The sequence below is a fragment of the Micromys minutus genome (assembly GCF_963924665.1).
Source record: "Micromys minutus genome assembly, chromosome: 6".
NCBI classification, from domain to species: Eukaryota; Metazoa; Chordata; class Mammalia; order Rodentia; family Muridae; genus Micromys; species Micromys minutus.
The window spans coordinates 82321123-82447666 of record NC_137975.1 but is presented as its reverse complement, the minus strand read 5'-3'; the positions used below and the strand labels follow the sequence as shown (position 1 = coordinate 82447666).

At 39.7% G+C, this 126544-nt stretch overlaps 1 protein-coding gene across 2 annotated transcripts; it reads left to right on the top strand.

The window, feature by feature from the left end:
• The first annotated feature begins 11598 nt into the window (after positions 1-11598).
• On the top strand, positions 11599-89275 carry MYLK4 (myosin light chain kinase family member 4). Of its 2 annotated transcripts, XM_080918213.1 has the most exons (15): positions 11599-11797; positions 13672-13942; positions 60674-60752; positions 61078-61498; positions 62714-63003; positions 64829-64934; positions 67525-67618; positions 67696-67805; positions 69098-69239; positions 72074-72144; positions 72932-73060; positions 73686-73838; positions 76621-76699; positions 80501-80567; positions 84972-89275. In XM_080918213.1, exons 1-14 carry the CDS (start codon positions 11781-11783, stop codon positions 80540-80542), a joined length of 2004 nt encoding a protein of 667 aa, XP_080774339.1. In that variant the 5' UTR covers positions 11599-11780; the 3' UTR covers positions 80543-80567; positions 84972-89275. The 2 variants fall into 2 exon arrangements, with proteins under 2 accessions (XP_080774339.1, XP_080774340.1); XM_080918214.1 differs by lacking the exons at positions 11599-11797; positions 13672-13942 and adding an exon at positions 18666-18924.
• The last annotated feature ends 37269 nt before the right edge of the window (positions 89276-126544 follow it).

The following is a 126544-nucleotide window of genomic DNA, read 5'->3' as shown; positions in this document are numbered from 1 at the left end:
GGCCCTGAAAAACATCTTCAAAGAGCTTGGTGCTTATTTGCTTTATACCTAGTCTCTAGACAATTTAATTTGTAGTACAGTAAGAAAAAAATTATTTGACCTTTTTCCAGCTGGCACAGATCTTCTAAATCTGGGTTTTCCTGAGTAATAAGACGACTGTGTTATGCAAATATGCAATGCCTGGTGTTTCTTAGGGTTGGAACTTGGATAGAGATTTAACCAATTTTGCCAGAGCATAAATCTCCAGGAAAAACCCAGTGGAACTTCCTGGTGATGAACGCACAGAAGTGAGAGAGGGTGGCATGCCTTTATATGAAGCAAAGAGAGCAAGGAGCACTATGCCTGGACCCCTGGCCTTACTGGAATGTCCCTCAAAATCTCATCTGCTAAAGCCTTATTTGCCAGCCTATGGTACTAATGGTAGGCCATTGGAGAGGTGTTGGAATCCTAGCAAACCCTTTCTGTCCCTCCCTCCCTTCCTTCCTTCCTTCCTTCCTTCCGTCATGGCGGCTATGAGGCTGCTTTCTCCCCTTCATTTTCCTACCTTGTTGCTCAATTGCCTTACCACAGGCCCACGACAAGGGGGTCCACTATTCTGGTAGAAACTCCAAAACTGTGAGTCCAAATAAGCTTTTGCCTTTTTAAAGTTGTTTCAAGCATTTTATTACAACAATAGAAAGCTAACACACCATAGCCTGCAAGGCTTAGGCTGCAGAATCCTGAATAGCTGCAAAGATGGAATGGAGAAAGGATAGATACACTACCTGAGATATGGTGGAAGTTTCTTTGAAGTTCATGCCTTACAACCTGAACTCTCACCATGTTTATTATGTACATCCCAGAATGTGGCAGGTGTGTGTGTGTGTGTGTCTTGGGGCATGACTTGGAGAGTAGCATTAGTTAGCCTAGAAGAGGAAGCTGAAGTTGCTAGTCTTTGCACACGCTGTCCAATTGTTTTTAAACACTAATACTTGGACTCCTGAGGAGAACTTTGCCAGCCATCATGATCCTGGTTCACACGGGGAACCACCATTGCCAGTGTCCCATGGGTCAAAGGCTTTGGAGTCCTTGACAGGGTTGTGCCTACTGTCAATAATACACAGGATTTCATAACCAGGACTTGCTCCTCTCCCTGCACATACTCTCCATTTGTGTCTCCTTTATAATGAGGCTTTATTCTCTTAAGTACAGTTTTTCTTTTCAGCCAGTTCTGTGAAGATTTTCTGACTAACTATACCACAGTTAACAATTTATCAGAAGTGAAAGTAATTCCTAGGACATTATCAGTTCAGTCTAAATTGGGAGGAGGCATTGTGTGGAGAACATTGCTCTTAACGAGTAAAAGATATACTAACTGAGCAATGTGGTATAAGAACTAAATTGCAGAATACACAGCTAATATCAGGATAAGAATTTTTGAGTTTTCTGTTCTAATGCTAAATGTTGTCAAGTTATTGGGGAAAGCATGTATCTTTATCTTATGAATATTTGACAGCAAATTGTATTAGTCCTTGATGGACAGAAAACAAAGCTTTACTAAAGACACCTACTTAACTTCATTATTTCTTTTGCCTCAACTAGCAGCCATTATGATATTTAATGATCAGAAGCATTCAAAGTGGCTTTTATGTTCATATCCAGCTCCCCACCCTAGCACATCATGCTCCTCACCCTAGAGTTCCTGTCTAGCCTTCCACTAGGTTTGGAACTCTGGTTACCTCTCTGCATAGAATCGCTATTGTTAGCCTCTCACTGGCTCTAGGCCATTTTGCTGCTCTTTGCCATATGCATATTTGACCCTAACCGTCCCTCAGAGCAGTTACCTGGCAGTATCCCAACTGCCAGTTACTATGTCTGTTTCCACTACTCCTGCCAACCTCCACCAGAGGGTAAAGTTATTCTCCTTGCCATCTCAGTGCCAAGTACTGGGCCTCACATGCTGGGGGGGGGAGGAGGGTGCTGGAACAGAATCAGTGGGTGAAAGCAATTGGGCAGATCTGATGTGTAGGCTTAACTCATTTTGCTCAAGGCTAATATTTGGAACATTCTGTTTCTTCTGGGGAAACCACCTGACTGGGGCTTTTAAAGTAGTAAAAGTCAAATGAAGACTTTCTGCTGATTTAGATATTTAGAGAAGCCTTCCCCCCCCAAAAAAGAAAGAAAGTAATAAAGAAAGAAAGAAAGAAAGAAAGAAAGAAAGAAAGAAAGAAAGAAAGAAAAAGAAAGAAAACACTTTCATAGGTAAAAGTAAAACAGTCATCTGGGAAGAATGAAGAGCTGAAAGTAGAAAGAAAAAAAAACAGGTCCTTTTTGAGAGCAGTGGGGTTGACGAAAGAGATATGGTGGTCAGGCCAAGCAGTCCATATTTCTCCTATACTGCATTGGGTTGGAAGTCAAATAGCAAGGAGTGATATGAGCAGAACTTTCAGGGAACCATGTTTTCTCCAAGATCTGGAGAGAAGGCCCAAAGCACCCATGTTACCCAGCTTTGCTCTGGCCTCAGAAGATGGTAGACGTAAGAAAGAGTAAGGAATGAGTACGGGTCAGGACTGGGGACTGCCCGGAAGAGTGACATATTTTTTATCTGTAGCTTGTATACACCAAAGAATTATGGGTAGAAAAATTACTTTCAGTGATTTCAGTTTAAATATGTTGTCTGGTTTAAATATTCAACATTGTAAGTAGGCACAGGTGGAAAGAAGCTAAAACACAAAGCAGCAAACAACAACACAAATACAAATTACCTAAAAAAAGTCTGATGGAAGACATGAACAATTTTCTTCCTTCAGAGGTGGGAAGTTGTATAATCTCCCTGAGAGAACATGAAAGAGAATGTGATAAATGGAGTGATATTCTATTTCTGCTGCTCCTAACACTCATTAGTGTAAGATGCAAACTACTGGCAGACTCAGTTACAGATTCAGTTCCATCCCAGCCTATAGGCTACAGGTGTGCATCTATAAACTAACAATCTGAGTCTACAAATATTTTAAATGTGCCAAGAATATCAAGATATCCCCAGTGGGCGAAGGAGCTTGTTAAAAGACAGTCCCCTGGTATATAAGTATTACCACAGGAAGAAGACAGTCTTAAAAATTAGTGAAAAAATAGACTTTTCTATAAGAGATGCTGAGAGAACATATAAAAAACACTGGAACTACTTTAGTTCATCACAAATACCTATATGGGAAGTTCAAATTATGACATTTATAAAATAAAATATCAAACACAATATAAACAAAATTATTTATAAATATTACAAAATAAAATATAGCATATTCAACATAATAGTTAAGGCATATTTGAAAATTCCTACATAGTGATAAAAAATAATAGAAAATTTTCAAAACATGAGATTAAAATCCTTACATATGCATTTAATGGAAGCAAAACATTCATATGTACATATACATATACACATATATGAGAACTCACGGCATTTAGTCATTAGAGAAATACAATTTAAGTGTTTAAAATGCTATATTATTACATGGTCACTAAATTAGCAAAAGGCATTAAAAGCAGAGCAAAGAAACATCACTGGAGCTCTACTGGGAATATATTGGCACCTATTGATATGCACTGTAGTTGTCATAACAGCCCCAAACCACTCACAACAACGATCAATACTATAATAAGAACATAAATTGTATGGTTATGGAACATTAGATAAGTACTTAAAGATGCAATATTGCATAAGTAAAACTAGCAGACATAAAAGTAAAATAAGCCCGAGACAGGCAATTTGATAGAGAAAAGATACATAGAAAAGAGTACAAGTAGTATGGATACATTTACACACAAGCCTTAGACTGGGAGAAAGTTATGTTTACAGTCCATGTGCGAGTGGTAAAACTATGTTGGAAATCAAGGCATTTGTCATCTAGAAACTCAGATTAGAACTTAGTTGGAGAGAAGGTAAAGGGATAAGGTTTAGGGGTGCAGATATGTGGTCTGGTGGTAGCTTTATAAAAGTTCATTATTCTTCTTAAGCTACATTTATAGTTATTTTGAATTTTTTATGTGAAACAGCCCAGTGAAGGGGAAAATATTTTACAAGTGCACTGCAGAAAAATTAAACTAAAATACTCAGAAATGTCTTCCCTTTAGAATCTAGGCTAAATTTTAAGCTGATATCTTTGGTTTGGGGAGAGGTAATTTAGTAATATTAATAGCAAGAATAGTTCCAAAAATAGCATAAAAGTTGCAATCTGTCAAGTCCCTGTTACACATCAATCACTTTCACTTCATTTCCCACTCCTCATCTCTCTGAGGTAAATATTATTACTGTCATTTAACAGATGAGAAGAACCAAGGCTTAGTATGACCACACAGCCACTCTGAATTTACACTACTGTGAATCTCAGCTTCAAACCTCAGATTATTCTATATAATGCCCAGGAGTTCCCACTACCCTAGCTGCTTTATTGTGACACCTATTGTTTTATTTAAATGGAGTTTAATTCAAATTAAAAAAAAGAAAACAAATGCTTATAGACCAGTGGATAACTTCAGAAAAGCATAGGTAATATGTGTTGCAACAATCTTGTCTGACATTTTTCTACTTTTCTCTCTATGTTATCTTTTATGTAATATTTATTTACAGCATATAATTTTAAACCATAAAAATTGGGAACATACCTAGGCATAGTGGTACACCTTTAATCCCACACTTAGGAGGCAGAAGTACATGAATCTCTGTGAGTCTGAGGCCATCCTGGTCTACATAGTGAGTTTCAGGACAACCAGAGCTACATGGTAAGACCTGTCTCAAACAAACAAGCAACCAAACAAATAAATTTGGAAGCTACTAAAAATGCTGTTCTGGAATCTTTCATTTTTTCTCAACTTGATCATTACATGTGTTTTTATGTTGTTAAATAGGAGGATGAAATGGTATTTCTCATGAAGATACTATTCTATTTATGACAGTCATACTTATATTTTATTTTAATGTTTATTTGCAATGTGCTATTATCATCATTATTGGCAGTGTTGGAGATTGAATACAAGGGGTAGATACTCTTACCAGTGAGCTACATCTTCACAGCCTAATTAATATTTAAACATGAAAATAATGCCACTATGATACCTTCAAGAATAATTTCAAAGGTTAAGAGCACTGAACTCTTCTAGAGTTCCTGGATTCAATTCTCAGCAAGCACATGGTGGCCACAACCTTTTGTAATGGAATATGATTCCCTCTTCTGATGTGCATGAAGACATTGTATGCATAAAACATATGAATATACTTACTCATAAACGTAAGTAAATCTTTTTAAAAGTTCATTGATATGGTTTAAAGGTGTGCTCAAAGTACTTTTCATAATGATTAGCTTCATTTTCTACCACATGTGTGAGAGTAGCAGCATCTACCCTACCTAGCTCAGCTTTCTGGGAACTGTATTGGTAGTGCCTGCCAATCCTCTTATTGGCTACAAGGAGTCTTCAGAGCACTGAAGACCTCACAACCAAACTCTTCAATACTTTTGAACATAAAGAATAAACACTAGCAACTTCCTCTGAACTATTCTGAGGTTGCCCAGTTTATATTCTGCCTAACATTCTTTTATCTTTCACAGTAAATAATATACCACTGTAGTAGGTGAGGTTTCCCCAGGTCTCCCCATCAGCCATTATCGTCCCCCTTAGTATAGTGGGGTTTTTTTTTGTTGTTGTTGTGGAAAATTTCTCTCCTGAGTCTTGCCCTCTGGCTCAGCAGCTTTGGTGAGAGAGCATGGCTTGAGGTTTGACTTCTGTAATTTCATGCCTCATCGCTATCATAAGCTGCTCCTGGCTCCTTAAATCCTCTTCCAATTTAGAAAGTAGAAGATGATTTCTAAGCATGTCAGTATAAATATACTGTTCTTCTAGTTCCTACATCTAGAAAATGATGATTCATGCCATGGGATGGGGGGTTTTATAAGGGGACAGCATGCTCCTAGATGTCCTCCATATGTTTAAAGTGGATAGTCCAAGCAATAGTGTGAATTGTACCCTGTAGCAAACATCTTACTTTCTTCTTTTCTACTTAGGCTGAAAGAACCAACAAGGGAAATACATATGGAAGACGTAGAAAGAGGCAGAATCATATAGTGTGGTGGTGGAATTATAAATATGTGTGAATTAGCACACAGTATAAGACACATTTTTATTGTCATGACAAGAAGCAATGACACCTTAGTAGCAAGAAGCATCCCTGTGCCCAGTTCTTGAATTTTAAGAGGTATCTCTGTGGCCTGGTTTTGATTTTTAAAGTATCTTTTTTCTTTAAAAAATTACCAGTGTTCTTTGAAGAAATGGAAAATTTCAGAAATAGAGTGAACATATAGAGGAAGTAAAGAGTAATCAAAAATAGTATTGGCGCATCAAAAGTAACACAACAGCAACACAGATGCTCTCTTTGAACAAATATGCAACGATTAGTTTCAAAATGAAAATGATAGGGATTTTTGGTTTGGTTTGGTTTGGTTTTGGAGTTATTTCATACCTTCACTTCAAAGAGGGAGATGCAGATTCAGGAAGGCAGCATTGTGATTTAGAAGAATGCCAGTTAACAAATGTCAAAGAAATGGTAGGCTCAGAAACTCACTGTTCCATCACCACCAAGGCAATCCATCCAATCAAAAATAGATACTAATCTTGGCAGTGAATTGCTGGAACACAGGATATTCACAGAGTCCCATAATTTATGTATCATTTGAAAGAGGGAAAGATAACCTTACATTATGGCCACCACCATAATCAGCACATCAAACTTACTTTTACTAACTAACAATGGCACAGGTTGGTATTGGGTACCACCCACCGGGATACCCTGAGAAAAAGAGAATCTTTCTCTGTTGTTTTCTTGCCACAAATCTAACTTGCTTCCCCATATAAATACACAATTGGGAAATTCAAACTGTGATAATTTATGAAGCTATATTTGTCTGGAGTTCTCAAAAAGAACAATTTCATGTAAAATAAAAGGAACAGAGAATGGAGTGATTGCTTCCTAAGTAGAGAAAGGAGGATTAAAAAGAACAACTTCACAACAAATGCACTATGGGATTTGACTGGACCCCCTTATGTGAGAAATGTCTTTCTTCTGAGGAGACATGCTCATGCATGTAGAGATGAACTTTCATGAAAACTGCAGCTTCTAGAAGGAAGACAGAAACAACAAATGTGGGAAACACTTTTGGTTATGATAAGAAAATCATATATAGCTATTTACTGTAATTTTCTTGTAAGGTTTCTGTAACTTGAACTTAAGATGTTTTAAATTTATCTATTTTTACTGTTCTGGAGACCAAACCCAAGACCTCATGCATCTTAGACAAACACTTTCCAACTGAACTACATCCTTAGCCTCCTAGTTTGTTTTTAAAAGGTTAGGAAGCAAGGGAATCCAACAAAATGGTATAAAAGTCATATATGACTTTGGAAACTCATTTGCCAACTTATTTATAATCAATATTGCACAATGTACTTTGTTTCTAGTGAAATATATGATATTTCTTAAAGAACATATCAACTCAGTGATAGGTATTTGCATCTAACAATAAATAAAATGACATATAATTAAAAGAACAGCACCCAACTACTATAAGCATAATTCACTAAGACAGTTTTTTAACATGTTGAATTTAAACATCTCTGTTTATATTTTATACAATTTTATATCACCTCTTTTGTTTCCATGTTTTAAACATGCCTGCAAAATATGAATTTTTTTTGTTTCCCCTGTGGCATTGGAGATAAAGCCAGGACCTCATATATGCTGGCAAGAACTTTACCATCTAACCATGCCCACAGCCTGCCTGGGAGTTTTAGACTCCTTGGTTTTTGTTACAAAATATTTAGCTACTTACTCACTGCCACTTGGAAATTTTAAAGGTCTAATATCAAATGGACTGTAAACAAGTCTGGACATTTTGTAACATCATTACCCTTTTGGCTTAGAGTATCCTATCTCCTAGGAGATAATAATTGGTAGAAGCTAACTCCATTCATACAGCACAAATTTTTTATTTTTACTAATTACAAAATCTCATGTTACATGGCATTTGTGTTAGAGGAAAAGTATGAGACTTTCTCTCCCACCCATCCCTTTTTTTCCTTGAGCCTCAGGTGACCCAGTACTATGGCTTTAATTTATGTCTCCCTGGATCCCAGCCTTGGTCACTTGGAACAACCAGCTCCAAACTGCCCAGTAGCACTGCCCCCTTCTCTTAACAAGATTACCTTTTATGAATCATATTAAAACTGAGGGTTTTTTTATAGTGAACGTAATAAAGTGTACTTTGCCGATCATAAAATTTACTCATCTTGAGTATACAATTAAATGGTCTCTTAAGACATTTGGTGACTTATGTAATCATTTCCATTGTGCATGATCCACTGAGATACTCTTTACAACTAATTCTTGATACCACCTTGCTTTCAATGTCTATGGACTGGTCTTGTTTATATAGGGCCCAATAGTGTGTGACCTTTGTCTCTGGCTTTTTAAATTTAGTACCAAATTTTAATCCATGTTATAGGAAGAATCGGATTTCATATCTGACTTAGTATTTCACTTACATGGACATACCACTTTGTATTCTCCCCTCACAAAACTAACTACTGGACATTTGGGTTGCTTCTAATTGTGGCAATTGTGGGTACTGTGCCTCCTTAAAGTTATGTGCAAGGGTTGTATGTTCTTGTGTTTTAATTTCTCTTCCCTGTGTACTCAGAAGTACTAGATTTATGGGAAATAACTTCAACTGACAGACATTCCCCTTTCCAAGCATCTTTGTAATTGCCCTTCCTATCCCTTGTCTGATGAGAGCACCCCATTCCTCCTATCCTAGCCATGTTTGTTTTTCCTCTGTCTCTTTATAATTAACACTCTCCTAGAGGGTGCAAATGTTGTGGTTTGAGTTTGCATCTCCCTGGTGGCTGATATTCTGTCTGTTTATCTATTCTGATTCTTTGCTCACTTTTAAAATTGGGGTGGATGTCATCCCATTAGTGAGCTGTAACAGTCTGTTGTATGTTCTAAATACAAGCCCTTTAATCACATCTCTGCTGTCAAAACATATTCTCCAGACTGAAGCTGGCCTTTTAAATTTTCTAATGCTGTCTTTTGAAGAGCAGACTCTGAATTTTGGTGGAGTACAATTTATCAATTTCTGCTTTTAGGGCCATGAGGTCTGGTGCTTTATGGAAGGTAAAACATGTAATTGTTAGGCAGGCAGCTGGAATGAGGCAACCCTTCAGCTGTATTTTGATATCCATGGCTACTGTTCCTCTTTTGTGTGTAGAAGCTTATTGTTATGGAGAAATGCAGAAAGCTGTGTATAAACAGAAATAATCAACACTTTCAGGCCTGCTCTGAATGCCCAGCAGAAGGTGATCTGTCTCCTTAGATTGCAGTCTCTTCCTGTGGTAGTGAAAATGGTGCCTTCTTCATATTCCTCCAACACGACTGTCTCCCAACTTTGTTTCCTCCTAAAAAGAATGATTTTCCCTTCCCCAGAATCTAGCAATTGCTAGAGAGGGGTGAGGAGTGGAGAACACTCTTCCAGCAGGCTTGATCTTGTGCAGGTCTTGTGCAGGTAACCACAGAATTCCTAAGTGTAAGGTGCCTCTCAGCACTCCTTCATATTCTCCAGCCTACTCCTCAGTAATGCTTTTTAAACCTTTAGTGGGAGAGTGGGGGAAGGTAGTGGAGTGGATAAAGACATTCTATTTAACACAGAGAATTCAGTTTTACAATTAGGGATTTCTTAGATTTGTGAAAGACTGTTGTCCTTCTGAATATATATTTTTAGAAGTTATATACAAAGTGTCAAGGAAACTGGGGAAGTGTTTCTGGAACTGCTCATAGCTTTACTTTTAATTCTTCTAGACATAATGAGCATCTTTAAGCATTTCAAAATATGTTGTGGACTTCAAGTCCTGAGGCTAGATAAAGGAGTATGAGCATGCACATAACATCTAAATACTTAAACATTGTGGTCAACTATTGTACCAGATATGTTCCAAACCATTAAGTTTGAACCTTGTGACTTAGCAGAACTATGTCTCTGTTGTCAAAGTTTATAAGACAGACATTAAGTCACATAGATACAATCAAAATTATTTTCTCTAGTGACTAAGTAGCAAATACTGAATTTATATTATATATGGGAATATCTATATGTAGATGGCTGTACAAATCTGCATCTCCAACCTACCCCCTTTCCATAGATCTCCATTTCTATGACTACAGGAGGCTATTTCTATGGTCTCCCACAGCCATCTCATATTACACCACCTTTGCCCTTCAGGTATACAGAAGGAAATCATCCAGGGAGTCTATGGTCTCCCCTTTATACCCTGTGCCTAATCCATCACAAATCTTGTTGGCTCCAAATGAAATATGAAAGCGTGCATGGGATTCTAGAACCAAAAGGAAGAGTGAAGAAAGCTAACCAATGGGTTTTGTTAATAGTAGTGCATCTGCTAGCCATGGATCTCTAATGCTGTGGCTAAAAGACAAAGAGATAAGGATCATGAATTCATTTTGTATGGTCTGACTCAGGGTATAGCCAGATACATCTTCCTTATTCTGAGAATGATTTGTCTTTGCCAGCATTCATACATGGTTTAATCATGCATATAAAAGTTGGTAGCCTTAATTTCATTCAGCCTTTTGAGAATGCTTTGGGAAATAATGTATCTTTTTGTCCTGAATAACTAAGTTTTGGAATCCTAGAAAAATAGCAACAGTTCTGCTTTTCAAATAAGATTCTGCTAGAATCCTTCAAATACTACTTAAAAAGGAAAAAATTATCTTGACTGCAAAACATTGATCTAAACACACACACACACACACACACACAACACACACACACAACACCTACACACACACACAACACACACACACACACACATACACACACACACAAGCGCATGTGCAAAGGGCCAAGCAAGAAAGTGAAAATTATCTGGGTTGTGAAAAACTAGAGAGCTGTTTTTAGTGTCAGTTCTAGTTTGTCAGCAATAGAAGTTTCATATAAAGTCTATATATCTAGGAATAGTAGACCTGGGAAGGTGATTGTTTTTATGATAGTTTGGGAAGAGTCACAATGTTACTCATATGAATCTGTGAGAAGTTCACCTCTATTGTGTACATACCTGGATATGTGTGCCTTTGACCTTCTCCCTGAACTAGAGAGAGTTGGAGAACTTTCAGATACTATTAATACTGAGTAAATTAGACAGTACTCAGTAAATGCATCAGAAGGTTCCATACTATGCACATCACTTCATAGTTATTAAAACAAATGTTCGAGGGACTTTGGGCTCCCATTCCTTTTGTCCTGGCAGCTGCAATCATGTCTGAGAGGAGTATGTGACCACCAAGCACAAATCCAGCCTAGTAATTACAAGGGGCTGAGAGACGAAGGTAAAGGTGATATTTCATCCAGTGTTCTCAGTTCATCCTCTCCTTACCTGACCTTTGAAATGGAGCCATCAGCTTTGAAAGGCCTGGCATCTAAAATTAATATTCTTCCCCATCTGACTAAGGAAGCAACAGCTGAGCAACATGAGATCAAGAAGCATATTAGTTTAAACAAGGGCTCAATGTGGCATTTGAAAGGGAAGACACTTCCTCTGGTGGTAGACACTTGTCTTTCCAGATGACTTCTGCCCACTGAGAGTGAAGTCTCTTACAGGAGAGTTCTACAGTCCTTTTGAATTTTGCAGATTCCTGTTATCTGCTGGAACAAATCATCTACTTGTGGAGTGGTTCAGACTCCAGGATGTCCTCCTACAGATGGTAATCCCTTCAGTTTATTATTATAACTGATCCAATTGCATATTTTTCTCTCTGTGTTTTTTTAATTAACAGATCATTCCAAACTTCAGGCAGAGCTCAATGCTTGATATTTCTGTATTGAATGATTGTGTGTTAAACCTAAACTTCCATTCTAATATGTCAAATTTTGCATTGCCTGTAATTTGACATTATATCTTAGTCACAGTTCACCATTAAACAGACATGTATCTGTCTTTTTATTTTAAGAAACTTCCCCCCAGAGAATGTTAAAAAATACTAATAATGGTCTATAATGAATCTGTAGAATTCTGGTTGATGTTATTTGCATTTTAAAATGTAAGTTCTCTAGACAATATATGCAGATTCATAGAGTATTAAATTTAAAATACTTAATAACTCTAGTAGGTTATTTTACTCTATAAATTGTAAAAATGAAGTTTCATTGGCAGTATTAGAAATGATTATTATTAGAGAAAATGAAGTAAACTTCAGAGAATTTCCAGCAGGGGGCCTCAGGGGCTAGCCACTGGAAAGCACAAATTCAAATCTTGCCTTAATCTTTGTCTCCTTTTATAGCCAGGCAATACATAAATACATAGATGCATTTATGTGTCTAGAATTAAGTATTACTTTGCAGCATGTGCATTACTTAATTTGTAAGGAGACTATCTCAGAGAAAGCATGGGAAACTGAGCTCAGGGTGCAGCTGTTAGTAAAGATGCAATGAAAAGTGTTTGGCTATATTTTTCCCCTGAAACAAATTTCTTTTGAAAAAGCAATACCAAATGTCTTAAGATGTAGGCAAGAGGAGTTGGGTGTGGCTCAGAGGTAGATGTGTTTGCCTAATTTGTGTTGGTTATTGGGTTTAATCCCTAGCACTGAGTAACTTAAAGAGGGGGATGCAGGCAGAAAATTATTGTAGTGAAGATACTGCCTAAGAAGGAGGAACAATTTCCAAAGGAAGAGGGAGAATTCCCTCTTTTGAGACAAGCCTTACTTTCCTGCAGGACTGTGAGCAGAAAGTCGTGCAATTACAGTCAAAGACCCCAATTCTTATACTGTGTTTTAACTGGCCACTTGACATGGTGTTAGAGTTTTCAATTTGCCCCTTATCTCCTGCAGCTTGGTTAAATTTTAGTCTGTGAAGAAAAAATAACCTGATAATGAATAAAATAAAAACAAAAACACATGCTTGCAGCATGTAAGTATGAAACTCAAAGTGGGGCAGCATAGTGGTCTTTTATTGAGAGCCTGAAGGGACTGAAGTTTGGACTTCGTAAGAAAAAGGAAGTAAGAAGTCTCTGGAAGATCAAAGTAGTGCACAAACATCACGGGTGCAAATTAAATCTTTCAGATGGCAGCTATATATGGTTATCTCTCTTCAGGACAGGTGTGAGGCCCACTATCTCTTCTTCATGGTGAATCAGTCTTTCTTGGGTTCTAGGAAGAGGGGATATACCAGATGGAACTACCTCTATCTTCATCTATTACTTCTTAATATAGATTAAGATAAATTTCCTTTTACAAAAGAATTTTCCCAGCCATTCTTGTGTATAAAAAAGGCCTGTGGTTTATTTAAATAATTAGTTTGCAATATGCTGCATAAGCAACACTGGGCTGGATTTCATACTTTCAGTGTATGTCTTGTTTAATGCAGTGAAGGATGGACATGACAACCTGGTATGGTATTTCTTACTATTTGATTTTCTGGGAAAATGTGGGTTTTTTAATTGTTTTATTCCCTTTAAAAGTTCTAGTAGTGGAAAAAGTCTCAGTGTGAATATCTAGATTGCTCCTGATTTGAGAAGTTGATGAAGAATAAGTGACCTGAGGTGGATTTCTTTCTTTCTTTCTTTTTTTCTTTTTCTTTATAGTCAAGAGAAGGGCATGCTGAAAAGTGACGATTGTGTCCTGATTTACAAATCTGAGACAGAGGGAGATGAAAGCCCCACTCCGGACAGTAGTCTGATCAGGCTCACCACCAGTATGCTGAAGGTAAAGAGGCTGGAGGAAATTAGCTCGTGCCACAGCAGCAACCTGCTGGAGAAGGTGGCCTTTTTTCAGTGCATGGAAGAGGTGGAGAAGGTGAAATGCTTTTTGGAGGAGAATTCAAGTGATCTGAATCTGCAGTCTGGAGACAATGAGGTAATCATGATCTACCTTATCTCTACCTTATCTCATGGGTGGTTGACTGTTGTCACTTGTGTGTAGAACCAAGGAAGCTAGCAAACAGACAGATTTCCATTCCACTTCTCTGAGGATTGTGAGTAAACTCTACACTTGATTTGGATCGATAGTTCAGAAACCTTTGAACATGCATGGTACCTGCAGTACTGAAGAGTTTTGAAATGAGTTCCTGGGGCCTGGGAGTGCAGCTTAGTGGTAGAGGCTGTGCAAAACATGCCGGAGACCCTGGATTCCATATCATCACCCCTCTCAACCAAACATACATGAATACATACATACATACATATTTATGGAATATGTTATAGAAAAGGCTTTATAGAAGAATAATTTAAAATACATTTTTGGGGCTGAAAACTCAGAGAAGCACCAACTGGGGCACAACTGTGCAGGTTCTAATTTCCTAAAAATCCTGAGCTCTGTGAAAGATAGAGCTACTGAGACCAGCTAGAGGTAGACAGCAGAGACTAGAGAAGGGACAGCATTCTTTGCTGATGTCATGATGGTAAAGTCCTATGACCAAGTGCTCTGAGGTGCACCAAATTCAAGCATGGAGTTGCCTAATCTGATCAATGAGATAACAAGGGGCTATGAAAGTAGGCTGAATATGTCTAAAACATGGTTTCAGGTATATGTATGGGGAAGTGGTGGAAGTGTTAATGTCAGCAGTGGTAGGGAAAGCAGATGTTAGAATCCAGAAAACCACATAAATGTGAGAGGAAGAACTGAGTCCACAGAGTTGGCATATGTGCCATATTCCATCTCTCTCACACACATAATAAGTAGAAAAAATTTAAAAGATTAATTTACAACAGGTTTAAAGAAAAAATTGAAAACTAAGTAAGAATTATAGGGGTTAGAGAGATGTCTGGTGGCTAAGTGCATACATTGACTATGAAAAGACTTGAATTTGATTCTCAGCCCCCAGGAGAGAGTCACTCATAATGTGTGCTGTGACTACAGTTCCAGGGGACCAGACACCTCTGGCTTCTATAGGTACAGTACTCCAGTAGACAAACTCTCTACCCCAGACACTTAATAAAAATTTTAAAAAAGATGGTTTAGTACTTTTTTATCTTAAACCATTTCCTTTTGCACATGACATTGTAAGGTTATTTGACAATGCATATTGTATAGATTCGGGGTGGGAGAAATACTAATATGGTATAACTCACAGTCTTAGACTCCTGAGTCCAAGCCATTTGCCTGCCACAGATAGAGGGAGCTATCAAAGTGTATACAAGCATCCAGCTTCTTGGAGACAGAAGAAGAAATTAAGGACACCCTCATAGGGACCACTAAAAGCAAAAACAAACAAACAGTTTATTTTCTCCTCATGAATTTCTCTAGAAAACAGAAAACTACTCATCCTTTGTCACTTTGCTAGACAGAAATCAACAGTTTATATTATATATATATATATATATATATATATATATATATATATATATATATATTTAATTATTTGTCAAATCCACTTGTTCTCATAAATTTGTGGTATAATTTTCTTTTGAGACAGGGTTTTGTGTAGCTCAGACAGGCCTTCAACTTCATGTGTACTTAGGATGGATGCCTTGAATTTCTGATTCTCTTGAATCTAAGATAACAGCTCTGTGTCACGGTGCTAAGCTTATGAGATAAAAATGATAAACTAACAGCCTCAAAATTATGACGTAATAATGAGTTAGACTCTAAGCTTTCTTCGGAAGAATTGTCTTTATGATTACCAACTGTTTTAGAAAGTTCAAAACCTAATTTGAAAGTTACATATTTTGGTGTTGGGGGGGGGGGGAAGTGAGTCTACAGAGACTGTAAAAGAAGTTAGCAAACATTTTGTAGCAGGTCCCTTTTGGCTTCATGCTACAGTTGAGTCCATCGAAGGTAGACACCAGTGACAAGGAGTGCCATATGTCCTGTTCAGTTTTTTATTTATAAATGGAGAAGGGCTCAAAGCTGTCACCATGAGTTCCTTCTCTGGCCACGCATAGAATGGACAGGTATAGCTGTCAGAGGCTCAGGGAGCCAAAGCCCACCCTGTGGGTGCAGCACAGCCAGTAGGCACAGCAGCTGCAGGTAGAGAAGCCACCTCAGCAGTTTGGGTGTGTGGACACAGCTGGACTACCATGGCTGTCTCCATCTTCTATAGGGCTGCAGAAGATCTTTTCTGTGCCCCCCTCCTCTCTCTCTCTCACTGGTCTATTTAAAAGGCCTGTCAACTTTCTCACCCTCTTTTCTTTCCCCTCCCGTTCTCTGAGAAGATTAGGGCTGCTAATGGCAGAAACATTTGCTGGCTGCACTGAACGGCAGTTTTCACTGGATTTCAGACTCTCTAGGGATACAGCTTTGTTCTGGGAGCTTGGAGAACTCTTTCCAAAAGCAACTTTATCTGCTTTCAGTTTCAAGAGCAGAAAAACTGTATATAAATTTAACAACCTGTATTTGTTAAAATAGTTCAGTGAAACTCAGGTTTGTTTTTTTTACCTTTCCTGCTCTTAACCAGGATTTTCTGTTTCATTTATTTTTCTTTTACTGCATTTATTTTAAGCTATCTTTTTCTTCCTCCAGTTTCTGCATGAATTATTAAATACTGCATAGTCTACTTCTTTGGACTCAAAACATTTAATTTATTTTATGATTTTAACTTGGCTTCTTTAATTTGTCTTCATTTTCCATTTGATCCTCTAATGCCCCTTGCTCTTCTGTTACAGTACTGTTAAATTTTAAAAGGGTTAGGACTTAAAGCAGGAATCCACCGGTTTGCTTCCATTTGCTCTTTCTTTTCCATTTTATATCTCAAAACTAAAGACTCTGAAGGATGAGACCTCTCCCCAAGTGAGAAGCTGGCAATAGATCAGAAGTGATAGTCATCTGCCCTAAGAATAAGGCCACAGCTCCACTTCCCTTCTCCTAGGCATTTTTTCTCTTCTTCCTTTATATCACATGTATGAGCTCTTAAGACAAATTCTTTAGCTCAGTCTCAACCTCTAGAAGACAGGAAATCTGTGCCACCATCAATACCCTATATCCATCACTTCTAGGTCATCTCCAGCTGGACTTCCCAACAGCAACTGTCTTACCTACAAGATTTTGCATAAGTCAAGGACTCCCCCATCCTCTCTTAAATACTCAGTGCAAAGCTTAGATTTTTCATTCACTCCTAGGCCATGTCCTTGCCCCAGCCCTCCCATGAGGACACCTACAACATGATCAAAAGATCCTGTACACGTGGAAATTAAATAAATGGTGATAACCATGTACCACCACATACTAGATCTAAACATGTTCAAAGTATATTATTGAAATCAAGTAGAACTTAAGAAGTAATTGATCTGAGTGATGAGCCTAGTAGCCAGCATGTATATACCATGACCTTGTAAATGAGAAATAGTTCTCACAACTGCAATTGCAGCTACTTTGACATAATCAAATGTAGAGTTTTAATTAAATGATTATATTCATACTTTTGGTTCTGGGGACCCAAACCAAATTTTCAAGGATATGCTATACCCACAACCCATATTTCTACATTTTATACTCAAGACAATTTATGCTCACCTATTTTGGTTTTTATCCATCTTCCTGTGGGACCCTAATTTCCTGTCATTTACCCTGAAGGCTTGGTCCCACACAAAACCAAAGGGGCAGTAGAGTTTGGATGGTCTATTTACAAAAATAAGTCTTTGCAAGCCACTCCTCCAGGGCTTATTAGAGGTGGATTACTTCTGAATCTATGCCAGTTGTGATTTGTGCAGAAAAGTCTTTAGTAAGAAGGTTTTGGGCTGGGAATATACTTGGGAATGTACTTCAGTTAGTGGGATGCTTGCTTGGCACACATGAAGCCTGAGCTTTAACAGCAACAGCACATAAACTGGGCATGATGATCTATTCTGTGTTTGTAACCCTAGCTATTAGGAGGTAGAGGCAGGTGGATCAGAAGTTGAAGATCTGCACTACACAGGAAGTCTGAGGCCAGCCTGGGATGCATGGGACCATGTCTCAAAAAACAAAAGACAAAAAAAAAGAAGGGAAAAAAAACTTCAAAATATAATACACCACTAGCAACAAAAAGAGGTTCAGTTCTTCTTTAGTCCCATTTGGAGATAAGAAGATTAAGATGGTTCAAATAGAGTCAGGCTCTTGTGGTTCCTGGGATGTTTAAATACATCTCATAGATAATCAAAGACTGAACTAAACAAAAATATTTCTTAGCTGAATAGACAGAAGATTGGAGAGGGTTGGTTGGGTAAAGCATGGGTGTCCCCATTCTGATTGAGCTGGCTGTTTTAATAGCCGGTGGCATTTCCTGACAGCTGCTATGAAATTGTACCATCAGCTATGCTCATAATGACCATTCTTAGATCTCAAAATAGCATAGTTAAAAATGGAGGTTTTTCATTTTGAAGGTACATTCTTTCACCCTCCCCTGTCTTTTGCTCTTTGCCCCACAATTGGCTCAGGAGAAGCAACTGATGCCAGTTACAATGCATCTATTAGTCCTTGACCAAGGGACAAACACATGTGTGTCAGTGTAAATTATGACCGGCAACTTCCCTCAGTCCTTGCACCTGTCTCTGATCTGTCACAAAAAGCCATCATGTGTTTCCTTTTAAAGAAGCAGAGTATTAGTTGATCATGTAACCGGAGACACCCAGCGTAGGACTGCACAAAGAATCCCATTGCGGTTCACAACGCCCACTCCTCAGAGCAGAGCAGGGAGCACTGGGAGCTTCGAACGTGGCTGTGTTAGACCAGGGCAGGGAAGGTGCCTACAAAGCCAGAGACTTCATAACTGCTCCCAGAGAATGGACTCCACACTTCAAAGAAAAGACCTCTGGATTGTGGGTAGTGTGTGCCTTCTATCGTCTCCAGTCTTCTGGCGCCTGTTTCGATCAGTGGCAGTGTGGGGAGGCCTCAAGCAGGGACCTGCACTTGAGAATGCACAGGTAGTGAAATCCTCTTGAACTAGCGCAGATTTATTTTGCAGTTCTCTTTGAACATTTCCAGCCCAGGAGTGGTGCTTGCCAAAGGCAGTTGATCTATGCCTTGCTGGATCTTTGCCCAGGACTACTGTCTTAGGAGGGCTGGGATAATAATAGTGACATGTGGCAACTTTCATCATTTCTAGCAATTGTACCAACTTTCGGGGAATCTGAAAGCAGCGGTGTCTGGAATTAAGTTGGCAATCTGTTTTGGGTATGAGAGCTTAAAATAATGTTGGCATCACTTCATTCTTGTCTTTTTTATATGTCTTAGTCATGAAAGAAAAAAAAAGTAAGATTCACCCTGTTTGTAGGAAATCTGTAGGCACAGCACTGAGTACTGGGAATGTCACCTTCCATGCTTTGGGCTGCAGCTGATGTGGCTTTCCATAAGTTATTCCTAGGATGGAATTCTGAGGGCAAAATACAATTCTGGAAGAGAAATTGTTCTCAGTGTAAAGAGTTTAGTACTTTCTGAGAAGAAGTGTTCATTCCCAGAAAAATAGTTCTCCTATGCACTTGATTATCTATCAATTATCATCTGCTAAATCCTTTTTGAACACTTTAAGACAGTTTAGCAATCACTGCAGACCAGGTAGATCAGCACATCTATTGGAAAGGCAGACTTGCAACAGTGTTTCTCCGCACCCTTTTCTTTCTCTCCCATCCTCTTGCAGCATTCCCTCCCTGAGTCATCTCTTCCATGAAACTGTATTTCAATTCCTTAAGAAATATTTTTTTTTTCTGAAGGACTATAGAGATGGCTCAGTTGCTGAAGTGCTTGCATTGCAAGCATGAGGGAATGCGTTCTATCCCAGAACCCATGTAAAAATGTCAGGCAGAGTGACCTATTTGCAACTTCAATGCCAATCTAGCCTAATTAGTGAACTCCAGTGAGATCCTGTTTCAAAGAGAGGTAGGTGGTGTTCCTGAGGACATTTAACTGCTCTCCCTTCCTTCTCCCTTCTCCCCATCTCCTACTTCTACCCCTGCTAACATAAAATTGGTTGTGTGCATACAGTGCTAGGCATCAAACCCAGGGTCTTGAAGTTTCCAGTTACGTGCTGCTGAGCCACATCACAGACCTTCCCATAAACTTTATTTCTATAGATACTCTATTATCAGTAAATACCATGTATACCTGAATGCATTTTTATCTATGCACATCTTTACACATACAAAGAGTAAGATTTTCTTCACCTGTCTCCACAAAGAACCAATGCCCCACTGGAGGCTATTGCCCCACTGGCAATATATTATTTACAGCTTAAAAGATTCCCTGAGAGAGTAGTTTCATAGCACACTCTAGTAGTGTGCATACATGAATTACTTGCATCTTAGCCTAGGGAGAAACTGCAAGTTCTTGTCTTGATGGTGTTCAGAAGACACAACTTTATGCTTCCCCAATGCCTGAACCTTCACTTCTATGATTATGAAGTTCACATTCAAAAGAACAGATGAATCTTGAGATAATAGTTGAGGTCAAGGTAAAATCTGTAGAAGGAAAATAAGCAAAAGAAAATAAGATCCTGAAGCATATATAAGCCTGTCTTTAGGTCAGTCCTGTCTTCACAGTTGTCTGCCCTGGGACTCTTCAGACCTAGTCACTGGTGGCCAAGCATCCATCATGTCTAGCTGTTTAATATATCTTTTGTGGGAAGTATCAGGAGGGCTACATTTCTTCTGTGAGAAACACTGTAAGGGTCTGCAGCTTCTGTGTAGAAAAGAATGGCATTCACCGAAGCTCTGAGATGTGGGCCACTGTTATTTCTATCTCTGGCATCTGCTTTTAGAAGTTTCACACATGTTTTCTTAAAGGTCTCTTGTAGCTTTTACCTGTAAAGAAAAGGTCATTTGTGTCACATTTACAATATAACTCTTACCCATTTTTATTACTAATGGTTGTTTATAATGTTAACAACTGATTATCTTAGAAATTTGCCAAAACACAATAGTTTATGGATAATTTTTCACAGAAGTGTCAGAAAATCCGTTTGTCTCCAGTCAAGGGGTAAAGGCATTGCAATGCACTATGTATAGATTCCATCTCATGTAAAGTGTGCCCTTGAATACAGAATACAGATGAGAAACCTTACAATGTACATTGTTCCAGTGTCTCTGAATAATCAACATTATGATAATTTATATAATTTCTGTTAGTTGTTTAATACAAAGAAAATATATTTATTTTGCCTATCAGTATCAAAGTTAAAATGACATAATTAAATATATAATTGTTGTTAGTTATGTCTCTGTTTCTAGGTAAGAGAATGCCTAACACATGTGTTAATGACATTTCTAGATATAATTTACCACACTGTTCCACCATTTTCCCCAAACCATTATGGTCATAAAAATGTACATTTATCTATTAGCATTACCCAGACTTCCATTTTTTACAGACCATCTTCGTGACTTTTGCTACACAATCGATCCTCTATATGCCTGAGTTGCACATTTGTGGATTCAGCCAACCATGGAAAAAACATCATGTCTATACTGAGAATCTGCAGAAATTTTTCCTTGTAATTATTCCCTAAATAATAGAGAACAACAGCTATCAGCATACATACTGCTTTAGGTTTTATAAGAAAGTCAGAGGTGATTTAAAGCAGAGGAGAGGAGGTACCCCATCACATGTAAACCTCGTGACAGTTTACATAAAGATTATTTTCTAAAGTGGAAGGGGTTCCAGAAACAGATCTCCCAAGCATCCCACTGGCTGTCCTTTTATCTTACTTTTATTTTTATTAATATTCTAATATGCCAACCTATTTAAAGAATTTTTAGCAAAAGCAAAAATAGAACAAAATTGTAATTTTGATATGCAAAGTACAAATTTTTCAAATGCATAGCAATGCATATGCAACATACATTTTAAAATGATTTGTTAGTATGTAACTTCAGAGAACCTACCACCCTCCCACACACACAACCAGGTATTCCCTAATCAGCCTCCAGCACCCAAAATAGGAACTGTTTCCAGGTCTTAGCCCGGTGGTATTTGATCCTTTTCCCTATGTTCTTCTATTTCCTGTCTATCCTGTTGTAGCAATCACAAAGTCCAAGGAAACTGAGGCAAGCAGGCAACAGCAGAGTCTTCTTCCTAGAGAAAAGAAAACATTAATAATAAGAGACATTTGCTATGGAACATTGATATTGGGAAAGTTTGCTCAGGATTGTTATGTGACTAAGACTGTATGTCTAGTGTCTCCAAACTGCCACTCCTGAATTCCCAACAGAAAGCAGAACTTGAAACCAGGGCTTGTGTTTGGATCCTTAATTTGGAAATTGGCTCCTAGGAATAGGCATGGAACCTTGAAGTGTGCGCCTATAAAAGAAGGAACCCCCAGCATGATGCTAGCTAAACTGGCCACTGTGAATGGGAGGATTCATAGTTGGACCCTGTTGTAGGACTAAAGTCCTCCAGGCTCTGTCTCTAATGCTAAATTTAACATGCCCCATGGCATGTTCAGTAGCCTCTGTGTAAGCATGGATTCACCAGGTGTTCACTAAGAAATGCAAGATGAAGTGTCTCTGAAGGGTCCAGGAAGAGTACCCATATAATTGCTTCAGCAAGAGCTAGAGCAGAGGTAGGCCAGACGATAGAAAGAACACAGAGAGGAACACATATTCAAATACATTGTTTCAAAGTTTTGCCTTTGAGGTCTTGCCAGTCAGATAGTATTCTTTGGCTCAGTTTGGGATTGATTTTTTAATTTGTTACCAGCTTTGGTTTTATCAGTTTCCAGCTTATAGTGTTACCAAATTACTTTTGGTATAACTGGCTTATACCAGAGAACTTTTGTACAGTTTAAGATGAAAGCCATGAGGAGGCAAGCACTAGTATCACAATAAGCCCTCCTTGGATACTGTAGTTGAGTGCAAGGAAGATAGTGCATGCATGGCTTTGGGTCTCAGGACTGCTTCTTAAGGCTTGAGGAACAAAGCTTACACATACGTGCAGTATAGTGGGACATACTAGGTTTAACTCCATTACACAGGAGGCAGAGGCAAGCAGATCACTGAGTTGGAGGTCATTCCAAGATACCATGCCTCAAAGTAAAAGTTTATACAGAAAAAAGCATGGCCTTACCAGATACATTCTCACTGTTGCACAGGAACCCAGGGTACCTGCATACCACGTAAGTTCTTTCTGTCCACATATGGTTTTTCACTTGACACAGACATATTGATTATGACCATTGGGTCTTTCCGCATGAGGCTCACAAAAAAGGCTGAAGGTGCTTACTATTGCTTCTTACCCCTTTTTGAGGTGCTTGTTATGTAGGGGAGACAGCTTTCTAAACCTGTTCATTGGTGGAATCTACTTCCTGAAAGCAGCCAGTGTTTAGCAGGAATCTTTGGTGGGCACTAGGCCCTTCCCTGCTCCGTCTCAGAGGCACACACTAGTATTTCTTCAGATAGCTGGGGTCAATCTGCTGTGACAGTTGGTTTTAACTGTCATTGTGCCACAACATAGAATCAACTGGGAAGAGAATCTTAAAGAGGGCTTTTGGACATTTTTTGGGAGATTATCTTGTCTGTTAATTGCGTATGGAAGAGACTAGAACCCAGACTATGTAAGATTGAATAACGCTAACCGAGGATAAGAAGCAACCAAGCACACACTTATTTTCTTGTTTGTTCTTAACAGCAGATGTGAGGTACTAGCTGCTTGGTTCCTTGCCTTGTCTTCCCCCAGATGAGAGACGTGACCTGGAATTGTAAACAGAGTCACAACAGAAATGAAGGATGCCTGACCGCAGTCCACACATAGGAAGAGGACTGAGAGTGATTCTTGTGCTGTTGTAAATAGTTTCAGCCCATTGCTTTCTTCTGCATCTGAGCCTCAGGCCCTAAGTCATCTTACACTCAGAGATGACCTTGAGCATGGAGACAGCCTCTACCTGTGTACCGCCCCCTGCTGTTTATTTTAACAATTCTTTCAACCTCAGCTAATGCTTTTCTGGATAGGAAAAGCACTTGATTTATGAGTTCATTTTATGGAATAAAGATGATATCTGTTTTTAAAAACACCTTCACAAATCTTTAGTATTAGTCTATGGCTCATGGCTTCCCCCCGTGGGAGGTTCTGCTGCTCATAGATTATGGTTGTGCCTTTTGTTAATATCATCTGTGTTGTTGGGTATGTTGGTTGTTAGTCAATTTGGGTCAAGTTTGTGCCTACAATGCACAAGGCTCTAGATTTGCTTTCTGACAGACAGAGCGCATGCGCACCCCTACACACACAGAGAGAAAAGGACCTTGGAGGCCAGCTTATCCAAGTCTTTGAAAGGAAGACTTTAAAAGATCAGTAAAGCAGATTTATTCAAGATTCTTGACAAGGGAGGGAACTATCTTTTCTGAACATCAAGATTTTCTTCCAACTAATCTTCTGTGCTGCCAGATCCAGCTTTTTTTATTCAGAGTTCTTGTCTCTATTAAGGTTACCCCTCCACCCCGTACACCCCTCCCCATACTTTCTACATTGAATCTACAGATAAAGATCTGGCTCAGTTTCTTGAGTCCTGCAGACCCTCCTCTGGGCTGATAAAGCACCAGCCAGGCCTGGGGCCTACACCTGGGCTCATGGTTTCTAGCTCTACTCTGATTGTCACTGATGCTTAATATCCAGGGGTTCAGCATTGCACCCAGAAATTCTCTGAATGTCTCAGCATGAAAGCTGGAAGCCTGCACAGCAGGGGCTAAGTCCAGAAACTCCAGCTGTAACAGGTGTGAGGTTAATGATCTTGTGAGTGGCCCAGGCATCAGGAAATTCTATAAAAATAGAAATAACTAGGCTAGAATCCAGTAGTGTGTGAGCTCACATTCCAACATGTTTCACTGTTAGCTTCCAGCATTTGTATTCCACACATAAACAAGCTAGATCTATTCCCACATTTTCTACATAGTCTAATATTTGTATTAATGGAATTAAGACAAGGGTCAGACATAAAAATGAAATATTAATGCAAAATTTTAATTCACAAATATTTCTAACTCACACATACCAGAATTTATTCATTTAAATCCATTACATAGAGTTTTTATATTACTTAATTATTACTAAGCTAGAAAGATACTGTGTTGGCTATGTTTAGATGCCAATAGAAGTTGTCAAATGACTCTTATTTGAAAGAATAACACATGAAACCCACCAACAACAGCAATTCATTTACTTATGGTAACTGGTAGTCTCAAAAAGAGGCAGAACCTGGCAAAACAAATTTATTCCTTTAGGCGTCAGAGTCTGTGAGGTCTCTTTTTCTTTTAGTAGAGATGTTTGGTTAGGGGACCCATCCAGATGACCTAGCAGGCCTTAGTTTAGAAATGTAAGAACTGAAGGTGTTAGGTCACATTCTTTCTAAAATGAACATATCTACTAATATATTATCTGTTCCCAGGGAGGGGGTGCAACCCATAATGTCTCACATTCTATGTACATGTGCTGCACCCCACTTTAATCTTTATGTTCTTCAGACTGTGTTTGCTGATTGCCTATTTAGATCTATGCCTTTAACCTGATTGTTTTCCTTTATTACACAGTTATTTTTAAGACAGATTTGTAAATAGTCCTCACTGAATGTTCTAAGTAATTTTGTTTTAAAGATTTATTATACATAAGTACACTGTTGTTGTCTTCAGACACACCAGAAGAGGGCATCAGATCTCATTACAGATGGTTGTGAGCCACCATGTGGTTGCTGGATTTGAACTCAGAACCTCTGGAAGAGCAGTCAATGCTCTTAACCACTGAACCATCTCTCCAGCCCTCTAAGTACTTTATAAATGGGGATGGAGCTCAGGGTCTTGGCTAGCACTGTAAGGCCTTGGGCCTAGTCTCTAGAAATGCAACAACAAAAACCCTGTGACAACCTTAAGAGGCAAATGTATCCCTGATTGAGCATTAGCATTTATGCTGTGTGTTCCAGTCACTGTGCTAAGTTCTTCCCCACAATGTCTGTCTGTGTGTGTGTGTGTGTGTGTGTGTGTGTGTGTGTGTGTGTGTGTGTGTGAATTTTCACAGTGGCCCCATGAAGCTCTTTGACTACAGAGAAGTAAGCTAAGGCTTACTGGGACTAGGAATTTGACCACAGTAATATAACTACATGGCCATTGTGATATTTCTTTCTGAATGGATTCATTTGTTTAACAGTTAAAACCCACATGTAGGCTTAATTGTCAGAATTTGCGTTGGAGTTTCTTTAAAAAAAGAAATGTTTCTTAGAGAAGTTTTGGGTTCATAGAAAAACTAAGAGAGAGTCACAGAGCTCTGTATACACTTGCATCTCCCACAAGGCAGACTGCCTAGATGACCATGCTTTTGTTTTAACTAGTGAGCCTACACTGATACTTTATAGTGAGGCTCACTCCTGGTTTACAGTCTGTGGGTTTGAAATTTCATGTTTATGCCATTATAGTAATTTAAATTTTAAATGCCACAAAACATTAAATATTTATAGACAAAATTTTCTAAGGGCAATTTGTTTTATCCTCACATGATCTGAAGTATTTTTCCCAGTTTAATGACTGTTTGAATTGTTTGCTTTTCAAGTACACATAAAAGGGACTGGGTAGGTTTTAAATGTCTACTTTGCTAACCTGTAAACTAAGGTTCTTGTCAGTAAATGCAAAGTAAAATCGCCCACCAGTGGAAAGAAGCTGAAAAAGCTAATGTGGGTGGAAAAAGACTTTTCAGGCTTTTTGTCTCCTGTTGCCCCTCCCTGCCCCCTGTGCTGAGAATGGAACCCAAGAACTTTTTTGTGCTTGGCCAGTGCCCTACCACTGTGCTGTACCTCAGCCCAGCATACTCTGTAGTTGTTCATCCTAATGCCCGCACTTATACTCAGTTCTGCGTTAGAAAAGATGCAGTATGATTTAAGCATACAAAGGTAGATAAAACCCCATGTTCTTCAATACTCCACTGTTCTGTCAATAGCTTCTATGAATTCAGTACTTTGTCAATCCAATAGAAGTCTTGACTAGCAATGCACTTGACTTTTCACCAAAGATAGCTTTATGAAGGCAGATATATAAATACACTGCTTCTCCTGTGTGTGTGTGTGTGTGTGTGCGCGCACACACACACACACACACACACAAAAGGCTCTTTTTTATTGGATATTTTTTATTTGCATTTTAAATGTTATCCCCTTTCCCAGTTTCCCCTCCAGAAACCCCCTATCAAATTCCCCCTCCTCCTGCTTCTATGAGAGTGCTCCCCCAACCACCCACCCACCACTTCCACCTCCCCTCCCTGACATTCCCCTACACTGGGGTATCAAGCCTTGACAGGACCAAGAGCTCCTCCTGCTGATGCCCAACAAAGCCATCCTGTGCTACATATGCAGCTGGAGTCATGGGTCCATCCATGTGTACTCCTTGGATGGTGATTTAGTCCTCAAGAGTTCTTGTTGGTTGATATTGTTGTTCTTATGAGTTTGCAAACCCATCCAGTTCCTTCAGTCCTTTCTCTAATTCCTCCATTGAGGACCCAGTTCTCAGTTCACTGGCTTCTCTTTTATAGTACAACTTGTCTATTGTGTTTCACTTCACTATGGTTGCAGTATAAGACATTTTCCACTGCAATACACATTGGCATATATATGACCACAGACTTGAATTTCATTTGGCCTCTTGCTCTGTGTCACCAAGCATATGCCATAGACCCTTTCTGTGTCCTTCATTAAGTGAAGCTAGTGATATTGATCTCACAGAATTGTTGCCTACTGCAGTTTGCACAGTTGGCCCAGAGAAAACACTAAGTTTAGTAAAGAAAACAATATGCTTTGCTGGTGTGTGGACTGGATGTAGGACCTCTCACAAGCCCTATTTGTCACTTAGCTCTGTTTCAGTACAACTTTTATTGTCAGGAGCCCTAAGCCATTCCCCAACTGTGTATACCTTTTTGGGGTCCCAATTGCTTTCCTGCTCAGAGCCCCACATTTACATTCCTGGAAGATATTACTTCTTTCCTGTCTTTTCATATCTTTTCAGTGGGTGGAAGAATCCATGTTTCAGAGGCACCTGGGCTGCTCTTTAGACATCTTGATACTGTGCTACTACTGTGCTTCTTCTCATCCTCACCATTATGCCCTCTCAGACATTGTTACAACATGTGATTTCTTGAAATGTGTCCTGCATTTCTTTTCATACCTACTTGAATGATGGCAAAATGAGCTGGTTTGCCTCACCATCATGTAAGGAGGTATGCAGAAGACTTAACATCAGATACCATGGAGAGGGAGAAAGAAGTTCCAGTATCAATGAGCTGCAGAGTCAAGGTCATATGCATACATGTGAATATGCTAATACTGTATGTTGGGATCCTACTATCTGATGTGCATAAGAATCAAGCAACATGGGCTTCACAGACATGAGACAAGGCCTGTAGTAGGTACCTACTATTAAATAAATTATCCTTAGGAGCCAGGGAGTGCACATTTAGGTCAAACCTGGCACAGATTGTTCCTAAAAATAATCTGCTCTGAAATTATGACAATTACTATTATCCGCCTAACAAGGGGAGCAGAAGAGATTCTTTTGGTGTCTAGAACCATGTCTTAATTACAGTGCCATACCTGGCTTACACAGAGAAAGTTCTGTTCCTCACTTTCTGCTCTCTATAGTTTTTACCCTCCCCCCCCCCAGAGATCTGTCATGAGTCTCAAACTCAGGGGGCCAGTTACTGACATGGCATTGTATTCTGCTGAGATTTGTTGGGAATAAATGGAACTCTGGAAAGTCAAGAGGCACAGCTCTTAATCTGGTAAATAAAATACCAAATTTCTGCCTTTTCTCACCTTCTATGAAACCTGTGTTATTTGATTTTCACAAATCAAATAGTAGAATCTCACTACATAGCATTTACTTCACACTTTTGATTTCATAAAGACACATTCTCATTATTAAATTATTAAATTGTTTAACATCTTATTCATGTTGAGTCATATTATAGTCTATAAAATAAAGAGTTATAGTTGAACTCCATTAAAATTTATTTCTAATTATTCTACCTCACTATTGTTTCCAAACTCACTATTAACAGTCTGGGAAACTCTAAGATAGATGTAGGAGTTCATTTCTTAATTCCAGTATCCTTCTACTCAAATTCACATCCCTGGGGTTCACTCAGTAGCTGTGTGACATTACTCATTCCATTTCTCTTTGTCTCAGAGCTTGTACCATCACATTGCTATAATAATGACAAATTATTTGGAGGAAGGATTACAAAAGATGATGTGCCTATAAGCAGGTGGCTTGGTGTCTGACACAGTAAGCCACCTGGTCCCACTTCTTAGTTATACTCCATACTTGATCATTTCTTTCCCCTGAGATTGCTTTTGAAATCTTTCAAGACCAGAGTCAAATCTCACCACAAATGGTTCTAATCTGATCTTTCATATACAGTGTCCAAGTACCCCGTGCTGGCTGTGGCTACCTGATGTGTCTTTTATGATTATTACTGTTTTGCAGGCAAATTCTTCCATGTCTAAAAAGCTAGAGCTTTCTTTCCAGGGGGATTATTCCCTGTTTATTTATTTTTGTATCATATCCTTCAATGAGATAAATCCACTCATTTACTTTTGTGTACTGTTCATCTATAGCTGTTAGGTATCATATCTTAGGTTTTAGAAGTGATGGTGATTAATACACCTATTTAAATATTTAAACGGAGTCATGAGTATGGCCAGTCAGGATATCTGAATAACTTGGATTTGCCTAATTTTTTAAGATCTTTAAAGAGAATACACTGGAATGAATTTTAATCATTTTTCTGCAGATAGGATCGATTTTTGCAAGGTTAGTGTGGTCTGACACAGCCTGAGTGTCTTTATTCAATACCAGCAAAAAGAAAGACATTTGTTGTGCTGGATGCCATCTGTCTCCTCTAGAAAAGAAGGAAATCTGATTCTTCTTAGTTGAAATTGTTAACTTTTACTCTTCAGTGGCACTAGAACACTGGAAATTGTTTTTAATAACTGCAGTAAGGCATTGCCTAGGTTCTAGTGTCACTTTTAGACTCAACCTGGAAAGAGTAAGCCAATTTGAATAGTTTGCTTTATAGGTTCTTCTTTTTCAGTTATTGTTTTACAGTAATACAAAAATGGCCATTCACCATATAGTGGAATCTCATTCCTCAAGCAGCAGCCCATGTCTGCTAGGCAGCATTGGTGTGACCAAGGAACTTTTTACAGATATATGCTCTCAGGCCCACTCTTAGTGCTGTTACCTGGGTGAATGCTAATGTTTAAAAAGCACCAGAATATTAATTACCTCTTGTAATTAAAAAATTAAAGAATAATTATTTTTATCCATCAAAATTGCTGAAATGTGATACTAGTACCATTATGCGTATACGCATGGTAATGGATGCATGCATATACACACACACACACACACACACACACATATATATATATATACATATATTATATGCATGTTTTTAATAGTGTGTGTGTATGTGAGTGTGTGTGTGTGTGTGTGTGTGTGTGTGTGTGTGTGTGTGTGTGTGTGTATTCTCAAGGCTCTTACAAGCTAATCCTTGAGAACTAGGCAGTATCCTTTCTTGAACATTTTAAGAGCATATTTTCCTTGACAAAATAAATATTTCTATTAATAGTTGTTTCCATTAGATTTCCCAGGCAGACAAAACACAGAATTTGTCTCTCAGCCAGTCAGATAAGCTGGAGTGAGGAGACATGTGAATGACAGCACACCCTGCCTTCCCTGGAAGGGTCACATTCATCCCCAGGGAGGTGGTCTGGACATCTAGTTCTTTATCCATTTGAAAGGAGGCCGCTCTGACAGGACACCAACAGAATGTGCATCATGGAAATTCCTTGGTCTGCCCTTGTCATCAAGGCAGCAGGTGGTTTAATTGAAAGCCATGTGTATGCTGAGTGAAAGAACAGGCTGTGAGATTCTTTGTTGTCACCAAGTTCCTCCTGCTGGCAAGGCCTGTAAACATAAGTGCCCATGGCAGGGAGCCACTGGACCTCCCTGCACTTGGTCCATGCTGATGTTAGGGTCAAAGTTCCCAGGGTCACATGGAAAGGTCAGTAGGGTCTGGAGCTTACAACTCCATCTGAGCCCTGCAACTTGTGTTAGATAAGCAACCTTGACTTCTATGCATTTTGAGACACTCTGATATTTGTTATAGGATGAGAGCCACTGGAAATAAGCATTCCTTGGAGATACAGACTCCTAGGCCCCACAAGAATCCTTTAGCAGTAAGTACTAGGGTGGTCTTGGTAGTCTATGACTTTAATAATGCCAAGGTTCTGATGAGAAGTGTGGTTAGCACTCTTCCTGAGAAGCCACTGGATCACCATCTAGATCTATCTCTTTTTCTCTTTTTGCTTGTGTCTGGTAACTAAAAAACAAAATGTCATTTTACCTCAGAGGATTTTTATAGGCTATAAAAATATTAGATTTTCAAACACTAAACTCTTTCTGAGCTGATTACCCACTAATCTTACCTCTTAGAGCTAAGTTATCCTTGTGGTTCCTTAGGATCTTTGCAGAGTGACATGGAGGACAGAAAGCTCTTAGATAGCTTTGTTTGGAGTAAATGCTATAGGCCTATAAGCTGACTAATTACTGAGTTTCTTCTCCCTTCTGTTGCTTGCTTGGTTTCTGTGGTCGTGGTTTTTGGGGACTATGACGTGGGAAATTTGTGGGGACTGTAGCTGTTGTGCACACTTTTCCATTACTAGTGTAACATCTCCTTTTTCTGATTTGGTGCTGGTCGTTGATTCAGGACCCCACATTGAAGCCGGAGTCTCCTCCTTTCTGTGAGTTACATCAACACTAGAGTGGAAAAGTTTTTTAAAAAAACAAAAAACAAAAACAAAAACAGAAAGCTTGCTTCTTTTAAGGTTTGGCACAAAGGAATTAACAGGTAGCTGAAGTAGCCAAAGTGATATGTGCAGATAAGACCAATAGGTTAAAAATAATTCTAAGAATATAGGTTACGGTAGGCTTAAATAAAGACTAGAGAATCCCTTTGCTCTGTGTGAAATCAGGTAGAAGCCATCGTCCTGAATAATTCTGAAGCAGCATATCTTTCTGATGTCTACTTGAGAACTGACTAAAATCCAACTCCACAGCATTAGCTTAAGTCACATCTGAAAATACATTGAGAGGGCAGACAGGGACAGAGGTTACAGAAGGCTTCATGTCTGGCAGGAAGAGCTAAGCATGGATGGAGGGCAGCCCAAATTTTATGCAACATGGGTCACTCCCAGGAGATCTGAGGCACCAGCCCAGTCCCTTTGGCCTGTCTTGCAAGACACTCTAGATTTCTCAGTTTTAGCTTTAGTAGAAGTCTGCAGTCTCCTAAGATGCTGATCCAACACTTTCCTGGTCCCCTCAGCTTTGCCAGCCTCAACTCTCACTTAGCACACATAGCATAGCCTCATTTCAGAGCAGACTGATGTATTCTGTGAAGATCAGGGTCTTCTTGGGCAGACCTTATGTCTGTATGTGGGCCCCAGCTTGCAGCTCCTGTAAACTGAAACAGGAAGATTTGTTCTACTCTGCTTGAGCTGATTCAAAGGCTTCATAAATGCTTCTTCTGCACCCAGCTAACCACAATCTGCAGAGAAGGCCAAAGTAACAGAGTTGCTTGTGTGTGCTTACCACTACTAGCTGTGGAACCTATACTCAATTCTCTAGCTTTCCCTGTAGATAACGAAGTACAAGTTAATGCTTTTGCTCTCATTTAGACTTCTGTGGAAGATAAACAGAAACTGCACAGAATGGCTATCCCTGTGTCCTGTATAAAGTTTACACTCAGCAAATATGTAAAATACCCACTAATACTGTTGTTAATGTTACTCTAGAAAGTTGTTGTTTTGTTATGGTTGGTTTAAATGACTAATTACATAAATCAGGAGAAAAACAAGACTGGGTACTTTTGAGATCCGGGATTTTGGATCTGAAACCCTCTAGGTATGTCCTGTAATCCTCCAAGTCTGCCCTGTACATCTCCAGATGTTTTCTTTAATATTCCAGATATGTCCCACAGGTGCAGTATAGGCTGGAGCAGGTTGACTTCTGACACAGCAAGGAGCATAGTTTTTGTGTTCACTTTTGTTTTATAAAGTGAAATGCTTTCACTGCCCACCAGCTTGATTGCCTTTGGCTTAACCACTTAATAGCATTGTGACTACCAGTTTTTTAATGATTACCTTCTTGCTGCTACTTCATTTGCTTTACCAATATCCTCAGAATGCCAACTTCAGAACCAATTCTTCAGGTCCTTTTGGAATAAAAAATAATTGAAGCATATATTTTGGTTAGAATGTTCCCTCCATAAAAGTTGATGTGTTGGCCACGCATGATGGCGCATGTTTTTAATCCCAGCACTCAGAAGACAGAGGTAGGCAGATTTCTGTCTGTCTGTCTGTCTGTCTGTCTGTCTCTCTCTCTCTCTCTCTCTCTCTCTCTCTCTCACACACACACACACACACACACACACATACATACAGAGAGAAAGGGGGGGAGAGAGAGAGAGAGAGAGAGAGAGAGAGAGGGAGAGAGAGAGAGAGAGAGAGAGAGAGAGAGAGAGAGAGAGAGAGAGAGAGACTCTGACAGGAGGTGGTAGGCCTATAGAAGGTGGGGGCCAACTTGGTACCATGGGAGGTGATGGATCTTTAGGAATGGAGCCTATTAGATGGCATTCAGGACACTGAAAACATAGGGTGACCCTAATTCCTTCTTATTTCTAGTTTTCATTTCCAAGGCCATTTTGTATAGCTACACAATTCCACTATAATATACTATCTCACTACAGACACCAAAATAACAGGACCAATCTATCATGTCTAGTGACCTTTAGAACTATGAGCCCAACTCAAGCGATTCTCTTTAGAAGTCAATTGTCTTGAGCATGTGTAGTAATGAGGAGTTATTAACAGAACATAGCAAGTTAGAATCATAGGGAGGAATCTTCATTTACTTCATGAGAACTTACTGGGGATGTTGGGTGGATAAGTGAAAGTTGAATATACTGCTGAATAAAAGCACCAACCTAACCACATCCAACCCTGCCTGGTTGATGGAGAAGGTTGCCAAGGGTTAAGGAAAGAGCAGGCTCAGGAGGAGTATACAGCAGGGAGACTTAGCCTAACCTGTAGGGTTAGAACAGTTTCTTGAGCTGCAGCTGGCACTAAAGAATGGCTAGGTTAACCCAGGATATTCTAGAGTAGGTGCCCATGAAGCTTAGTGGGGAGTTACAGAGGACAGGGCAGACAACAGGGCTATTGGGAACAGTCACAGCTGGGGCTACTGGATGGGGGAATCTTTTCAGACCTTGAGTCTCCAGAGAGTGAGACACCAAGTTGAGACAGTTTCCATTCTTCAGGCAGGGCTTGTAGCCTGCAATACTCTTCCCATATTTTAGTTACTGTTAAAAGTTAATTCTGGCAATCCCATAGCTCATTCCTGAGACCTCTTTGAAATAAAATTATACATGGTGCCATTTCCCTTCCTTCTGAAATCCCTATTGCCGTATTTTTAGTACATTTTTTTGGGGGGGGGGATAAAAAGTATCACTGACTTCTAGTTTTCCATACAACCTCTTCTGATGACTACCTTCTTTTAAAGGTTTTTTTTTCCCAAAGGCTATGCAGCCTGAATTAACTTCTCTGTGAGAAAAGGTCTTTTGTGGTTTATACATTTTAATGCAGGATACTTACTGCCAGGATATTCTTGGACCACAACCAGGGCTTTAAGCAGCCTCCTGTAGCAGCTAAAATGAGGCCCGCCTGACCTGCACCTGGACATAGGGTTCTTTCATCTTTCACATTCAAAGTCAGGAGACCTCCTGGTTTCAACCTTAGGACACCAAGGCTTTCCTTTCAAAATCCATTTCCTGGAAATAGGTCTTTGCTGTTCTGATGCATAATTTTTCACTTTATATTTTCTTAAGGTGCATAAATTCTACTTTTTTTCCCTTTCAAAAAAAGGAAAAAAACAAGGTATGGGAGCCCAGGGTAAGGGTTTTTTCTGCATGAAATAGCATAAACCATTGCTGTCCTGATTTTTAAGTTCTTCATCAGCAACAGGGGATTCCTACACTGCCCTATTCATTCCGAATTTCTCTTCAGACACTGAACTTTTTGACTTAAAATGCCAGGTAAGAGAATGTTACCTGAAAACTATTCTCTTAAGTGAATTGCTAAGCCTTTAACCACACAGGGACCTGCTCCACTTCTTGGCTATTTGTTGCCCTTAATCAATGTGGTAATGAAGAAAAACTGGGTTTTGAGACTTAGTACATGCCTTGTGCTTTATACACCCTTTTTCAATACCAGGAAACTCTTTTGGAATAGAGAGCCACTCTAATCCAGCCAACTGCAGTTTTGCAAAATTTTAAAAGGCACTCCCTCTGGGGCCTTAGATTGACAAGGACATCCTTCTACGTGCACTGTAGACACACATTTTGGCCAGCTGACATTCTCTTTTTGGGCTTAGCCAAGGAAGCATAAGCTGGCTTATAGCAAATTCAACTCTCCAAAGAGCAGCTGTGTTCTGTGTGTGAACCATGAGCTACCGGTGGCCATCTCTGGATGAATCCCCAGTGCTTTGCTCTTAGCCAGCTGTTTACTGATTGCTGCTGAGCTGCTTACACTGTTGGGTCAGCAGGATGGGTAGTGGAGTTTAAAATCAGCATTTAGATTTGAGGTTATGTTTCTGGGTGGAGGCGTGACAGAGCTCTTGAGCTTAGTGGTTCTACTGGGGAAAAACAGATTAAGTGACCCTTCATGGTTATGTAAATAAATAAATAAATAAATAAACAAACAAACCCACAGAAGTCACTGCTTCTAACAGTATTCTTTGTGTTTGGTAAAAACTCCCCTCCCAATGATGTAAATGCTAAACAAAGTCCCTGAAAAGGAGCCTCCTAGAAAGAAATAAAATATGATCTTTATCTTTTCAAAATGAAGATCAGGTTTGCATAAGCATGTTTAAAGAACTGAGTTCTATGTGAGCACAGATGGTAGACATTCACAGGAGGTGAGGACATCCTGGGGACCCTTGCATTGCAAGTAGGAATGGCAGCCAGCAGAGGCTTTATTATTATACTGGGCACTGGGGTTGCACAGTAAGGAGACAGAAATGTAAGATAAAGTACCCAAACCAATTATAGTGCTTTTGGGGGTTGGAAGCACTAAAGGTAGGTTCAGTCCAAGTGAGGTCTCAGGGAGTCTACTGACTAGGAGTAGACATTACAAGTGCTTTGAAAACCAAGAGAAAGCACATGTGAAGTTGTATGACTTCCACATCAGGGAGAAGCCTGCCAGGTGCCAGGAATTTTTGGTTGCTGTGGCAACCAGAACAGAAGTCCATTCTGTGGACCCCCAGCTTGCTCTCAGCCTTAGCCTCTCTGAAGTATTCACACCTAGGAAGCTAGTGGTACAAGCAGGAAGAGAGAGGTCTCAGATAGGAAAGAATTCAGAGCCCACATGCAGATGGCCTAAAACAGGGCCTTGCTGAAGGCAGGCTTGGGGAAGCCACAGGGAACTAATTAAAGAACTTTCAACTTGCAAAGGCCAGGCATTACTAAAATGTTTTGTTTCAAAGCAGCTTCTTTGTATAATAAATAAAGGATAAGTTAAATAAAAGATGTAAAGTGGACCCTCCAGGGGGTACCTAACATTCTTCCATTCTGCAGAAAACAGCCAGGTTTCTTGACTCTGCTGTTTGCCATGAAATATACTCAAAAGCAAAGTGTACTACAGTAGGATTTTCAGTTCTAATGGTCACATTTTTTTGTTGGTGGTTTTTATATTGCTAGAGAAGAAACCTAGGACTTTGAAGAGTTAGGCAAGTGCTTTACCACTGAACCATAGTCACCCAATCTGCTACTTAGTGCCCTATGGCCTCAGAGACACTACTTAACCTTTCAAGCCTATAATGGCTGGTGTGTGTGTGTGTGTGTGTGTGTGTGTGTGTGTGTGTGTGTGTGTGTGTGTGTGTTTCGAATATATGAGTTAAAGGCAGACATTAAATAAGGACTGTCAGGACCAGAGTGAGGTCATCAAGAATGTTTGATACTAATAGTGATTATATAAGAACTGTGTGCTTTAAAAAAATACATCAAGCATTTCGAACCTATAGAATACCTATAGAATAAAATTCTATGATCTTCATGTTCAGTTGTAATGGCTCTGAGTTCCACAATGTTTAGAATTTAAATTACCAATTTTGAAAAAATAAAAGAATGTTTTTATTTATTCTTTGGGAATTTCATACAGTGTTTTTAAATCATATTAATTTGCCTTCCCTAATTTCTTCTGGATTCTCTCCTACCCCCCTTCCTCAAACTCTATAAAATACAGCACTCATCATGAATTTGGGTGTCATCCTTGCACATGGGTTGTGCTTGCTAATTTTTCTCTGCATTGTTTTAGTTTTAATGTATGTGCTGCAGAAGGGAACACAGAATTACTGATTTTTCTTTTCCTTCCCCTGAGGGTACCAGGCATGGAGAGTGAGGCTCTCTAGGGTCTGCTGTTCTGCAGTTGGCATCAGCCCTACTCCCCACTGTTCTTTCCACTCTTCCCAACTTCCATTTAATTCTAAATGTTTGTGGAGTTTTCCAGAGTCCTGTGCTTTTCTCAAAGGCAGAACCTTAAAGTAGTGGAAATTTCCTGTGCTTGAAGCCCAGCAGTAGCTTAGTTTTGTTGTGGAGGGAACAGCCTTTGAGTTTTACTTCATGGAGCTCATTTTTTAAGACTCAGGAAGATGACAAAGAGAACAGAAAGCTAGTCCCAGATACCTTTTGGGTTCTGATGGAGCTGCCTGTATCTCTGCTCTTTGCACAGAGGCCTTTGCAAGGACCACCTTTTAGATCACATTCTGAAATGTTTAAATGCATTAGCTATCACAAAATGGAGCTTTCCTGCTGTGAGGTAATAATACCATGTGGAGGTATTTACTTGGTAATTTATTAAGCTGGTCTTGTCTTCAGGTAGTTGTAGGCAGAGCTGACAATTAGAGGCTACTTTGGTTTGTGGTTCCCTTGAGGCATTTCAACTTTTCTCTGTTTCCTCATCTCTGGTAAAAACCCAGCAACTCTGGGCATGGCCTTTGTTTCCTCTGCATTTAAGTAATTTTCTCAAAGGCGGAAAGGAGAGCATGCCAGAGTTGGAATTTACTTAAGCAAACACCTAATACTGAAGATCTGATTTCATGCTAACTGCTTACACGACTTCTAAATACTTTTAAAACGATTTCTTGGGAGAAATAGATATGGCTTTTTGTACCCAAATCCCTCCTTCTCTTCACACCTACTCCATCTTCTCTGCTTTTTATTACATCTGTTTAACTTGAAACTTTTTACTTATAGAAGTTATGTCAGCAGAGAGTCTCAATACTATTTTTGGACTTTTCTTTCTTTCTTTCTTTCTTTCTTTTTTTTAAAGATTTATTTATTTTATGTATGTGAGTACACTGTAGCTCTTTTCAGATATACCAGAAGAGGGCATCAGATCCCATTACAGATGGTTGTGAGCCACCATGTGGCTACTGGGATTTGAACTCAGGACCTCTGGAAGAGCAGTCAGTGCTCTTAACCACTGAGCCATCTCTCCAGCCCTGGACTTTTCATATGCAGTGTATATGTGTATAAACACCTTATGTGTACACAAAAACTTTTATTACAAGTATTTTGATGCTCCTGCTCATATGAGGTATTTGACACTATGTGCATCTGATAAAGTAATAAGTCAGCCAAGGGAAAGAGGTGGTACTCTGGAATAGACTGCTTCTTGGGAGAGCTTTCAAATCAATGTGTTTAAGGTAAGAGACCAGGAATGTTCACCTTGGTATATAAAAACAGGCCTTCCAAATACTGAGATAATTATATCCCAGAATAAGCTTATGTAGTAAGTTTTCTGGCTACATAACCACTTGCTAGGCATATCATAAAAGGTCAAATGCTCAATATGCACATAGAACTTCTGAACTATAGAATGATTTAAAATACCAAAATTAGATAAACTTTGAATTCTGATGACACACTCTGCCAAACACATAAGGTTATTTTAAAATGCTTTGCCTATCAAGACTTAACTTAAAAGAGAAATTTGACATCTTACCTACAATTTACTTTCATTAGCGTTTCAATATGCTTGAGTTTTATGCTTCTTATGTTATTAGAATATGAGGCTCTCCACATCTCATATTTTTATTATCATTAATGTATTTGATAATTCTCTTCTTGTGATATGAGATTTGTACTCTGCTTAGAACATTAGATTAGATAGGCTTCCACTATTAACTTTATCATTACAGAATAGATTCCTCAAGATACCCAATAAATGATAAGCTTTGGATAAAGTTCAAGTGTCTTGGCCTTTTTAGCAACTGTTTAAAAGAAAGCAAGGAAGAAAATCAAAGAATGAATTTTCCAGTGTGTTAGCCAGATGTCTCTACAACTAGTACTTGAGATAATCAGCCTCCAGGATGAAAGGGTTGCCTGAGTCTCCATTTTGTGAGATTCCAGCCTGTTACTGGGCTCATTCAGTGCCTATAGGTCTCGGTAGACAGGCAACACATTATAGTAGGAGTGTATAGCAAACCAAACCACTCACCCTGTGGGCAATAATTAAAAGAGATCAAGGAGGGGTTGAGAGTCCTACATTTCCTCTCCTGGGCATATCCCTCAGTTTCTTTCTACTAGACCCTCCCCTCTTAAAGGCTCTACTGCCTCCCAGAGGTGTCTCACTGGAAACAAAACCATTAATACTTCACATCCCAACATGTTCTTTTCTAAACAGTTTTCCCATGGCTTTCATTTCATAGAGTATATCTTAAGCAAGTTGACAAAGGTTTTATAACTACTTTTTTATAGCTACATCTTGATTTCTCCTTATGGGTTCAAAACCAGAGGTACAGTTTTATTGCTCCTATTCATTGGGTACTCTAGATTTCCTGTTCCTGTCCAGACCAACACCCCATGGCACCTTAGATTAGGGATGACTGAACAACTACTAGAATGTCCTGTGTGTGGATAGTTCATCTAAGGTAGATGCCGAACAAAGAGAAATGTCACTTTGAGTTTCAGGAAGAGGACAATGTCAACTTCAAAGTGCTTTGTCAATAGAGCTAGTGGCAGCAACTGATCATAGGTGAGACCTCCATGAACATTAGAAACCTAATAAAGGGTATCTGTCTAACCAGAGATGACTGAACCCAGAATGATACACAACCTGGCCATCTCCCCCGAAGGTCGAAAGGCTAAATTGAGAGTTTCTGAGGATCTCTGACAGGACCATGAATGAAGGGGAAATACTGAAAAGACAAGTACAGACTCAGCACTGCCAGTACGGGTGGGAGAACCTTGTGATGACTCAGGCAGAGGAGGTTACCTATTTTGAGAAATCTTTGCATATTCTATATTTCTAAATATTTGATTGCTGGATTTCTTGAGAAGATTTCTTTCAAATTAGAACTGTAAAGTCAACTTTTCCCCATGGTCTGGGAAGATAGTGAATAAGATGTTTCAAATTCTACTTAACCATTTCTTAATAATTGTTAGCATTTACAAAGCCTTTTAAAAACTAAAGAAGGAAAGGGTCTTGAGAGATGGCTCAGTGGTTAAGAGCATTTGTTGCTTTTGCAGATTAGTTCCCAGAACCTACATGGTGGCCCACAAACATTCGTAACTTCAATTCTAAGAATCCAGCATTTTCTTCTAACTTCCATGGGCACTAGGTATATAATCAGTATATATACCTATGTGCAGACAAAAAAATGAATGTAAAATAAAATGAGGTTAAAGCAGTACAAACACAAAATACTTTCATTGCATTGAAAACCACTAATTATTGAGATGATATAGCAGTGAATGCCAGGCTACAATTAGGACATTCCACTTATAACTATAATATCAAATATTTAATATTGTTATATGTAATATATATTTTGATATATTTATTATATATTTATGTGATCTGAAGACTCATAAATTTCTACAAAGTTTTTGTGAGAATAGCAATCCTCTTCACCAGAGGTGGATACTTTCATTTAATTGACTGATTTGTTTAGTACTTGTCTCTGTACATCCAAATAGTACGTGTTTGTTTCTTTTGCTTTTCATACTTAAGTTTTTTTAAATGACTTATTTATAAAAGAAGATAAGAATTAGATCTCTCCCACCTTCTACTTCAACAACAGCCCCCCCCCCCACCTCACACACACATACATACTCATACAAACTTATTAGGTTGTCCTTCTTGGCCCTGTTCTCCAAATGTGGAATTATTACTAAATTTTGTTAAATAATAATTAAGTGCTTCTGGAAAATCCTACTCATGAATGATTACAAGGTGGAATGTTATCATAACTTTTATTTCTTGCTAAACTGTCCTACGCTCCCAGAGTTATTGGTTGCCTTGATCTAAATTTTTTTTGTTAGTAAAAAAATGAACTATATACTAATTATCTAAATAATTTTACATACATTCAGATGTATTAGATAGTCTACAAACTTTATGTTCGTGGAGAAAATTCTCCAAATCAGCTCTGGTCAGTCTCAACTTCATCCCAATGTATCCAAAGCACAGCTCATGTGGGGATAAGCTGTTTTCTATGTTTTGTTTTGGGTTTAGTTCATTTGTTTTCTTGTTTTTTCTTTTAAATCTTTTCATTTATGTGAACTATAACCTTCATGTGCTTCCTGCAACATAATGAAGTGTAGTAATTATTTGAGACTTTATGATTCTTTCTGTCTTTTGATGTTATTTGCTTGGGAAGCAGACTTACAGAGGTTCTATATGGAATTCAAGTTTCTTCCCAATTATTTTTCTGCTCTCTTTAAGATTTGGCTCTTTCGGGGATGTTTAGTTCCAAAATTCTACTAGTGTTGCCTCCTGTCTTATCTTTTTTGACTGTGTGCATGTGTTTGCTATTCTCAAATATCTTTATTACTCTTTTAGTAACATCCAAAGAATCAGCAGAGCATAGTCTTCTCCTTCCTTCACATCACCCTTCCTTCTCTCTTCTCTCCCTTCTCCCTGTTATGAACTCAGTGTAGTGGCTTGGGGTGTGAAGCTGGCTGGAGTAGTTTCCCCATGCATGAGTAGACATTACTTGAGAGTGCTAGATAGAAAAGGTACAAAGCTGAGTTTCAAGTAGGTGTCCTCTTGACTGCTTGTACCATGTTAGCAGCACTGAGATCTCAGTATTTGTTCAGGAGAGAGTAAATAGCTTTTAAATAATTCAAGTATCTAGTGTGAGGACTCTGATATCACCCAGGACAATTTCGGATAGACACTACTCATTTATAGGTAAAGATAATGATGGGCTTGGTTATTTGACAAGAAGAGAATTCAGTTTTAGAAGAGCCTTGTAGGTATGGATGTAGGTGTGGGTATGGATGGGGATGTGGGTGTAGGTGTGGATGAGGAGGAGGGTAGAGATGTAGGTGTGGATCAATGGTAGGATGTATTGCCTAATACATAAAATGTCTTGGATTTTATTCCCAACACTGAAAACAAAAATAATGGAGAAGCTTGCAAATAGGTTGCTAACACAGATAAGAGAAAATACTAGGGGTTATTACACACTAGTTATTAATATGTGGGTAGAAAAATGAGTAAATTTTTCTGATTATGAATGCTGCCTGATGATTATTAGACCCACAGTCTAATAATTTTCTAATAGACTTCCCATCTATTTGAGCTTGGAATTGTTTTGGCTCATCCTTATGAAAACTGCGGCAATAAAAATTGTGAAAGGTCAATATAGTTAATAAACTAGTAAACACAATCAAGTAGCACAAAGCTAGAAGATGCTGCTTAACTAAGTCTCTTAACCACTTAGTACTGACTTGTTAGCACTGTCCATTCATTCTGTAGTTGAACAAATTGTTATTGTATATTTGTATTGCTTTTAAACCAATAGGTTTCCTCTGGCATTGCCACCTTATCTTAAATCCTTCAGGACTTTAAGGGCACATGGAGGCAAACTTCATCTCTGTCTTTTAGGTCATAGGGCTGAGGCTTGTTTTTTCCACATGCTGCCCATTGGTCTTCCTAGTGCTGGACTCCTCTCCTTTCCACTTCCCTTCCCTTCCTGTGTTCTTCTCTGTCCTGGATAAACATTCATTGTGCTTTTTGTACGTGTGAAGCTGATGGGAATGTTTTCCCCCATGTGTGGGTGGATGTAACTCAAGAATGTAGCTCAAGATTTAGCTGCACATCCTGCCCTTTGAAGAGTCTTTTTGTGAAAAATACTGGCTTTTCCTGGGAAGCCATGAGACCTGTGCTCAAAGCCAGCCCCTATTTTCATTGGTCTACCACAGCTGTGAGAAAGTGTCAGAAGAATAAAAGAGCCCCCTATTGTGAGTCCAGAGGCTAGCCCTAGAAAGTCACCCAGAGACCATAAGAGACTGACTTCCCACCCTATCCAAGTTAAAGTGAAAGTATCAGAGTTAAAAATCACCAATAGTGCTACTCCTCTCCCACCTCCAGCATTTCTTAATGTAAGAAGAAGCATTTGAAGATTTCCTCAAAATGACATCCATGCTTCTGTTATTTCGTGTGGAAGACATTAAAATATGACAAATGGGTACTTTTATTTGCTATTCTTTCATGTAAATATGATTCTTACTAATCACACAGGCATAAAAGCAATGGATGGAATAACTCAGCAATCGTAGTTCGTGTATCAAATAAAGATTGTAAGCATCTTCTAGCAGAGCCTTAACTATGTCAGTTAAAATGTTGTCCCTATTTATATCTTCTATTAAGTTCCATTCATTTATATATCTATCTTTATGCCAGTGTCATGCTGGTTTTATGACTATGGCTCTATACTGTAACTGGAATAGAAACTGTTAAGGTAGGTAAACCATCTTTAATCTCAAAGAGAGTAAGAAATAATTTATCATGATCCAAATATGAGTGACTGTACCCTAGGACCATAAATAAATGTAAAAAAAATAGGCCCTGTACAAAGAATTTCAGGGATGTTTAGAATGTTAGTTTAGAGTCCAAATCTTTGATTCTCCCCCAACCCCACCATGGGTCCAAGGCCAAGCTTCTGTTGCTATATTAGGTTATAACAGAGCAGAGAGTTCTTTATGGAAAATTTTTATTCTTCTATGCTTAATTTATTGGCTACCTTTTCTGCAATGGAGTCTGAAGGACATAGCTTTACAGATATCTGTATGGTTGGAGGATGCAAGAGGATACTGAATATCCTAGCAGCCTTTGACTTGTCTGATTGACAGATAATGCTGAGATGCATTTAAGTCTGTGACAATAGAGACTTTGTGTGTGGGTTGGAGATGTCAAAGCTCCTCTAATCTACAATACTCCATGGTTCTGGGAGACATCTGGGGTATTAGGTTTAAGGTACTTCTCAGAGTAGGCATCAGAAGGTAGAGGTGAAAAGCACTAAATATAAAGTCAGAGATGTGTGTATGAGTCCCAGCTATACTTTGGGTAAGCAGCTCTGCCCCTTAGCAGCTCTCCCTCACAACCCCCAGAAGAGAAATACAAGCCAGGTGATCCATATCTGAAAAGCCTAAGCTGGAAGTGTTTTATATTTTGAAATATTTGCATTTAATAGTGACATATCTTGGATGGAACTAAGGTTTAACAAAATTCATGTATGTTATATGTGCAACTGCACACATACATTGATTGTCATCTTATACAGTGGTGGTAGTATGTCATATGTGGCTGAGGTTGTTTTTATTTGTAGGGTTCTATGGCATTTCAGAATTTTCAAGTTTGAATCACTTTAGATTTTAGATGCAGACTTATAACTTGTTTGTTTGTTTGTATTTGTTTTTTTAAAAAACAGGCGTGTCTTAATTCAGAGTTTCTAACACATCTGTCTTCAATCAATAAGACCTTCAAGTTGAATATCCCAAGACTGTAATCTAACTTCCAATTTAGGGGTGGGGGGCAACATATGACATGTAAGATCCTCACTTCTGAATCTCACTTAGTAGGTACTGGGGGAGATACAAGGTCAGAGGCCCCCTCTTAGCCACAAACACCCACAGCAGGTGTCAATTAGATTTCATAGGTGTGAGGCAGTCTGCATCCCAGAGGTCTGCTTGGGGATTGGCCTTATAGTTCAGGGGTTTCAATTTTTATACTAGCTCATTTACAGATGTTTGATCAGGTGTGAATGTCTACCAAGAACACTGTAAAAAAGAAATTTAACACATGAGCATGAAATGTCTTATGGAGGGTCAGACTTTACAGGAATTAGCGATGGATTTTTAAAATATGAACAAAGTTGCTTTCTTTTTCATTTCCTTGTGCTGCTCTTGGAGGGAAGGTTCAGAAGTTCACAATGGCCTTACATCATAGAGCTGCCTTTGCTCCCATATTTTTTTCTTCACCTTGCAATCAGTCAGTGGTCTTCATCATCCATCTGACCCTTATTTCAACTCCAAGCCTCAGGAGTTCCAAACCTGGCAGAAGAGATCCCTGCTCTTATGGTGTGGTGGCTGTCTCTTACCATTGGTAACATCAGAGCTCTGTCGAGCATTTATCATGTGCTAACCTAGTTCTGAACACTTCCTCTGTAGTCACCCACTAAAGCAATTTATGAAAACCACCAGGCATAGAAAGTTGAGGCAAAGAAAGATTAATTTCTTGAATAATATTGTGTGACTAAGAAATAATCAGGTCAGGATTTAAACCTAGTTTCTTAACCAATTATAGAACACACATGCCAACCATTTGAATAAATGTGTCAGGGTTTGCCCCCAGAAGGTCTTACTTTGTAACCCAGACTGGCCTTGAACTCATGGTAATACTGCTACCTCAACTCCTCAAATGCTGGGATTACAGGTGTGATTCATGACATCCCATTTTTAGCATATTTCAAGCCACAGTTCAAGCTTTGAGTGCATTTATTTGGTTGCACCCACTGATCTTAGTAATCTCCAGACAAATTGATATTAGCATTCCCAGAACTTAATCCTCACAGACTAAAAGTATAACCATCAAACACCTGTTACCATCTTAGCTCTTGGCAAACCTTGTTATGTTCTTCATCTTATAGATATATCCATTTCAAGTTCTCCCATAAGTGTGATCATATACCAGTTTTTCTTTTTTGATTGATGGGTTTCACTGAGAATAATGTTCTCTAGGTTTGTCTGTTTGCCTGTCTAACTGTCCTTCCTTTACTTTTTAATGCTGCTGAGTATTATATTGTAAGCATTCACCACATATTGTTAACTCATTTTTTTCGTCTCTAGATGGTTGTGTTCCTCCTTTTGGCTGTTGTGAGTACTGCTGCCATGGATACCAGTGTGAACTTAGCTCCATGTGATGGCCAGTTTTATGTCAACTTGATTCACTCTAGAGTCATTTTGGAAAAGGAAACCTCAGTTGAGAAAATGCACCCATCAGCATGGCTTCGAGATAAGCCTATGGTGCATATGTTGATTAATGTGGGAAGGGCCAACTCATTATGGACAATACCACCCTGGGATGGTGGTCCTGGGGGCAATAAGAAGTCAGGCTGACCAAGCCTTAAGAGACAGCCAATAAGCATCATTTCTCCATAGCTTTTGTTTCAGCTTCTGCCTCCAGGTTTCTGTCCTGTTTTCCTTAGATGATGGACTGTGATGTGGAAGTGTAAGCAAACAAACCCTTTTCTCCCTAATTTGCTTTTGGCCATGGTGTCCTATCACAGCAATAGAACTCTAAGATAACCAGCTTTTCATTCTGTGTGTATAGACCCAGAAGTCCCAGGAGGACCATGGCCTAATCACATAAAGGTGTTAGGTTCCCTTTTTTGAGGGTCTTCCACATGACTTATCACAAGCACACAAAAAGATCCAGTATTGCAACTTCCTTAGTAATGTCCCAATTTTGACAGTTGCCTGCATTTTATCTTGGTTGAGTATGCATTATTTTGCACACAAGCAAAAAGTCGTTCTTCATCTTGACTTGAATGGGGGTGGCTACAACTTATGCTTTGAAGAGAAAAAAATTAAAGCCAGATACCCTACTGAATAGCAACTGAGGACACATTTGACAGCCTCTGCTTAGGGCTAAAAGTAGGATGTGACATTTAACAGGTACTGGCTGCACCACAAGCCCTTGCTGTTCCTTAGTGACCTTCCCAAGAGAGTCTGAGCTGTGAAATCCTGTCCTGATTCCATGTGTAGGGATTGTGTTGTCTAACATATTACTAGGGGCACCTTTCTGTGGCTGTTATGTAAAAAGGACAGTGCTTTTCCGAGTATAAGGGTCAAGCAAGCATGGACACTCCTCTAATTTCAGGAGAGGTGACAAAGGCCCAACCCTGAGACTCATACATGGATCACCTTCTATTTTAGTAGTAGAGAGAGTATCAGTGTACTTCTATGTTTGTGTAAACCTTAAAAATGCCTAGTCAAGGGAAATATAAACTGAGTTAACACTTCATTATTTTGTTGTTTTTCTACAAACACTTTTACATATGCCACTGTGTATTACTCTCACAGTTCTGTGGAATATATGCAACAGTCAGAGCAGATGTTAGTCCATGACTTCCTCAAGGGCATATGGTTGGTCAGCAGACATGGGACCAGAACCTGTATTATTCACCTTCCCAATACTATGACAAGGTACTGGAGATATTAGCTTATCAGGGGGAAATTATTCTATTTTGATTCATGACTAGAGAGATTTCAGTCCATGGTTGGCCCCATTACCTCTGACCCTGTGGCAAGGCAAGAGTATCAAAGTAGGAAGTATGTTAGAGAAGCTGTTCATCTAATGATGACCATGGATTTAAGAGCACAACCACAAGGATTTAACTTCTTCCCACTAGACTTTACCCCCTGAGGTTCAGCCATCTCCTAGTGCCATTGACTAGTGTCCAGACTTTTTATACATGGGTCTTTGTACAATGTTTATTCAGACCCCAACATCTGGTATCTAGCTCCAAGTCACTCTTGGTTTAGACAGAGACAATCCCTTGGAGTGAACATGTGATGGATTTGAACAGCTTGCCTTCTTCAGGTCTTTTTAGGCTAAGTTACTCTGTTGAATGTTACAGAGAGTGTTCACCTATGCCTTAGTGTTTTGAAGTCCAGTGCAGAAGTTCAGTTTGGTGAAGACATGCATATCTTAACCTTTTTAACCACCAAATTACCCTGCAAACTGTTAATGTTTCATTTGGCTGATTTTGTTTTATTTTGTTTAAATTTGTTTATTTATGTTTGTGTATATGTGTGTATGTAAATTTGTATGTACACGTGTGTATAAATGTGCATGAAGAAGCTGGAGGTCAGTCTCTGGGGTCTCTCTCTTTCTCTGCTTTTACAGCACTGGGATTACAACTGCACACCACTATACTCAACTTTCCAAAAAATTTTATTTGTTTGTTTATTTATTTAAGGTGGTACATTACATGTCTACAGTGTATCTGTAGGGGTTAGAGGACAGCTCATAAGGAGTTTGTTTTCTTATCATGTGAGTTTCAGACATCTGACTAGGGTTGTCAGGCTCTACAGCAAACATTTTTACCTGCTGAGCAAGCTTGGCACCAGCACTCCCATATTACCCCCACCCCACCCCTTTCTCCCCTTGAAACAGTGTCTTACTATGTAGGTCTGGCTGTTGTGGAACTCAATTATGCAGACCAGGGATTAAAGGCATGCATCACTACTTCTGGCTACAACTCCTATCTTTGAATGATGGGACTTAGAGTCTTATTTAATAAGCTTTTTATCAAATGAACTATCTCTGAGATTCCCATCTTAAGTTTGGAAACCATTGCATATAACTTTGATGATTTAAATATCACCTCTTGAAACACAATGGCATAGATTAATGAATTCACTGTTATTGTTGTAGTCAGAGACCACACTGACTGTGTGCTGATTTTATCACTGGCAATATCCCTTGAATTACTGTTGCCTTTCAGCTTGGATTTAACTGGTCTGAGATTCCACACAGGCCTGAGCAGGCTTTCTCACAGCATTCCACCGTTTAGAATTTGTAAACTATTATTATCATAGATAATATCTATGATAATATCATAGATATCTATTATCATAGATAATACACAGATACCTTCTAATGTACCTGGTGAAGCTGTTGAAAGACTAAAAGGTGCCAGTTTAGATTTCCACCAATTCTCCACAGAGATCATCCATGAACTCTGGTGGCCTCTGCTAAACATGAGCCCCAAAGCATGATGAAGCTGCTGTCATAGGGTACCAAAGAGCAGGGCTTGAGGGTGATGGCTTACAGAACACTGGTGGAGACATGGCAATCATTTCTTTAAATAAATCAGCTAGCAATAGTCTCTCTCTTCTGCATTTACAACCAAAGATAAGACAAAGATACTTCAAATGGCCCACTCTGGTCTATCTTCTGATATATATCTAGTTGAATAACATATAACTTGTGTTTCATGTTTTAAATTGTAATCTAAGTGCTACATTGCCATGAACTATGGCCTAAAGAAAGAGCTTTAATTATTCTGGAAACATTTATTACTGTATGTTGCTGTTTGGAATGAGATTCTCAGACCCTACTTTCAAATTATATACCTTAATTTTTATCTTTAAAATCCAACTTCACCATTATTAAAAGTTCTTTTCAGTTAATGTATAATGTTACATATTAAATGTGTGTTTCAAATGTCGCTTTCAAAGCATTTTTGTACCTCCTTGATTCTCAAATAGTAGTGCCCATTAAAACTTGTTCATGTGCAGTTATCTACATTCCATGAGGTTATCTGTCCACAGTAAAGCTCATTTAAAGCACCCAAACAGCTTTTCTTCTGTGTCAAAGTAACATAAAGTTGGAAAGTTAAGATAAAGTCTTGTCCACATTTGATTTCATCTTTACTGCGGAGCAAGACATTGTAACAGGAGATGGCAGCAGGGAATGGAAGCACCTGATCATGAAGTTTTGATTAATAACATATCCAAAAGATTAGTAGAAAGAAAAGGAGAGAAATGGGGGAGGGAAGGAGGGGAAGGGAGGGGGAGAGAGGGAGGGAGGGAGAGAGAGACAGACAGACAGACAGAGAGAGACAGAGACAGAGAATATTTGTGAAGGCCAGGGGTCAATGACATCAAGTTTTTCCCCAGATTACCTTCTACTTTATTTTTCAAGAAGGACCTCTTACTAACCTGAATCTCACTGATTCAGTTGGTCAGTGTGCTCCAAGAATCTGTCTGTCTCTGTTCCCACCAGTACTGAGGTCACAGGTATATGCAACTATGTCTGGTCTTTATATGGTTGCTAGAGATCTGAACTCAAGTCCTCGGGTTTACATGACAGACATTTTACTGACTGAGACATCTCTGCAGCCTTGACCTTGGATCCTTAGAGGTCTTCACAGATCAGGCTTTCTGCTCAAAATTCCAGAGTTCCACAAATGAGTCACAAATGAAAGAGGACTTAATTTAGCTCATAATTTGGGGGTTATTATTGTAGGTCATTACCTACATTGCTTTGGGTAGCATGTGGGTGAAGGCAACATATCATGGCAAGGATCATATAGTGGAATAAAATTTATCTTATGCAGTCTGGAAACAAAGAAATAGGAAAGGGCTGACATCCCCCAATCCCTTTGAGGATATACTCCCAGTGACCCAAGACCTATCACTAAGCCTTGGCTCTTAAAAGTACCACAGCCTCCCAGCAGTACCAAGTTAAAGACCAAACCTCTAGTACATGGCCTGTGAGGAATATTCCACATCCAAACTATAGCAACAAGCCAATTTAAAGTATAATATGTTGATGTAAGATGACTTTTTCTTTTTGATACATAAAGTTAAAAATCCCTGGGTTTTGGGATATGACTCAGTAGGTGAAAGTACTTTCTGAGCAAGTTTGAGCATCTGAGTTCAAATTCCCAGCACTTGTGTAAAAACCTAAGTGTGGCCACATATAATTGTTGCAAAAGGTGGAGAAAGGAACATTGGTGGGGCTACTGGCCACCAGCCTAGCTTCAAGTTATTGAAATACCCTGTGTCAAAGGAATCAGGTATAAATAACAGGACAGCCAACACCTCCTGATTTCAATGTATCTATGGGTGGGAACACTCACATGTATAACACAACACAACACACACACACATACACACACACACACACACACACACACACACACACACACACACACCCTTTATAGTATAGCCAAGTGAGACTGGGTGTGAGATTGTGTGAGTATGTATGTGTGTGTGTACTAGTGTATGTGTGAATGTGTCTCTGTGTGTATGTACCTCTGTGTGTGTGTTTTGTGTGTGTGTGTCTGTATGTGTTCCAGGTATGTGTCTCTCTCTGTATGTGTGTTTGAGTATGTGTGTGGGGAGGAGTGGGGGCTCAGAGGATTGAATTCATGTCCTCCGGCTTGCATGGCAAGTGATCTTACCCACTGAGCCATCTTTCTGGTCCAGCAATGTTTATAATTTTTAAGTATAAATATATTTACAACTTCTTTGTTAGCTTTCCCAGGTTTTTAATTATTATTTTGAGCTAGTGTTCTTTGATTATTTTTTTGTGAATTTAGCAGGGAAATTTTCTTTAACATTGCTTATTATTTGAGCAAAACATGCTTTAGAGAGTACCTGTCAATATAAAGTTTAGATTATTGATAACAAAATTCTTATTTCTAGATATTAATAAATTAGATTTTTAGAAGGAAAAGATTATATGTATTCTATGAAAGTGGATTTGGTTGAACCAGTATTGATAGTAACAATATTTTAATAAGAATATAATACGTTTAAATGGAATGCAATTTCACTAAAAATAAATATGCATTTTATGCAATAAACCAACCTTGATTATTTAATAATTTGAAAATATATAGATTTTAGGATTTGGGGTAGAGGGATTTTTTTTTTTGGCAGCTGGAATCCTTGTTTTTGTAATGTTAATTTACACAAGAATATAGTTCTTGTTTGTTTTTAATTTTTAACTCAAAAGGGAAACTTTGACTTTGACATTTATTATTATAATATTGTTAGTAGAGAAAAATTTGAAGTGATACAAACTAAATGTAGAATTCAAAAAAATGATAAAATTCTTTTCATGTTTATGGCATCTATCTGGAGCCCGAGCATGTTTCTTTTCATATCACACTATGAGTATGTTAGGCAGAACAACTTCATGCCAAGACCATCGATTTTGTGGGAGTGAATAAGGAATGAACACCAACAAAGTAATTACACAAAAAGCACTTTCCATGTTCAGCTTTGATGGATGTTGCACACAGCTGTTCCACCAATAATGAGATCAGTTTGGGAGGCATATTAGTACAGAACTGAATCAAATCAAAAGGAACAATTGTATTAGTGATTGTTAAATGGCAAAATGAACAAATCTCAGTGCATGTGAAACTAAAGTACATTTAGACTACCACCTCAATTGTAATACACAAAACACCTCAATTTTAATACACAAAAATAATGAACTGGAATCAGGATAGCTGGAAAAAAATTCTTGTGTGTTTTAAAGCAGTTTCTCACTTCACAGTTTGGATTTTCATTCTGTGATTTGCAGAATTATCTCAGGTTGTGAATGTGAAGCATGCAAGGCTTCAGTCACTTGGAAAGAATACATGTATATGGCCCCATGTTGTCTTGGGCAGCGTTTACTCACAACATGTACTTCAGGTGGTTGCATCTGTGCACTCCTGCAGGGCAGTGTTCACAAAGAGGAGAAAGTTTGTTAAGCAGTTGGGAAGGCACAGCTGCATGTGGTAAACACAGATGGAGCAATGGTTTTATATGAGACTGCTAACTGGAAACAGACTTGAATTCTGTTCTTGGGATACCCCTAATTGAACTTTCCATCTATAACTGGTGTGCTGCAGAGGCCAGCTGTCACCTCATTGTAAACATTAATTTACTGCTGCTCTTGGCACAGTGGAAGAAGAGCGAATCTGCCTTCATATGTCATTTCTTCTCTGGAGAGTTCCATTTGGAGACTTCCACTGCCAAAGAAGGAAGGTAGCACTCAGAGTTTTCAAGCACAGGCGAAGGCTAAGTCCAAGGATTCTCTTTAGATATTCACACTCCAAGCCCATGTGTTAAGAGCTTGGTCCCCAACATGGTGAATTTGGGAAGTAGATTTTAGATTACTCAGAGGACAGCATTGAGGAATTATAGGATACTGGTCCTTTCCTTTCTTCCTTCTTCCACACAGCATTTTGTTTATGAGTGTCTCCAGGAAACTCAGAGCAGTGGGCCCAACTTATCCTGGACTGAAATCTCCAAAACTATAAGCACAGATATTCCCCTTTTCTTTGTAAGCTGATTATTTCAGGAATTGGTTATACCAAATTGTAAAACCTATTAACATAGTCACTAAACTAGTTTTCTTACTTTTTTTTTTTTTTCAAGACAGGGTCTCTCTCTGTGTAGCTCTGGCTCCTGGAACTTACTCTGTTTACCAGACTGGCCTTGAACTCACAGAGCTCTGCCTGCCTCTCTTTGCAAGTGAACCATCACCACTATCTGGCCTAATTTTGCCTGCTATTATGCCTACATTAAAAGCTTTATATAGAGGTATAAATAACACACAAAAAGTACACTTTGTTTAGTCTAGGCACAGGCAACACCCTTGATGCTATCACCTTGGACAAAGCTATAAACTTATCCATCACCCCCCCCCCATTTTTTGTCTTTATTTGCATGTTATTTTTCTTCAAATAAAAATTGTTACTTCAGAGTTAACTAATAGTGTGCTTCTCCACAGAGGAATCCAAGCAGAACATAAATTAGCACACTAACACCTGGCACAGAGTATCTACTTCTGAACATATCACTTAGGGTTTATAACAAATGGAATGTTGAATTCCTATACTCCAGTCTCATTTAGAGATAGAGACACTTGGGAAACTTCATTGACTGAGTGAGTCTGCAGCAGAATTCTGGTTAACATTGCTGATGCAGTGGGAACCTGGTCTTAAGCCCAAGCAGAGCTCCTGCCCCCTGAGAAGCAGACATGAACTCCAGATGCTAAGAAACTAAGTACAGACTGCTTCCTTCATGAGCCACAGAGACATTCTTCATTAGGAGCCCCTCCACTGGGAAATTCTTTGAAGGTCCATGACAAAGCACCTGAGGAGTGCTTTATTGTATCAGAAGCTTCAGCGTGTACTCATTGATGGTGTCAGGTTTTTTTCATGTAATTTCTCGGCCATTCTGTGATTTTATAAAACAGAAGGGACAGTAGAATTACACACACGATATTTTCCACAGGGCAGTTCTTGCTATGTTGTCTATGCTAGTCCTGAACTGTTGGGCAAAAGTGATCCTGCCTCAATCTCATAGGTAACTGTGATGGTAGATATAGGGCTACCATAACTGGCTGTGAAGGACTTTAATAGTAAAATATAAAAACATTTATTTCAGGACTATTCAGTGTTAGGCTAGGTAATGTATACTGAAGTTTCATCAGATGTTTTAAAGGAAATAGCTTCTATTTGCTCTTGCCTTCTGAAAAGAATATTTAATAATTACAGTAAACTGAACAGTGGCAGTAACCATGACTAATTGAAACCTCTTCTTTCTCACCAAAAGCACTCATGAAATGTCTCTCTGCACTAATATGCTAAAGGAGTTACATGTTGAAGAAGTTGTGTTCAGTGAAGAAATGTGAATAAAAAATGAACATCTGCAGTTCATGTTCTGATTTTCATTAGAAATAAGACATTTGTTGAAAAGGTGGCCAAATGGTAAATTATTAAAAAACACAGTAGGAATAAAGTTCCAGATGTTAGTGGTGACACAAATATTTGTAGTCTAAGAAGACTATAGTTTTTCATGGAGGTGCAGACTGGCAATTTTCTCTAATGTAAGTGCTTTTGAGCACTAAAGGATTCTTGGAGCTGAAGAAGAATAGTAAAGTATATCCTAGTGCAGGCCTCAAGAAACAAAAACAATTTATCAGTCACTGCCTGGAATTCATCTCACCCCCACCCCCCAACTTACTAATGAATGAGAAGCCAACCAATGCTTTTCTGTCTCATGCTGGACACTAAGTTGATGTTGGATCAAATATGAAACAAACACTTCCAACCCAGGCGGATGTTACACATGTGTGAGATTCATGTGATAAACATTTTCAAGAATGACTCTATGAAGGAATACTTTACCAAGTTAGTAACTCCACATGCCTTTTTCAAAATGTTGCTTTTGTACTACTTGCATCAGAATCACTTGTGAACTTGTGAGAGATGTTCTTGGGCTCTAAACCAGATTAAGAATCTCAGAAGGAAAAAGAGTTATACATTTCAGAGCCACTGCTCCAATCTCTGAGATTGACAAATGCATTGGTAGTATATTCTACTTCACTGACCATCCATCAGACTCTTGATTTTCAAAGCCAACTGTTCACTTTCCCACTGCAGTAAACTTACAGGAATAGCACAAAGATCATAACCACTTGCCTTTCTTATTGAAAACCACATGGTCATCAGCTAATTGTTATGGCCAGATTATTTCAAATTCTATTGGTTTTTACTGGTCAGTACATTTATACACAGAGATTCACCAGAGCTCACCTGTCAGAACATTCCACACTATAGGACAGTTCTGGAGGTGCTATTTATCCTATGGTTATTGATTATATGAAGGTCCAAAAAGGGAGAAGAGGTTCCTGGAAGTCTCAGAACATCCTTTATTTAGCAGTCACTATGGAGATATTTCAATGTTGAAGAACTAGTAGGGTACCAGGGCACCAGGTGAATATTTCTCTGATGTCCACAACAAAACAAAAAAAAAAAAATCAATGAGACAAAATTGTCAAGCATGCAGTAATGTATTTATGACCCCCAAAGTCCAGTTTTCATGGTTCTGAATGAAACACTGTTCCCTGATTTGTGGACAAATCCACCAGCTTTCGTTTTCTGAGCAGGGTTATTTACTCAGGTGACTGATTCTGCTTGATGTCATCCACAGCTCAGGGAGGAGCCACTCCCTTGGTTCTGAGGTTGAGGCCAACGCTTTTCTTCCTAGATTCTGTCAGTGAGACTCTGTCCTAACTTACCCCATGCTAGTCACCACAGCTGACAACCCACAGTTGTGCTGTGTGAACAAGAATTTCTTCTGTGTGACCAGAGACACAGGGCATTTTCTCTGTTTTGTGCACCAGGAATTTGAGACCATCTGCAGATCAAAATAGATTTCCTCACAAATGATCGCTAAAATTAATTTTTCATCTGGCTGGAGGGATGGCTTAAAAGATAAAGGCACTCTATACTAAGCATGGTGACCTGTATTCAGTTTCCAGCCTCCATATTGTACAAGGAGAGAATCAATTCCAGCAAGGTGTCCTCTGACCTCCACACTCTGCTGTGGCACACTCCCTGCAAACAAACAATAGACATAAAATGTTACAATTAATATTTTATATTTGGATAGGAAAACATAGGTTCTTTCACTATTTTTCTAAAACCATCCTCTTTATATTCAGGAATTATTTTTTCTTAATTCTCCCATTAAGAACTTAATTAAAATTTAACAAAGTCATTTTAGATCATTATAACTTTGTTTTTATATTACTAGACATTGGGTTAAAATGACCAGAAAGTGCTCACCATGGCATTGCCATAGCAACAAGATACAAAACCACTATTAGAGGTACCGGCTTAGTCATGTTCCATGTGTGATGTTATAAATTTCTGTCCTGAAGCAACTATAATCTCCAAATGCAGGGATATAATTGTCATGTAACATTTTTTTCTGAAGTTAAGCAATGGGTATGAGTGTCAGGGATGCTTTGAGACGGTCCCCAGGGAATGCTTGCTTTCCCATAACACAGCCTAATGTCAGAACACTCCCACACTGACAGACCCATTTCTGCAAGTTCTTCTTCCCTTCCCTTCACCTTGCTTTCCTGGGCATTTTCTAAAGTTCTAAATTCTCTTGTTCAAATGCTAGAGAATACTTTATATCCCAGTTGGAGGGCAGTGGCCTAACAACACAAAATCTGATGGTAGTATTGTGGAGGTCTAGTGAAGGTTCATGTTTACTGTCATGGTTAAGGCTAAATCCATTTTAGAATTGATTTGGAGGTATCCCCGCCCTCTCAGAGGAGATGGGGGAAACAGGGGAAGGACTGGGAGGGGGGAGGCGGGAGGAGAGGAGCAGCGATGGGATGTAAAGTGAATAAATAAATTAATGGCAGAAAAAGGATAGTTTTCACTGAATAAATATGAAAGAAGGAGTAGGCACAAATTTCCCCTGGGGGTTAGTTTCCCTTTCATCATCCCTCACTTCTGAGAGTTTGGATGTGGCCCTGAAGCAGGTTTGAAGTACAGGACAAAAATTAACTCATGGCCAGGCATTGGGTACCCACCAAAGTGCATGGTTGGTTCCTACGGGGAGTGACATCCATGTCACTGTAGAGGTGATATGGTGTGACTTGTACGATAAGCATTGATAATGAATGTGGGCATGTGTGTTCTTAGATGCATTTATTATAGTAATTCATAAATTATGTTTGACAAATTTTATTAATAAATATTATAAAACATGTAAAATACAAATTTTAAAAAGTTGTTGTAAAAGGAATTGGTAGAAACTTGCAAAGGTGTTCATATGAAAATTCATACATGTTTTTTAAATGATGAATAAATGAATTTAAATGAAACGAGCTCTTTTGTTCCTCTTGGGAATCCGACAAAGGAGCACAATCCTGAAGAGGCTTCCTCCCTTTCGGGATGATGGGAACTGTTTTTGAAATATCTAGTTTAACAGCACTTATTCTGACTACTACATTCATTTTTTAAAAAAGCCATTTTTGGATGACAAATAAAATGTATCCATAGACCCCTGTCCTATTTTAAGAACTCCCATAGAGTAATCGAGATGCAAAATGACAAGGCTTTGGAATGAAGGCCCACAAGGCTGCTAGATGCAGAGAGGAAAAGAGATACTTACTTCAGCTTATTAGAGATGCTTCAGTTCAAAGTTCCTCTAGATGTCAGTATTACATTGGGAAAAGAAACTATAAACAGCCTGTGGCAATGAATGGAGGCCTTGCATTATTTAAATAGTAAACCGTGTGGCACATAATTACAATGTGTCCGGCGTGGTGACTGAGTCCTGTGCTTTCAGCACTGACAGTTTCTGCCCTTGGCTAGGACAGACTCTGTCTGAACAGCATGGGCACACATGCTCACATTTGCCAGTGGATACTCATGGTCTAACTGGTTTTGCAGTTATATAGCCAAACTTTTGCTTTTACACGTTTTGATGAATTGGAATAAATACACTTGGTTTTCATCATTACAAAGCCCATTTTTGTTCTTACTGTAACATTATGCCACACAGATTATATCCCAAAGTATGATGCCTACCAATGCTCCAGACATATTCATTTCAGAAGAGGAATTACCAAGAGACAAAAAAAAAAAAGAAAGAAAGAAAGAAAGAAAGAAAAAAAAAGCCAACAACACAACACAATTTATTATACTGCCCTATTTGACTTTTCAGAATTAAAATTAAATTATCTCTTTCTCTCCTCTTCCACATTAATTCTAATCTTTAACTAATGAACATATATATCTTCCTCACTGTGCCAATGCTTTTATTTTTATGGCCCCAACCATTACTCTTTTTATTCTATGGTGCCTACTCTGCAGTAGATCCCAAACAATATTAACTATACAGATTGGCTAAAATTCATTTCAATACCAGAAAAAAATGTGCAGAATATGATGTCACTAAAGAACAGACCAAACAGAGAAATGAATTAGAATCCTGACTTCATTATAAAAATAAGGTTGATAGTCTCTCTCAAAGAGTTTCTGGAATCACAAGTGACTTAACCATGCGAAGTGCATTGAAGAATTTCTCACAGACTACCCAGTACATGTGTTAGCTATCATTATCATCTTCATCTTCATTATCTCCATCATCATGACCCCACTATTATTACAATCTTTTCTTCCCCTTCTCCTTCTTCTCCTTCTCTGTCTCTGTCTCTATCTTTGTCTCCTTCTCCTTCTCTGTCTCCTTCTCTTTCTTCTTTCTCTTCTACTTCCTCTTCTGATTCCTCTTCTATTACACTGCCACCACAGCCACCACCACCATCACAGACACCACCACCACCTTATTATGTCTCTGGTCTAAGAACCATGGCCATAATATAACCATTTAGTAGGAAATAGATTATCAAAAACAGTTTTGTGAAGTGTTACAGGGGACACTGGTATTGTATAAATACCATCAAACTTCTGTGCCCACATGCAAAAGTAGCAACTGGCTTCACCCAAGGACATTAACTTTTTTCCTGCTCTCTTTGTATTTGCACTTTAAAGTGAGAGGTTTTCTATAGCTTTAATATCCAACCTTTCTATAAATGTATTAAATGTGCCTCTGTGTTGTGAGGTGCTCATCTGGAAAAAGGAAGCTTTCTGAGTAATAAAAGTATTTGCAATTTGTCATAATTCCTACACTCTGCACTTTTGTGGTATTTCACATCTGCAGAACTCCTCGGGCAAATCATGTTTTGCTTCAAAGAGGAGGGGCTGATTTCATGTGGCTTTGTATGATTTTATGAATTTATAATGTATATCTTAGAATGTGTGTACATTAGGCTGATGCCCACCTGTCACATGGTATGTGAAAGGGTTTGTTAAGCTAACATGGGGAAGCTAGGATTATGAGAACATTTAATTTCTTGAAAGAAAGGCATCTTCTAGGGGAAGGAAAAGCCGATTGTTATGAAGCTCACTGCCTTCATGGCTTTATAGTTAAAAAAATCCATTCACACATATTCCCTGATTTTTATTCAATTTATATGTGAGCCAAACCAAGACAACTAAAGTGGAGGTCAAGGATGGTCAGCACACTATCCATTCCCTATAATGAAGTAATGGAGTAGGGTTACTTTCTACATACCATGACATAGTTACAGAGTTTCTTTGAAAACAGTAAGCTCATTTTCATTGCTATTGCTATTTACACAGGGTTCCATTAATTCAGATTATTTTATACTTTACATGACTACTAGTTTCTATGCTTTTGCCATTCATCGTTAGTTTATATCCAAGGTTAGTTTTCATCCATGGTTATATTAGTTTCAACTTGGAAAAAATTTCCCTTATTCCTGAGGAAATGTAGTCATCTGTGGAGACATTTTGATTTATAAATATTATTTTAAATTAGCATTTAATATAGAAAATAATAGAGTTGAGATATTTTTGCACAGCAGGTACACATAATCAGTAATAATGTATTCTGTACTGTAAAACTAATTAAAACCATTTACCAAAGAGTACACATGGAGGGACCCATGGTTCCAGCAACATATGTAGCAGAGGATGGCCTTATCAGGCATCAATGAAAGGAGAGTGGTCCTTGGCTCTGTGAAGGCTCAATATGCCAGTGTAGGGGAATGCCAGGGCGAGGAGATGGGAAGGAATGGGTAGGTGAGGGAACACTCTCATAGAGGCAGGGGAAGGAGATAGGGAGATTCCAGGGTGGAAACTGGGAAAAGGGATAACATTTGAAATGCAAGTAAAGAAAATATCCAATAAAAAATTAAATTTTAATTGTCTGAAGTAGGGGTTTTTGGCCCTCACTTCTGGAAGGTAGGTTTCTCTTGTTTGAGAGAGGCAAGGTATAGTGCTAAACATTCATTGTGCTATGATTCTTTTCACGTGAAGAACTGGATAGCCTGTGTGGATAGTGCTGAAGCTCAGCAGTGTATACACTATTGGTAACTTCAATTGCTTGATTGTGCACCCACAGACTAAAGAAAATGTATGGTCCAAGAAGGCACTAAATGAAAGGACAATTGCCAGAGGAGGAAGGACATCAGCCCTTACAGGTAACATCTTAGATTTACTAGTTATGGAGAAAGTTCTGTTGCTACTCTTATTTGGGGGGGAGGGGGAATCACACATTCCTGAATCCCATAGAAAGGAGTGCTGTTTTATCTTTATTTGATTGGGTTTGGCTATACCTGTGACAAATAAGAAAATCTCTTGGTATGCAGTTATCAGTCTGCTGGGTATATTTTATTCTGCTTTGTTTCTGAAAGCTAAAATCTACTGTTAAAAAGGACCCAGAAATGAGGTGACATTAAATAAAGCCAAAATTAAAGTGACCATATATGTTCTTCATTAAAATGTTTTGTGTTCTGTGGCTTCTAGAGAGATCTGACCAGAATGACCAATTCTCTTCCGAGAAAGAAAAGATTACCAAACTCAACAAGAAAAATGCAGAGAAGACCAGTGTCTCAGATGTGCAGAAGAGTTTAGTCATATGTCATGTGGAAAGACAAGACAAGATAGAATTTGTTCAGAGTATTTCCACAGAGCTAAGAGAGTATGCAGGTGCAAAAGATGCTCCATGCATAGAAAGTCTGGAGAAAAAAGAAAACAATGACCTAGGAGATAAACAAGATGCTGAAGATAACAATGGAGGGAAAAATGATATTCCTCCTAAGGAAGATTCCAGAGGAATAGAAGCTGAGAACATAGCTTCAATAGCTGCAAGTGGAATAGTGCTGGACAAACACTCGACTGAAAGCCAGCACACTGAGGACATGAATGGTGGCCCATCCCATGAAAGGTAGTGTTGCAGGATTGCACATCTACAGTTGATGTGTCTTTCAGCTCTTTATGCTGTGATATTTGATGTCATTCTGAAAGAAAAATGAAGACAGTTTTAAAGGCAATGTTCAGAACCCACACTTCTATCATACATTGATTTTTCATGGCTACATTTTGCTACTATTCTATTTCTCTTTCTTCTTGCCAATATTTTCAGTTATTTCTCCTCTTCCTTCTCTCCTCCTTCCTCCCTTCCCTTCCTTCCTCCCAGTCTCTATTCCTCAGCCCCTATCTTCCTTCTTTCCTTGCTTCTCTCCACTGGGGATGGAGCTCAGGGCCTTGTTCAAACTAAGCTTGGGCTTCTTCCCTGAACTCCATCTGATTGTTTCTAAGTTGTAATACCACTATTTTTAATATTTCCAGCAATATATAAAGATCTAATTGACCTCTTTAAAAGGCCAAGTAAAAAAGTTCTATCACTAAAAAATAACATAACCTAAGACTAAGAATTAAGTAATAATTATGTTGAGCTGTAAATAAATAACCCAACCTGAAATACTTGGGCCTAACCCATTATGCAATGGTGGTTTCTCCCCTAGTATTGTAGGAAGTAGATAATTGACTAAGTTTCACCCTTAAAAGTAAAGTTATATATAAAGTCAGAAATTTTTGTATACAATTAAACTTAGCTGCTTTAAGAATGATGACTGTGTATTTAAAATAAAGAGCACTTAAGCACTTCTGATGTCGTTAAGATATGACTATTACTTAGGTTTAGTATAAAGCATTTGAAATTAATATTGAGCAAATATAATTTTCAATATATTTATCAGGACTGTTATTAAAGTCCATCACTATAAGATGTGCTTAGAAAGATATGTACCTGCCAAAACATGCTAATTAAGACTATTTTTCTACTAATAATGTCTCTTCAGTGGCTGTCAATCTTTAGAGAAAGTATTGCTTCTTTTCTATAATTTCTCTCTTCTATTAAGCTAGGTTTCATAAATGACCCCTTGAGGGCTCACAGTGATGTCCTTGGAAGACTCTCTGTGTCTGGCAATTTGCGTCTACTTAGATTTGATTTCCTCAACTGCTGAACTGGTTGTCTGTGTCACAGAGCACACCATCTTCCCCAGACAGTCATAAGAAACTATCAGTTTCAAAAGAATTTTGACGATCTGAACATTTTCCCTTGAATCTTTGAAAACTGCAAATGTATTTTATTTTCCAGGGTCATCAGTAATCTAAAGACCATTTCTACACCAGGAATACTTGGAAATTCAGCATCAGGACCCATTTTTCAAAATGCTGAGCAGACAGAGTCTACTGGAAGCAGTAAGCGCAGGGTAGAAGAGGAGTGCTTCCTGAGTGAGGACAACAAAAAGAGCAGAATAGATGTAGTGAGTACGGGGGAAGAGCCCACAACTAGGACAGAGGAAAACAGACAAGCCAAGAGCCTGGACAATAGAATCCAGGATGAAATGACCACCTCTGGAGAACAAGACCCGGCAGTCCCACTGGGTAGGAAATGCCTTTTGTTCTGGACCTTTAACACTTCCTAACTATCCCTTGTAAGGATTCCAATTTAACTTCTCTTATCCTAACAGCTTTAAGAAGACATATGCCATATGAATGTCATTATTAAGTTTAACTTGAATACTCTTTGCACAGGCAAGAAAAACAGTCCTATCTGTACCTATCTATCAATCATTAATTTATTATCTATCTGTCTATCATCTATTTATTATCTATCTACTACCTACCTATCATCAATTATCTATTTTAGGTATGTGTGACTATTATGTAGCATATGTATGATGTCTATAAATATGTGTGCTGAGGTTGTGCACCTGTACAGTGTGGAGGTTGAGGAGGACATCAAGTGTCCTGATGTATCATTTTACACCATATTCCTTTGAGACTGAAGCTCACTTGTGGCCATAACATTGGGTTTACAGGCACATTTCTAGGCTTTTTACTTGGATCCTATAGATTCAAACTCGGGTCTTTAGGCTTTCACACTAAGCTCTCTTACCCACTGAGATATCCCAGCCTGAATAAAATGTGAAGCAATGATTGCTTTCTGAAGAATTCTTTCATGATTCTTTCCAAGTATATTTATGGCATGAGAGGTAAAGGTTTACATAAAGTTAGATTGCAAGAGATTTGTGTTATCTGAATATAAAATGCTAAATTAATTAGGCATAATTAATATTACTATTTAGTAGTATACTTAGAGTAAGATAAATGCTCAGGGAATATGTATTAGATAAATGCCAAATCTAAAGAATGTAGCTGTTTTAGAGCCAGACAGTGGTGGCCCACACCTTTAATTCTAGCACTCAGGAGGCAGAGGTGAATCTCTGAGTTCACGATATCCAAGTCTACACAGAAAAATCCTGTTTTTAAAAAAACAAAATTGAATGAATGAATGAGTTAATAAAATAAAGAATATAGTTATTTTTACTCCCCTCTTTTTATACCCTTGCTGACTGTATATAGTAGCTGCTTTAATATTTAAATGGGGATAAGCAAATTCATGAACAGCAGTGGTCATGGGAAAATATGAAGACAATTAGGAGAAATATTATTGAGTAGCTATTTATGTTAGGATTCATGTCAATGTGGACTATCACTTAAATATATATGGTAGAAGGTGGAAAGTGGGAGAAATTGGATAGCTGTAGAATATAATAACTTGCACAGTTTTATTGGGTGTTTTATTTCCATTCAGCCAGGGAAAATTCAACTCTGCACTTTAAATGCCACTGAAATAAAGACTAAAACATTTTAAGAGAATAATATACAATACCAAATATTTCAGCAACATAAGGAAATAAATCACGTTTCTCCCCCTTTCCTCTATTCTTTAATTAAAATATGAATTATAGAGGGTCATTTTCCAAAAAGATGGATCATTTAATTTCTCATAGTCAAATGAAAAATGGTTCTGGGCTTGGAAGCATACAAGAAAAAAAAGTCCAGGTGCTGGAGATTAAAACAAGAATCTTGTCCATGCTGGACTTCTCCATGGAGCATCAGCACCAACCTCAGAAATGTGACTGTCTTGGAACTTCAGATTATTTGCTGTTTTGCATGGTCTAAAAGTGACCATAAAGAGTTTGTGAATGACATTTCTTTTCAAGTACACCATATAACATAATAATAGAGTTAAAGTCTATTTATACATGAAATAGAAATTTATATCTAGTATCATTAGGAATAAGACAGGTGGTTGATTGTATTTCAGTTTTACATGAGTAGATTTTTATTCTTAGACATGCTGCTTGGTGCTGATAGAATGTCAGACTTCTTGATGAACAGCCCCTCTCTTCTCATCTTACAGATGACATTCCTGCTCCTGCTGCCCCATTTGATCATCGGATTGTAATGGCTAAACATGCTGCAGTTGACAGTCTGTACACCGTGAGCAAATCTGAGATCCTAGGAGGGTGAGTGAGACTCTGCCTGAACAGCCACCCCTCAGGAAAAGCAGGGAGCCTTCCTGAGGCAGAACCCAAGATACAGGAATGTTTGCTGGTTTTGATTTGAGAACTACAAACACTAAGAACAAATATTTCAAGAGGTTTTAACCATTTTTGAAAAATGTCACTGGTCCCATAAAGTTGGTGTGGTGACTATGCTTCTCATTTAACATCTGCTTTATTTGCCATGCTGTAAAGTCTGAGAGTAGGAAAACCCAGTGTGAGTCACCAGAAGGTCTAGAAACTGTCTGAAGCCAGGTTTAACCCCTGGGAGGTGAAATTCATCAGATTTGCAATGGCATGGATTTCATCTTTCTCTCATTCTTGCTGGTTTTCCATTCCTGCTGTTTTAGCATTAATTACTATTTTCACCAAGGACAGGTCATTAGTTAGTAGTCAAGTGTTAGTAGTAGACATGTTAGTAGTAAAGTGTTCATTATGCAGCAGCTTATCTTTTACTTGGAGGAGATATTGAAATAGGTCAAATACCACTAGATTCTCAGCAGTTTTCCTAGGTTTATCTTCTTCTCTGGGGGTGTTAGGGTACTCATATGTCAGTGTTGTAATTTGGGTTAAAAATCTCTCCCAATGTGTAGTAAGAGACTATAGGCTACTAAGTGGCATTATTGGGAGATGGTGGCACCTTTAGGAGGTAGAGCATATCTGAGTGAAATTAGACAATCAGGAGTATGTCCTTGAAGGGAGTGGTGGAAACTTGGTGGTCTCTCATCCTTTTCTAATCTTTGCTTCCTGGCTGCCATGAAATGAGCAGCTCTTCTGCTACCATGATGTTCCTTGCTGCTGCATGCCCAAAGTGCCATGTCTGGGTGACCATAGGTTGAACCCTCTGAACTCAGGAATCAAAACAAACTTTTATTCTTTTAAGCTAATTTGTGTATACCTCATATCTTTGTTCAACTAGCATGAGTCTGGTGTTCCAGTATAGATCTTATGTGGTGGCCTCAGTATCAAGGTCATGTGAGAGTCTTAGCATGGAGAGATTACTGAAGTCAGACAGTGAAGGGATATCATGGCTGACCAGGTACTTACAATATTAGTGCTAATGAGGGAAGAATTCCCTAAATCATGGTTACATGAGAAATACTTGGTTCTGTGTTCATGTGTGCTAGCAAAAAGGCCACTATAGTGAGATTTGGAATCTAATTAGCTATTTATGTACACCTGTGATAATGCAAAGTAACTTTGGGCTGCTATTACCCCTGTACATGTCAAGAATGATCACACTCATCTCTGCTGGAATATGTTCTTTTTTTCTGGTTCACTGTGTTGTTATGGTAGATCCCCTTTCACTCTCTGCCATGAAAGCCACCATGCACAGAACAGAGACCTATGTCCTAACTTACTTTATTAAATAAGCATTAAGGGGAGCAAATCAAATTGCCCATGTATATGCCCTTCCAAATACAGTTACATGAGTGAGAAGTTATAGTATTCTGTTTTCTATTATAATCAAATACTGAGGCTGGGTACTTTGTGATGACACAAGGTTAGTTCTGGAGAATTTGTAATGTGTTATCAGCATCACTTGGTTTTGGTGAAGGGCCCTTTTGCTGCATCATATCATAGCTGCATCATATTATAGTAGATCATGGAGAGAGAATGGGAGGGAGGGAGGGAGGGAGGGAGGCAGGGAGGGAGGGAGGGAGAGAGAGGGGGGAGAACAAGCTAGAAAAGGAGGCAGAAGAAGGGAGAAGACAAAGAAAGAAAGAGAAGAAGAGAGAAGTTGGGGGAGAAAAGACAGAGAGAGCAGAAATAGAGATAGAAACAGAATGAATCATAGAGACCAGAAAGCCATAGAGCAATTGGAATTTGCATTGTAACTACTTTTTCTTGAGGACTATGGCACAATAAGAACTATATCAATTCATTCCAAAGACCTCTAGTGAAATAGTTACTTACCAATAGTTATTAGCTCTTAAAGGCTCAACACAACAATCAACACCTCTGTTCTAAGGACTCAGTTTCTACCACTTGAACCTATGGGGACACAGTTAAATCGTGTTCATAGAAGCAGCTGTACTATAAAGTATTAAGTTGATATCTAATCTAATATAAAAGTTTTTATTGGGAATTCATTGGCTACAATATGTACTGTTGAATTTATGATTCTATGTGCAAATTGTTATTTTTATTTAAATGCAGTTTCTAGAATGATTTTAATATCCCTGATGCACAGATTGTATTGTTCATATGTTCACAAATTCCAATTTTTTAAACTCATATGTATTTATAAAAATGTTATTATCTGCACGAGTGGTTTTCAAATTTTACTATGCCTATGAATCAGCTGAAAGTACAGACTCTGAGGCATACCTTTCTGCATGCATAGAACAGATGCAGGGCCCTGAAAACAGTATTCTTAATACTCCATCTATGAGAGGGATATAGGCGATCCATAGAACTCACCTTGGCCAATGCTATTCTAGATACAGTAGATGAGACAAATACCTAGGCAACTTATACTGTCCACCTAGCAGGGGCTGATATAGGGCCCTGCAGACTATAGTGCCTAACTAAACTATCTCTTCTTTGACAGGGGCCGTTTTGGCCAGGTTCATAAGTGTGAAGAGAAAGCAACAGGTCTGAAGCTGGCTGCTAAAATCATTAAGATTAGAGGTACAAAGGACAAGGTAAAGGCTGTGGGAGCTGAGTTTCTCTAATCTGGACCAGTCTCTACCTCCCTAATAGACTGTTTCCCTCTTCTCAGGAGGATGTGAAGAATGAGATTAGTGTCATGAACCAGCTGGACCATGTGAACCTCATTCAGCTCTATGATGCCTTTGAGTCCAAGCATGACATCATCCTTGTCATGGAGTAGTAGGTGTCCTCTCCTACCCATCCACCTTCATATACCTCTGCACAGCACTCGACACTCAGCCAGGACCATGGGCAGTACACCTCTACATCTGAGTTGCCGGAGACATGGGATCTTGCTAGGGTCAGAGAGGAAGTTGCTTTTAAGTGCAATCTTCCAGTGTGACTCACTGATGAGACAGAACAGGACAAAAATAGATGTAGCCTGTATCTAAGCTCTGTCACAAACCAAGTCTGGACTTTATCCTGGAAAATCTAGAGGAAAGTGGTTTGTGAGCTTTGTTTCCCTCAACAATGCTTTCCCTTATTCTTAAGAACATGTTCTAAAGCCTTTAATAGATGACTGAGTTTGGGAATGGTACTGAGCCTATAGGTACTTAAGTACCCATGGTAAAGATTCACTTATGTTGGCAGCTCATTGTAAAACAAAATAAATATGACAATCTATGTTGTGTGAATGCAGTTTCTATTTCAGAATGTCTTGTGCTACACTGATCACAGGTAACCACAAGTAGCTAAAACCTAGCAAAATGAAGCAGTAAAGGAGGGGTGGTTAAGCATTTGTGAACACAAAGCACATGCCAAGCCCCTTATACTAGGCTAAGCAGTTTCATTTCAGAACCACTTCAGTAAAGATTTAACCAGCTCAGGTGGTAGTTAGAGTCCCCGCCTAGGGTGTGTGATGCCCTGGTTTCTGTTCAAGTCCTACCAGTGACCAGCAGCACACCCACCACAAAATGCAAATAGTTCTAATTCTGAACAGACATAAAAACTTACTTAATTTTTATTTCAATTTTTAAAACTGAGTTTTATTTGCCATGGTATAAAAGGCATTTGGAAACCTTAAGTATCCAACATCTGCTACATAAAAGCATTTTGCTGTTACACTTAATCTAAGAACTCAAACTGTGAAGACCATGTCTCCCTTTCTGTTAACAATGAAATCCCACCTCAGTGTGTCCTTGAGTCCTTTTCATCCCCAATATCTGTTAAATGATAGACATGGGCTCACCTAAAGCTGCAGCCACCAGTGACAGGGACTTTGAGAGTTATATGATATTGAAGGACACACACACACACACACACACACACACACACACACACACATTGTGTTCTGAATAAATATATATATTGTGTTCCAAAGGTGTCCAACACAAGACTCATGTAACCCATTCAGCAAAGAAGGGAAGGAAGTAACTGCGTACGTACACACACACATTATGAAAGAGTTAAAGGAACTTGGGCTGTGGAGTTTAGGGAGTGAGGACTAAGAGTTTCTCCTCTTTCCTCTGCAGTGTAGAGGGCGGGGAGCTATTTGACCGCATCATTGATGAAAACTGCAACTTGACAGAGCTGGACACCATCCTGTTCATGAAGCAGATCTGTGAGGGGATAAGGTACATGCACCAGATGTACATCCTCCACCTGGATCTCAAGGTAGAGCATGTTCTTCATCCTGTGAAATGCAAAGCCTTGTTAGCTCCTCTTATGTTGTTTGGAGGATCTGTAGAATATGATGTACCAGCTTTGAAACACTGTATCATCTCTGGTCATGCTTTCAGGAATTAGTAATAGCCTAGCTCTTCTCCTCCCCCCTTCTCTCCCCTCCTCCCACCCTCTGAGTTGTCTTGTTTCTTCACCTAGCCTAGCCATGAACTTCTGGTCTCAAGCTATCTTCTCAGTTCAGCCTCCGCAGATGCTGGGACAGACTCATGTCAGAGACCACCTAGCATAACCAGGATTTTAATCTCATTCTCAGCTTCTGTTACCAGCTCCAGGGACTGTTATTTGCATGTTCATCTTTGGAGACTTTTGTTGAGATTCCTATAATTACCCATATTAAATTAACACAGGAGGCCATTTCCCTAAAAGTATATAGAATTAAAACCAGCTCCATTCTCACACTATTCCTTACTCTTTACTATCCGTCTTACTACCATGGTGGGAGGCTTTTAGTCTTTAATTTTCAAGTTGTATCTTCCCTTTCCAGTCTTAAAAATCCTCAGGAGCCTCTTGAATTCTTCCAGAAAACTCTGGTTTGGGATTTACTCTTCTCTGTGTTTGCTTAACACTGAGTAGAAGTCACGGGGAATGGAATGCAGGCTGATAGAAGGTGAGACTTCAATGGCAAAAGCAGAGAGGGTAGTTGTTCACAGGTCAGAAAGATGAGGGAAGCCAGTCTACTTCCTTCCCACTCTATCTCTCAGTATGAAGGCTCCAGAACTGGGCTATAAACAGCTGTACATAGGCAACAAAAGACTAAGCCCTAAGAACCCTGCTCTGTTCTGTTAGAGTTAGGATCATAAAGTGCATCTTCTTGTGTGGCTTGGTCAGTTTTTCATTCCCCTGTTTGCACTGTATGACAGTGAGATAAATTTGTATTCTGCGTAACATACCATGTATTGTAAGTCTCCGGGGATGGTACAGCTGAGTAAATCTGGCCCCCTTAAATAGGTTTCCATGGGCCTCTCTTCCTAGAACTTGGCTTCCCTCACTGTCTTGATTTATGTGCCTTGTCTTTCCCATTCACTGTTGCACAGGAGGAGGAAGGGGGGAAGTGATACATAAAATGACAAAATCAGAGGTTAAAAATCATTAGCAAAGTTCTTGGCCACAATGAATATTATAATGTGCATTTGCAAGGAGCACTTTTGTTCACTGAGGATATTTTACAGATATTCCCTAAAGGAATTTGATTGACAACTGGGACCAGGAGCTGGCTTATCATAAATCAAATGACTCCATCTGTAGCTTTGTAACATTGATCGAAGACTTTCAATGGACAGTTTTAGTTATGGTTTATATATAAAGATAATAATAAAGAGCTAGTTTTATTTTCCTCAGAGAGCTCTTTGGAAGGAAAGACTAAAGTTGAGTATGCATCACCCCAGAGGATTGGGAGGTGACTTAAAAGTGATTTTCTTTGTAATCCTATTTTCTGTAAATATTATTTAAACATGGATAATGGATTTTTTTTAGTTTGAGTATCATAAAAGCTATCCTTTTGAAGTGTCCTCAAAGATGTTTATAAAAATGCTGCAAAAGAATTTTCAGGGTGCTATGGTATTCTTTGATAATAGGACAGTTTTTACTTGCTCAGTCCATTATTTAAACACAACTCCAACTGCTCTAGAACAGCACCCACTGATGTGTAAAGTCGCTTTTACTCCCAGGCATCTGTTTTAGAGGCATTTTAGGAAAGGGTTTGCAAAGATATTACACACAACCAAATGGGTGATTGGATATTGATATAGAGACACTACATCATTTTATAAAGTATGTCTGGTTTTTTGCCTTGCTTGGACCTTTTTCCACCAGACAGGATGTGGAAGGGGCATGGTCCATGTAAAGGATGGGGATGGAATCCTGGGCACCTGGCAACTTTGCTAATGCCCAGCTCTTAGTGGAGTTGAAATTAGGATTTAAGAGTTCTTGGCTTCTTTGAAACTGCTATTTCTTCTTTTATGGATGACCTTGGCCTTAAATGAAATTACTTATTTTTCCCAGACTTAACGTTTTCTATCCCAATAAATATAGCTACATCTACAGGACATTCCAGGGACAGTAAGTAGTAGTGCTTGATTTTTGTCCCGTCCCCCAAGCCTGTCAGGTTAGCAGGGCCAAGTTTTACTAGCATCTAACTCCAAGGGAACACTTAGTCAAGGACTTTAAGCACTGAGACTGAGCTCAGCAAAACCTTGGAATTTTGGAGAATGAAGAATGAACAGGAGACAAAAGCCTTACTTTAGCATGCGACGTTCCCATAGACAAAGCACCAGGGGAAAATTCGGAGGTCAAAATTGGTCATATTATATTGCGCATTCAGTGTGGCGGTTTAACTGAATCAGGCCATTTCTCTTGGAACTCGTAAATCTTGAGGAAAATATTGCTTCAAGAAGGAAATATACTTAATACTTTAATGGGAAGAGGGTTCGGTCAGTTCTGAACTGGCGTACACCAGCCCGTTTGGAAAGTGCTGGAGCAGCCTCCTTCACTTTCTCTCCTAAGAAGGCCCCTGCCTGAACTCATGCATTATGGCAATCTGTAAAACCATGTAGAGGGACAGGCAGGGTAATGCAAGGTTGGCAGGCTACCCACAACCTCATCCACCACATAATTAAAGGAGAAAATACCCACACAGACAAACCAGCCCCCGAGTGAAAGACCTGCTATGTTTTTCCTGAGCATCTTGTATTTTTAGTTGTGGTTCAAGGACAATTTGAGTGAAAGATGGTTGTTTGCATTGCTAATGTGTCTCTTTCTCCTGGCAGCCTGAGAACATCCTGTGTGTGAATCGGGATGCTAAGCAAATAAAAATTATTGATTTTGGATTGGCCAGAAGGTATGTCTGTTTGGATGTAAGTACAGGGATAGAGGCAGGGGATAGAATGCATGTTCATTTTTGCAAAAACATAGCTGATATGCCTCAGATCCCATACCTTCATTTAGGATTAATTTAATGCAAATCACATTTACCCTAACCCTGTTAGATTCAAGATTCAAACATTGAGAAATATCCACAATGCATCTAATAAAAAATTGAGAAATGAAAACCTAGTCCAGTGAAGTTTATTAACTTATAAATTTATTAATCTTGAATTTATGTTTACCTACATTTTTGTATTTATTCAATTTATAAAGAGAAGATTTTAAAATGTTAGTAGTTTAAACAAGACTCTAGAAGAGTCTGGTTTCTTAGGGGAACAAAGAATTTGCATGGGTGTATTAACATCTCAGTGTGTAAATTAGCAAAAGCAGATACTCTGAGTTATGGTGGCATCTTGTCAGTTTGGAAAGGGTTATTCTGGCCAAATGTATGTGAGGGACTGAATCAGGGTATCTGTCACAATCTGTATCTAGATGTTCCAATTATTAAGAGTCAATTTCTCATGCTGTTTCAGAATATTAAGATTTAATAGGATTTATTTTTACTTTTAAACACCCCCAGAATGTTTTGCTGTTTTTTTTTTTTACATTATCCAAAATTATCTGGTGAAAGTTAATTTATTTTTTAGTTTGCTGTATAACTAAAGTTAATTTTATCTTGTAAATGGTGCCTGTTTTCATTGTTCATTAGTTTTGGTTTTTGATTGACATGCCCAACCCTCACCTGGTCCCCTCAATTTCAGATATAAGCCCAGAGAGAAGCTGAAGGTGAACTTTGGAACCCCAGAATTTCTTGCCCCTGAAGTTGTGAACTATGATTTTGTTTCCTTTCCAACTGATATGTGGAGTGTGGGTGTCATCACATACATGCTGTAAGTAACTTTCCAGTCTCTCACACACTCATTCTTAATCTGTGGATGGTCTAAGAGGTTTCACTATAAAGAGTTGACCTAGGTCTTTTAGAATAACTGTGCCATCTCCTGTTGCTTAGGTTCTGTTGAGTCTTATAATTAAAAGGTGTGAACTCCTTTCCCCATTGTTTCTAGGGTAAGAATAAGATATGTATGTCTCCTTCATAGGTCATCTTGAGTCCCAGGATACTACTAAGAGCCCTAAAAATGATTTTCTAAAGACCCTAAGTATTGATCTGTTTGGATCAGTATACAGTGGTCTGCTTAGCTTCACCTCAGCAATAATGCTTTCTGAGTATGTGACAGTACCTTGTCTTGCCAGCTGTAAAATACTTGAAAAGAAATTTTATTTTATTGTTTGAGATCTATTCAAGTATAACTACAACTGTCTTTGCTGCAGTTGCTGGATTAGGGGTTGGGGTGAGATGCATAGACAGGTTCTTGACTGCAATGATGGATTATATACTTGCAGTTTATTGCTATTTTGCTGCTTTAATTTTTAAATGGCAAACCAAGAAAGCATCCTGTCTATAAAGGATTCATGACTGTTTCAAAAAATACTCACCCTTAACCCTGTGCCTTGTAGACTCAGTGGCTTGTCCCCCTTTTTGGGTGATAATGATGCTGAGACACTGACAAACATCTTGGCATGCCGGTGGGATTTAGAAGATGAAGAATTTCAGGATATCTCTGAGGAGGCCAAGGAGTTCATCTCCAAGCTCCTGATTAAGGAGAAGAGGTAAGGCAAATCCTTCTCATGTTGTGGGAGAAGGGATGATTCAGTGCAGTGTGCACCATGGAATTAGTGGATTCCATTCCCCCAGTGACATCTACAATGAATGTGTAGCTCTGAACTCAATGAAGCTTGACTCTTTAACCCCATCTACTCTAGCCCAGGACTGTGTCAGTCATGGGGCTAGATGGGGCTGCAAAAGTTGTCTCTTTCTGATTTCTGCAATGAAGTTCCTGCGATCAAGTCCTTCTGGTTGGCCTCAGGTGACCTGTCCTCAATCTGTTCATGTCTATAAACATTTATGGGTCAGACAGTGTCATCTGTCTTTAGGGCATTATTTTTTTAATCATAGCCCTTAGCTCCCAGAGGGAGAAGTTTCTGTTGTGACTACTTTATGATGAGACAGTATATAGTTAGCTTGTGATCACACTGCTAGAAACACACAGGAATGACACTAAATTTAAGTGGATCTTCCTTCAAACTCATACTGTAGGCTGTCATGCAGCCTTATATTTTTCTCTCATGTTAAAAACACACTGATTTAAATTTTATCAGATGAACAAGTGTGCTCTTGAAATACAGAGGCTTGGTTTTAGTGTCATAGAGTGGGATGGACCCTAACAAGCCACTTTAGATGGCTTTATATCTAAATTACATGACAGTAGATGACATTTAAGATCTTCAGAGCCAATAACAGTTGCTTTGTGTCTTTGCAGCCTTTGGGCCCATTAATAAACATGATTATGAAGGAAGAGGGAGGAGGATATAAGAGAGAGTAGGATCTTAACCTGGATATGGGTTATGATTCCAGGAGGGGCATTCTTTCACATAAGAACTTAACAAGCCATCTGTCCCTGGGAAATATGTCAAAGCTGGCCTGGCACTCAGTTTATAGACCAAGCTGGCCTCAAACTCATAGACATCTGCCTGCTTCTATCCCACAGGTGCCGAGATTAAAGTCAGATACCATCAGTCTGACAAGTTATATCTTCTAAAAAGAAATGATGCAAAGCAGTTCATCAAACAGTGGGTCCAGAGCTGAACTTCTACAGTGGTAGTTCCCACCCTTCCTAATGCTGCAACCCTTTAATACAGTTCCCCGTGTTTTGGTGACCCCCAAACCCTTTAATACAATTTCTCATGTTGTGACCCCAACCATAAAATTATTTTCATTGCTACTTTGTAACTGTAATTTTGCTACTGTTTTGAACCATAACATAAATATTTTTGGAGATAGTTTACTGCTGCTCTAAAGGATGAGTAGACTTAGCTTAATAAAAACATCAGCCTGGAGAGAGGAACAATTTAGAAACTTAATTTCTTTGTCCTTGATCTCTAGGCATAATAACAGCCAAGGTTGTTACTGTTTTACATTTATGGATCCTAAACAATACAGAGATGGAAAAATGCCAACCTCTTTGAACTTTGGAGGATGAAAAACTCTGCATTTACTGTGAACTGTGTATGATGTGTGTGTGCGTGTATTTAATTTCTGCTTACTCCTGTTATGTATGAAGATAATCATCACAGTTTCATGTAAAGAAGGAGAGGCTGAGAGCCATGGAGTCAAATGGCTAGTGCAGAACAGATCCAGACGTGAGTTTTCTGGATTTAGGCATTTGAGTCCTGCCTACTCCTACAGTCTGGGGTCTTTTAAGTATCCAAGGAATATCAGATAACAGATGAATGACTGACTCAGCTCTCAAGTCAACACTTGGTTGAGGTTCAAGCCAAATATCACTGTCATCAAATAAATATCGGGGGTACAAAAATGAACCTGAAATATTATTAGAAGTTAGTTACAAGTACAATCGTAATAACTTTTTAATAGATCTTAAACATTTTTCATTAGACTGTAGGAATCTTTCAGCACCATCCCCATGGAGTGGTTAAGGGACTCAACAGCAAAGCCTTAGGATACTAAATAGAACCATGTGGGGTTGATAGGGCTGAAGAGTTTTTAATAATTTCTGCATGTTTGGGGTCCTATAACATTGATTTTTCTCAATAGTTTCATTGCAAGTGAAGACATACACTTCAATGTTTTCACTTAATAAAGCAATTGTATTGCAGCAATCCTTTACATCGAAGCTTCATGACTGCCTGTAACTATGTGATGTTTTTGCAGAAGCATATTTCATGTTGTTGCAATCAGTTTTTAATTTGAAAGGTTATTTTAATGTGGTATTTATTAGCAACCAAGTAAGTTTATAAGTTTTAGAGTTAGGATGTAATATGACTTTTATTACTCTTCATGTTATTTTTTTTCAAATTTTGTAAACAGTTTTTCATCTCCAAAAGAATAGAGTTTGTTTATAAAGTAATCTAATATGTTCTATTTTGATTATTGTAACTCTTCTGTTCTAATAAACTCCTTCATTCAAAAGTTAGCAGACAAATGAATTCCTACCTAAATCGCTTTTGTATTCATTGAGAATTACTGTAGCATTTTATTCTTATAAGTAATGTGTATTTATTTTTCAATAGTCTGTTAAGAATTCAATTTATGAATCTCAGATGTCATATCACAAAATAATCACTTATATTTGAAAAAACACTCAATTATTGATGATAATTTGATTATTGTCCTGCCTGTATTACCAGTGATGTTACTGTGGTTAGAGCTGATGGCTACCTCTGGGTATTTTTATACCACATGATTCCAGAAGACAAGCTTGACTGTGGGTTTAGCCACTGTACTAAAACCTCTGACTAGAGCCGGAGATAGATCACTGATGCAGGCCTCACTTGGTGTGTTACTCTAACATGCTTCTCAATTTCTTTTTAGTTGGAGAATAAGTGCCAGTGAAGCCCTCAAGCACCCTTGGTTGTCAGACCAGAAGCTCCACTCCAGACTGAATGCACAGGTGAACACACTTCTTGTTTCCTCTTTGCCTTCTCATCCAGAGGTGACAGTCAACTCGGCCTAAAATGAGATTTCTCCTAATGTCTTTGCTCACAGCCTCAAACCTCATGCTAGAAATATATTGCTTGGAGTATTTTTATTGATATATTAATCTTATAATTTATATGTTTCATAGATTACTTTTAGCATTATGAAATCACTGTATCTGTTGTAAAATATATCATACCACAAACTCACACATGTTTACAGATATATGGTTTGGGCTATACAAACACAGGTTGGATAAGATATGCTAATGTACATTTAGAAGAACTCTCTTTCTAAAAAAATTTTATAATTCTATATTCTCTATTTACATTGTATACTTTCTTCTCTTGGCACCGGATCTTAGCTATAATACTAAGCTTAGTATGAGCATATGTTTGAGCATACGTGAAAGAGATTTTTACTGGAGACTAATGACTGAAGTATTTTTAAGGGTAATTGAGCACACTATGCTAATCTCTTCAGGGGAAATCTGTTCACATCACCTTAGTCTTTGTGTTCTGACTCCCTAATCTGTCCTTTTGGGACAAAATCTAAACTCCAGAATCATATGTCTACTTGTATCCTACATGTTTCCTCTTGGGTCTTCTCAGTCTTTTCCATCTTGTGTCACTTTCAGTCATCCTTCTAGCAAAGTCTTTTATGAAGCACAATCAGCTTATGAGCATCTCCTAGTTCCTTCCTCTCTTAATCCTCCATTTCATATTTGATTAATCTACAAGTTCTGTACCTTGTATGTTCTAATTTTGTTGGGAATCTCTCTGGTTCTCTTTATGTTGTGTTGCCCTAGCCTGGGACACCTGCTCCCTGATTTGCTTCAGTTGCCTCCTAACTGAGCTTCTCTGCCTCATACGCTTTTCTCTTCTAAATAACCATGGATTACAGAGATAACCCAAAAGCAGATTCACTGCATTGAGTAACTTTGCTCAATATGTAGGCTAACAGGTTAACTGGGATAGATAAACATGGAGGGAGTATGCAAGTTCCATCTTCCAGCTTCAGGCTTGTAAAGATGTCTCTAGTGTGTGTATTGGTTGGGTGACTGGTGCAATGCCTGGGATAGTACATACCCTCAACACTTGCGTTTCCTCCTGCTCTCCTCCTTGTCCAGACTCCCTGAGGTTTGGAAAGGAACTTCTCTCAGACCAGCAAACCTTGGAATGACTGTGTGTCAGGTTCTCACTTTTTCCACAGCCATATTTTATTGAGATTAAATCTACATCTAAATTCAGCATCAGTACTGAGTTTTATTTGTGTCTGAATATACCTTTCCTTGATAATTGGTACTGATGCCAAATAAAAATAGACTTATTACCTAGCCAGTGCCTCACCCAGACTGCATAAACTGCTTATTAGGGCAACCAATCTATTTTGAGTCCATTTTCCACCAATGTATTTTTAACCAGGACTCTAAACACACATTGACATGTCAGGACAATATAGAAACCACAGCAAGGAATTAATGACACTATACAGGATGAAAAATGCTTAGAAATAATTTAGACCATGGGACCAAAACTACAAAATCTCCTTTATGTTATGCCACCCAGCTGGTAATACCTGAGGCAAATAGATATAACAAGAAAGTAATTTTTCAAATGTCTGTGCATATATCTAGTTACTAAAGTTATACTTACATGACACTGAATCTAACAGCTTTATAAAGATGAACACAAGTAACCCTCATGCTGACCCCATAATCCTGGCATTATTACTGTTCTTATTTTGTGATTAAGTACACTGAGCAGGGAAGTGTTGGAGTCTTGGCAGAGCATTACCAGTCTTTTGATGAGTGTATAAGGGCTTGAAACATGTTTCCAGACCTACTCTAGTACTATATAAATTCAGTATTCCTGGGTCTCTATATCCAACCAGTATATTTTATTTTTAAAAGAAATACAGGTTGAACATTTCTTATCTACAATGTTTGAGGCCAGAAGAGTTTTAAATCTTGGATCTCTTCAGATTTTGGAATATTTGCATATTTATACATATATGATATCTTAAGAAAGGGACTCCACCTATGTATGAAATCCCCTTGTCTCATATGTACCATATACGTATATCTTTGGGAAAGAGTGTGCAGTGTTTTCAGGGCATCTCCATTTTGATCATTATTACAAGGTCAGATGTAAGCTTTTCTACTTATGAGTCATGTTGTTGGAACTCAAAAAGTTTTAGATTTAGAAGCATTTCAAATTTCGGAGTTTTGGTAAGGAATATTAAACCTGGGGTGAGACTAAACTTTCACAGATTTACTTTTGAAATAACTTGGTTCTTATATGTTCTCAAGAAAATAAAAATTTACATTTGTATTAAAATACAATTTTAATTCTGATCAAAAATACCATTTTAACCATTTATTTTAAAGTATTTTGTATTTTCTTGTTATTCCTTTTAATTGTTCTATGTTCCAAAGCTCTTAGTTAGCTTTTGATCAGTCAAACATACCATCTTTTAAGAAGCATGTTTTTCTCTCTTAGAAATTAAGGCCTGGAAGTTCTCTGCTGTCTGGCTTAGGCTCTAATGACACACAGTAATTCTGCTTTGTTTTATGCCCCTAATCATATGCCACGCATCCCCATCAGAAACAGCCCTCTCAACTATCAGAACTCACAAGGCACCTCCTACAAAACTCCTTGGAGCTTTGCAGCCAGAAGAAAGAAATTTACCTTAGGATAATGTGGCTGCTTTTCTCCTAGAACAAATTATCCTTCTCCCTTTCTTCCTGTTCTCATATCTGCTAACAGACCCTGCTCTTCTCCTAGTATATGGTAAAACACTATAGACCACTCATACTTCACCAAGGGATTTCCTTATTTCCAATTTCTATATTAGTCATCTTTCCGGTGCTATAAGAAATATGTGAGAAGTTCTTGTGATAAGTTTTCTTTCTTTTTTTTTTTTTTTTTGATCACAACTATAATCTTATTACTATTGGATCTGTGGAGATATAGAACAAAAGAGTTCACTTTGTGACCAGGAAGAGAAAAACAGAGAAAAGAGGCTAAGGTCCTATTATCCCCTCAGGGGCATGTCCCCCAGTGACCTTTAAGAGGTTCTACCACCTCCCAGTAACACACTGCAGGCTGGAGGCTAAGCCTTTATTTAGCACATGGACCTGAGGGAGGGGTAGTTAAGAGCCAAACTGTATCATGACAATCTGCAATCAGAAAGTTTTCACACATCTCCCACTGTCTACACCAAGACAACATACCAGCAGTCACAGCAATACTAATACATCCTACAGGCCAGTCTTGTCTCCATCACTCCTTATCACCCTGCATCCTGTTGACCAAAACTAATGTTCAATACTATCTCCTTTACAAAAGCTGCAGAGTCTCAGTTTGAGGCCTTGTATGTCCTGTTAAATTTTCCTATCTGCTACCCTGATGTTACCCAAAAGTAGTTGTGTTCTTTAGTTGTCATAGCCCTAGTTACGTGAGTACTGGCTCTGTTGCTTTGCCAAAGTGGACTTTGAGCAAACATACATTTGCAAATTAAATGCAATGAGGGAGCAGGTAGGTGGACCCTGGCTTCAGTGTAAAGATAAGAAGAGACATTGGGATATTGCAGTAGATGAGGGCAGGTGCTCCTAGCAGAAGGGTGCTGGCAATTTTATCCTCTTGCATGTCTCTGGAATAGCACCATGAACCCAGTGGAAGATTATTAGTTCTTCACATGCTCTCCTATTGTAAGTGAGAAACTGATAAAAACTGTTCTAATCCTTCTTCCCCAATGTCTCTTGTTTCCTTAGAAGAACTGCAACTCTGGTGTTCTGAATGTCATGACCAAATAATTAATGGAAGAAGCCTATTCAAAAGGTTGGTCTCAAGTCTTCCCTGCCTTCTCCTATGGGAACAAATAAAATCACATTTGTCTGAGGATAACTGAGATTGCACTCCAGGGAAATCGGGTTCCAATGTACTTTTCTGGTCTTGAAACAGTTTCCTGAGAGATTTCTGTGGATTGCTTACATGAATGTAGTAAGAGAGAAATTGGGTATTTCTTGTGTGGACATTGAGGGAAACAGAGTGTTTGACCTGGCAAGCTGCAATCATATTACTGTGTTTTCTTCACTCCAGATTGACCATGTCCCAGTGGAGGAAGTACAGTTCCCTATTGTGTGAATTGTAGATAGCGCCATTCCACAGTTTACAGAGTGGTCCCTCTGAGATAAAGGCAAAGTCCTGAGACTTCCTAGCAGAGTGGGATCCAGACTTTGCATAGAAATTATCTCAGGTCACCATTACAGTTGTGTAACATCAGAGGCAGTGAGTGATGTCTGAGGAAAGAAGTAGCTCACCTGAAGCTATGTACCCTTAACCTGAAAACAGTGGCATGAGACACCCTGCTGCTTCAGAAGCTAAAGGCTGCATTTCCCCACAAAGCAGCTGGCTTTACCTTGGCTTTGCTCTCTGACCTCCAAAAATATCATCACTGCACACACATCACTGCACACATTATCACTGCACACATAGTGACTGTACATCATCACTGCCTACACCATCACTGCACACATCATCACTGCCCACATCATCACTGCACACATCATCACTGCACACATCATCACTGCCCACATCATCACTGCACACATCATCACTGCACACACATCATCACTGCACACATCATCACTGCACACATCATCACTGCACACATCATCACTACACACATCATCACTGCACACATCATCACTGCCCACATCATCATTGCACACATCATCACTGCACACATCATCACTGCCCACATCATCACTGCACACATCATCACTGCACACATCATCACTGCCCACATCATCACTGCACACATCATCACTGCACACACATCATCACTGCACACATCATCACTGCACACATCATCACTGCCCACATCATCATTGCACACATCATTACTGCACACACATCATCACTGCACACATCATCACTGCCCACATCATCACTGCACACATCATCACTGCACACATCATCATTGCACACATCATCACTGCACACATCATCACTGCACACATCATCACTGCACACATCATCACTGCACACATCATCACTGCACACATCACCACTGCCCACATCATCACTGCACACATCATCATTGCACACATATTCACTGCCCACATCATCACTGCACACATCATCACTGCCCACATCATCACTGCACACATCATCACTGCACACATCATCACTGCACGCATCATCACTGTACACAATCAATGCACACACATCACTGTACACAATCAATGCACACACATCACTGCACTCATTATTGCTGATCACACATCACTGCATACATCATCATCACTGCATACAAGCACTGCACAAACATCACTGGTCACATCCTCACTGCTCACACATCACTGCTCACACAGCACTGTACTCATCATCACTGCACACAAACTCATAAATAGGTTCTCTGGCCCATGCTCAGTTGGGTTGAATTGTTAGGGGATAGTTTTATGTATGCCATTTATACCAATGGTGAATTCAAGGCAAATTCTAAAGAATACTGAAAACAACAGGACACCAACCAAGAGAAATTTTAAAAATCCCCAAATTTAGTGTTTGAGGGGAAATACTGCCCTAATCTTAGAAAGTCTATGGTCCTTCTTGCACCCCCCTGCCTATCTTCTTTCATCTAGTGGTGCCTGGGACAAATCCAGAGTCATATTATGCTAACCAAGTGTTCTAACACTGAGCCATAACTCCAGCTCTAACTGGTTTTAATCTATCATTCTGATCTGTATTTTTCTGGGCCCAGGGTCTCTGCCTGTCTGTCTGCTGGGATACATTCTTTTAAGTGGCCTTGAATCTTTTGGAAAATACAATGGGGAGGGAATATATTGGTATATCATAGTCAAGGGCTCAAACCAGGGTTTGGAAAACACATAGCCTTCTGTGTCAGGGTCACTTAAGTGTCTGTCATTTATGTAAGAATCTATGACCAGTTAAGAAGGTTTGGAATTTGTGTATACAGGACATTCTTGTTTGTCAAAAATGGTATAGGGCACCAAAGTGAGAGGAAGCAGAGGAAGGTATTATTTTAAAGTCCATAGGAGCCCCAGGCCTAAGTAACAGCCTTTAGCCATGGCCTATACTGGGAGCTGTGAATAGTCAAGGCTTCAGAGCAACCAGGCAGTGGTAGTCCCCATCTCTGCTCTCCCTCTGCCTTTCCTTTAGAAGCAGCTTTGTCCCCAGCCACCACAAACCCCCTGGGTTTGCCACAAACCACCTTCCCACAGAGAGTCCTGGAGTCACTTTTGAGGCCTGGTGGGAATGAACATACTGGGTGACAGGAGGTTACATTCCAAGGGGAGGGCCTGTCGCCAGGGTCTGTGGGGAAAGAATGAAGAGGAAATGGTGGTGGGAGGAGGTAAAATCCTTCCATGCCAAAGCTGTCACTCTGAACCCAGAGTGATGGAAGACAGTGCAGCCCATGCAGAGGCAGCAGCGGAAGCACTGAGCTGGTCACACCATACAGCTGGGTACACTCTTTGCTGGAATTACTGAGATCGGGCAGGTTTTGGGCTGCCTGCCTCTATTCCCTGGGTTCTTTTAGTCTCCCTTGGCCTGTAAGTCCCCTTGCAGTTCAAGCAGAATAGCTTCAGATCTGCCAATCTACACAAGCTGTGTGCTTCATTATTCAATTGCTTTCTCTTTATTCTCAGCTCTAGGGGTAGAACCCAGCCTCATGCTTGATAAGCATGAAGCCCATTATAAAACTCCTATTTTTAAATTAAAAAATTAAATTTAAAGTATTAACTCAGAGGGCAAACTCCAGACTAGCTTAGTCTATAGAATGAGTTCAAGGTCAGGCCAGGTGTCTTATTAAAGCCTGTATCAAAATGTAAAACTGTGAAAGAGAGCTAGGGCTATGGCTCATTGGGATGGTACTTACCTAGAACATACAAAGCCCTAAGTTCAATTCTCTGCACCATACAAGAAGAAGCAGAAAGTGTGTGTGTGTGTGTGTGTGTGTGTGTGTGTGTGTGTGTGTGTGTGTGTGTGTGTAGGTGGGTGGGTGGGTGGGTGGGTAGGTAGGTAGGTAGGTAGGTAGGTAGGTAGGTATCACCACTGAGCAAACCCACTTGAGAAGATGAATGAGGTTTCTGGCAGCAAGTTATATGTGAAACTAATATTTAAATTAAATATTTATTTAAAAAGACCTGGTGGTTAAGGGTTATTCTTTTGGAAAAGAAAGAGGTGTAAGAACTATGAACAAGGCACAATTTATAATGTAAATTGAGACACTTAAGTCTCCTTTGATCCATTAGAAGTTTTTTTTTTCCTTTTTATTGGATATTCTCCATGTTTACATTCAAATGTTATCTCTCCTCCCCCTCCCCTTGCTCCATTAGAAGTTTCTTGATGCACCAATTAAAAAAAAAAAAAAAAAAAAAAAAAAAAAAAAAAAAAAAAAAAAAACAAAAAACCACCTTTCAAACAAGCCTGGTGACTTTTTGCTAATCACACCCAACTTTGTACCCTTTCTCATCTGCTAGGCACAAAAATCAAGACGTTGCTTAGTGCTGAGACCAGGCAGCAACAGTGTACAGACCTCTATCAGAGGTGGGCATACAGCAGCTCATTCTTTTGTGTGACTTTTATCTTTGGATTCATTCAAGTGTACAGAGAAAACATTTGCAGAGAAAAATTGTCTCTGTGCTGAATATACCCACTCTTTCCTCATCACTGTTCCGTAAACTAAGGGGCATGATTATTCATGTGCCATTATATTGCTAGCACTGTTAGCCACCTAGAGATGATTTTAAACGTGGGGATTTGTATGTAAGTTTTACACAATTTTTTGGAAGCCACTTTATATACAGAATTTGGTTTCTGTGGCTTCTGGCATCTGTGGGAAAGTCAGTGGAACACCCACCCCCACGCCTATATGATAGGTGACCAAATTTTCTGCCTAGACCAAATGCTCACTTTGATGCTGAAATAGAGTTGACCATGGACTGATGACAACAGCACAGGAGTGGCTGTGCTTCAGATGAAACAAAGAGGGCCTTGTCCCTCAGCATTGCAAATAATGTTAAAATACTCACAGGGACTTAAAAAAACCAGCCCTGGTGTGCAGTGGAATCTGTCAAACGGTCTCTTTCTGTCTCACACACATACACACTTACATTATGAAAAGTCCTCTGTGGTTTTCCTAAGGGGCACAACCAGCTAATTACAATTTTAAAGTCCTGCTGAATTAACAAGACTGGTATTTTGTTTGCTTTGCAGGAAAACTGCTGTGGTTGCTGCTGCTTTGAGAAGGCTTTTGGAAAAATCAGCAGTTCTGGTGCCTTGACCCCTGTGATGACTGGCAGCCATAGCATGGGCAGCCTTGAACTTGAACTTGGAGAGACTTTGTTGTACTCAGTGGGTGACCCAGGGCTGCTCCCTAGGGGCTCAGGCAGATGCCCACATCCCACTTAGTGTACAAAGGGGAAGATGTTTCTCGGCCTTCTTGGCTTCTTGTGTTTCAATGTTTGTTTTTATTTTGGGATGTTAGTGGGGCAGCGGGTATGTTCTGCTGTTTTTTGGACTACCAGAGTGGTGCTTGAAATGTACAAATCTGGAGGATACATTTGAGTAGAGAAAATGGCTTCTAGTCATCGTACTGTGCTTCTCAAGGGGGCAATTGTATCACCAGAAAAATTGTAAGATTTGGATCCTTTGGTTTGCATTTCTATGTGGTTTGAAACTGGGTGAATTCGATAGATTATTAGCTTGCTGGAACATAAGGTTTCTAAGGCAAGATCAGCTATCACACATGGTACTGTCCATGTATTCTGAACTCTCTCGTGTCACAGTTTCTACTCAGTAGCTGACTCCATGTTCAGATTTATGCCCCACCATTTTACAGAGTGCCCCTTGCTCTGGCCTAATGTACAAGTTCATCCCCATTAAACATGGTGGTTTGGGGAGATATATATCTATGGTTAGTCTTTAAAATGACAACCTTCAAAAGACAGCCATAAGAGCTTTCTTCAAGACCTAGGTGTCACCAGGAGGAGCTGGACCTGTGTATCCAGGGGAAATACAATGCTTGATGTCCAGGGTCAGTGTTTAGAAAGTGGCTCCAGCTTCTCAATAAACTGAAACAGTTAAAAGATCATCAACTCTAGCTACACAAATTCAAAACTATGCAAATTCTCATAGGGGTCAATGGTTATATGGATAAGGCAAAACTAATTTCTGGTTGTAAACTTTTTTCTTTTTGAGATGGGGTCTCATTATGTAGTCGTGGCTGGCCTGAAACTTGGTATGTAGACCAGGCTGGCCTCAGACTCATAGAAATCCATTCATATCTGCTCCAGAGTGCTGGGATTAAAGGCACACAATACCATGCCCAACATTGGTTGAAAATGTCTTATTTCCTAGCTCATGGGATATTAGCTGTCAGATCTTTAATAAGGAATATGAACACCACTGTAGGTGGCATTTAGGGGACAAGATAGTTTGGGGATACAGAAAGCAAAACAAGAAAAACACTTCTGTATGAAGACAAGACTTTTCAAAGCTCCGTGAAATTCCAGGGATGTTCAAGATCTCATTTCCAAATGTCCATTGAGTTTAGTTCATCAAAACAATGCCCCCAGTTTTAGCCATAAATTATTGTTATGGTTCCAATAGTAAGAATACCCTAGTGGCCCTGTCACTGAGGGCCAACATGAGGCCCTTGACTGATTGCCAAACCCTCATGGCCATAAGCATGCCTACCAGTAACCAACACTTCCTCATATCCTCTTCATGCTCAACTCTGAAATAAACAAAGTAGGTGCCACTCAGCAAAGGGCAGTATCCACTTTCACTGTTGTGCTATCTTAACAATCTGCTTGTTCCAGCCAGCATTCTCAGGCTGTGACACACACATGGTTTCCTTTCTTTTGTCCCATGCATTCACCCAAAGTTGGTTTTTAATACCCCCTTTAAACTTAAAATCTCTCTCTCTCTCTCTCTCCTCTCTCTCTCTCTCTCTCTCTCTCTCTCTCTCTCTCTCTCTCTCTCTCTCTCTCTCTCTCTCTTCTCTCTGTCTCCCTTCCCTCCCTCCCTCCCTCCCTCTCTCCTTCCCTCCCTCTCTCTTTCTTTTTTTCTTTCTTCTCTTCCTTCTTCTTCCTCTTCCTCCTCATCCTCCTCCTTCTTCTCCTTCTCTTCCTCCTTCATTTTTTAAAACACACACACACACACACACACACACACACACACACACACACACACACACTACACACTCAAGCTGGGACAGGTGGAGAGGTTCTGACTTCAGTGCTCTATTACCATGCTAGGCTTAGCAGATGCTATTCACTGAGCATGGGGAAAAATGCAAGCCAGTCCACACATTAATCCTCCTTAACCACAGCAAGCTGGAACTCACTCAAATACTAAATGGGACACAAGGGTCTGGTTGAAAACCCTGAATAGAAGGGCATTTTCAGTTCTGGGCATGGCCTCTCCCCGAGCCTGGGGAAGAGATCTTTGGCAAGACATGTAACTTTTATTCTAACATACATTGCCATACACCTGGGCCTGCTACACGTGGAAAAAACAGCTTAGGTCACATACAAGCATGATTTCTTGGCCACCTGAATTTCCACAATGACCCCACAATTTGTGGGTGTAATTGCTTTAGTTTGTATTTTTGAAAGATTTAGAAAGGAGACTGCTTTGAGAGTGGATCTTTCAATGGGCAATTAAGCTTGCACATTTAGATAGGAAAAAGGGTACTCTGCTCTAGCAAGAGCATTTTATAGGGAAGCTGAGGTGAGTTCACTCACCAAGTTGATGATTACAGGCTAGGTTACAGTGGTGCAGGAGATGATCAATGTGGCTTTGCCTGTCCCCACACCCACATAAGACTGCTCCAGTAAGTCAGCTATGATGTCAGCTCTGTTGCTGAATGTCAGCTCTGACGGGAAAGAACTTTGCAAAGCTGGTGAATCAAACCAGATGCCAGTTCTGTGGCTGTGGCTATTCTGTGGCTCTTATTGTCCACTTTTCCAAGAGGTCATCAGGATCTGGGGTGCTGTTTTTTCCTCCACCCTCTTCATGGACAGGAGGCTTCTTTTAGTTCCACCAAAGCTTGGAGCTGCTGCTTTCTTTAGCTAAGAAACAAAGTACACAGCACGTGTACTGTTCAGAAAGAAGTACCTTGAAGATAACTGCGAAGAAAGGGTGTCCATGTTCAGAATTTGGAAGGCACCAACACTTATTCAGAAACAGTTGATACATAAAAACAAGGAGGAAAGAGCTCACGCTCCCATTTGCTCTATAAAAATTGGAATAAATTATTTTCTAAGATAACTTAGGTTAAATTAGGTAACATATGTGTTGAGTGAGACCCATGAGTTTATTTTTTTGGTGGCTTTTTGCCCAACTGATATTAATTTATTTTCTTTCTTTAAAATGTAAATAGGCATGTATACTTTAGTGTTTTGAAGAACATATGAATAGTTATGGAAATTAGAATAGTCAATTTTCTTGTTTTGGAATCAAAATATGAATTTATACTAAGGAAATGAGGGTTACGCTCTTAATTCATTCCTTCTCCCTCTGACTGCTCCCTGTTACTCCCTTGCCTGGGCAAGGCATGCAATGTGCATACATTTTCTTGTTTAGTTTGGGCTCCAGGCCAGCTCACTTGGAAAATTTATTTGTAAAAGTATAAATAAGGAAAGGCAGGGCCTGTGGGCTGTGGTGGGTAGGCTCAGCTCTGCCATCCCTGTGGGCCATGCTGGTTGAAGCTCATTGTTCAGCATCTCCAGAGCTCATACAATGTGTTTGCTTTTAAATTTTTCTTCACTTATTTCTTTTTCTTAAGTTAGAATTTCTATCTTCCTCATTATGATATTCCTCTAAGAGCCAGTGTCCCCTTTTCCTTACTCCCTCCCTTTCTCCCTTCCTTCCTTTCTTCTTTCTTTCTTTCCTTCCTTTCTTTCTTTCATGCTGAGAATGGACCCCAGGACCTTGCACACACTAATAATATGCTATACACTGCACATCAACTCTTCCGTGACCTTTTTGAGATGAAAATTTCCTTTCCAAATGACAGAGTGCCTTCAGTGACACAAGAAAGTGGATGGATGATAATGGGTACAAGATTCACACCATGTCCTTGTGCAACCTGAAGTCTGCAGTTTCTCAAATTGGAAGTGCTTCTTGCCCCATTCTAGTGAGGTGTGTTTCTATAAGTTATCATTATATATGGAAGGCTTAAGCACATTCAAAAGAACACCAGATACCTGTTGGAGAAGTTGGACATGTTTGCATTTTGCTGTCACCCTAGCTTACAGATGTCAGTGTGTCCTTCTGAAGAGGTTCATTCATGCAGATCAGAACCTAAAAGTGGATTGTGCAGTGACCATCATGTATATTTTTATTTCTGAGTGCAGTAGGAACATTTGGCTATACTATTTTGCCTTATGAAAGTGCACTGTAACTCATATATGTGTATTATATTAAAGAACTATCTTGTTTTCTTTGTTCTTATTTATCTTCGTTAATGATTTAAATTATTCAATAAAGAAGCCTTGGCTGATGCTGACATAGCACAGATTCCCTCCTTTTTGACCATCTGATGATAACAAGACATTAAGATCTCCAAGGGACCTTAAAGGACCTTTATGTTAATGAGGGTTCCAACACAATCTCTGTGACTAGCAGATAATTCCATAGGAGAAAAGTAGCTGTCCCATTTGAAGACATGGTTGGTCCACTGTAGGAGTTCAGCTCTTTTACCCATTAATCCAAAAATATTGAACAACACATATATGTACATGAAATTTGTCTGGAGAGTGGAGTAGAGTTTTCCAATCTCTACCATAGCTGCATGACCCCTAGCATTTGCCAATGACAGCTCCCCAGCATGGAACCTAAGTACCGAATGGCTTCCCTGCCATAAGCTGCGGTGATGTCTTTTGGGCTTGAGTGTCTACTCTAAAAATATTAATGTTTAGCTCCCAAATGTGTATGCACAGCTGGGGTAACATCAGAACTGGTTGAGGCCTGTAGTAGCGTGCTCTTGAGCTGAGAAGTCCCTACCCAGGGACATGCATTTTCTGGTCCCTTTATCACAGGTGGAGGTAGAGACTTGTGTTGTTTCACTGGAGTAATTGCCCACCCTCTTGAACCCAGTCTCTCAGACCTGAGCCTTTAGGTGAATCATCTGATTTGTTCCTACTCTTCATCAGAAACAAGTTCTTAGTGTGCAATCTCAACACACTTGGGGTTGAGTGCCAATGAAATTTTCTCCTGTCCCTTTTAGTCCCTCTCCCAGAGTGAACTGGAGTAGACAGGTTGTCTCCCTCAATATGCTACAGAAGGATGCCATAACACCCTTGCTGCTTCCCTTTCCAGTCCCTACCAGGAAAGTGCATCACCATTCTGGCCTCATGATCCTAGTCCTAAGAAGATGGTTCTTTGTGATCTTCCTGCAAGTAACTTCTTTCCACATTTCCTAATTCAGGTTTCTTCAAGAACTTGTTTTCAATTTGCTCTGAATATCACTAGGTATAAATATATAGTCTCATACAAGAGTGTCCTTTGTATTTAGCTGGCTCATAGGTCTCTCAACACTCACCATTATTTCTGGAAACTTCCAAAATATTCTTTAAAAAGTTTAGGAACCAACGTTTCAGGGAGAGTAGCCTCTTGTGGGGGGACAGCACTGTAAATCACCACCCTGCAGCTCTTCTTGACCTTTTCAACCCCTAGCCACATCAGCCAAAATCTCTCCAGCAGAGGAGAGCTGCTAAGAAGACAGAGCTGAGCTCTTCCAGGAGTCCTGGATCACTAATGTGATGAGCACAGTTGGGCAGAAGAGTACAGCCACCATGCAGATTTCCTGTGTTCAGATATAACTAAGGGAAATGGAGACATTATGACCATTGTAGTCTTCTTTGGAGCAACTAAAAGCTTCCAGTAGTTAGAAGCCAGTGAAAGTAATAAACAGATCTCACCCTGATCCCTACAACCTTCCTTCTAGAATTTCATATAAAAACAAGGTATAGGCTGAATTATGAGGCACATGCAGATGAATAGCAAGTACACTTACAGACTGCTATGCTAGTCTAGAAAAGACCTCAGTTTCTAAGTTCTTAGAAGCTTTGTAAATGTCCTGTGTGGAGGGTTCATCCAACATGGATATGACAATATCTGCCTTGAGTGAATTTGCAAAGATGATTGAACTTTGGTCCAAATGTCTAGCTAGATCAAATGACAACATCCTCAATGAACAGCTGGACAATGGGCAATGGAATCAGAAGGTCTGAGAGCCATTTTTAAGAGCATAGGCTCCTGGGCCTTCGAGCTCTTTATACACAGCAGTAAATTATTATGGAGTAGCATGACACATCCCTTAGTTCCAGTTGCTTATGAGGCCGAGGCAAGACAATTGAGCACATGAACCTAAGACTTGAGCAGAAAGACTATGAATGATATTTGTACTGCATTATATTCTCATTCTTCATGTAAAGGTGTAAATATATGTGTTGATTTTTTAGCCAGTCGACATAATTTAGAAACTACTCATGATAACAAGTAGAAATAACTGTAATATACATTATGCTAATCAAAAGCTTCTGGTCTTGAACAAATAAATATAGGAAAAGAAGACAGGGATTTTAATTTTTCAATGTGCTCTCCCAGCCTCTGAGGTATAGTCTTGGTTAAGTTAGAATTTTCTGGATCTTACCTCACTTCTGTATGGGCCTTCTATAAGAAATCACAGATAAAAATCACTCTGCTTGGCCATGACATCTCACATAATCCTTCCTGAAAAAAAGTGATCTTAGCTTCTTCCTATAGTTTCCCATTGAGTTGGCTTAGGAACACACAAGTCTCTATGAGTGGACTCACTTTAACTCTGTGTTCTCAAAGCAATCTCTGCTCTAAAATACACATATCAGGAAGTGCCCATCCACTAGCCCAGGATATCATCCCAGAATCCCTTCTGGGGACTGGACTATTAAACCCGCTTTTCTCTCTTGAAATAATTTTTATGAACTTAAAAAAAAATAAAACTAGTCCTGTCTACCTGGTGAACATGTAAATCCACCATCCTGTCCCAACTCCTGGCACAATTCTGGTGTCACTATGTCTCTGCATAGTCGTTATAGTTTCCTAACTATTCATTTTTCCTTCTTCTTAGTTCTCCACAATACTTAAAACCTTCGCATAGAGGAATCAGGGTCTGACATTTGGCATTATTGACCCTTTTCTCCAGTTCTAAGCAGAGACAATCTCTGGGAAAATGTGTCCTTATTTGGCTAAATTTTGATGAAGGACAATTCAACACCACTATAAGACTTACTGGATAAATTTCCAAAATTACCTAAAATCATATTTTCTTTTGTTTTAGACCCCATTTTGTTTCCCTTCTTTGTTTCATCCAGTGACTGATAGCAAAGTAGAGATTATTATAGTTTACTTTCCATGAGTAAGAATTAGGGGCTGTATTTGTAATTTAAATATTTTTTATACATATGTTTAAATATGTCAATTTGAGAGAAAAACAAGCCAACAAAGATATTCATAATTCTTGCTAATTAATGTCTGAACTTTTCCCCTTCAATTATTTTACACACCTGTTCATTGTAAATTTCCTCAGCCATTTTACATCATATTAGAACTTGGATACACACCTGACGTTTTTCTGAATTTTAATTATTTCCAAATTACTTTTACTATTCCAGATAATTTTGAGATTACCCATATGTTTAATAAAATCGAACTTTATATTTCAAAAAAAATTTCTCCAAGGTTTCAAAAGATAGCACATGGTCTGCCTTTATGAATATATTTAAGAAACTTGTTTTAAAAATCCTTTCAGTCCGAACCTTTGTGTTTGTCCAAGAGCTTATCATTCAGTCGTTACTTCAGCACCTGGCTTCTTGTGCAACAGTGCACAAATTTCTATAGTGAAACACATATCCATGCCAATCCCATCTATACCAAGTTCACACCAGTCAGGTTTCAGTTTGGGTCACTGTTTTCTTGTGACAGTTTTCGGTTTCCTTCTGCCTACTCAGTTAGTGGTCTCTCACTGCAGAGTGTGTTGTGCAAGCTTGACTAACACCCACATGTGTCTCAGCGCATTACACATTGCTTGGTTGAAGTGCTTTATTCCACTGAAGCCTTGGTCATGCCATGAGGAAGAAAAGATTAGATAATGATCAGATGCCTCCCTCCCCAGGTTTTGTTCCTATTGGACCGATCTGTTCAGACTTGCCATTCTCAAAACAATGTTCCTTACAGGAAAGGAAAAGAGGGCTCTGTGTTCATATTGGCGGATGGAGGTTTTCACCTGCTCAGAGCAAGTCATGTTTACCTTGTATGTAGTAATTTGTAAAGCATAATACACAGCTTTTTCATTTGTTATTGGTAGTTACTCTTTATGGCAGTACAGAGCCAACTAGGAGGATAAAAGTCACACAGATGTACACAACATACAGAATTTTTCAGTTTAAAAATAATCACTTCTTAGTTTCATATATTCATCTACACAGAAGTGCACACATCCTCAGAGTTGTAAGCAGATGGTCCATTCTAACAGACCACAGGAGAAAAATAAAATTAATAAAAAATAGAACTGCATCTGATCAATATAAACCTGACATAAATGAACTCTTAAGCTGATTCTCAGCTACTCATTGTTTTAACTTCTTTTACTGTGGAACTGATAGAATAATAACCACTGGAAACCATGGGCCACATAAAGGGAGTTTCTGAAGGAACCCTCCCTTTGAAATGCCTGAAGCTTACACATGTGTGTGGCTGTGATGCTCAGCCTTTATCCTCTGTATCCAGGGTACTTTCTCAACTCTTTTCTTTGCTTGAATGATGTTTAAAGTGACTCTTCAGAAGTTGCCCTCAGTCTCATGTCGTCAAGTGCTTTGAAATCAGATGTGCCCTGGATGTGTTAAGTTCAAATCTCCATCACATGTGACCTTTTAAGTTTCTGCTCAGCTAACTGGTGGTCAATTTGAAGATTTGAACATTTTTTAAAGAATAGTTTAAGATATGTTTTAAAAATAGTGATCTCTAGATCGAGAATTAGAATATTTTAGTCAAATTTAATTCATGTTAAGACCTTCCTCTGAATTGGGCCATATCTTAAATACAACAGTAATTTAGAATCCTGCTTAGTCTTATTACACATTTTCATAAAGCTCAGTAAGAGGTAAGAAATTGTCTTTCTTAGGCAGTTCCTAAGGATGGAGGCACGTGGGCACAGTATATGTCAGTAACTTTTCAAAATCTCATATAAACATCTAATCTTGTAGATTTTTCTTCATTGATTTTTGGATAGCCTCTTATTTAACCTCAACTGGCAACTCTACCTTGGGCAAACAATTGCCACTGGTTGTTATGAGTAGACAACTGGGGCATAAGACTCTGATCACTGCCCCTTCCTCCAGTGAGCTCCCAGGTTGGCTCACACCACAAAAACTCTTGGGGAATTCCCCAAGAAACTACCTGCTGGAAGTGATGGTGACAGTGCCCTCAGGATGGAAGTTGAAGGATCATCACACCTATTGTACCTTGTCTGGAGCCTGCTAGGCTGCTGGATTCAAAGACCAGGGTATTAGTTTCTTCTCTCGTTGCTCTTATAGGCTCCAGACATGAAGAAAACCTCGAAAAGGAAGGGTTATTGTTAGCTTACAACAGAGGTGCTATTTACCATGGGTGGAGGTGTAGGATGTCAAAGCAGGAGGAGCTCATGGCAGCTGCTCACACTGTGCCTGCAGTCAAGAAACAGAACAATGAGGCCTGTATTTAGGCCACCCTTACCATTAAATTTAGTTCAGAACCCCAGTCCATAGAATGGTGGCAACCACAGTTAAGGTATATCTTCCCATCTTAACTTAATATTGACAATTCCAGGCATCCCCTGTGGCTCTTCTCTTTGGTGATTCTAGAGCCTGTGAAATAGAATCAATATTAACCATTACTGCCACCAAGAACACGATACACTTGCCGACACTTGCCTAAGGTGCTCAATCAGGTCCTGGAAGTTTTGAGACAGAAAAGCATCACTATCAAGAAAAGGGTTTTGCTATGAGGAACCTACTTAACTATCTTCCTTTTGCCCTATGGCCACCCTTTCAGAACTCGCCTGGGTTTTGTGTCTCCTCTGCAGGGAACAGTTGGCAAGAGTATGCTCCCAAATGTAAGCGTCTCAAAGAATGAGGCCTTGACTCCCAACTCCAGCTGGAGCGACCACCCTGAGCACTGGGGAACATGAGCAGAAATAGGATGAGCCCTCTCTGCTCAAAATTTAAAGAGTACAGACTTCAACTGTCTTGTCTCCCTTGGAGCTCTGGTTACATGCCAGTGTACTGTGAACAACTCTAGGGGAAGACTACAGTAGCAGGTGATCCCTAGAGCAGCTCATCTCCTACTTAGATCTGGGGCTTTCACTGCAGGTGCAAGCACAGGGGCAGGAAGTATGCTCTGGAGGACCTAGACAAGGTCGAAGTTAAGTCACTGAACTATCCTTGCTAGCTCGCTTGGGGCAAGACTTGGTCTGAGCCTCAGGCTGAGAGGCATATGGTAATCTGTCCTTTTATCCTAGATCCTGGATCAACATCACAAAGCCCATGGGACACTAGCCACCTATGGAAGTCATCATACTCATCTTACTGTGTCTCCTAGTAGTGTTCAAGGGGCTTCAAATGCAGCTCAGGATGAACTGCCTTGCCCTGTAGCTTCTCTAGGGCTAATTATTTCTGTGTCTTTTCCCAGAGATTTATTTATGTGCTTATCTGTGTGAGTGCAAGAGTCCAGAAGAGGGCATCCAGTTTGCAGGAACTGGACCTATAGATGGTTGTGACCCAGTATGTGGGTGCTAGAAATTGAACCTGGGTCCTCTGAAAGAACAGTTAGTATTATTAACCACTGAGCCATCTCTCAAGCCCCATATTTGTGTATGTATCTTTAGTAAGAAAGATTGTCACTGACAGCTGCCTTCCCCTGGGCTCTTATGCTGAGAAATGGCCCACCCTTCCACCCACCTGGCTTCTGTGTAGTTAAAGTAAGAAGCTCTGAACATGCTCAGGTTGGTGCCCTAGCTGTCTCCCTTCAGCCTCAGGACTTTTTCTAAATTCAAGATAGTACCCTTTTCCAGGCACACATAGCCCAGTAGTAGGGACCCTTCATTAACAGGAGTTAGGAGCCAGTGGGAAATGCCAATCTCCTTGACTTTTAAGGAGAAAGCATTGTTGCAGTTTTGATCTGGAATAACTCTCAAAGGCCTATGTTAGAGGCCGGGTTCCCAGAGTGGTATCATTGTGAGGGGATAAAACTTCAATCTTTTTTTTTTTTTCAATAGTGCATTGGTGCTTCACCTGAATGTATGCCTGCATGAATGAGTCAGATTTTGGAATTACAGGCAGCTGTGACCTGCCATGTGGGTGCTGGGAATTGAACTGGGGTTCCAGAGCCTTCTGATCACTGCAAGTGTGCCCTTGAAAGGTTTACTGAGACCCAACCCTTTTCTTTTTTCATTTTGCTTTTTCTTCCCTTCTGCAATGAGGTGAGACAGTTGCTCTGCCATGTGCTCCCTCTGAGACATGCTGATTCCCACAGCCCAAGAGCAACTGGCCAACTGACTATTCACTGACATTCCAGAACTGCAAGCCACACTGCACCTGTTTTCTTCACAAGGTGATTATTTTGGGCATCCATTCCACAAATAGACACAGTTTCTGAGTTAAGTTCTTCACCATTCCTCAGAAGGCCACTTGAGGGCCAGCCTAGTTGCCAATGTAGCCCAGTCACAGTCTCCACTGACTTTTCCTATCAGTCAGTCTCCTCTCTCATGTCCCCACCTTGCTTTTTGGAATTCCTTTCCCAGTAAACCACCTGCATCAGATGCAAAATCCAGACTCTGGTTCCTGAACAGCTCAAACTCAGGCAGATACCAACTTGATGGTCTTGAAGCTGGAACTGCTGTACACATGACCAGTTGGCAGAGTTGCTCCAGCTCATTCTCTACCATGTACAAAGAGAAGAAAAAATACACAGTTTTCTGGATACCAACCCACACAGTTATTTATTTTTAATAGGTCCATAGGATGAATAATTCTATGTTTTCCCTGCCATGGGAGTCTCAGGATCTAAGTTCTTCTTGAGAATTACAGTATTCAGGATTTACTCTCTTATTCAAGGCTGCAGTCAACCAAGTTGGTGGCAAGGTCTCCCCGAGAACTGTGTTTATAAACAACCTTGTATCTGGCTTCTGCTCCCTGAGCTAGGTCCCAAGGAGGGGGTTCACTATTGCAGTTTGAAAGACTGTGACTTGCAGGCCCAGGGAAAAACCCACTGTAATAATGCTTAAAAGAGTTTGGATGGGGAGAAGTGTTTGTTCTAGTTTTATTGACTCATTATTTTCATGTACCAAAGTTCAGAGATTAGAAGCACACACATTCTATGTTTGTCACATACCATAGGAACAACATGACAGAGGTTGATAATTTCATACAAGCATCTACACATCCAAGATATGGGCTGTTTCTGTGACTCTAAAACTTCTTAGAGTCCCTCTGAAGGAAAGCCTCTCTCCTGATCACCTAATCAGTCTTTAAAAACCAGTGATGAGCTTGTTTTGCCTTCCCTGGGCTTTTCCATGAAGGCATCAAGCAATGGGTGTTATTTCACCAGGTTTTCCTCACTCTGCCAGAATGGGCTCTACACGTCCTATGCCTTCTTATTGCTCAGCAGTAAACCCTGCTCATTACACTGCTTATTTTCCCGTCAATCCCTCACTTGACTCATTTCCAGTTACCTGTCTGGTAGGGCATTTGAGTCTATGCGGACAGGAAATCCATTTCTCCTGGGAAATTGCCTACATGTGTGGACTGCGCATCTTACGTCAGTGCTTTCCATATTGCCATGAGTTCTTCCAAAGTGTTTGAAGTGATTCACTTTTCCGTCAGTAGTCTGTAGGAGTCCCCATTGCCCTTCAAAATCACAGCCGTGTATTGGGAGGCAGTTTGTCTCTACGTGCTTCACATATACTTTTCTGTGATTCATTGAGTGGCTTTTCATATGCTTATTGTTTATCTAAAATTGCTGCTAAGCAGTATCCTGAAATACCCTTATGAAATGCCTTCACCCCTAGGATGGATCTCCCTCAAACCTTGCAGATAAGAATCTGAGCTCTTTAGTATGGTTAAATGACAGAATCACATTGCTTTTCACAGAACCCAGGTTTAGACAATACATTGTTCCCAAGTTCTAAAGACCCTGGAAGATAAGACACTATCAGTGACCACAGATTGAGACAGATTCTGACTTGTCTATTTTGTCTTTATTTGATGTTAATAGTCAACTACCTAACATTGCCCCTCTAATCTGCTAAACCCTCAGCTGTTCTACCAGACTCAACAGATGGTGTTGTCACATGCTTAATTAGCAAGCTTGACTGTTACTTTGCTGTGAAAAATTCCCCTCCACTGATGTGGTCCATTTATGATTTGTAGGAAGGAAGCCTCTCATTTATTGACCTAAACCTGGGACCACATGAAAGGGCCCTATGTTGCTTGGCTCTCCCTTGACAATCCACTGAGGCCCCAGATTCTTTCTGCCCAGTCAGGTTGTTCTTAAACTTCCATAAGAGTAGACATCTATCGACCCAGACCTGTAAGAGGAGATGTGAGAGAGGCTTAAGGGAACCATAATTCTCCAGGAGGTAGGGATAAGGTTGGAAGGCACATGTGACCATTGGATGAGATGGAATGAAATCAAATACAGAAGCTCTTGGGCTTTCCAGGAAACTAACAGGAGACAGGCCGGTACAATTCCTGGTGGAAGATGAGAACTACGTTGGAAAGAATTCCATCTTTCTGAATTGTTATCATCTATTTTTGCCAATTTTGCCTATTTTCATGTATTTTTCAAAGAAACACTCAAAAGTTAGAGGGGGAAAAAGATTTGTAGACATATATCTAGGGGAAGGATAGAAGAGAGGACCTGAAGACTGACTAGTCTTAGGAGGAAAGGTTTTCAAATGGCAAAGGGAAACCTCACTTTCTGGGACTTTAATAGAGATGGTGGCTCAAACAATGGTCTGATAGAAGAGAAAGTCTTCTACCCTAGTTATGTGTCTATCTGTATGCACTTGTATGAATGATCACATTCATGTGTGCACACACACAATGAACACCTCCATATGTACATACTGTGTATGCATTCATGTGCATAAGCATATAGAGTATAGATTCATGCAAAGGCATTGTGTGTGTGTGTGTGTGTGTGTGTGTGTGAGAGAGAGAGAGAGAGAGAGAGAGAGAGAGAGAGAGAGAGAGAGAGAGAGAGAGAGACAGAGACAGAGACAGAGACAGAGACAGAGAAAGAGAGAAGGGGGGTGTGGATGGGGTGGGATGTGTGTATGGATGATATGTAAATGATATTTGGGGGTTATATATTTGTCTTAGTTAGGATTCCATTGCTGTGAACAGATACCATAATCAAGGCAACTCTTACAAAGGACAACATTTAGTTGGGGGTTGGTTTATATGTTCAGAGATTCAGTTCATTATCATCAAGACAGGAGTATGGCAACATCCAGGCATGCATGGTGAGAGAGGATCTGAGAGTTCTACATCTTGATCCAAAGGCTTCCAGAAGACTCTGGATCACACTGGCCAGAAATATATATATAATGACCTCAAAGCCTTGCCTCCACAGTGACACACTTTTTCTAACAAGGCTATATCTCCTCCAACAAGGCCACACCTCCTAATAGTGTCACTCCCTAGGCCAAGCATGTTCAAACCACTACATATGTTGACTGTGAGGAGGAGGTCAGTGAGAAGATTCAAGAGAAGGCATCTCTTTAGTAAGAGTAAGAACTTTACTCTTTGAGGAAGTTACCTGACTTCATCCTCAATTTTGAAGAGAGCACTATGTCTGGGGAATAAGCATTTGAGTGAGGAGGCATGCACAGAACTGTGCTCTGGTTGGGCCTTCACACCTATGTTAACAGGTTTTGTGCTTATCTTTAGAGCCCTCTATGTAAAATGACCTGTCTAATCCAGAGACCTGCCGCACTGCCAAAGCCACAGTCAAAGCTCTTCCTCCTCCCTTTTTGAAGGTTTTCTTTTTTTTGGGGGGGGGTGTTTACACAAATCTTTATAGCATTGTCTTACATATGAATCAGGTTATATTTATAACTAGCATAAAAATATGTACCAGAAGGGGGAAAACCAAGTTTTTTTTTAAACGACTTTATTTTACAAAACAAAGATAAATGTACAGATTTTAAACATTTTTTGCTTAAAATTATACATTTTTGTCAGTACTGTTTTTTCAGACATTAAAATAATTTTTACATAAAACAATGTGAATATATTTTTTAGTCAGTACTTGATTTTTTTCAAGGGCTTGACAGTATGCATTGAAAACCTAATAGTTACAATAAGCTTAAAGTACATGCAAAACAAAATGCAACATGGAAATAGTCAAAGTCTTCTTGTTTTGTAAATATATATATATATATATATATATATATATATATATATATATATATATATATTTGTTTTCTTTATTTCTTGGACTTCATACAGTCTGTGAGTTGTTTCTGGGTGAGTGCAAGCCTCTGGGGTTAGCATCCCACTATCAGTGACTGCATATTATGTCTGTTCTTTTGTGATTGGGTTATCTCACTCAGGATGATATTCTCTAGATGCAGCCATTTTCTTAAGAATTTGGTTAAGTCATTGTTTCTGGTGGTTGAGTAGTATTCCATTGTGTATATGTACCACAATTTTTGTATCCATTCATCTTCTGAAGGACATCTGGGTTCCTTCCAGCTTCTGGCTATTATAAGAGCCGCTATGAACATTGTGGTGCATATATCTTTGTTGTATCTTAAAGTGTCTCTGGGGTATATGCCCAGAAGTGGAATAGCTGGGTCTTCAGGTAGTACTATATCCAATTTTCTGAGGTATCGCCAGACAGATTTCCAGAGTGGTTGTATTAGCTTGCAACCCCACCAACAGTGAAGAAGTGTTCCTATTTCTCCGCAGCCTCGCCAGCATCTGCTGTCATCTGAGTTTTGGATCTTGGCCAATCTGACTGGTGTGAGGTGGAATCTCAGTGTTGTTTTGATTTGAATTTCCCTGATGGCTAAGGATGTGGAGCACTTCCTCAGATGTTTCTCGGCCATTCCGTGTTTCTCAACTGAAAACGTTTTGTTTAGCTCTGTACCCCATTTTTTAATAGGGTTATTTGATTCTCTGGTGTCTAGCTTTTTGAGTTCCTTGTACACCTTGGATATTAGGCCTCTTTCTGATGTGGTGTTGGTAAAGATCTTTTCCCATTCTGTTGGTTGCCATTTTGTTTTCTTGACGATGTCCTTAGCCTTACAGAAACTTTGCAATCTCATTAAGTCCCATTTGTTAATCTTTGACCTTAGAGCTTGAGCCATTGGTGTTTTGTTCAGGAAATTTTCTCCTGTGCCTATGTGTTCTAGGGTTTTCCCTACTTTCTCATCTAATAGTTTCAGTGTATCTGGTTTAATGTGGAGATCTTTAATCCACTTACACTTTAGCTTTGTACAAGGAGATAAGAACGGGCCTATTTTCATTCTTTTGCATGCTGAGTGCCAGTTGGACCAGCACCATTTGTTGAATAGGCTGTCCTTTTTCCATTGAATGTTTACTGCTCCTTTGTCAAAAATCAGGTGACCATATACATGAGGGCTCATTTCTGGATCTTCTATTCTATTCCATTGATCCACATGCCTATTTCTGTACCAGTACCATGCAGTTTTCAGCACAATTGCCTTGTAATATAGCTTGAGGTCAGGGATAGTGATTCCCGCAGATGTTTTTTTGTTGTTGAGGATGGATTTCGCTATTCTAGGTCTTTTGTTATTCCATATGAAATTGCACATTGATCTTTCCAATTCCATGAAAAACTGGGTTGGAATTTTGATAGGGATTGCATTGAATCTGTAGATTGCTTTTGGTAGGATGGCCATTTTTAAGATGTTGATTTTTCCAATTCATGAGCATGGGAGATCTTTCCATTTTCTGAGATCCTCCTCAATTTCTTTCTTTAGAGGTTTGGAGTTCTTGTCATACAGGTCCTTCACTTGCTTAGTTAGAATCACACCAAGGTATTTCATAGTTTTTGTAACGATTGTGAAAGGTACCTTTTCCCTAATTTCTTTCTCCACATGTTTGTTCTTTGAGTATAGGAAGGCTACTGATTTGTTTGAGTTAATTTTGTATCCAGCCACTTTGCTGAACTTGTTTATCAGCTGTAGGAGTTCTCTGGTGGAATTTTGGGGTCACTCAAGTACACTATCATGTCATCGGCAAAGAGTGATGTTTTTATCTCTTCCTTTCTGATTTGTATCCCCTTGATCTCCTTTTGCTGTCTAATTGCTCCAGCCAGGACTTCCAGTACTATGTTGAATAGGTAGGGGGAGAGTGGGCAGCCTTGTCGAGTCCCTGATTTTAGTGGGATTGCTTCAAGTTTCTCGCCATTAAGTTTGATGTTGGCTGTTGGTTTGCTGTATATTGCTTTTATTATGTTTAAGTATGGGCCTTGGATTCCTGTTCTTTCCAGGACTTTTAACATGAAGGGGTGTTGAATTTTGTCAAATGCTTTCTCAGCGTCTAGTGAGATGTCCATGTGATTTTGGTCTTTGAGTTTGTTTATATGGTGGATTACGTTGATGGATTTCCTTATGTTAAACCATCCCTGCATCCCAGGGATGAAGCCTACTTGGTCATGATGAATGATCGTTTTGATGTGTTCTTGGATTCAGTTTGAAAGAATTTTGTTGAGTATTTTTGCATCAATGTTCATAAGTGAGATTGGTCTGAAGTTCTCTTTCCTTGTAGGGTCTTTGTGTGGTTTAGGTACGAGGGTTATTGTAGCCTCAAAAAATGAGTTGGGTAATATTCCATCTGATTCTATCTTTTGGAATAGTTTGGTGAGTATTGGTGTTATATCCTCAATAAATGTCTGATAAAATTCTGCACTGAACCTGTCTGGACCTGGGCTTTTTTTGGTTGGGAGGCTTTTGATGACTTCTTCTATTTCTTTAGGTGTTATAGGGTTATTTAGATGGTTTACTTGGTCCTGGTTTATCTTTGGGACCTTGTATCTGTCTAGGAATTTGTCCATTTCCTCCTGATTTTCCAATTTTGTGGAGTATAAGTTTTTGTAGTAGGATCTGATGATTTCTTGAATTTCCTCAGTTTCAGTTGTTATATCCCCACTTTCCTTTCTGATTTTGTTAATTTGGATACTCTCTCTTTGCCCTCTAGTTAGTCTGGCTAGGGGTTTATCAATCTTGTTGATTTTCTCAAAGAACCAACTCTTGGTTTTGTTGATTTTTTCAATGGTTCTTTTTGTTTCTATTTGGTCTATTTCTGCCCTAATTTTGATTATTTCTTGCCGTCTACTCTTTTTGGGTATATCTGCTTCCTTTTGTTCTAGGGCTTTTAGCTGTGCTGTCAGGTTGCTGATGTGTGCTCTCTCCAGTTTCTTTTTGGAAGCACTTAGGGCTATGAGTTTTCCTCTCAATACTGCTTTCATTGCATCCCATAGGTTTGGGTATGTTGTGTTTTCGTTTTCATTGAATTCTAGAAAATCCTTAATTTCTTTATTTCTTCTTTGACCCTGCTATCCTTTAACAGAGCATTGTTTAGTTTCCATGTGTATGTGGGCTTTTTGTTGTCTTTGTTGTTATTAAAGACCAGCTGTAGACCATGGTGATCTGAGAGGATGCATGGGATTATTTCAATCTTTTTATATCGATGGAGGCTCGTTCTGTGTCCAATTATGTGGTCAATTTTCAGTTTTCATTTTAAAAAATATTTATTGATCTTTTATTTTTATATTTGTATGGTTGCTAGTGTGAGCTTTTGCACCCTGTATGCTCACAGGATCATGTGGAACAGAGGAGGGCATGGGATTCTCTGGAACTAGCGTCGCAGACAGTTGTGAGCTGCCATGCAGGTGTTGGGATTTAAACTTCTGGAAGAGCAGCTAGCACTCTTAAACCCAGGCCTATCTCTCCAGTCTCTCTGTCATCTTTTAAGTACTTGTTACAACAAGAAACAACCCGAGTCTGAGTTACCAGGTATGTGATAGTTTGTATATGCTTGACCCAGGGAGTAGTACTATTAAGTGTGACTTTGTTGGAGTTTGTGTGTCACTGTGGGCTGGGGCTTAAGACACCTCACCCACCCCCAATCTTAGCTGCCTGGAAGTCAGACTTTTACTAGCAGCCTTCAGATGAAGATGTAAAACTCTCAGCTCTGCATGAGACATGCCTGCCTGGATGCTGCTCTGCTCCCACCTTGATGGTAATGGACTGAACCTCTGAACCTTATACCAGCCCAATTAAATGTTGTCCTTTATAAGACTTTGCCTTTGTCATGGTGTCTGTTCACAGCAGTAAAACCCTAAGACACCAGGATTGCCATTCACTTGATCAGATCATGATACCCTGTATTTTATACCTACATATATTGAGATACCACTTTGGCTCAACCCAGTGCCAAAAACTTATAATCCCAGCTCCATTGGAGGCTGATGAGGCAGGAGGGTGACAAGTTCAAGGTATGCCTGGGATTTAAGTGAATTCAAGGCCAACCTAAGCAACTTAATGAAACCCTTAATGAACAATAAAAAGATACCAAAAAAGGGGGGCTGAAGGTATAGCTCAATAGTAGGGCAGGAAGAGTTTAACTGGTATATGAGCTGCCTTGGGTACTGGAAGAAAGGAAAGAACTAGAAATACCGAAATGCCACATACCAGATCCTGTATTTGTGTAGTTATGTGTCAGTTGAAAAAAAACAAAAAAACAAAAAAACTAAAGCTAAGGTGAGCTTTTGCTACTAGGATGCACAATTAGAGCAGCCCCTGAATTTTGTTGTACCATTGCTGGACCAGCAGCCCTCCACCCATATTATAATTTGAGACTGGACCAGGCCAGGTTTAGCATCCCACCTCAGCATCGCAGAACTGAGCTATGGAGGGTACAGCCAGGTGTGCATGCAGCTTTAAGAATCTGCTCAGGCCATTTTGCCATGTCACCAAGTGCAAAGGCAGAAGTCCTCAGTCCACAGAATCTGAGGAAACACCCCTATCAATGGGTAAGACGATAAGGTGGGTTTCAGCCAAGAGTTCAGGCATTTGGATAGCTCCAGTGTCCCAAGTCAAATGGCAAGCATGATTGCCCACCCTTATTCCCTCAGTGTCTGAAGTGCTCACATGTATTTTGATACTTACAACTCCTTGGATAAAGGGAGAGTGGATATGGAACTTTTCAGTCAGAAACCGGAAGCAGATGAATATTATGATGTGAAAGACAAGCGGTTACTTCAGACATACTTTGTTTTAAAAATCAAACACCCAGCAAGCATAGAGGACAAGCTCCCATGGGAAAGTCTGCCCATCTTCCAGCCACAGCAATAGTCTGGGGTTTTCGTTCTCTGGTACATACAATAAAAGCACTTTAGATGCAAGTAAAATCCGGTGGTAAAATGCTGGTCTAATCATTTGCTGGAGTTGCACTCACCCACTCACACACAAACAGTGTCTGTGAGAGCCCATCATTGGCCATAAACAGGCTATATTTAGATGACTTCCCATCCCGTCTCCTTCCCAGACCTGGCCAGGGCTATGGTGGCTTCCCACTCAGTCATTTTTGTCCTTTTGGGTCTTGTTCCCTCATAATCCAGGGTTTCTCACTTTTCCCAGGCTCCATGGAAACCACTGTGTGGTTGGACATTAGCATGGTGCCCCACCCAATCAGGACAGCTACCAGACCATGGGCAGCTCTGGCCACAAGGAGGGTGACTTTACAATGTTGGGGCTGTGTGGTCCAACTTGGCTGCTGCTCACCCTCTAGATGCCACCCAGACAGTAGGTCATAAGGACTCTGAGGTTCCCCAAAGTCTGAGTGTTCTGCTCCCAGCCTACTTTTAGGTGGCGAGGACTCGGGTGTAGCAGTAGAGGGAAGCAGAAAGAGTAGGTAGTCCTGGGGAAGGCTGTGTCTCATGATGAGCTGGCTTTCAGAAGATCATGACTAACTGCATCCACTATAGCATTGCATTTTGTTCTGAGGCACCGAAATGAAAAACTGCCTTTTTGTAAAGCTCCTAGGAAGTGTTATATCAATCAGAAGCAGGCAGCCCTTAAGGTGGCAGTTTGGTCAAGAGCAGGAGGACACAGAGTTCTCTGCTTTGTCAGAGTTTGCTGTGAGAAACAGCATGACAATCCTACTAAATAGATACAGAATTGAATGTAGGGTCTTGAACAGATGTCTACCCTTATTCCCATTGCTGTTATTTGCAGTAGCTCTACTGACAGGCAAATGGATGGGCAAAGACACATCTGTGCAGTGGGGTATGATTCAGTCTCAAGTAGGAAACTGTGACTTGTGCTATCTGGATGAAGCTGATGACTTAATTCCACAAGAATTACACCCAGTCAGAGTGGTCAGATTCACAAGGACAGAATGCAGAATGCCAGATGCTGAACAGGTGTGGTTTCCAGGGGCTAGATGGAAGTGATAGTTACCCATCAGTGGGGATGTTCTTCTGGATGGTAGCTGCCTCTAAAATTGGAGGGGAAACTTTATATTAGGGACATTTTGCTACCATTACAAAAAGAAAATGCCTGTAAAAGCAGTGGACAGTCATTTCCATGGTAGAGGAACCGCACCACCCCCATTTCACCCGAGAAAGCTACTCTGGGCCATCACCTGCCAGGTCCATGGTGGGGAGGGGCTGTGAGTGCAGAGCATGCTGTGGCATCCACACATTCCTCATTGTGTTCATTTAGATCCCCTTTTCTGCATTTTATTATTTATTATTTCATTCTGAAACATCACTTGTCTGGGTCGGGAGAGATGACTCAGTAGTTAAGAGCACTTGCTGCTCTTGCCGAGGACCTTTGTTCAGTTTCCATCATCTACATGGTGGCTCCCAGCTGTTTGTAACTCCTGGTCTCCCTGGGTAACAGGTACACATGTGGCATGTAGTTATGCATGTAAACAAAACCCTTATGCCCATAAAATACAAACTAAACAATCTTAAAAATCAACCAACAATGAATCATCACTTGTTGTCAAGACCAAATTCTACTGATCGGGTAATTCTATTGCACACAAGAAAATGCACAACCTAATAGTAATAAAGATTTGCTGTGTTTTTGTTTTATTTTGAGACAGGCCTTGGGTAAGTCCAGACTGGCCTTGAACTCTCTATATAGCTGTGGTCTGGAACTCTGGATCCTTAGACTTCTGTGTGCAGATTGCTGGTGTGGCAGGCCTTTTTGACTTTGGTGTTCTGTCACAGACATACAGTATTTTTTTTCTGCTCTGCAGAAGTTGATTTTCACAAAGCAATTCCCTTGAAAGAAACTACAAGCACTCTTTTTTTTTTTTTCAATTTGCCCTTCTTTTTCACACAAAACTGTGGTAGCATGAGAATCAGAAATCTGCTTGTGTATGAGGAAACAGAGTTAAGTATCTAAGAAAAAATATCAAAAGGAATATGTTGTTCTGGACTCTGGCCCTCCACCCAACTCCCAAGAACACTACAGGTTTTTTCCCACCCTAGACTGGAAGAGTTTACACTGAGCCATTGAAACTTTAAAGGGACAGCCTGGGAAAAGAGTCTTCGTCACACTTACACATTCGCCTATCAGTGACTGTTCTCACTGGACCCAAGGGAAAGTACTGAAGCCAGATTTCTGGTTCATAGAGAACCTAAATTATGAGTTTATAGAGTACAAAATGTGAAATCTAAACATAAAAGCATAAAATAGTGGAATGTGGCATTTCTGCCTAATGCAAAAAATAAAATAAAAGGAAAGGAAACGCTCACATTCTAAAACAATTAACTTTTTACATGTGTTTTTTTCCTCTGAGTCTTTGTAACCTCAGAGCTTCATGGGGAATTCCTCACATTGTTCAATTATGGTTTCTTTGGGATTAATGGGAAAATTTAGTTACAGAGACCCCCTGGTGCAGCCTGCAATTTATGAGTGTCTTCCTCACATTGACCACCAGAGGGCAATGTTGCCATTCACTAGCACACTGCGCTCTACCCCGTGGGGGCTCACAAACTCTTTTCAGCCTCTAGTGCTTATAGTATTCTGTGTTATTGCTTTTTGATTTAGAAAGAGCTACTCCTCAGCAGATTCCTCTTCCCCTTCTTGTGCCCAGTTTCTTCAGAGAACCTCGCAGAAGCAAACACAAATAAGAGGTACAAATTCCTCAAAGGATAGGGTGGTGGACTGATGTGATGGGTGAGCTCAAATGGGATAGGGGGAAAAATGGAGGCACAGGACCTGGCCAGAGTGTGAAGGCTTCCACATCAAGCAGGAAAGATAACTGTTCAATGGGGCACTTGCACAAATGCATTTTCATAAGACCGACTTTGAACCTTAATAATCTATGCATTCCCTGGTAGCCAAGACATTCTGGGCCAGAATCAGCCCTGGCATTCTGTCCAGTCCTGCTCCTGGCTTCAGACTATTGTGTTCCTCCTGGTTTAGGGAGGGATGTAATAGAATCCAGGGAGCCCTACAGCAGCAAGACTAAAGAGGGCTGAGAGCCTGGGGGTGGGATGTGTATCAGTAGGTCTTTTTAAGGATAAATGCAAGGGATTATAGACTGAACACTGGGGCACTGGAAAAGAGCAAGTTGTTAGTGGGGCAAATCAGAGATGCCTATGTTGATGGGATAATAAAAAGGAAAACCTGATCAAACCTGCCCAGTGGTTAGAGTCAACAGATAACAAGAGATTTTGGGGTTGGCAAGTTGCTGTGCAGGGCCATAAAGATCAAGGCCCTTCCAGAGCTGTTTGACCCAAGCCTCCTAGCTCTACAACCAAGCCACAGGATTTAAATTCTGGCAGTTCTCATGGCCCTCCATCAAAGTAGGTATTGGTTTCATTGTTCTCAGGATGAAAACAACTGTAGCTCAAATGTTCAAGGCTATGCAGCCAAGGAGATAAACAGGAGTCTCTGGCCACTGCTTTGCCAGCTTCCTAAGACACATGAAGGATGTTCACTTTCATCCCATGATAGTTCTTGCCAGCTGAGTAAATGTTTAGCACCGGGGCCTGTGAGCACTTCTTGCTGTCCTTGGTGGCCAAGAATGACTGGTAGTCTGGCTGAAACTGGTCTAAGGAGGGTCTGAATTCTACCCTGTTCTTGTTCTTCCTTTTCTGTCTCAAGAAGCTGAGGGAGGTGGGAGAAGTCAAAGCTCAGAAGGACAAGGAGGAGACTAGTCAGAACAAGCCTCAGAAGATGCCATAGGTCACTGTCACCTAGCGCTGGACAGTAGCATGCAAATTGGGTCAGAGAAAGGGACAAATTATGGCTATAACAACAACAACAACAAAAGTCACTACTGTGAGCCATGTAAAATATGTTCTTATTTAAGCAAGACCAGTATTTTAAAATTTAAAAACATGACCAGTATATTGAAAAAAAAAATCTTTCTGCTACAAAATTGTAAGAGGCGGTGTGAGAAGTTACCAGGCAGAATTGATGGCACAATAAAACCTTTGTGGGTTCCTGTGGTGTGATGGCAGAAAAGAGAGCTGAGGCTCCAAAGAAATAAGACTAGCCAGAGGGTGTAGAAAGGGTGTCTGTGTATCCCCTCCACTGGGGTGTGGGTATGGATGACACCCCACTGAGACTCCTCATTCCTCTCAGGATTTTAGTCTGAAGACAGGAAAGTTACCCATGGAGACTTGTCACCAAGCTCACCAGTCAACTTTCTAACAATTGGATTCCAAAGAATGGAAGGTGGGGGAATGGCAGAGAGAGAGAGGAAAAAAGAACAAAGAAGTGTGCCTGTGTATGGCTGAGCTAGTGTTTCCATAGTGGGCCCAGGTTTCGGTTGTGTAACCACCAGCCAACTGTCATTCCTCAACAATGAAGGCCTGGTGAGGTCTAGCTAGCCTATTTTTGTCTCATGCATTTGTGGACTCCATTCAAAAGCTCTGTGGTGCCAAGTCAAAACGAAGACAGGTTTGAGTCACAGCCACCTGGCTTGGGCCTTGGTGGGTGGCATTGGCAGGGAAAGATGGCCTGGAGTAGCATGCGGGGGTATGCACTTGTGACTCAAGTTGGTGCTCATACTAAAACCTGGATGTGTGGCAAGAACATTCTCTGTCCTTGCCCATAGCCTCCCTGATAGTCCATGTCAGAGCACTTTCCTGGGGTTGTCTACCCTGAGAGGAGCAAGTGTGTGGAAAGTGAGTCTCTCTGATGACTTGGAGTGTTTAAAAGTAATTTGTTTAAAACCACTGCTTTCTGAGCCTGCTTCTAGATGTCTGGAATATAATAATTGAGTATACATTTCAGATAATCTGAGGGGATAAGTACTATTGCACCCATTCTGTAGCAGTAGGAATTGAGGTCCTCAATAGGTCTATGGCTCATACAGATCACAGCTGATAGAGGTAGTTTTGGAATCTGAGGTCAGGCTTCAAATTCAGAACATTGGGTTTCTTCCTCTTATTTTCATGTTTTCCTCTCATTAAAAAAAAAAAGAGCTTCGTAGATTATAGAAAAGGTAAAATAAACTAACAAATCAACCCAAATGCCATTTGGGATGAAGAATGAGTTCTGGTAATTCCAGTATTTGAGAGGCTAGGGCAGAAGACTGTGTGTTCAAAGACAACCCAGGCCTCAAAATAAATAAAAAATGGATGGATGGGTGGGTGGGTGGGTGGATGGATGGACAGGCAGGCAGGCAGACAGAAAGAAAGACCAGACAGAAAGACACAAATATAAGAAAAAATGAAAGACTAGGCAAAATTTCATCAGTTACAAGTAACAAACAACCCCACACCCCTAGCTATACTAAAGTGTCCCTTCTCCTCTGAAATGTCAGTAAACAGCCCTACAGGCATCTGAGCGCAGAGCTGAGTGATTTTACAACACTTGGCACCCAGAGCCTCTTGTGAACATGACTTTGTTTTTACTATTGAGCAAAATGTGTTGTGTTACGATTTCCTTTTCTGAGTCAGAGGAGAGATGTGAATGTGAACTATTACTTGGCTATGGAATATTCATGAGGTCCCAGTGGAAGAGGCTATGATTTGATTTTAATGCAGATTGACGAATGGCTTAATAATCCTCCAGAGAGCTGACAGAGCCCTGATAACAGAAGAAGAATTTGGATTGCAAGATCTGGAAATGTTGATATCCAGGGAGGTCCATAGATTAAAGATGAGATAGTTACTTCTAGGCATTGCATGTGTCTGGACAAGGGCTTATTGTAATGCAAACACATCCCGAGGTCTCACAGAATAAAGGTCCTTGCTGTACATGGTGATACACACCTATCCTGCATTCAGACATGATGGAGGCAGAAGGATCAGGAGCTCAGCATCAACTACATATGTAACAAGTTCAAAGCCAATCTATGCTTGTGGAGACTCTTTCTCCATAAGTCAAAATGAATCAATTAAAAATTAAAAATGGACTTCTTGCTCATTAAAGGCAAGATAATACTACTCTCTCTCGGTCAACTTTAATCTACCTTTAATAGCCTTAACATCTGGAACACATGCTTCCTTCCAGCACATGCTTTTGCATTTTCCTTCTCAACTTAAATATTTTCTGTAGTTGAAGATTAGAAATGTTTCATCCTTCAAAAATTTGCATAATTAGAATCTTGTTGAATAAATCATTGACAACTATTGTATAGCCAGCATTTCATTGGCAAGAACTGTTCAAATGGAAAATCACAATCTTAATGTGTTTCTTTGTTATTCATTCACTCATCAATAGTTCAAAGTTAGTTATTCATACAGATAAATATTATGAATTTTATCATATGAACATGCTAAGTACTTTTTAGATCAAATCCATTGATGTTAGCAATTTAGATTGTCTTCAATGTTGTTTTCTAACTGATTCTATTGGGGCTTTTTAGAGAAACAGAATCAATTATTTTTCTAGAGAACTAAAGATATCTGCCTCTAATGGGCAGAAATAGAGGGGAGACGAAGTAAAGAAGAGAGGGAGGGAAGAAAGAGGAGAGGAACTAGGGGAGGAGAAATGAAAACTGCTTTCTAATCAGAGACAAATCTGTCCCATCCTCATATGCTATAGTTTAGAATCTTCCCAGGGGCCCAAATATTAAATAAAGGCTTGGATCTATCTTTTGGTGTTACTGGAAAGTGGTAGAGCCTTAAAAAGAGCACCTAGATTATTAGAACTTTGCTCTTGAAGAGGAGGTTAGGATGGGGTACCTTGCTCTCTATCTTTTGATTCTTTAGCCATTCCTTCCCCACCCTAGTGTGCTGACTTACCATAATTCCAAAAGCAGCAGCAGTAGACTTTAGACTGCAGTTTCAAAACCATGAATCAAAGCAGAATGTTCTTTCAAAGATCTATAACTATTTCATTATATGCAGCATTCACCATATTTAATTCATCCTCTTAGCTCTTTGTTAGGGTGGAAGAAAGCTGGTCACACACTTAGAGGAGACCAAAAAAAATACCCCCAAGTGCTCCAGTCAGCTCACCATTGCAGCCACAGCTTGCTATGGGCTCATTCACATTTTGTTCGCTCAAACTCAAATGAACAGTAGCTTTCTGGCCCCATGAATCCATTTCAGAAACTCTTGCTACCCATGAACACTTCATGAGTCTTTCCACATCTCTGTTATTACTCATAGAGACTGGTGCCTTGCTCTCTCCCAAGTACCTAACTGTGCCTCCATTTCTCTTTCCCAATGTTCTCTGCAATCCTAACACTAGGCAGTCCTGACAGTTGGAAACAGGAGCTTTGTGGAAAAGTTGACATATGCACTGTAGGATATTTGCAGTATCATGCATGGTCTCTACTCATTGGATGGAGGGATATTCCTCTTTTTTTTTTTTTTTTTTTTTTTTGTGACAATCAAATATGTCTACAGACATTGTCAAATATATCCTGGCTGGCCAAATCAACCACAGCAGAACCAATGACTTAATGGAAACTCCAAAACACAATGCTGGTGGCAGATGTTCCAAGTAAGTTCTCCTCTATCTAGGACATGCTGTGGAAGGTGGGTATCAAAAGCATTCTCATGCACCTGGTGTCTTCTTCAACAGTGTCTGTCTCTAGTTGATGTAAAGGTTTAGGTTCTGGACAGAGTTCTCTGCCTGATAGAGGAAAATATTAACTTCATGAGCAAGACAAACCAAGAAAGAATCTGTCTTTTATTTTGATGGCAGGAAATGATAGTAACCTAACAGGGAGTTTTGCTTAAATTTTCTGTCTCCTTAATTGAATTTTCTCCTTTGCTTTCACAGTGGGGACTAAGCTAGCAGATGTTATTGCTGCACTCTGCCTTTGATGTTAAGGGAAGTTTAAGGCAACCAAGATAAATAAGAATGAGAGACATCCTTTATTTACAGGTCAGGTATCTGTCAGTCACTGAAACATAAGGCAAAGACCCCTGCAAGAAGCAAGGACAGTTTTCAGTTACCACGATGCATACCATAGAGTGCATTCACAGAGAATTTGTAACTATACTCACAGAGAGTTTTATACAGCCAGACTTAAAGTTTATCTATTGGCTGCCCAAGTAGCAGTTCAAGAAACAGGTAATGTAGAGAATTCAGGAATAGGAAATTTTTCTCTAGAGAGCAATTATTGTTTACACCCTGGCGAGAAAAGATGAGTAACAAAAAAACCAAGATCAGTAAGACAATAATATCTTAAGACTTCAAAAGCTTTCGAAGTTTGACATTCCTTAATATATAGGATGAACATCTATAGACACTTCATGCCCTCTCCTGAAAAGCATTAAAATAGAACAGAGTCCAGGGAACATATGACAAAGGTATAGACTTATCAAGACAAGTTAAATGAATCAGCTCTTATCAAAGCAAGGTTAAGGTATATTAAATATAATTGACACATGAATGGTGTAATGGTTGGACAACAGAATAAATTTACCTTATGAGGCAAGGAAGATGGCTCTATTGGTAATGTGCTTGCTACTTAAACATGAAGCATGAAGACTTGAGTTTGGAACCCGAGTAAAAAGGTAGGTTTGGCAGTGTGTACCTACAATCTCAGCACTGGGAAGTTAAAGACAGGATTATAGGGCCTTGCTGGGCAGTCAGTCTGACCAAATCATTGAGATCAAGGCTCAGTGAGAAAGTATTTCTCAAAAACAAGGTAGGGGAAGATAGAAAAAGACATACAACATTGACCTTTAGTCTCTGTACACATATGCACACCGACAATCACATATATTCTCACACACAATTGTTCTTCATGCCATTGTCCTATAGAATTAAAAGTGAACAGGATTTTTTTTCTTTTATTGTAGGGTATTGAATACAGGGTCTTATGCATGCTAGGTAAAAACTCTACCATTCAGCTCCATCTCCCAGATTGTTTTTATTTTTGTTTTGGGGCAGGGTCTCACTAAGTTTCCTAAGTTGGCCTAGAACTTACTGTGTACCCCAGCCTGACCTGAGATTCTTTAAATTTTTTTGTAGTTTATAATTTTATAATTTTTTAAAATATTTCAGTTAATTATTTGAAAGTTTCATAAATATATTTTACTCACATTCATTCCCTTCCCATTGTCTGTCAGACCCACTCCCAAACATAACCAACCCAATTTTATGTCTTCTTTTTCTTTTTTTTTAAACACATGGAGTCCATTTGTGCTGCTCAGATACTCCCAGCTGTGATCTCTACCCTGGATCTCTACCCTGGAGCTTGGTTGACATACCCAGAGTCACACCTTAGAGCACTTTGACTCTCCTTCTATCAACAGATATCAGTTGCCAACAGCTCTTCAGCTAGGGTGTGACTCTGGGTCTACCTCTCCTCCATGCTGAGATTTTGCCTGGCTTGAACTAGTGTAGGTCTTGATCATGCTGTTGAAACTGCTGTGAGTTCATGTGTGCAACTGCTCAGCAGTATTCAGAAAATAGGTTTGTTGTAGTCATCCACTGCCTCTGGCTCTAACCATCTTTCTAGTCTCTCTTCTGTGCTGACTTCTGATTCATGGGGAGAAGAGTGTGATATAGATATTCCAATTTGGGATAAACACTCTGCAGCCTCTTATTCTCTGTATATTAATTAATTGTGTATCTCCATATTAATTGCCATTTACTGCAAGAAGAAGCTTCTCCAATGAAGAAATACACTACTCTGTGGATGTAACAATAGGTCATTAGGAGTCAGTTTAATATCATAACCATTAGCAAAATAATAGTAGTTGATTCTCCCATACTACTGCCTAGCCACAGGTTCTTGGCCCCCATAATAGTCCCAGGTATGGGTTCCATCTTGTAAAGCAGACCTTAAGTGTTTGACCTACCAGGAATCATACCTTAGAGCATATTGACTCTCCTTCTATCAACAGATATCAATTGCTAACAGCTCTTCAGCTAGGGTGTGATTCTGGGACTACCTTTCCTCCATGCTGGGATTTTGACTTTCTTCTGTGCTGGGATTTTGCCTGGCTTGAACAAATCAGAAAGTATTTGGTTGCTCTAACCACATCTGTGCCACTGTTGTACCAGTGAGCATATCTTGCCAGGGCAATCATTACTGTAGTTTACATTGTTTGTAGCTGGGCCAGATTGCTGCTGATCACTTGTCTATGATAGCATTCACCGTACTTTCCAGAACTTTGTCAGTTAGCCAGAAGGAAGGAAGCTTCTATGGCCTAGAATTATTTTTATTTCCATGCTTTAGCCTTCCCACTGTCTGGGATTGTAGACATTTATTATTCTGTCCAGATGTTTTGAATTTGTATCATCATTTCAAAAACTTTAGTTTCTAAGAGAATTGATGATTTCACAGTGTATTTCAAGGGGAAGATATGTCCCAAATGGTCAAGCTAAAAAGTAAATGTGCTGAGCTGGAGGTGGTGTTGGTGGTAGAGCATGTGCTTACACAAGATTGAGTTTAATCTCCAGAACCAACAAAATAAATAAAAAAGCTGTGATAAGAACCTTTATCAGTGAGTCATCAGTCAAATGGATGGAACTAAAAATAAGCCATCTTCACTGAGGTATCCCAGACCTAGAAAGATAATACAGTATAATCTGGGGATATTAGCTGTTAGATCAATGATTACCAATCTATAATTCATAGAATCACAGTTAGGTATTGAATAAGGTACTGGAATTGTTTAGGCATATCTTGTTAGGAAAGGGAAATAGGATATATAGTTATGAATAGAAGGAGGGGACCTGGTGTGGGAGGATTAAGGGCAGAAGGATGAGAGAGGAAATATGGGGAGAGATGGCTAAAATTAAGGATTATTTGATAGTATGAAAATATAACACAGTAGATGTTTCCTGAAATACATACATACATCAAGGCTATCTAAATGAAGTAATCAAATAGTGAGGGAGACAGAGTTCCAAATGGCTGCTGCTTCTTCTTCTTCTTCTTCTTCTTCTTCTTCTTCTTCTTCTTCTTCTTCTTCTTCTTCTTCTTCTTCTTCTTCTTCTTCTTCTTCTTCTTCTCCTCCTCCTCCTCCTCCTCCTCCTCCTCCTCCTCTTCCTCCTCCTCCTCTTCCTCCTCCTCCTCCTCCTCCTTCTCCTGCTTCTCCTCCTCCTTCTTCTTCATCTTCCTCCTCCTCCTTTTTCTTGATACCAAATGAAGATGCCAGAATCAATATTGGATTACATCTAATTAGGTTGTTGGCCAAAGAGGTCTCATGGGAATCACTGAAGATCACAGGCTCTCGACAAGGCTATAGGCTGATCACAAAGTGACAATTCCCTATTGCTGAAGACAACACATACACAACAGATGGAACATAGAGATGTTGAGCTGGGGCCTTTACCCCTGAATTCTAGCATCTTTGGTACAGGAAGGTACTCTGCAGGCTACCAAAAGAGAAATGTAAACATCAATACAGCCAGAAATTGTTTGGTCTACAATGGTATCCCACCTACAAGATATGTTAGAGCAATGGTTACACAAGGCTTGTGGAAGTAACCAAACATAATTTGATTTGACATAAAGTCCATACCATAAGATGAAACCCATATCCTAAACTGCTTGGGATGTAGGACAAAACCAAAAATTACTGTCCTTAAAAAAAAAAGTAGCAATAAAATGATTCCCAATGATTATCTGCTATACTCAAAGATTTGATTAAAAGCTTTGCTTAACCATCATCAGAGAAGCTTCCTCCTGCTTCTGGGATTTGTTCCCTTCTGCAGATGGTAACAAATACAGAGATCCACTATTGGACAATGTGAAGATAGTGAAAGATCTTGGAACACATAGCCCTAAATGAGAGGTCTCCATCAAATCCCTTCCCACACAGCTCAAGGAGCCCTGAGGGAGAAGAGGCAAAAGGAGTATAAGAGACAGAGAAGGTGGTGGACACCAAGAAAACAAGGCCTTCTAAATCAGCATGGACAAAGTTTATATGAACTCACAGGTACTGGGGCATCATGCTTAGGCCTGCCAGGGTCTGCACCAGGTCTTTGGCATATATATTATGGCTTCCAGTTTAATGTTTTGGGGGATTCCTGAGTGTGTGAATGAGTGTGTCTCTGATTCTTATGTTCTTTTCCTTCTCTTTGTTTGTCTTGTCCAACCCTGATATTATAGTTTTTGTTTTATTATATTATATATATTTGCCATATTTTATTATTGTCTCCTAGAAGCCTTTTTTTCTGCTAATAAGGGTCAAAGAGGAAGTGGATCTGTATAGGAGGGATGTCTGGGGGAGGGTTGAGAGGAGTACAGTGAGGGAAAACTGTAATCAGGTTATATTATATGAGGAACAAATCTACTTTTAATACAAAGCAAAAATTTTTTAAGAAAACATCGTGGCTAAAAGTAAAAGTAAGTAAATAACTAAAGTTGCTTAAGGAGTTAAAAAATGGTGCTCATATTGAGTCTTATCAAAGCAACTGAGTAAGAAAATTCCACTGGAATTTATTAAAAAATAGTAAATAATCATATTCTAGTAAAAAGAATGATATGTTATGATTTTGGATGGCTGGGTTTTATTTTTAACTCTGAAAATGAATTATGACTACAAATCCAGTGGTTTGATAATAGAACTTTCTCATACTCTAAAGGCTGGCTCCTCAGATGAGTGTTGGCCAAGGGTTTCCACATGAGTAGTGAGGGCTGACAGATGAATCCATCCACTGTCTCAGTTGATAACAATAAACAGATTCCTCGTGTATGGCACCAACTACACAAAACAGCAATGGTAGATCTCTGGATTCAGGGACATGACCATAGACATGTCACAGCAGTCATTTTAGGCATGGACTCACATGAACCCACAACAACACAGCCATGTTCCCAAGACTATACTAGGTACACCTCAGAATCATGTCAAGTGAGAAAGTTGCTCATGGCCACTTTCTGATGCTGGGCCCTGACAGCTCTGTGCTACCCATGAAAGCTGGAATAAAGCTGTGGAAGGGGACATAGATCATTGCCCAAGACAAGCACTGCATTTGAAAATGTACTTGATTTATACAAATGACTTATCTGCCTGGTAATCATTTTTCTTTTTCTTTTTAAAGACAGAAAGGTTTGCATTAGAATTCTTCCCTTTTTAAAAATACATGAGAATCCTAATGTTCTTTTAATGATTTTAAAATACAGTTGATATGATTGAGGGCTTATTCAAAACCTGTCATTTTCATCACACACAGCCAGGACAAGGGGAGCTATGAGAATAAGCAGATGTCTCCTGCTCAGTGGGCACGCAGTCGAACATATCTGCCATCAGTCTACTGAGGAGCTTTGGGCAGCCAATTGGAGTTCCATTCTCTGAATAAAAAAAGTTTCTTCTAAATTGTTTCCACAGGAGAAAACTAACCACATCAATTTTTGCCTCAGACTTTCTAAGTTATTTCTCTAATTCGGTGGAGGCTTTTTAAACCAGTCCCAAACAGTCTTGTCAAGTCAAAATGGCTCTGACTCTTTCCAAGGGCAGAGACATATTTGAATGGATAGGGTGTGAGGCAGTTTTCTGAGAGTTGTTTGGATTTCAGGAAGTGAGCAAGATAAGCTGAATGCCCCTTTCCTGCTCTCTGACTCTAAAGAGAGAGAGGAAAAAAAAATCTTGTCCCTGCCCAAAGATACTTAAGACAAACCATTGACATTTCCTAAGTTCAAAAGAACAGAAAATCCAAGGAAAAGGGAAACTTACAACTAAAGGCTTAGGATGCAGCAGAGACATAGCAAAAGGGCCATACAGACTGTGACAAATGGGGACAAACACAGCTCCTGAGGGTTCATGTTTAGTGCTGTTTGTTTGTGTGTGGGGTCTGTGTGATTCCAGGAAATGGAGGACACCTGCAGGTCTGCTGGGCTTCCCTTTCTTTCCCTTGCAGTTCAGACAGGAACAGAACTCTTCTTGGTGATACTGATAAACTATTTGATGGATGGTTTCAGAGAAGTTCTTCATAGTAAAACAGATTGTGTAGAACCAGGGTATATATCTGCTTCATATATGTATGTATGTATGCATGCATGTAATGTATGTATATATTTAAGTCAAGCAAAGAGGTAGCAGATCACTTTCATTGTAGGACACACCAATGTATAGAATTTATTGGGCCTGAATGTGATGCATCATTTTTCCCTTGTCAGTGGGATTTACATGCAGATATTTTGGATCCCTGAGTCTCAATCCAAACTGTTAGGCAAGAAGAGGGATGCTTCACTCTGATTTCTCAGGAGCCAGGCCTTGGGTTCAGAAACTCATGAAACCCAGGTTCCAGTAAGTACCCACTCTGTACCCTCTAAACGAATACTGTGACATGCAGCATATTCTGGGTTGTAATCAGACGGTCAGAAAACTTGGCTTAAAGTTTAGGGACTGGAGTGGGGGTTCCTGAAGACTCCCACGAACATCATTTCCATGTGCTTCAAAGGAGATGTGCTTTCATTCTCTGCCTCCTGACCTTGGGCACATGCAGGGCAAAGACACAGAGCACCACGGGGTGTGAAACTGCAGTTTCTCACTGTCCTTGAAGGAGGAGCTAGATGGAGTTAGACCTCAGGAGTCTTCTTAATAACCATTTATAGGGGGGAAATCCAAAGCCCATCTTTTCCTTTTCATTGTATCCCACACAAGCTGAAAAATCCATAATGGGAAACATTCCAGGCCTGAGAACATTGCTCAGTTGTAGAGCACTTGCTTAAAGTTTCTGAGACTCTGGGAATAAACAACTTGCCTATCAACCAACCCAACACCTTCCATTTCTCAAAAGGAAGACATCAAACACTGCTGCCTCAACTGCTCAACTAGATTTTATTCATCAAGCACTTAGGCCCTGGGATCCCCATCCCATTCACCCTGGGCTGATCTGGAAAATCCATCTGTTCTTGGTCAGCCAGTGAAGGGTATTGTCCAGGACAAACACCTGGATAGCTCTACCTGTTTCTAGTTGTGACTATTGGCTATGCAGGGGAATCAGATCGATGAGCCTGATTTTGTCATTATAATCTCAAAGGCTATCTACTCTTCACAGTAGACACAATAGTCACTTCCAGGGACTATTCTCTGCTGTCTAGGCTCACAGACCACTGGTGGGAGGTGAGGGTTACATTATATCCATCGCCTTAGTAATATTCTTACAGACCAGTCCCTGCTCTATCAGCTGAGCAGTTTCCAGGAGACCAATGATAAGGATCAGCAAAGTTCTCTTTTAAACTGGCTCATCCAGGATAAATGTGGGAGGGCCAACACAGGAGAGGAATGCTTATCTCTCACCATCGTTCATGGATCTATGCTTGATCTAATTCAGGATGTTTCATCCTCTACCCCAGAGAAGGGGAACAAGCTTTCTTATCTCATAAGAGCCCAGAATTTTTATGGCAATTCAACACTCTGCCAAGTGTCGGGCCACATCCAAACTTCTGACTTTCAAGGCCCTCTGCCTTTTCACTGGTCCTGCATCACCTTTACTCCTTAGCTTTCCCTCTATCTTTCCACCATTGCTGTGAGAACTGACACATTTCTTCCTTCACCCACAAACCCTAAAAGAGTGACCAGATTACTTCCAGATGTTATAGAAGCCTTTAGAGTTCATCTTCCGTTGAATGGAGATCAGAGTGACATTGGCTGAGGTCCCCTCTTTGAATCAGTTCCAAATGTACCTTTCTTCCCATGTACCAGCTCATTTGAGATGGCAGACCCAAACTGCCCACCCAGCACCCAGAGGAGAGACTCCCTGGCTGCCTTTCCAGAGGTGTCACCTATCTGAGTCCTTCCTTGTTACAGAGGGAATAGTACCTGCCAGTGCCTGTGGCCACTGGATCCCAGCCTCACAGCACCCTGTGGGTGGGGAGAAGACCAGAAAGAAGAGCCAGCTGGTGAAGGCGCCAGGCTCTGCCTTTTTCCCTAATCACTAAGCAATTCTCTCATCTCTGCAGGCACTTCACCACTGAGATCCAGGGTGAAGGTATTTGAAGTTATGCCAGTAAAAGCTCTGGAAACAGGGATGGGAGCTTGTGCTGGAAGCCAGGACAGAGCCCCATGCTGATTCCCTATTCCTCTTATTTATTTGCATGATCTGAACTAATTTCTCAGCTGTAATCTACACCACCCACCACCTAGGAATTTCCCAGAAGTGTCCAAGTAGGGGAGGGGTGGGAATGAGAAAGAATGTACCCCACTCTTAGGCAGTGTTCATGTAGCCTAAGGAGTATTCCCAGGCTGTCACAGATGATTCAAAATAAGAAAAATATGTTGGTGACAAATAACCATAAAGGATGCCCCAATTTTATAAGAGGACAGACATGTGACTTTTATCAGAGAAAACAGTGAACTAAGGTGTGTGGCCATACAGGGATCTAGTACTTACGTACATTCTAGTCATTTTTCTTAGATATGTTTGTATTTGTTCTGATTCTTAACAAATATTGGGGCCTAGATAAATGGCTCAGCGCTTAAGAGCACTGACTGCTCTTCCAGAAGTCCTGAGTTCAATTCCCAGCAACCACATGGTAGCTCACAGCCATCTCTACTGAGATCTGAGGCCCTCTTCTGGTGTGTCTGAAGAGAGTAACAGTGTAGTCACATACCTACAGTAAATAAATAAATCTAAACAAACAATTATTGGGTTCTGATCACTCACTGGTCAGGCATTTGCCGAGCTTCTGCAATACCCCATGTTTCATTACCAATACTGAAAACAAAGCAAAGTTGTATTAGAAAACTTAAGTGCATGTTGCTAATTGAAAGAAGTCAATCTGAATATAGCCACACTATGTAATTTCAACCAAATATCACCCTAGAAAGGACAAAATGAAGAAAATAATGAAAGGTAAGGAGTAAAGAAAAAGAGAAAGACAGAGAGGCTTAAGCAATTACTCAGAGTGAAATTATTCAGTGTGGTGTTGTGGTAGACACATGCCATTATGCTCTGTCTAAACCTCAGCACCTACATTCCCCAGAATGGATGCTTATATAAACTCTGGTGAGTTTGGTGATGATGATATGTCTATTTAGACTTATCCATTTTAACAAATGCACTATAGAGTGGATACTGATAAAGGGTGTGACTAAATACAGGGGAGGGGACTTCATGGGAAATCTTTATACGTTCTATTCAATATTGTTTTGATCCTAAGATTGCTCCTCATGGACACAGAGGCTGAGGAGATGAAGGTAGTGGTGTCTGTGCAGTACTGCAGTGTGCTTCTCACTGCTGAACTATGCACTTAGTACATTTTATAGTGTGCATTTCCCTGTAATTAAGTATTATCATGTATTTTGGTGATTGAATTTTGGATGTTCCCTTAACTCTATGAATGCCTCACCGGCCTCCCTCTGGCCCTGGTGCTGGCCCTGCTTTTCTGCCTCAGAATCAGAAGCTGCCATGTGATGTGGTGGGGAGCTACCCATATGTGTGAGAGTTGCTATCTGTATTATATTCAGTCACCAAGCTGTTTGGCTATTAAAGACACAAAGCCTTAATCACCAACAACTTGTTAAATAAATATCATTTTGCCTTAAAACACGTGAAGTATTCTCCTTTTAGACTTAGAGAAATAAAACTGTTCTCATATGACTTGCTACATTTTATCATATGTATATCAAAAACAGAATCAGAATAAGTGAGAGAGAAGGACAAACACAATGGGCTCTGGTCTCCAATGAACACTGGTTCCAGGATCCCGAAGGCACAACAAAGTCCACACAACCCAAGTCCTGTATGTGAAAGAAAGAAATGTTTGCATAGAACCCACCCGGAGCCTTCTTTGCACTTTAAATCATATCCAGCTGATTTACAATATATAATAGCAGGAACATTAATCTTGTTGTACTGGGATACTTAAGGAATGATGGACATAAATCCTCACACTTTCAGTTAAATCTGATTTTTTTTTCAAATATGTTACATCACTGGTTGGTCTAAATGGAGGATTTAGAACCTGAAGGGTAGGAGGGCTAGCAGTATAGAGAGACAAAGCAACTAATGAATATCTACTGTAGAGTGATGGATGGCTCAGCCTTACTACCCAAAGGAACATGTGTTCAGGACTGGATTTCTGCAGCTCACAGAGCAGGGCTTTGGCTTTGAGTAAAAATGGAAGTCGAGATATGAGTTGAGCTGAGTTCTCCTCTGGAGGTTCTAGAGAAGTGTTTCTCTCCATCTCATGCCCACTGTGGGAAGTGCCTGTTGAAGAACTGTAGGCTCCATCTTCCCACTAGTCCTTGGCCATGTTGCTCCTCTGTGGCCTCTACTAGTTCCTTTGTGACCCTGTGGTAAATTCCTGGCAACTTTCAGGAGGAAAGCTTACCAGGGCTCATGTGGGAAGGCATGTTCATGATTGTGAAAGCACACAGAAAAGGCCCCTCGCATCAATCTGGGTTAGAAATCAGGGAGTGTCCATGACTGGGAACTAGGGAGTACCTCAAAGGATCACTCCTAGTGACCTACTTGTACCCTCCAGGCCCCAACTCCTGTAGGTTCCACAGTTTTCCAAAATAGCATGACCAGATGGGAACAAGCATTTAAAACTCCAACCTCTGGAGATACTTCAGATTCAAACAATGACTACATTACATATCTCTGTTAACCCCCTCTTGTGAATGTGCTTGTTTGTGTGTGTGCGCATGTGTGTAATATGTGATGTACATGTGTGTGTGTGTTCATATGTGTAATTGCATAAGTGTAATGTGTACATGCATTTGTGCACACACAAGAGTGGAGACATGAAGGCTAATATTACGTGCTTCTCTGTAACACTCTTCCTTGAACAGTAAGGCAGAGTCTCTCCCTGAACCTGGAGCTCACCATACTTTGGCTAACCAACTGGCTTGCTCTGAGGATTCCCAGCCTCCACTTTCCATATTCATTCAAGTAAACAGACGATTTTTCTGTTTTGAGATTATAGTCTGGCTACCATGCCATCCATTGTTACATGTTTTCTGAGGATTTGCTTTTTAGTTCTTAAGCTTTTATGGCAACTGCTTTAACCTCTAAGACAATTCCTGAGCCTTCCATCTGTCTAAGGATTAGACAGGTTTTCCTTTGGTGCTATCATCTTTGAGCTTCTTCATCAAGTATTTTTTACCCAGATTCAAAGGATGCAGGTTATTCATTCAAGTAAACAGACAATTTTTCTGTTTTGAGATGAATTGATACTGAACATTAATGACTTCTGTAAAATCCCTTTACATCAATATTTAATGTTGTACTGAGTGGCAGAGAGATGTATGTAGATCATACATACAACATAGGGCCAGCCTTTCCCTGCCTCACTGGCCTTTGAAATGTGTGAGGCTCTTGGGTAAGTAGCTTTGGGTGTTCCTATGCTGTGCTTGCTCTTCCCACATGGGTGGCATGCTTGACTTCATGCTTTGCTACCGCAGACAGCCCTGAAGCCACAATGGCTACACCTCCAAGGACCAGAAGGAGAGCTATAGAGTAGAGTCTGTCTCTCTTCCCAGGCAGTGTGAACTTGGGCCAAGACCACCAGCACAGGTGGTAATTGTGACAATTTTCTTTGAGATCAGATTACTGGCTGACCCCCTCCCCTCCTGTCATACTCAACCCCCACCCTTCCTCAGATGGAAATGATTTGTAGACCTAGGGTAAGTGTGCTCTAGAGGCAGAGCCCTTTCTGGGTACTTTCAAATGCCATTTAGCTTGACACCCTTTACCCCTGATACACACACAGTCATCTTGGTGCTATTGGTGATGATGGCTCTGAGATACAGCTCAGAACTGATTATCTTTCTAATGGATGATACAAATAAAAAGGGAAATGTGTCAATTATCAAAATTGCAATTTGGGTTAGGAGCATTAACTAAAGTTTGCTTTTGTTCTCTGAAGAGAAAGGCTGTGCTAATTGTAAAAACATGGCAGAATGTTCCATCTAAAATGCTGTGAATGATAAAAACCATTTCTAGGTTATTCATGCACTAAGCATCAACCTTTTGCTTACTAGATGAAGTTCTTTCTGCTGTCTCCCTATCACACTCATGCCAAGAAGGGGGCTTCTTTCACCTGACTCTGGATTAATTTTTTTGTAGATGAAACTGTCCCCTGCTATGCAGTGAATGCTCCAGAAATGGGCCCTGTGTGCTTTCCCATCTCTCTACTTCAACAGAGAGCCCCTGCACCAAGGCTACTGTTGGCGATCAGTGTCAGGATCTGCAGGGGCAAATCTTACCACTTGAGATCTGCAAAGCCCTTGTAAAACTGTCATGTAAGAGACTGGCATGCCACACCAAGGACAAAGCAATGTTCCTGCCCTATTGCCATAGGGAATTCAGGACCTTTGTAAATGAATCCTTGTGTCGGAGTCACTATGTCGTGTTGCAGTACTTTCTAGAATCCCTCTAAATGCTAGCCATACTGTCTTTTCTGAACATGCCTACCAACATTTGTTTGTATATTATGTAGCCCCGGGTTTTAATTAGTCTTTGAACTGTTCCTTTAGACTTTTTATAAAGCATCTTAGGAAATCTTCCTCATTTAGACTTAAGAATAGTGGATTTATTTTCTCCCTCCCTCCCTTCCTCCCTCCCTCCCTCCCTCCCTCCCTCCCCCTTTCTCCCTCCCTCCCTCCCCCTTTCTCCCTCCCTCCCTCCCTCCCTCCCCCTTTCTCCCTCCCTCCCTCCCCCTCCCTCCGTCCCTCCATCCCTCCGTCCCTCCCTCCCTCTCTCTCTCTCTCTCTCTCTCTCTCTCTCTCTCTCTCTCTCTCTCTCTCTGTGTGTGTGTGTGTGTGTGTGTGTGTGTAGTGCTGACTCATCCAGGGCTTTACACGTTCTAGGCAAATGCTTTACTACCAACCTTCATGCTTAGTCCTGCAGGTTTGCTCTTTTTGAACATTGTCAGCTAAAAAAGGCTGTGGCCTCTGCTACTCTTTACATCACAGAAAGCAAGAAATCGATTCGCTCTGAGATCTGACTAGATATGGGGAAGTTTGAAAAAAATTCTACCTTTACAGTTGGGGCATTATGGGACCTTTAAGGGGTGTAGACAATTGGTGGCTTTTAATTAACTGAAGCCGGTGGCCTTAACATGGATACTGGCACTTCTGTTTTCTTCCCTTTCTCTTTTCTACCCAGCTGCTATGAGGGAAGCAGACTGCACTGCTGCATCCTCCAACCATGGCATTCTGTCCTGCCATGGACCACAAAGTTACAGAAAAATAAAATGTAAGACAACCCCCAAAAGAACTTCTTTCTCGTATTAGTTAATACAATAATGCAAAGCCACACAAGGGCCAGGTATTGGTACATCATTGTTAACTGAACTCTGGAATTCACACCTTGGTCCATTCTCCACGATGGAACTCTGTAGACTTGGTTGGATAAAGGTGTGTTGTCTTGTACTCAC

Coding starts and splice junctions, on each gene's coding strand:
- MYLK4 (XM_080918213.1), top strand. Junction 61,499..62,713: donor GGTGGCCCATCCCATGAAAG/GTAGTGTTGCAG, acceptor TTTATTTTCCAG/GGTCATCAGTAATCTAAAGA. Junction 67,619..67,695: donor TTAGAGGTACAAAGGACAAG/GTAAAGGCTGTG, acceptor CCCTCTTCTCAG/GAGGATGTGAAGAATGAGAT.